Consider the following 144,179-nt stretch of genomic DNA (forward strand, 5'->3'; position numbering starts at 1 on the left):
TTTGTTTTCTGATTTTTAAAAATGTGTATAAATTTAAGGGGTATGAGTGAAATTTTGTTAGATGGATATACTGTGTAGTGGCAAAGCCTGGGCTTTCAGTGTATCTGTCACCCGAATAACATACCTTGTACCCACTAAGCAACTTCTCATCACCCACCCACTTGTGTTCTTCAGTTTTTAAAGATGCACTACAATTGTCCACGATTTATTTTCTTACTCTACTACAAATGTCACTGTTTTATCCCTTGCCAGTATCACATGAAGAGGCAGAGTGAGAGCACAGGTCTTTTGGTCTCTATAAGTAAACTTTTGGGTGCTGAGCGGTATGCCTTACTCCACAGCTCTACAAATGGCAGCAATCATGAGCCTCATCTGCGGTGGCTGGTCTACTTAGAAATGGCCTTCTAACCATTCTCCCTGACTCCAGTCCATCCTCTTTCTTGCCACAGGTAGACGCTTCATAGATTAAAAACAAGTTTCTATTCCCAGGGAAAGGACCCGAATTTTTGGGCCCTACACTGTGTCCTGCACTCAGTTTCAATAGTTCTGATTTTCAACAAGCTTCTCCAGCACCCGTGTCTTTACGCACCCTCTCCTCGCTGCTCCCCATCACCTCTGTGACTGCTTCTCAAACATTACCTCCTCCCCTTTTTTGGATGTCCTTTAGCACTTTTAAAATTTGGACCATTATTGACATTTAAGTGCCTATTATACCAGGTTTAGTCATGTGCCCTCAACTAAACTTCAAGATCCTTAGCATGAGGTTTTTTTTTGTTTTTGTTTTTTGTTTCTTTTTTGAGACAATCTTGCTGTGTTGACTAGGCTTGAGTGCAGTGGTGTGATCTCAGCTCACTGTAGCCTTGACGGCCCAGGCTCCAGCGATCCTTCCACCTTAGCCTCCTGTGTAGCTGGGACTACAGTCATGTGTCACCATGCCTGGCTGGTGACACCAGCTATCAGCTGTCACCATGCCTGGCTATTTTTTTTTTTTTTTTTTGTCTTTGTTTTTGTACAGTTGAGGCCTCACTGTGTTGCCTCATGCTGGTCTCAAACTCTTGGGCTTGAGCCATCCTCCCACCTTGGCCTCCCAGGTGGGATTACAGGTGTGAGCCACAGTGCTGGTCTAGGTCTGTGTCTTAGTTAGCCCTGTATATTCAGGGATGCCTGAGTAAGCCCCCAGTTGTGCCTGCAGCATCTGGAAGAGTGCAGGGCAGTCCATCATCTGAAAGAAAGCAGTCACATGACACTCCCACAAACACAGAGTGGTTTTCTACTTTTCCCATTGTGTTTCTGCCCACTTCTGGATAGGTTTGCAGTTTCACCTTCTCCCTCGGATCTCTCTTCCCTTCATCTCCTTCCTCTGTGGTCCCTCCGCCATACTTTCATGCCTTTCAATTCCCAAGGTTCTTGGTTTCTCTTGAAGGTCCTTCCAGAGTACAGTGTGTGCAGAGCCAGCTAGAGATATCTGTCAGCACCCCTGTGTTAGGAAGAATAATGGCTTTCCAAAGATAGCCACATTCTAGTCCCTAGAACCTAAAAATGTTTTAGGTTACATGGCAAAAGGGAATTTAGTTTGTACATGGAGTTAAAGTTGCTAATCAACTCTCCCAATCGAAAACCAAAGAGATGGCAATGGGAAAGGACTTGACTAATGCTGCTAATTTTTGTACCAACGTTGAAGATGGAGTAAGGAGGAGTAAGGAGGACACAAGCCGAGGAATGTGGGTGGCTTCTAGAAGCTGATAAAGGTGAGGAAAAGGATTCTTCCTCAGAGCCTTCAACATAGCCCGGCAGACACATTAATTTTAGCCCAGTGAGAACCTTTCTGACTTCTGACCTTCAGAACTGGGAGATAATAAACTTGTATTGCTTTAAAACACTAAGTTTGGGGTAATTTGTTACAGTAATAGAAGGAAACTAAATAACCCCAACAGATGAGAGGAGGAAATAACCTGTATTACTCTATCCAGCTTCTCTCTTCTACCATGCCCTAAGGCCACTGACCATCCCCACTCAGAGTGTCAACCCAGTCACGCTGTTGCAAGTCCCCAGCTCCATGAGTATATTACGGTGGCTATCTGGTAATACGGCATGAGTGTAAGCAGTGGTGTGCTGCAGCGGGCTCATACTGGCTCTCAAGAGCTAATTGTTAAATTTTCAGAAATTGTACCAGCCACTTGATAAACATAGCCATCATTAAAAATTAAATTATATAAACTTACAACTAAATAAGGCATATTACAAAGATAATAAATACTCAAAGCTCATCTCTTCCTTACTTTACTCTCTTTAATCCTTATCTATGCTTGCAAAGTTATTTACTTATATTGCATCTGCATAGTGGAAATATTGCATAATGGTGTGCTATGCATATCTTTGCAACTCTGCATTCAGTGACATTATTTTGGCAGCTTGAAATGGGCTGTGGTGGGAGTATTGGCACCTTGGAAATAGAAAAATGCTACCAGTCAAATCTTCTTCCTTCCCCCATCAGGAGCTGGTTATGTATTTGTCACCTACGTATAGGACAGGTGGTATCTGATCAACAGCTGTGTTACCAACAGCTTCAGGGTGTTGTACATATCACAACAAAGACCATAAATATTTGGCCAAAGGAAGTCCCAGGAACCAGTGAGACGAAATTCATCTACTAGGCCCCTTGAGGCTTCACAGTGTCTGGGTCTAATTCATCTTTTTTTTCCCAGTGAAGTGAGTGCTCAATAAATGTCAACTAAATAAAATGAATCCATGATTTCCTCAAGGGGAAAAGTTAAATCTAACTTGACTAAAGCCTTCTAGATTGCACAATCACTGGCACTTTTCTTTTCTCTGTAACTGTTATCATAAACATTAACTCCATTTAATTATTAATTAATTTAAATCAATAAGAAATGTTCCCTAAATGTTAGGAGTTATTATCATTACAATTATAACTGTTTAGCCCAGAGTGGATCCAAGTCCCTTGATATGTCAGTGTTTTTCTATATGTATCTTTTTTCTAAAGCAAGATGAGGGAGCTCTCATATTTATATTTTGAATAATATTTCATTATGAGAGCTTTTCTTGTCTTAGCTTTCAGAAAGTTTCTAACAATCAATAAGCCAGGTTAAAAATTTTCATAACAACTAAAATTGCTAGTAAATTTAAACTGCTGGTGGTACACACCTGTAGCAATTAAAGACAAATAGTTACACATTTTCCTGCCTTTGCCAAATGACAATGAGGGAAAGTTGATAAAGAAGCTTCTTTACGGAATTCCAGATAATAAATGTGGAGGGAGGACAGAATTTTAAAAACTGCTATTTTGTAATTTTTAACAAAGAAATTGATTCAAAGCAAAGATCATCTGAAGCCAGTCGATGAGAGGTTGATGGAGGATACAGTGGGGAATCAGGCTTCCATTCCTTAGATCTACTCATCAGTCATATTAACTGCAAGTGGGGCAAGCATGCCATTTACATGCTTTCTGATGAGATGCAGGATAAACTATATAGCATCGCTTCTGAGTCATTCCTGCCAGTGACTAACATGCATCTCCTACAAGTTTTATTTTATTTTATTTATTTTGTTTAGATAGAGTCTCACTCCATCACGCAGGCTAGAATGTGGTGGTGCAATGTCAGCTCACTACAACCTCTGCCTTCGTCCTCCAGGTTTTAGATCCAACTTCCTGTTTATAAAAACTCCCAACATTTTCTTTCAGAATTTTGACTGGGCTCAGTAGCTCATGCCTGTAATCCAGGACTTCTAGAGGCTGAGGCAGGAGGATTGCTTGAGGCCAGAAGTTCAGGACTAGCCTAGACAACATAGCAAGACCCCATCTCTAAAAAAAAAAAAAAACCTTTTTCTAAAACTTAGCTGGGCATGGTGGCAGACACTTGTAGTTCTAACTACTCAGGAGGCTACGGTAGGAGGATGGCTTGAGCTTAGGAGTTTAAACCTGCAGTAAACTATGATTGTACCACTGCATTCCAGTATGGGTGACAGAGTGAGATCATGTCTCAAAAAAAAAAAAAAAAAAAAATCTAGGGATCAGAGGAGGGACCAGGTAAGGGATACCAAAAGGGAGCTGATGGACATGTGCAGAATGTTGAACTATTGGACAACTGAACAAAAAGAGAGACCAAGAGGTGCTTTAGATGAGAAGAGACAAGGCTTTCTCACAAAGCTAAACATAAGTATACACTCTGAAAACATATGTCCATACAAAGATTTATGCAAACATATTTATAGCAGCTTTATTCATAATAGCCCAAGTTGGAAACAATCCAGATGTTCAGTGAGAAGAATATGCATAAACAAATTGTAGTGAATGCACACAGTGGCATGCAACTCAGCGACAACACGGATGGACCTCAAGAATCTCATGTTGAGCACAAAAAGCCGTACTCAAAAAGACTACATACTGCAAGCATGCACTTTATATAGCATTCTAGAACACATAAAACTTATCCATCGTGAAAGAAATCAGAGAAGTGGTTGGGGGTGAGGACAGAGATGGCTGCCAATGCACAGGTGGTAACTTTCTGAAGTGATGGGAATGTTCTCCACCTTGATGAGGGCGTGGGATTCCAGGTGTGTGCATTTGTCAGCACTCATTGAATTGTATGCTTAGTACCTGGACATTTCACTATATGTAAGGATAAGTCAATTAAGAGGGGTGGAGAGGAAGAACAAGGAATGGGAGGTGGAGAGACAGAGAGAGAGAGAGAGAGAGAGAAACTTAAACCTAACAACCAGACAACTGCAGTAAGTTTTCAAAAACATCTACATGTAGACTCTTTGTATGGTCATTGAGATCACAGGTGTCCAATCTTTTGGCTTCCCTGAACCACATTGGAAGAAGAAGAATTGTCCTTTACCACACATAAAATACACTAATACTAGCGATAGCTGATAAGCTGATAAAAGAAAAATCACACCAAAAAAAAAATCATGATGTTTTAAGAAAGTTTAAGAATTTGTGTTGGGTTACATTCAATGCCGTCCTGAGCTACATGTGGCTCGTGGGCCACGGGTTGGACAAGCTTGGTTTAGATGACGCCAAGGAATTATAAATTTTTTAAATGAAATAATGGCATGTGGCTATGTAAGAAAATGCCGGCCAGGTGTGGTGGTTCACGCCTGTAATCCTAGCACTTTGGGAGGCAGAGGTTAGTAGGTCACTTGAGATCAGGAGTTCCAGACCAGCCTGACCAACATGAAGAAACTCCATCTCTACTAAAATACAAAAATTAGCTGGGCATGTTGTTGTGCACCTGTAGTCCCAGCTACCTGGGAGACTGAGGTGGGAGAATCAGTTGAACCTGGGAGGTGGAGGTTGCAGTGAGCCTAAATTCCAGCCTGGGTGGAATTTAGAGACAGAGTGAGACTCTGTCTCAAAAAAAAAAAAAAACAAAAAAGAGGCCTGGCATGGTGGCTCACGCCTGTAATCCCAATACTTTGGGAGGCCAAGGCGGGCGATCACCTGAGGTCGGGAGTTCGAGACCAGCCTGACCAACATGGAGAAACACCGTCTCTACTAAAAATACAAAACTAGCCGAGTGTGGTGGTGCATGCCTGTAATCCCAACTACTTGGGAGGCTAAGGCAGGAGAATCGCTTGAACCTGGGAGGCAGAGTTTGCTGAGCCGAGATCTCACCATTGCACTCCAGCCCAGGCAACGAGAGCGAAACTCCGTCTCAAAAGAAAAAAAAAAAGGAAAGAAAGAAGGAGATAAAAGAAAATGCCCACAGTTTTCAGCAATGCATACGGCAGCATTTTGAGTAAAGTGACGTGATATCTAGGTTACAATACTTAAAGGGGACAAATAGCCGTAAAAAATAAAAACGGATACATAAAGCAAGAGTGACAAAAACTTGATTCCAGAACTTGGGTGGTAGGTATATGGGGATTTATAGTTCTTTCCTCTGTTTTGTATATATGTGAAAATTTTCAAAATAAAAAGGTTGGCTGCCTTTGGTAAACAAAGAGGGGCTATAATACCCACAAATGTCAGAACAGAAAGTATATGAGCGCTCTCAAAGTCACCTCTCTTATCAGACCAGAGACCAACTCTCCCTGCTTTCTCCCTGCCTTGGCTGATGGTTTACCTTTTATTAAAATTCTCACATTCCAAGACCTTGATTACTAATGGTTATATTAATCACTCTTATTTCATATCTCAATCAACAAATCAATATTTATTGAGTATTGACCATGACTGTGCCGCTGAGAACATCCGGAAACCTCCTCCTCCTTCCGTTCTCTGTTCGACCCACAGGAGTCGCTCGCCAGAACGGTCCTTTCTGCCTGGTAGAACATCGTATCCCCACCAGGGGGCGCGCCCTCCCTGAATTTGCTCCGCGGCTGCTTCAGGAAAGATAAAATCAGCCCCGCAGTCTGAGTAACTGGTTACCGGGGTTTCGGCGCGCCCAGGACCGGTGTTTGTCATCGTTCAGGCACGTCTCTGGTGACTTCATTCCACTATACCCGAGTCTTTTTGGGGAAACTATTCCTGTTTGAGCAGAACAGGTAAGGCAATTCGTAACTGGAAGATGACTACGCGGCTTCTATAGGACATCCTGTGTTGGGACATCCTGACTCCCCCTGGGGCTTAGCTTTGGGTGTGGACCCTCCGTCCTCACTTGGTGGCTGGGAAAGGAGTCGAGTCACCCTTCTTTGCAGGGGCACAGCCCCTTCTTTGTCCTGGGTAGGTCTGGCTGGCAGATCAGGAGTGAGCTGGCCCGTGTGGACAGGGGCGTCACTAGGGACAGACGACGGGCCTCGACCTTCAGAAGCCTCAGTGGCGGGGAAGACCCCGAGGATGGAGGGACCGCTCTAAACTGCCATGCGCTCTGCAGGCCCGGGCGCCCACTCTCCTTCACACCCCTGGGCCTCCCGTTCCCTCCGGCCACGCACTGAGTGCCTGCTGGGCTCCAGGCCACCTTCCTGCTCCGTGAGCCAGGCCTTCAGAGGACACAGGGCTTGAGGGGGACCATGAGAGAGGGAGGGTTTCTTTCAGTTGCAGATCTGATCCTGCTACTTCCCGCTCAAGACAATCCTTTAGAGGGGGCAGCTTCGGATGGCTCCCTGTGGCCTCCAATAAAAAGCAGAAGCCCTGGCCGGGTGTGGTGGGTGGCTCACGCCTGTAATCCCAGCACTTTGGAAGGCCAAGGCGGCCAGATCATGAGGTCAGGAGATACAGACCATTCTGGCTAATACAGTGAAACCTTGTCTCTACTAAAAATACAAAAATTAGCCGGGGTGGTGGTGTGCCCGTAGTCCCAACTACTTGGGAGACTGAGGCAGGAGAATCTCTTGAACCCAGGAGGTGGAGGTTGAAGTTAGCCGAGCTCCTGCCATTGCACTCCAGCCTGGGCAACAAATCGAGACTTTGTCTCAAAGTCTTAAAAAAAAAAAAAGAGAGAGAGAGAGAAAAGAAAATCATTATGGTGCAGCTTCAGGTACAAAGAGGACTCTGATAACATAGAGGGGCAAGAGTCTGCTGGACCTTCTGGGGATGGAGAGGAGGAAGATGCTAAGTTTAGGGAAGGTTTATAGAGGAGGTGGGATTTGAAGTTCGGGTTAGCCAGTCAGCCAGTAAATGCTTACCGAGTGACTTCTATGTGCCAGGCACTGTTACAGGTAATGGAATGCATTAGGGAAGAAAACAGGTGCTGCCCTCACGGAGCTGGCATTCTAGTGGGGTGGGGGTGAGGGGTGCCACAGAGCATAAATACTAATAAAAAATAGAATAAGTAAGTAAGAGCATCCTATAGCGGATTAGAATGCTGCAGGGAAAATAGAATGGTGTAGGGAGGTCAGGAGGGTTGGAGAGGGAGTTAGCATTTTGGGGGAGGTGGTCAGGTAAGCCTCATGGAGAAGGTGACATTTGAGCAAGAACTTTCCAGAAGAGAAAAAATAAGCAGAGCCTAGCTATGGTTATCAAGGGGAAGTGATACAGACACAGGGAGCAGCCAGGGCAGAAATCCCTGAGGCCAGAATTTGCTGGCATGTTTGAAGAACAGCAAGAAGGTCAGTGTGGCTGGAGCAGAGGGTAGGGAAGGAGGAGATAAGGTCAGACTGCAGAAGGCCTTGTGGGTAGTTTTAAAGACTTGGACTTTGACTCTAAGAGAAATGCACCATCATAGGAGCAGTGGTATGCAGGCAAACCAGGTCTCAAAAAAAAAAAAAAAAAAAAAAAAAAGGCCTGATTTGTAGCATTTGCCAATTTCTGTGGTGTAAATCTCCCACCTTGGCCTATTTCAGGCAATCAGTTGACATCCCTGACCACAGAGCAGGGAAGAGATGTGCAGAATTGGCCCTCACTAACCATTGCTTGCCACTCCAGCCCACCCCTGCTTTAGAGAGTTTTGAGCAGAGATACAATGTCATCTGACTGTGTTGAAAGGAGGTCACTCTGGCTGCTATGAGCAGACAGGGGGCTAGGGGAGCAAGGGCAGAAGCAGGGAACATTTAGGAAGCTCTTATAGTGATTCGGGCAAGAGAGGACATACGCAGAGATTAGGTATTCACTACTAATATGGTGACTGAAAGGCAGATTCTAGGTGTCTTATGAAGGCAACATATAGAAACCCACCTGGATGTCTTGCCAGACAGATGTAGGGTTTGAATGAAGGAGAGCAATTCATGGCTGTAAGCTTCGATAGAAGTTTTAGGGGGAATGGGAGGAAAGGCATTCTAGGCACAGGGTACAGCATGTGAAAAGCCGTGTACATAAGCACATATTCTATTTGGGAAAAGAAGTGAGGAGTGTGGCTGTGGAACCAGTTATGTGGGCAGAGGCAATAGACAGGGCTTGAAAAGAGGGTCCTGTTCAGGTGCACCCCAAACAGGAGCCAGAACTTCTAGGCAATTTTGAAGATATTCCTCCTCCAGGGCCAGCAGGAAGAATATCGCTTCCACAAAAGTCTTTTTTTTTTTTTTTTTTTTTTTTTTTTTGAGATAGTGTCTCACTCTGTCACCCAGACTGGAATGCAGTGACACAATCATGGCTCACTGCAGCCTCCACCTCCTGGGCTCAAGTGATCCTCTTGCCTCAGCCTTCTAAGTAGCTGGGATGACAGGCATGCACCACCACATCTGGCTACTTTTTAATTTATTTTTGTGGAGATGGGGTTTTGCCATATTTCCCAGGCTGGTCTTGAACTCCTGAGCTCAAGTGATCTGCCTGCCTCAGCCTCCCAAAGTGCTGGATTACCGGCATGAGCCACCATACCTGACCCCACAAAGTCTTTCTGCACAGCACTTGCAATTGTATTCCAGATGGATCTTGAAGTTCAAACCCCACCTATGCCACAGAATAGTTATTACTTACTCAGAGGCAGTCTTGGGCTGGTTTTCATACTTAGATGTTTTGTTTTCCCAGTTAGCCTGGTAGTGTGTGTTCAGCGGCTGACCTAGCCAGGGCTGAACTCACAGAGGCTCTCAGGGATATTTACTGTATTCAGATGACCCAGGCTCCAAAAAAGCAAAGAAAGTCAGAGTTCATGCTCAGAGTCTGAAGAGGGTATCCATCTGTCTCCACCAAAGATGGAATCCCTGTAAAAGGACCAGAAGAGTGTGTGTGTGTGTGAGTGTGTGTGTGTGTGTGTGTGTGTGTGTGTCTTTGTAGGTATGTGGTATGTCTGTTTTTGAGTATTAAACATGTTAATAACAACTCTCATGTATTAGATGCCTACTGGGCACCAAGAACTTGATATTCATATTGAAGCCTCACAACGACTCAGCTCAGTGAGAAATGTAATTATGGAATCTCTGATTAACAAGCCAGTCATGAGAATGACATGTGACTCCCTGATTCAGTTTATCTTTGGAGATATTTGATGATTCTTACAGCTTATTTATCTGCAAAATAAATTTTATGAATTTATCCCCCTTATAGTTTTTATGAGCTTGCAAGTGTCTGTAATTCAAACCCAACTATGCATGATAACTAAGATTAATTTAAAAAATACAAATGTGTGTCTGCATCAAAGTTTGTAATGAATGGTAATATTAATAGATGGATAGCTCTAAGCCAAATGATTTTACTAAAATAAAATGCTCATTTGAATAACTGCTAGATCATGAAGAATAAATCTTGAGCTAAAAGCAAAATAACGATAATAATGTCAGTTACAAATGTGTATTCTGTGCGCTTTGGTAATTTGTCCTAAACTTACCCTTAGGAACACAAATTACAAAATGTTTCTGTTGCTATGTTGATGCTCAGGATTGTCTACAATCCTGAGGGTCACACAAACTCTCTCCTTGACTCCCTTCATCTATCTCTTGACACAGAGAAAGTCACGCAAGAAATACAGCTGTCTCTGTCCTCCATGTGGCATGAGCTGGGGCTGGGCTTTTTGCAGTTAAAGTGGAAATCCCCAGGAAATAGCCCTTATAGACCAACTCTAAGCCAAGGGCAAATGAGGATGAGTCCTTCAAAAACAGTTGCTATTCCACTGTGCTGTGTGTGCGAGTATGGGCTTGTGTGTGCTGGGGGGTTGCGAATGCGTTGCTGACTGACCCTCACGTCCTTTCTGGACCTGAGCATTTCACAACAGCAAAGCGTTTTCTAAGATAAAGATTCCAAAAAGTAGCTAGAAAAGAGCCTCTGGCAGTCATGGGGTCAGTCATCAGGCAAGCACTTCACTTACCACATCCTTAGAAATAGTGACACTTCTGTCAGTGTTTGGTTTCTGTCGTCCTGGCAACAACTATTTCTAAATGATCCTTCTCCTGGGGGCACCTCTGAAAGGAGCTGGGCAAAGGGCTGGGGGAAATGGTCTGGCCATATTTCCCAATCTGAAGTGAAAGTGCTGAAGACTTCTCTGGGGAGTGGGCGAAGATTTAAATGGCCCTACAGTGATTTGTTTATTGTTTATATTTGTGTTTTAACCTCCTCTTACTCCTACAGGGGATCAACAGGAAGTAGGCAGAGCTCCCAGAGCAGCTCTACCCACAGAGTAGGTGTTCACGCAACATCTGTGAGTTTCATGGGATGGAGTGACACAATCTTAAAGGCATTGTAACATTTCTTTTTTAATTGTTTCACAGATGAGGAAATAGACAGAGAGGTTAAATTACATGGCCAAAGTCACAAAGCAGCCTAACCACAGATCCCACCCCAGGGCTCCTGGCCGGCTGTCAGCTGCTCCAGCATCCTCCCGGTTCAGCCCAGCCAGCCGAGGCTCCTGAAGGGAACACTGGCCTGTGAGTTTGCAAGAGCTCTCTGTCCGCCTGCTCTGCCTGGGCCAGGCTCCATAGGAGACACTGCTGCTTTGTGTCGCCCTCCTTGGCACAAGATGAAATCAGGTGGTCCCCATTCTTCCTGTCACACTCCGCCAAATCTATCTGAACACATTTCCTGTGCACAAAGCCAGCTTGCCAATTATCTGCTCCAATTAAGGAGAGAGAGATGTGGTTAATTCAGTCAACCCAGCAAGCTGACCAAGGCGAATGGTGAGGTTGGCATCGCTGGCCACAGGTCCTCTCAGTGGTCCTGTGCATGCTGCTTCCCCTGGCACTCCTTCCTACCCGCAGATGGCCAGTGAGGTTTCTTCACCTCCCCCTCCTTCCCTTTCTGAGCCCCTGGAGTTCCAGAGCTGTGTCTCGTCCCTGCCTCCCCCATATCGACAGAGAGTCCTATCCCAATCTGTGTCCTCTGATAAACGAATGTGTATAGAATAGTTCATGGAAGATCTTGGATTAATACTTAAACCTCAGAGAGAATTAGCTCTCAAGTGACCTTGCATAGGAGGCTCTTCTGCATTTCTGTCCAAACCCAGGCTTGCCACAGATGAATGTAAAAATCATTCCTGTTTTGCTTGAAATATGGACCCCAAACACTCAGCTTGCTATTGTCAGTCCTTTCTGCCTCTTAGCACTAAAGCAAAGAAGGCAGACAAAGGGCTGAGTGTGTATTCATTGGTATCAGTTAGGATAACAGTCATGGTCAAGGTCAAAGTTCTCTCCTCCCTAAATTTCTAGAGCAATTATTATGATCCCGAAATTAAATTTATAGATAATATCATCTACCTACACATACCTTCTCAAAAACAGAATCAGCATAATGCCTTTCCTGGAAAGATGCAAAGGAGAAATAAAAGGGAAGTCACTTATAATAAAGTAATATGTATTTCAATATGAAAATGCTTAGAACCAGCTACCCAGAAGGTAGGATGAAAGGGTCAAATTCTATACTTATTCATACATAAATGGGACAAGTATAAGCACAGTTTAATACAGGTGTGTTATACTGAATACGGCTAGTGTTGCCAATGGTGATATAACTCTACAAATGGTGAACAAATCCTAGTAAAGGTCCAAAAAGCAAAGTTCAAGATTTATTTGTTTTATGTGACAGCTAAATTCACAGAAAATTAAGTGTGTCTGAATCTATGCAAAAAAAATGTTGTTTTTACATAGAAACTATAGTTAGGTTCAAGGCACAGGTAATTGATTATAAATATTTTGTTGTTGTTTTAAATTCACATGAACATCTGGGATGGAAACTCCTAGGCTCTCATTTATTAAATCCAAGTAGTTTTCCCATCCAAAATGCAATCTCTCTTAAAAAAAGAAAAAAAGTTCCAAAGTGCCCTTAGTACAGTGCCCTTCAACTCACAGAAAGCCATTCATTAGGAATTACCTTTGTCACTACTACAGAGTCCTCAACTGACAATAGCTTAACTGAGATAGGGGTTTGTTTTTCTCTCAAATAAGATAAACTTGGCAGTTGGCAGTCTTAGGTTGGTTTGTCCAACCCTCCTATCTTTTCTGCTTTGACACCCCTATTTAGCATTGATTTCTATCTTCAAATCCACAGTAACAGAATGGTTGCTGAAGCTCCAACCATTGCACATGTGATCTAGGTACGAAAAAGTAAAAAAGGAGGAAGGCAGGCCAAGCAAAGCCACCTAGAAGATGAATAAACCTCCTTTAGGAGTATTCCTGGAAGTCTCACCCAACAACTCTCTTTAAATCTCATTGGCCGCCCCTGTTCTCAAAGCAGACCTGGAAATAGAACTTTTTAGTTAGGTGCTTTGCTGTCTCTAATAAGATTGGGTTCTATAGTGACAAAGCCACAGTGAAGGGATATTGGGTAGGCAGCTAACCATCTCTACCACATTGTTTTACTCACTGACAATGTCTGGAGAACCTCCTGCAGCCCCAAAATACAGATTCAACTCACAGATTCTAAGTGACATAGGGAATCTTTTGGGTTGCTTGGTTTATGGGCTCAAGATCATTTGCGCTTCAATCTTAGGCTGCTATTTTATGCGAGGGAGCAGAGGGAAGCTGCATCACCATGATCCATTGTGACCAGATGCTGGCACTAAATTAAATCTGGGGACAGCAGACCCATCTGAGAATAAGGAGCTGAAACCCTCCAAATGGCTTGAGTCTCTAACTTGAGGAATCAAGATGACAGTGTTTTAGCCTCTCACACTTTTGACTGTAGTCATTCAAATGCATATAAATTTGTGTGTTTTCCAGAGTTTGCGCCAATTCTTCTGGAGTTGTCCTAGGGTGGCGCTGTTCAGTTTTGCAAACATAATGCTGCCTGCCAGGGATGCAAGATGAAACCAACAAGTTCCCTTTTCTGGAGAGCTTGCAGTCCAGGCATGCGACAAGGGGATAGAGCAGGAGCACAGGCCAGTGCATTCTAAAGTCAGTGCAGAGGGAGGAATGTGCCGAGCACAGTCTGTCCATGACAACCACACAGTGCCATACCCAGTATGCTCAAAAAATAGTTGTATTTTGACTTGTAATTCATCTCTGTGATGCTAGGAGAGAACTCTGTTCTTTTCAGAGCTGAGGTTTCTTGGGCTGAGGATTTACTTACAGCTGCTTCTATTGCTAAATGCTCTGTTTTCCCTTCTACTTTATTCCATCAACTGTGCTCTAGAAAAAGTTCCTGAAATATGTTTTTATTTTATTTCTGCAAGGCCTTTCTTACAGAAATCCTTTTTGGGCTAAAGCCATGCCAAACTCTTGGAACTAGGAAATATACGGAGATATACAAAGATAATAAAAATAATCTCTATACTTGGAAATTTCTATTTCTTCCTTAACCTCAAAATCCCTCTGGAGGACAATTTGACAACAATTTTCAAAAGCTGAATAAAATGTTCATGCCCTTTGAACTAGCAGTTCCTCTTCTAAGAATTTATACCAAGAAAACAATTAGGGATATACACAAAGATGCAAAAATAAAGATGTTTGTTAGAGTCTGGTTTCTAATAATGAAACATTAGAATCCACCTCAATGTGGTTGTTTCCAGCATATTCTAACCAATCATAACAGATCAATGAATAAATATTGTGCATTCCATATAGCACTGCATTGCATCCACTTGAAATGATTCATTTAACAACTGTTCATTGATTGCCTGCTTTGTGCCAAGCACTGCTGTAAATAGAAGGATACATTAGTAAATAGAATGGTGTGGAACTAATGTTCTAGTTATCTGCCATAAGTGTATTTATTGACATAAAATATATTTAGGATATGTTAAGTGAAAAAAAGGCAGATTACAAAATGGTAGTAATAACAATAGTGCTAACACTTACGGAGCATTTATTATGTGCCAAACATTATGCCAGGAGCTCTACATATGCTGTCATTTTATTTATATAGAAGAACCCAGTATGATTCAAAACTTGTTTAAAAATAATTTTTAGGCCGGGCATCATGGCTTATGCCTGTAATCCCAGCACTTTAAGAGGTCAAAGCAGACAGATCACTTTGAGCCCAGAAGTTTGAGAGCAGCCTGGGCAACATAGTGAGACTTGACTCTACTAAAAATATAAACACTAGCTGGGCGTGGTGGTAGGCGCCTGTAGTCCCAGCTACTTGTGAGGCTGAGGTGAGCCTGGGAGGTGGAAGCTGCAGTGAGCTCAGATTGCACCACTACACTCCAGCCTGGGTGACAGAATGACCCTGTCTCAAAAAAAAAAAAAAAAACCTACCTTTTTTATATTTGTTATTACTTTGTTAAACAAAACAAGCACAAACGCAATAATAAAGCAGCCGTTTTCTTTCTCCTACATTTATTTTAAATTCACTCTTGGGATTTGCCCTTTTCCTGCCCCTGGATAAAATCTCAGGCAGGTCTCAAACCCTTCTGTTCCCTTTCAGTGATTGGACTGTGTTCAATAATTAAAATGTCCAGCCCAAAGTGAACTGTTTTCAACTGAAAGGGACTCTCCTTCTCCAGGCCAGCCTACTTCAAGCTTGCAAACTGAAGAAGTAGGGAGTTAGGGTTAGCGGTTGCCATCCTCCCTCTCATAGCTCGTCCTCTTCCCTTTGGTGTCTGACTCCTGAAGGTGGTCCCTGAGGATGGGGATTGGGGGAAGGACGCCATCTTTCCGGGCAAGCACTGTCCTGAGTCATCATTGGTTCCTGAGGGAGTGACAGAGGCACCTTTGCAGGCTCTTTTTCTGGCAAGTGTTTTTGCAAGTTGCCCCCAAAATCCTTTGTGGAGGACACTGTCTCTCCTCCAGCTGGAAGCTTCCGCTTCTCCCCTCAGCCCAGGGTTTCCAGCAGGCTCCCTTACTTTAATCTTCTCTTTTTGGCCTTTACCCCCTCCTCAGGGGTCTTCTTGTGCGGTTCTCCTTTAAAACAATCCAGGCCAGCTCTCTCCCAGGTCCACATGGCTTCCTCGTAAAACTCAGTCATCTTTGTCAGTCACTTCTATCACTTTGTTGCCACCCCCATCTAGTTTTAGCCACAGTCTCATCTATAGGCTTCTCTTGGCAAAAGGCAGACACACCAGTCCCCAAACTTCAGGGAGCCCATGGGAAACTCTCTAAAGGGGTCTCTGGAAGACCCTGTCACTGGCTTGGGATGAGGGCATGCACTTCCCACCTGGGAGGAAGGTGAGACCCAGCCCACTCTCAGGCTGTCCATGAAATCCTCGCTCATTAATGCTTCAGCTCCACTTATTTCCTGCAGAACCAGTTTCATAATCTCTCAGGCTGGCTCTGCATAGGTTACATAGGAGGAATAGGCACCCAATTTGGATATTTAGAATGTGGGAATTGGGATGTGGGATATTTAGGATTGGGAATTCCACCAAAAGTAAGCGAGAAGAGTCCAATTTTAACTCCCTGTTATATATCTACATTTACACATATTTGCAGGTTTCACTTCAAAATGTTGTTGGTAGGCTGGGTGCTTGCACCTGTAATCCAAGTGTTTTGTGAGGCCAAGGCAAGAGGATCACTTGAGGCCAGGAATTTCAGACCAATCTAGGCAACATAGTGAGACTCCATCTCTACCAAAAATTAAAAGATTAGCTGGGTGTGGCGGTGCAAACCTGTAGTTCCAATTATTTGGGAGATAGTGGCAGGAAGACTGCTTGAGCCCAGGAGTTCAAGGCTTCAGAGAGCTCTGATTGTGCCACTGCACTTCAGCCTGTCTCTTAAAAAAAATGTTTTCAGTGTGCTTACCTTTGGTCATTAAGTTATTTCCTCTTTTTTGTTTATCTGTGCTTCATTCCTTTACCTGCATTGTGTATAATGTTAGAAGAAAAATAATCGATGAGTTCGTGTCCTTTGTAGGGACATGGATGAATCTGGAGAACATCATTCTCAGCAAACTGACACGAGAACAGAAAATGAAATATCGCCTGTTTTCACTCATAGGCGGGTGATGAACAATGAGAACACATGGACACAGTGAGGGGAGCACTACACACTGGGGTCTATTGCGGGGAACAGGGGAGGGACAGCGGGGCGGGGGGAGCTGGGGTAGGATAGCATGGGGAGAAATGCCAGAGGTGGGTGAAGGGGAGGAAGGCAGCAAATCACACTGCCATGTGTGTACCTAAGCAACTATCTTGCATGTTCTGTGCATGTACCCCAAAACCTAAAGTGCAATAAAAAAACGAAAAATAATCCTCAAAGGGTAAATACTCTTCCAGAAAAAATGTTTATGCACACACATTTTAAAAAAATTTCTTCCTGAGTCAGTTTCAGTAATTCATGTCTTTCTAGGAGTGTTTCCCTATGTAAACTAGTTTATTGGCATACTCTTGTTCACAGTATTCCTCTAGAATTCTTTTAATTTCTGTAAGTTGGGAGTGATGTTTCCACTTTGATTCATGATTTCAGTGATTCTTCTCTCTCTCTCTCTCTCTCTCTTAGTCATTAATCAGGCTAGCTAAAGATTTACCCATGTTCTTAATCTTTTCAAAAAATAACTTTTGGTTTCTTTACTTTTCCCTATTGTTTTTCTGTTTTATTTATTTCCCCTTTTATCGTGATGATCACCCATCTTCCATTGCCTTTGAGTTTAGTTTGTTCTTTTTCTGGTTTCTTAAGGTGGAAGATTAGGTTATTGATTTGAGATCTTTCTTCTTTTCTAATGTAGACTTTTAGCTATAAACTCCTCCCCCCAAACATGGTTTTATCTGCATCCCATACATTTTGGGACATTGGGTTTTGTTTTATGCATTTATTTTCCTATTTTCCTTATAGGTTCACTTCTAAGAAACCTTATTCAACCAGACTCAAATTAATAAAACTGAAGAATAAACTAGACACAGTAGCTCATACCTGTAATCCCAGCACTTTGGGAGGCCCAGGTGGGTGGATCACCTGAGGTCAGGAGTTCAAGACCAGCCTAGCCAACATGGTGAAACCTGGTCTCTACTAAAAATACAAAAATTAGCTGGGTGTGGTGGTGGGTCCATGTAATCCCAGTTACTTGGGAGGCTGAGGCAGGAGAATCACTTGAACCTGGAAGGTGGAGGTTGCAGTGAGCCGCGATCACGCCACTGAACTCCAGCCTGGGCAACAAGAGCAAGACTCCATCTCAATACAATACAATACAAAGTAAAACTGAAGAATATTTTAGACTGAATCTACCCAGACGTGTCCTTAGACAGTGTATTACCCTACCATGATATTTTCATTGTGAGGGTTTCTCTGGGATTAGTTTGCTATTTTATACATCTGTTTGCTGCTTAAAAGAGGTCACAAGACTTCAAACCACTTTCTGTTCACTGGTTCACATGCTGTAGCAAATATAGTCAAATACAGGCAAATCTGCCATTTTAATAAAAGCTTTGAGAACTGAAATGCATTTTTGTGTCTGTTCTTTAATTTTACCCTTTTATCCCTTCAACAAATATTTATTGAGCACCTACCATGTGTCAAGTCCTGCACCAATCCTGAAGATCAAAGGCTACATTCCTCCAAGATATTTTTGTTTACTTGTTTTTAGCCCTGGGAACCATATTAGAATTAATGTCATGAACTTTAAAAGTATAGCACATTTATATAAATTTCTACATCTGGTGAAAAAAGCCTCTAACTCTCATTCAGAGGATTCTCAACTAACTCCCCCTGCATATCTGGCATGACTGGCTGGATTCCCAGCCTTTGCCTTCTCCAGTTTGGCCCGCCCCTCCCCGCACCACAACCCTGATTCTGCAAGTTCCTGAGCCATCCCTAAAGAGCCTATTTAAGAACAAAAGACCACACAGCATTCATCTGAAATAAGGAAGGAGAGAATAAAAAAAAAAAATTTCTGTCTCCGTTTATTGGTTGCAGGGTTAGCCAAATCGGGGCACATCTTTAAAATAGACAAACATTGCCAACGAATCCCTCTGACCATTCACTTTGCATCAATATCTCACCTCTAACTGCCTCACTGCAAAGAGCTGGAGCTGTGAGTCACCTCTCTGGGCAATATTCCCCAGGCTGGCGCGATTCAAGTTGCCCACCCTTGCTACCATCTCCCACACCTCCTCCCCAGCAAGACCTCCACTTCCCCCAGTGCACCTGTTTGCGGCCAGTTTCAGGAAGATGCTAATCTGAACTTAGAGCCTCAGTCTTCAAAAGAGTCCACTGTTTGCTAGCTTGGAGCTAGGCGCTGGAGATTCAAAGGTCAGTAAGACAAGTGTCCGTCCCTCAGGGCTCACACAAACAGTGGCTACATGTCACTTGGTAGAATCACTTGATTTCCAGTGCCCAGTAGCTGGGCAGTTCAGGTAGTGAGGAAGGCTTGACTTGGTAGTAGTCACTCCTCTCTGGAGAGTCCATCCCCTCAGTCGGCATTCCTTTGCACAACTCTGTCTCTTCTTTGACTCCTGAATGCACAAATTCCTTAAAACCTCCCCTGTTCAGCAACAGAGGGCCCAGGTGTGAAGGAGGCCTTGCGTACGATTAAGTGGTTCGCTGGTTGTTTGTGAGGCTGAGACTGCTCATGGAGCAAATTTAAATGTAATTCAGCCAGCCTAGAGAATAGATTATTCTGGAGATGGCTTGCTCCAGAAAAAGAAAAAATAAAATAAAATAAACAAAGCTGGACTAGTCTTTGAACAATATCTCTTCTTCATCACTGAGTGGCAACTACTCTCATGAAAGGATCTAATAAATATGTGTGTTTTCGGATTGTAACAGGGCATAATGTTTGAAAACGGTGCTTCTCAACAACTGTACGATGACTTTCATGGAACAATTGGGGACATTTGAACATCATCTAGATATTTGTCTTCATCTTCTAGATATAAATAATGAAGTATTTATGGACAGAATATAACATCCGAAATTCACTGTAAAATGATCTAGTATGGGAGAGGGTGGAGAATGAGGGGAATTTGTTTGAAATAATGTTGGCCATATGTTGATAATTTCTGAAACTGGGTTTTAAATATATAAAATTTTATTATCTTTTTGTATCTTACTTTTGCATTAGCTTGAAAACCTTTATTATGAAAAAGTGAAACAAAAAAAGACCAAGGCTTCTGAAGCTTCCACTTAAGTATCCCTAACCACAAAAGAGAGCAAAAGTACACATGTACCCTTTGGAACTGGGGCTGTCGTGTGAGGTAATCCCAGTGCAGTAGAGATTTTTTTTTTAATTTCTTGTTTTACTTCAAAAATTGAGATATGTTCCACATTCTATGAAATTGATATTTAGTATACAAGTTTTAAATTACTAAATTACTTAGGTAGGGGAGAACAACTGTTGCAGCAAGCTGACAAAACAAAATTTCCTTGGGAAGAAATGTCTTGTCTTGGTACATCCCTTTGAAAAGTTTTATTAAAAAGATAAGTCTGGGCCAGGCTCCGTGGCCCACACCTGTAATCCTAGCACTTTGGGAGGCCGAGGTGGGCAGATCACCTGAGGTTAGGAGTTCGAGACCAGCCTGACCAACATGGAGAAACCCCATTTCTACTAAAAATACAAAATTAGCTGGGCGTGGTGGCACATGCCTGTAATCCCAGCACTTTGGGAGGCAGAGAATCACTTGAACCCGGGAGGCAGAGGCTGAGGTGAGCCAAGATTATGCCATTGCACTCTACCCTAGGCAACAAGAGTGAAATTCTGCCTCAAAAAATAAATAAATAAATAAGGCTGGCAGGCATGGTGCCTCATGCCTGTGATCTCAATACTTTGGGAGGCTGAGGCAGGTGGATCACATTGAGCTCAGAAGTTTGAGACCAGCCTGGGCACCATAGTGAGACCCCATCTATACCAAGTACACAAAAACTAGCTGTCCATTGTGGTAGGTGCCTATAGTCTCAGCTGCTCGGGAGGCTGAGGTAGGAGGATGACTTGAGCCTGGGAGCCGGAGGTTGCAGTGAGCTGAGATTGTGCCACTGCACTCCAGCCTGGGTGATAGAGCCAGACACTGTCTCAAAAAATAAAAAAAAACATCAGACTCTTGTAAGGTAGCTGGGTGGCCTAAGGTGGGGCAGAGATGAAAGTAAACTGTTCTCCCTGAGAAGTGAGCAGTAATTTGGGGTTTGGGGAGCTTTGAACTAAAGAGGAATGGGGTGATCAAGGGAAGAAGAGAGAAGAATCAGCATCATACACAGCAGGAGGCTGGAGCCCCAGTCAAAGTTATGTTGTTCCCTAGTCCTGAAAATGGCCAAGACACATTTAAAAGTATGGAATTCCAATAGTCAATGTTAAGTGGTTGTCTGCATTTTATGCAGTGCAACCCTCCATTGCTCTAAACGTTTAATGAAGCCTGCTATGGCCATTGCCTTAAGTCACAGTAATATTTGGGAGAGTGAAGAGATTGGAAAGGAAAATATCTAATTGGGTAACAAGGTATATAAAATGGTGAACAGAGATGAGAGGCAAAATGCAAAGTGGAGATCAAGAAAAATCAGTGGAAATTCAGTCATCAGTATCTCTGGCAAAAATAAAGTCATCTTTGTTCAACCCTGTGGGCTCAGAATCACTGGAAATATTGGCAACAATGTTGATTTACCATTATACATTCAGGAGAGGTGAAGTCAATTCTACTTTTTTTTTTAGGCAAGGTCTTGCTCTGTCACCCAGGTTGGAGTGCAGTGATGCGATCTTGGCTCACTGCAACCTCCGCCTCCCAGGCTCAGTGATTCTCCTGCCTCAGCCTCCCAAGTAGCTGGGATTACAGGCAAGTGCCGCTACTGCTTGGCTAAGTTTTGTATTTTTAGTAGAGACAGGGTTTCACCATGTTGGCCAGGCTGGTTTTGAACTCCTGATTTCAAATGATCCATCTGCCTTGGCCTCCCAAAGTGCTGGGATTACAGGTGTGAGCTACCATGTCAGACCCAGTTCTACTTCAGTACTAACAATTTCACTTAAAAAAAGATGATCCCTCCAAGACTGGGGAACTTAGGGACATTCAGGCAACCAGGACCTAAGTTCCAATTACCACTGGCAAAAGGGGAAGGTTTCAACCTGTGTCATTGGCTGATGCAAAATGTTATTAATTTTAGAAAACAGGGAAAAATGAAAAGTTCAACATGCAAATAATTTCTTCTGATGCTATCATATCATTTTAAGACCCCTGAAAGAGATGATTATAGATATTGTGTTTATATCTTGCATTATTTATTTTTATTTTTATTTTTATTTTTTTTTGAGACGGAGTTTCGCTCTTGTTACCCAGGCTGGAGTGCAATGGCACGATCTCGGCTCACTGCAACCTCCGCCTCCTGGGTTCAGGCAATTCTCCTGCCTCAGCCTCCTGAGTAGCTGGGATTACAGGCACGTGCCACCATGCCCAGCTAATTTTTTTTGTATTTTAAGTAGAGACGGGGTTTCACCATGTTGACCAGGATGGTCTCGATCTCTTGACCTCGTGATCCACCCGCCTCGGCCTCCCAAAGTGCTGGGATTACAGGCGTGAGCCACCGCGCCCGGCCTATCTTGCATTATTAACTCTACTGGAAAAATGCTTAGAACACCTCTAAAGATGTGATCCTGTCCCGCACTTTCAGGATACTCTTGGAGGAAAAATTTTTTTTTTGAGACAGAGTTTTGCTCTTGTTGCTCAGATTGGAGTGCAATGGTGTGACCTTGGCTCACTGCAACCTCTGCCTCCCGGGTTCAAGCAATTGTCCTCCCTCAGCCTCTCGAGTAGCTGGGGTTACAGGCATGTGCCACTACGCCTGGCCAATTTTTTGTATTTTTAGTAAAGACAGAGTCACCCATGTTATCCAGGATGGTCTCCATCTCCTGACCTCATGATCCACCCGCCTTGGCCTTTCAAAGTTCTGGGATTACAGGCGCGAGCCACTGCGCCCTGCTGGAAATCTTAGAAAATGTGTTTTCTTACTAAGAGATCAAGACATTTATCATATTAGTTTCCTATTGCTGCTATAACAAATAACCACAAACTTAATGACTTAAAAACAACGTAAGTTTATTATTGGAAAGTGGGAAGTCTGAAAGGGGTCTCACTGGGTTGAAACTGAGGTATTGGTGAGGCTGCTGTGTTCCTTCTTGAGGCTCTAAAGGGGAGTGTGTTTCCTTTCCCTTTTCACCTTCTGGAGGCTGGGTTGGCTCACGGGACCCTTCCATCTTCAAGCCAGCAATGCCAGGGTGAGTCTTTCTTATATAACACCACTCTCATGGTCCCTCTCCTGCCTCCCTATTCCACATTTAAGGACCTTGTGATTACATCTGGCTCACCCAGATAATCCAGGATCACTTTCTTAAATTTGGTTGATGAGCAAACAATTTCATCTACTTCCTTCATTCCTCTTTGCCATTTGATGGTAACATATTCATAGGCTCCAGGAATTAGAACATGGCCTATGTTTGTGGGGTCATTATTTTGCCTAACACACATATGTTTCATGACACACTCAGAGTCTCTGCATTACCATTCAGGCTCTCTCATTGTCTCTATACAAAAAGTGAGCAAAGAATTTCCTCAATAAAGAAAGATTATTGATATTATTTTTAATCATCATTTTCATAATTTCCATGCATATACATATTCTAGGTATCTCATTACTCAGAATCTCCATGATCACTGATTTCCATCCAACTCTTTTTTATTTCGTTTTTTTTGGAGACAGGGTCTCCCTCTGTTGCCCAGGCTGGTGCAGTGGCACGATCTTGGCTCACTGCAACCTCCACCTTCTGGATTCAAGAGCTTCTCCTGCCTCAGTCTCCTAAGTAGCTGGGACTACAGGTGCTCACCACCACATCTGGCTATTTTTTTGTATTTCAGTAGAGACAAGGTTTCATCATGTTACCCAGGGTGGTCTCGAACTCCTGAGCTCAGAAGATCCACCCACCTTGGCCTCTCAAAATGTTGAATGTAATTTTTGGTGTAGCAAATTTTATGTAGCATAAAATAATTCAATTTTGTTTTTCAGTTATTGATTGAGATAATGCAGCCTTAAAAATATCTGCAAAGTAAGCCAAATTTCTGAACTAATATTTTTGTTATGGTTTTGATCAGGGTTTTGCTGTTAAGAAATATAATTCATTCTAACTAGCTTAAACAAAAAAATTATTACAGTGTATTAAATGACTTAACATTATTGGAAAAACTGAAGGAGCAGGCTAGATGAGGTGGCTGACACCTGTAATCCCAGTGCTTTGGGTGGTCAAGGTAGGAGGATTGCTTGAGTTCAGGAGTTCAAGACCAACCTGCACAAGATTGTGAGACTCCATCTCTACAAAAAATGAAACACTATCCAGGCATGGTGCCATGCTCCTGTAGTCCCAGCTACTTAAGAGGCTGAGGTTGGATGACTGCTTGAGCCCAGGAGGTTGAGGCTGCAGTGAGCAATGATGGCGCCACTGCACTCCATCCAGGGTGACAGAACAAGACCGCATCTCAAAATAAAACAAAACAAAACAAAATTGAAGAAACAAAAATTTGGGGACAAACTTTAAGGACTATGGCTCAGAGATGGACCATCAAAAGAAGCAGGAATCAAGAAAAGGAAGAGATAGAGTCAACAAAATTGTTATGATGATTATAATGGAAATTTGTAGAGTCAAAAATTATATTTGATCTTGAGGGGTAAGAACATGAGAGAAGAGAAAACTAATAGCTTTATTTATTTATTTGTTTATATTATTTCATTTATCTGTTTATGTATTTACTTAGCTACCTACTTATATAGTTACAAAAGTGGTAATCTTATGTTTATTTCTTCTATTCAGTGTAAAACTTCAAAGAATACAGAATTATATAAAGAATCTTCCTGTCAGTTATACCAGAGACATCCTCTCTTAACATCCAGAGACAACCTCTCTTAACAATTTGTTAGCAATCTTTTAGACTTCTTAATGTATAAACACACATATAAGCAAATTTGTCAGATTTTTGCTAAGCAAATAGGTAAGTACTACACATTCTGTTTATAATTTCTTTTTGCACTTAACAGATCATGTATGTTGCAACACACTTTTAAAATATTTATATGTTTTTGCATGCTTGCTTTATTATTTTCTTGGAATAAATTCCTTTAAATTGAATTTCTAGGTTAAATGTGAACACTGAAAATTTCATTGAAACAAAGGTTGTACCAATGTGTACACCTACCAACATGGAGCCAATGTTAAGTTACATTAGCCATGCCAGTTTCATAGGTGAAAAATGGACAGTTCTGGAGATTGATCTGTAGCATTTTTCTAATGTTTTGTTGGTTTTGGTACCAGGTGTTTACAGCTTTCTAAAATAAACTAAGACATTCTCCTTCCTTCCCTATTCTTTGGAACAGTTGAAACAAGACTAGAAAAGACTGGTAGTATTCACTGGGAAACCCCTGGACTGGTGTTTTGCTGGGAATGGAAGTAGTAGGTGTTTGACAAACTTTTTTATTTGTCTATTGTAATTGGTTTATTTGGATTTTCAATTTTTCTATTAAATTGTTCATTTAATCTGACAAACTTTTTCATTTGTCTATTGTAATTGGTTTGTTTGAATTTTCAATTTTTCTATTAAATTGTTCATTTTATCTAAATGTTCAGATTTATCAGCATAAAACTATAAAAATTCTTACAACAAAAATTCTGTTGTGCCTATCATCACGCTCCCTTTCCACTTGTATCATTGTGTATTTGTGGTTTCTCATAATCAGACTTTTAAAAGGTTTCTCAATTTCATTGTGTTTTAAACTAACAACTCCTGATATTACATATGAAGCCTATTTTTTGTTTTCCTAATAAATTAGATTCTGCTTTTATCCTTTCATTAATTCTTAATTTCTCCTTGGTATTATTTTATTGTTTGTTCTACCTTCTTTCAAATATTTCAACATTTTGTGTTTATTAATAAATGCATTTAACTTTATGGATTTCCCCTGAATATACTGATATCTTTTACTGTATATTTTCATTGTTAATATCTAAATTATCTATAATTTCAGTTTTGATTTCCTCTTTGACTTAAATTTGCATGACTAATTTCAAGTAATGTAATTCGGTGGGAAGGAAATTCCCTTTTATTATTGATTTCCTGTTTCATTTCACTATAGTCAGAAAATGTGACAGTAAAAAAGGTATAATTTTTACCTTTTCAAATATCTGTTTGACAAGGATATATATTTTCAAGCTTACTAGGCATATATATAATTCAGACTTTCTTTATCTTAGTTATTTTGCTCTATGTATTCTATAAATCCAGAGGAAGATTTATGAAAATTTCCATTCTAATTATGATTTTGTCAAATTTTCTATGTATTTCTAGCAACTTTTACTTTAATTGTTTTGGCCATAAGTATTCACGAATATTATAACATCTTCATGGGTTATACTTTTGTCAACATGAAATATCCTTTTTGGCCAGGTACTGTGGCTCATGCCTGTAATCCCAGCACTTTGGGAGGCTGAGGTGGGTGGGATCACCTGGGGTCAGGAGTTCAAGACTAGCCTGGCCAACATGGCAAAACCCCACCACTACTAAAAATCCAAAAATTAGCCAGGTGTAGTGGCGAACGCTTATAGTCCCAGCTACTCGGGAGGCTGAGGCACCAGAGTCGCTTGAACCCAGGAAGCAGAGGTTGCAGTGAGCTGAGATTGTGCCACTGCACTCCAGCCTTGGAGACAGAGTGAGACACAGTCTAAAAAAAAAAAAAGAAAAATATCTCTTCTTATTCTGGCTTTTTGCCTTAGATACTGTCTTGTCTGATATTAATTTCACCACCTTTGTTTTTTGCAAGGGAGGCTTGTTTGATATATTTGTCTAGTCCTTTATTTTTAGTGTTTTTATTTTTGTTTAAATATGTCTTGTTAACAACACATCTAGTCTTGTTCTTTAGAGAAAGCATTTGAAAGTCACTAATGGGAACTTTATCGTATTGACGTTTACCATGGCCACTGTGTTTCCATCACATTTTAAGTTCCTGTGTGGGGATCTCCTAGCTTGCAGGGATCCTTTGTCTGATTGGAGAGACAAGTAACGAATGCAGATGATTTGAGCTCCTAGAATGTTGGCCTTCAGAATTTGTCTACTCCAACTTCTCTTTGACTTATGAGGAAACAGAAGGATGTAGATCATGCCATTTAATGGCAAAGCTTGAACTAGCAGCTAAATTTGAACATGAGATTGTGATATCTAACATAATTTCATGAAGATCTTTTTAGGGTCAAATTAAATCCGTTATAAGTCAGTACTGGCTTTCCTCCTTTTTGGACAATTTATGGCATTGCTTGGCACTCAATAGTGTTTAATGTCATTCCATATTTAAAAGCACAGTATTGTCTGCTATTTCCCAAGGAGTGACCCTGTATTGCTGAAGGCACACAAATAAACATTTTTAAATATACTACTACATTAACATTTTAAAATGTATTAAGAATTATGTATTTATTTTCATGTACATTAGAGCAAATATGTATTGTCATACACATTAAGGAGTATTATGACTTAGAATAACACTAAGATAAAATGTGGGTCAATCTAAAGAAAAATATTAAAGAAATATCACAGGTGACAGTATGGAAAATATGAAGGACAAGTTTGGGAAATATTGGTTTCAGGATAAAAACATTTTCAGAGTAAGAAAACTGGTTTGATATTCTGGCTCTGCCCTTTGTAAGGATTAGATAAGATGTAAAATGCCTGGCTTAGTAAATCTTCGGCTGTATTTTCTCTAACTTATCTTGTGTTAGGCCTGTCTCCTTAATTAGATTGTAAAAACCTTCAATGACAGAACAAAATCCATGTGGCAAAGCAATAATCACTGTAATATGAGATATGCTCCAGAAGAAAAGTGGCCATAGTGAGCCAAGCACAGCCTGGTTATTTCTGAACAGAATCCAGGTTTTATTTCTGCAGACTCATTACAGTCATCAACTATATTGGCACCGACCTTGAATACAGGTTTGATGATACTAGGTAAGGTATATAGCAAGGTCAATGGAAATGACCTTTGCTCTCTACATGATTAGAATCTAAATTAGTTTCCACATTGGGCTAATTATAGGAACATTTGGCTATTTTTAACTAGATGTATGAATTGGTTAGTTATTTGAGTCTCAGTTTCCTCAACTGCACAACAACTGTTGTGCCAGATAACCTGTGAGGTTTCTTGGCCAGGTACAGTGGCTCACGTCTGTAATCCCGACATTTTGGGAGGTTGAGGCAAGAGGATGGCTTGCGTCGAGGAGTTTGAGACTAGCCTGGCAATAAAGCAAGACCCCATCTCTATAAAAATCAGTTGGGCATGATGGCACATGCCTGTAGTCCTAGATTCTCTGGAGACTAGAGCAAGAATTGCTTGAGCCCAGGGGTTTAAGGCTGTGGTGAGCTATGATCATGCTGCTCCACTCCAGCCTGGGCAACAGAATGAGACCCTTTCTCAAAAACAAAAACAAAAAACCCTGTAGGTTTTCTGACAATTCCAATGTATTACATAACTCTCCTATTGGATTCCTCTAAGTGAATACTGTTAATTAATTAATGTAGTGGTTAATTCATTTATGCAAAGAGATATGTGCACTTACTACTGTTAGAGAAACATGGTACCCACTGTTCTCTTTTTTTTTCTTTCCTTTTTTTTTTTTTTTTGGTACCCACTGATCTCAAGGAGCCTACTTAATAAATGCCTGTTAATCACTTTTCGATCCGACTAAAAAACAATAGGGTTTATTTTAAGACAATCATTATACTGTGTAACGGTTTGGGGGCAGAAAATAATATTAAACAATTAGCTGTCGCAAACTGACAAAACATTTGCTTCATGAGAAAAATTTTAAATGACATTTTTTTTTCTGAAAATAAACCAAAGCAATCTGAATGAAGTGATTCTGGAAATCCAGTTTGGAAACACCACCACCAGTCCACACCTGGGTCTGTCCAGCCTGTGCTAAATTCTACAGCAAGAGTCAAATGAAAGAGAGGAGATAATCTTGCAGAACTTTTGGCTAGAGGGGGAAACAAGAGGTACTTCCAGTGCCCCCCACCTAAGAGCTCACCGAGCAATTCTGTGCAAATTAGGAAAAAGAGCCTCCTCCAAGCAGAAAAATTACAAAACGGTGCCTCATCAGGGCAACCAATTAGATAAAGAAACCAGACTGCCCTAACAAGGGTGTCTTGTCAAGGGGGCACAGGCTGATTTCAGCCCCACTCACCCCTTTCTGTCGTGTGGCTTTGTGCAGAGCACAGGCTACAGACCTGTGCAGCAGCCTGGCTTACAGGGAACAATTGAATAACAGTTCTAAACACACTGAGGAGATGCTCATGTGGCTTAAACTCTGACCCTGTGAAAAAGTAGTCTTAAAGATTTCTAACTCTACCAGTCTTTTCAAACTGAGCAATGTTCTTAGTCTAAGAAGGAAGTTTCCTCACAGTGCCTGAAAAAACATGGTTTTAGAAAGAAGCTGCCTATTCACATTAGGCCTTTGTCCAGAGATTACTGCCATTTCAGCAACAAGACACCCAGTCAGTGTGAGGGTTAAATGTTTTAAAATCCTCTTCCACCGAAGGCTGGATCTTGTTGCCTAGTGACTGCTGTGTTGCTTGCTGCTGTCACTCACCTTGTCTCTGGAGTTATCCTACTCTCAGAAGGAAGGTTATGATTGGACAAAGGTGACATCATAGCAAATAAAAGAATGGCATCTCTTTGTCAGGACAGCACCAATAAGACGACTCAAGAGTTGGTAGCAAAGTGTTTCAGTTCCTTTGTTTCGTTTCTTTAACATAGAGATAATAAATTTGATGAAACATTTTCTCCATTTCTTGCAGAACCAATATTGCAGGTATTAGTAGTGGATTTTTGCCCATAAAAATGTTTTTGACAGCATATGGATTGTCTTCACATCCATTTAATCAATCCTAGCCCAGCCAAAGCCATTCCCTGCCAAGCACTTGGTCGGCACTCAAGAAGCTGAATAGATTACAGGCAGAAAATGACTAGCCGGCAGCTCATTATCACACCATTGGTTACAGAGTGGAATTTCACACAAGGCAGGTTCTTCTTGGTGCTTATCTGAGAAGTACCTAAAGTGGTTCCAAAGCATCAATTTCAAGGACAGCCTTATAATAAGACTTCAGAGTACATATATGAGGCATTGAAAGAGTAAAACATTAAAATCGATTAACGTTGAAAACATACCTACTTTTAAAATCAAGCAGTTGGCGAAATCTCACACATTTTTAGATAATAAACAAACATAAGTTCTTTGATTACTTTTGAATTGACTTCACACATTTTGCAGTGCTTTGAAAATCAAGCCTGAGAGTCTTTATTTCATTTTAAAATTTATATTATGTACTCTTGAATATGTCAGCCATCAAAGATATGGGCTATGCAATTGTAGTGTTGGTCGCAGGTTCATTATTGTCAAGCTGCTATATTAAATCATCTGTTAAATGCTTTCTTTTCTTGGTAAATATTCAGTATGCAGTATAGCCACAACTGCTATAATTGAATAATTGCTTCCAATTAATGCTCTATTTCAAAAGCTGCAACTCTATATAAAGCTGATAGTTGAGTTGTAACAAAAGCAAACCTCCAAGGGAAACAGAAGAGAGTGAGAATTCCTTTCTGCAATTCTACTAGAAAGCAATTAGAGAGAGAGAGAAAGAGAGGAGAGAGAGAGAGAGAGGGTACTAATGAATTATATATGGCCATGCTTTTACCCCCACTGATAAAGAGCCTGCAGTGTGCAGTTGTCAGTTGTAATGTATAAGTAGTAGTATGTCAGTTGAAATATATAAGTACACCATTGCCTCTTACAACAGCTGGCTCAAAGTATTTAAACATTGTCATTTCTCTTTTGAATAATCAACAATTGTTCTTAAAGTGAATTAAAGCTGACCGTACATTTCCTGGGGAAAATTCATTTAAAAGAAGGGAAAGATAGTATTTACACAGAATCAAATTGCAAGGAAACACAGAATTATACTCAAATACTTTCATTCAAGAAAAAAACAATTTATATATAATTTCCTTTAAGAATTCAGATTGGTGTGCAAGTGAAGGCAGAAAGTGGGTGGTAGTCCTTTAAATTAAATCAATATGATGTGAGGGGAAGTTTTCCTACTGACATGCTTGTTGTTCATTTGACTAGAAAGATACGAAAACATCTGAGTTCTTAAAGTGTGTGCTAGCTGGCAGTTACTTGAAGGATTAGTAAGTGTTGGAGTCAAATGATGTGGTAGAATTGCTAGTACTATAATTTGATTAAGATTCAGCTTCTTACTTTTACTCTACTTAAGAGATTCAATACTGTAAGCAAGACCTTAAGAAAATGCTTGAATTACTTAAGAAAACTATTGGATAGGCTAATTATAAAGTTACTCCTCTCTATTCCCTTAATGTCCTAAAAAACAGATGCTTTAGTTCCAATTATAAGTAAAAGTAGTATCTATTTCAATATACTTTTCAATAATGTAGGCTGATCTTTATACAAATGAGAATCAGTAAGATTTTATCATATAAAACCATTTGTTAATAAGGTACAGTAATCTTCGGGAGACCAGGGAGGGAGGAGTACTTGAGGCTAGGAGTTCAAGACCGGCATGGGCAATACAGTGAGATCCCATTTCTACAAAATAAAACATAAAATAAAAAAGAAATTAGCAGGACATGGTGATGCCTGACTGTAGGCATAACTACTCAGGAGACAGAGGTGGGAGAATCACATGAGCTTATGAGTTTGAGGTTACAGTGAGCTGTGATCTTGCCGCTGAGCTCCAGCCTGGGCGACAAAGCAAGACCCGGTCTCTTAAAAAAAAAGTAAATAATTAAATAAGGTACAGTAATATGGATACCAGTTTAGAGAAACAACTCTTTCTTAACTCCCTGGATTATACGTTTCGTGGTTTAGAAGTTATTTTGGCTTGAAGGGTAACTATAACAGGTTATAGTGCATAGCATATACTGTTTTCTCAGAAGATATTTGACTAAGAATTTGTATTTAAGATTTGCTAGGGGCAATCTTCAAGTGTCAGGACACAATAGTGGCTCTTTGAAATGTACATTTGGTTCCCTCACTCCCCTGATCTTGGATTCTAGTTCTTACCATGGTACCTGCAGAGCTCCACACGTGACATGGTCCCTGGAACCTGAATGTCATCATCTCCTACCAGTCTTTCCTTTGCACAGCTTCCTCCAGGTACAGTAGCTATTATTCTTGCAGTTCCTGTAAACACATCAAAGGGCTGTTCTTCCTTGACCTTCCCTGGTTCCTGCCCAGAGGCTCCTCCTCTAGATACCTGCAAATGGGCTCCTGCACATCATTCCATCCCTGCTCAGCTCAGATGCCCAACTTATCTAAAATAGCAACTGTCACCCTGGTTTTACTTCCTCTTCGTCATCTTTTCTTCATAGCATTTATCACTTCTGTTATTTTATTTCAATTTCTTATTTTGTCTATTCTCCTCCCATAAGAATACAAGCTCCCTGAGGGCAGAAACTTTTGTTCACTACCAACTGCCAAGGCCCAGTAGAGTGGTGGGGATTTAATAAGTGCTTCATGTTATGGCTGGGTGCAGTGGCTCACACCTATAATCCCAGTGTTTTGGGAGGCCAAGGCAGGTGGATCACTTGAGGCTAGGAGTTTGAGACCAGCCTAGCCAACATGGAGAAACCCTGTTTATACAACAACGACAAAAAAATTAGCCTGGGTGGTGGTTTTGTGCCTGTAGTCTCAGCTACTTAGGAGACTGAAGCAGAATTGCTTGAATGTGGGAGGCGGAGATTGCAGTGAGCCATCCTGGCATCATTGCACTCCAGCCTGGGTGACAGAGGGCCACCCCGTCTCAAAAAAAAAGTACTTCATGCTGATTTGTTTAGCAAATGAATCAATGGTCAAATATGTTCTTGTGCTTGTATATATATTCCTATAACCCAGAGGTGGTAAAGCCTGGTAATTAAGGCACAAAATCTAGAATCAGACTTGTTTTTTTAATCATTTACTAACTAGTGTAACCGTGGGCAATTTAAACTCCTCAAGTCTGTGTTTCTTCATCTATAAATGGTAACATTTACCTCATTAACTTCATAGTGTCAATGTGAGGATTAAATAACAAACTATTTATACATATATATTTTGTGTGCTTGCGTGTGTGTGTGTGTGTGTGTGTGTGTGTGTGTGTGTAGATGGAGTCTCTATCGCCCAGGCTAAGTGCTGTGGCACGATCAGCTCACTGCAACCTCTGCCTCCCGGGTTCTTTTATACGGCTTTACTGTACCTTTTCTGTCTTCAGATACATAAATACCATTGTGTCACCATTGTCTACAGTATTTGGGACAGTAACATGTTGCATAGGTTTGTGGCCTATGAGCTCTAGGCTATATATCATATAGTCTAGTTATGTAGTAGGTCATATCATCTAAGTTTCTGTAAGTATACCCTATGATGTTCCCACAATAAGAAAATTGCCTGGTACTTTTCTCAGAAGGTATTCCTGTTGCTAAGCGACATAAGAATGTAGTTGGAATCATAGAAGTGAGCCTTGTAAGGCTCAGTAAGTGAACCTTTTAACTAAGTCAAAGATAGGCTTCTTTCACTTAGTAATATGTGTTTAAATTTCCATCATAGTTCGATATCTCATTTTTTCATTTTTTTAATTGTGGTAAAATGTACATAACATTTGCTAATCTATTTTTGTGTCTACACTTTAGTAGTGTTAAGCACATTCACACTGTTGTGCAATCTCTAGAACCCTTTCATTTTGCAAAACTCAAATTCCAGGCCCATTAAACAACTCCCCATTCCCCTCTTCCTCCAGTCCCTGGCAAACATCTTTCTACTTTCTGTCTCTATCAGTTTGACTATGTAGGTACCATATAGTATTTTTCTTTTTCTGACTGGCTTATTTCACTTATAATAATATCTTCAAGTTTCATCCATGTTGTAGCTTGTGTCAAAAGTCCCTTCTCTTTTGAGTTGAAATAATAATCTATTCTATAGGCTGGGCACACTGACTCACGCCTGTAATCCCAGCACTTTGGGAGGCCGAGGCAGGCATATCACCTGAGGTGAAGAGTTCAAAATCAATCTGACCAACATGGAGAAACCCTGTCTACTAAAAATACAAAAATTGGACAGGCGTGGTGGTGCATGCCTGTAATCCCAGCTACTTGGGAGGTTGAGGCAGGAGAATCGCTTGAACCCAAGAGGCGGAGGTTGTGGTAAGCCAAGATCACACCATTGTACTCCAGCCTGGGCAACAAGAGTGAGACTCCGTCTCAAAAAAAAAAAAAAAGAAAGAATCCATTGTATGTAGGTACCATATTTTATTCATTAATCTATCAATGAATATTTGTGTTGCTTCTGTCTTTTGGCTAAGCATGGGTAAACAAATATCTCTTTGAGAATTTTTTTTTTTTTTTTTTTTGAGACGAAGTCTAGCTCTGTCACCCAGGCTTGAGTGCAGTGGCGTGATCTCGGCTCACTGTAATCTCCACCTCCTGGATTGAAGTGGTTCTCCTGCCTCAGCCTCCCAAGTAGCTGATTACAAACACCCACAACCACATCCAGCTAATTTTTGCATTTTTAGTCAAAACAGGGTTTCACTGTGTTGGCCAGGCTGGTCTTGAACTCCTGACCTTGTGATCTGCCTGCCTCGGCCTCCCAAAGTGCTGGAATTACAGGTGTGAGCCACTGTGCCTGGCCTGAGAACCTTTCAATTCTTTTGGGTATGTACCCAGAAGTGGAATTGCCGGTCTACTTTTAATTTCTTGGGGAAGTTCCATACTGCTTTTCACAGTGACTGGACTATTTTGAATTACATACTGCTTTCCACAGTGGCTGTACAAGTGTTCTAATCCTTGCCAACACTTGTCATTTAGTTTTGGTGGTTTTTTTTTTTTTTTAACCTTTTAATAGTAGCCATTCTAATGGATATGACGTGGTATCTCATTGTTTTTTTTTTCTTTGTGTACACATTTAGTTTTATTTTAACAAAGCAACTTGTACACTTTTAACGTTTAAAACTGAGCATCATCTTTCCTTTCCAGTGAAACAAAAAGAAAATTTAAAAATAAACAGGAACAAATTACAATAGAGAATGTCAATTCCAAATAAGATCCTACAGGTTCTGCTGATTCTCCCATTGAGTGGCAGGGCTCAAGTCATCATTAGGAGAGAATTTATTTTAAAAGTGTCATCTTAAACTGCAAGGATGTCTGTCAAATGTCACAATTAAACATGCCAAAGGAGAAGCCATGTTGTCAAAATGCCCACTTACCCCACCCAAACATCTCAAACCCACCCTTTGCTGACCTTCTATAACCCCATTTTTTTAAGTTTTTTTTTTTCTTTTTTTTAAACAAGAGAAAGTAGACAGATACATGTTGGTAAATGCTAACTGTCCATATTCACATAGAGATACAGTGTACTCTCTGAGCCCAATATACAGAGAAAGGAGGAAAAAAGCTAGAATTCTATGCACTACTACACAGGGGCCTAGCACCCTCCAGCTTCCAGCAGAGCGAAGGGAGCAGGTTTTTCTTTTTTCCCACAGAGCTCGGTGGTATTGATTCCATACAGTTTTTGTTAAGACAGGAAGGGATAAAAATGAATTTCAAACAGAAAGGGGTAGAGACTCTTTTCCCATTGTATCCTGCTCAAGATATTTCCCCCCAAAATAAGTTGAGAACCATGGTGTAGAGAAAAGAGACCTCAAAAACAGGGTGACTGAGCACAAGAGGGAAGGAAAAAAAAAAAAAAAAAGACTGCAACTTGCTCCCAGGGACTGGAGAAAATTTAAAAAAAGGAAGGTTGGAATCCATCAGTGTTCTATTAGTCATCTTCTCCTTCATCCTCCTCTCCTTCCTCCCCTTCATCATCATCTTCATCTTCTTCACCTTCATCCTCATCCCCTTCTTCATCAATGTCTTCTAATCCTTCCTCCTCTTCATCATCATCTTCTTCTCCTTCTCCTTCTTCATCATCCATATCAGGAACCAAGTAGTATTGTAATGGGTTTGGCCAAATATCATCTTTGATGACCTCTCCTAATTCATCAGCACCTGCATCAGAATGGTCAGTAAACCAGGTAAAGAAGCTCTCTGGTTCCTCATACTGCCTCTTCCTGCTGGCTTTATTCTGCGTTTGACTTGAACGTTTCGTCAAATCCTTTCCAGATTTCCATTTGATTTCAGTGGACTTTGAAGATGGATCACCACTCTCATTCAGATGAAATTCTTTGGAGAGAACTTTATTTTCAAAGTAAGAATTTTCATCAAAATAAAAATCTATTCTGTAACCTGATTTAATATCTTCAAATTCTGTCACTTCAACTCTGGTCAAATAATGCAGTGCCTCTTCGTCGTCCTCCCCAAGCAGTGCAGATACTTGTGGATGGTTGACAAATGTTGTTACCCAAAAATTTGGGATTTTGGCGATCAATTCTGACCTCTTCTGAAAAAATGGTTGGCAGAGTTTGTTATATTTCTGTTCTACTTTCAAAATCTCCTCACTGGCTTGTTCATTAAGTCTGTCTATTTCATTTTGTACTTCATCAATGTGTTCAATTGCTTCTTGCTGTTCTTTTTCTCCCTTCTTCGGCAAGCCTGCAGAGGCCGATGTCTCATCCAGTCCCTGAGCAGGAGGTGGTCTTGGTTTCTTCTTTTGAGGCGGGAGTGGAGACTGGCGTTTGGGAGCCATGCTGCTGGGGAAGTCCGAGAACCAGAGCACAAGTCTTCTTGCTCGTCCGGAAGGAGGCAGAACACTGCTCATTGTTATTTTTATTTGCATTTCCCTAGTAATTAGTGATGTCAAGTATCTTTTCATGTTCTTTTTGGCCACGTGTGTATCTTCTTGGAGATGTGTCGATAGCTTTTTAAAAAATTGCTGTATAATAATAGTCTGTTGTCTGGAGGTACCACAGTTTATACATTTGCTTACTGAAGAACATCTTATTTGCTTGCAAGTTTTGGCAATTATGAACAAAGCTGCTATAACAATTGTGTGCAGGTTTCTGTTAGACATGTTTTCAACCCATTTGCATAAATATCAATGAGTGTGATTTGTTTTATCTTTTCTGGTGAGGTGTCTGTTCAGGTATTTTGCCCATTTTTAGTTAGGATTTTCTTGTTGTTGCATTTTAATTCACCGAAGTTGTTGAATTTATTGGCATAAAGCTCTTGATGACATTCTTTTTTTGTTTTTGAGATGGTCTTACTCTGTCATGTAGGCTGGAGTGTGGTGGTGGGATCTCGGCTCACAGCACCCTCCACCTCCCAGTTTCAAGCAATTCTCATACCTCGGCCTCCTGAGTAGCTGGGATTACAGGTGTTCACCACTGTACCTGGCTAACTTTGTATTTTGTTTTGTTTTTTTTTTGAGACAAAGTTTCACTCTTGTTGCCCAGGCTAGAGTACAATGGCATAATCTCGGTTCACCGGAACCTCCGCCTCCTGGGTTCAAGCTATTCTCTTGCCCCAGCCTCCCAAGTAGCTGGGATTACAGGCATGTGCCACCATGCCCAGCTAATTTTTTGTAGTTTTAGTAGAGAAGGGGTTTCTCCATATTGGTCAGGTTGGTCTTGAACTCCCAACCTTAGGTGATCCGCCCACCTTGGCCTCCCAAAGTGTTGAGATTACAGGCATGAGCCACCGTGCTCAACCAATTTTTGTGTTTTTAGTAGAGACAGGGTTTCATCATGTTGGCCAGGCTGGTTTCACATTCTACTCCATTTTTCCCAGTTATATTTCAAATATATGTAAATTAACAGGAAAAGAAGTTTAGGAAGACAATAATGTTGTTTAAGCTTTCAATAAAGATAACATCTAAAAAATCACAAAAAATGGTACTTTAAAAAATTTTTGAAATGAAACTATTTTTTCATTTCCCTGACTCCAACTTTGTATGGAAAATGCGTGTGAGCCACCACATCTGCCCTACCACCCTGCCCCTGTCTCCACTCTGTCCTACAAAAGATCAGATAAAGCACGAAAATGTTATAAAACAAAGTTTATTATGCAATACTTTGTCATAATGGATTGCTTCTCTTTGGTAAAAATAAACTTTATAAACATCTTAATAACCAGAGATTAGATACAAAAAACTAAGCATTTGTAAGTTGTTTTTAATATGAGCAAAGACTGGCAACTGAGAAGTGGCTCACTTGTGACTGGTCATCTACTGGCAGTTGTAACTCAAACTGGGACAATTTTTATGCGACATCAGAAAAAAGAATAAGAAAACAGTTTGATAAATTTGTTGAATCAGAAAGCATTCTTACACTTTCATTTAAAAATAAATAATAGTTACAATGAATTGGCAATTATACATTTTTATACACTATATGATGGCAACATAATACTTTAAAATTAAGCACTTAGTTTAATAAGAAATATACAACAATTTAAAAAATAAGTTTTGACAATGGCACTGGCAGTTAGATGCAAAGAATATGCTTTAAGAAAAAAATGGCAGGTATAATATTAAAATACTCCAATTTGCTTTTCAATAAATATTTTTACTACATCATTAACATACTGAAGTAAACTTGGTTTAAATCAAAGCTAACACATTTCAAACTAAAACCTATAAGATGTATGTAAACCAGAAAGCCTCAAAGTTTCTTAAATAAATGCTATGGTGTTCACAAAAGGGTATCAAGATGTTGTAGTATTTAAGACAATGGTCTTTACAGCTTTGTGAAGTATTCACATCTTTTGCTTAAATTGCTGGGAAAGGCCTCCTGGTCTACCAAGACACATACATTCCCTCTTTAACACATACTCTAGTTTGACTTTGTGCTAAAGTATATTGAACTGAACATCTAGTATGAACTCTTTACATAATGCCTCAGAAAGTAGCAAAAGAAAAAATATATATACCTAGCTATACTATATACAAAGGAATTCAAGTTAAAAGAAGTCATGCTGGCTATGAGGACAGGAAAGGCTTGAAGGTGGAAAAAGGGAGGTGATCCACTTTTTCCATGAATTCAGGTAATCTGTTTTCTTTCTCTGAATTTGAAAAGTAAAATAACTGATTTAGTAATATATTGCACAAAAAACCTTCAAAAATATATATTCAAGAAACACTGATTCTATTTGGGATGTGAAAGATGAACAATTGTGCTGAATCAAAGCTTTTTACTAGGGATCTACTGGAATCAGTTGTAACAAAAAATTGTATTGTTTTGACGTAAGGCAAATCATATGTTAGCTTAAATCACAGTTTTAGGATATGTTGGAAAACGTGAAATTCCTTGGAGTTTCCAAGTTGTTTTTATTACAGGAAAATTTGCATATTATTGGGAATATAATTTCCAGTCCATAGGACTTGGAATGACTCTACTTAATTGTGTGGTTATTAGCCATGTTTCTCAAAACACCTGAGGAATAAGCATAATCTCAATGGAAGGAGTAATTGGAGGACCATAATTTAAAAGGCTCTCCCCCTTGAAAACAACTGACTTGGTATATTAGCAAGTGGAAGGTGATACCCTAAATTATGTTTAAGAAACTATAAAATATTGTGTAACTTCTCCCTGTTAGCTTTCAGTGCACAAATGTTTATCATCCTTGCTAGTGATGAATATAACTTAAACATTTAAATTTGTGGGAAGAGTGCATAAAAAGGAAGAGAAAAATCAAAAGATGTAAAGAATTACTGTTACATACATCAAGACAAAATATGATGTCTTGTTACATACATCAAGATAAAATATGATGTCTTGTTACATACATCAAGACAAAATAACTTTGAAGATCCCTAGTAGAGCCGCAACTAACTCTGCTTCTCTTAGATCACTTTCCTTTTCTTCTAAAGAGTAATTATCTAATGGATAGAAACCAGGTAGCACATTTGTGATACAGAATTTCAGAACAAAATAAAATGGTACCAGATCATTGAAACACTGTTCCTAAAGTCTATGCAGAAAGTTATGGTAAATAACTTAAAAATAGTTATTAAAATGATGTGTGTAATCTTTTTATAATTTCTACTGTGGTTAAAGCATTTTTGGTTTTTCGGTGTTTTATTCACTGTCTATAATAAAAGTTAACTCGGTCTAGCCATTTTCTGTAGATGTGACCTATATAAAGAAAAAACCCAAATACCTCAGCCTGTATGCTATTTTTCATTGACAAATTTAAAAATTACTGTATTTTGACAGCACCAATTCATTAATGTGGCTACCCAGGTTAAATTAAATTTAACATGGAAACAGAACAGAGAATATTAATACTGTCAGCCTGACTTCAAGTCTTGTCAATTGAAAAAAAGTTTTTAAAATCATGACAGTTTTGCTGAAATAAAAGTAAAATATTTGTCTCTTAAAAAATTCTTCATAATCACAGACACAGCTAAAAGCATCAAGTCAACATTGTTACCTTGACTGTGCATGTTGTGTATGTATGTGTACATATGTACATAATCTATCAGAATAATGAAAACAAGATCATTGTTTACGATTTAGGATGCAGCATAAGACCGAACTTTTGAAAAGTTGCTTCCACCATAGTAAAAAAAAAAAAAAAAAAAAAAAGATACAATGAATAAGTTTAGTTTAGCATCCTGTTGTTTCCAAATAATCTAATCAAACTATACAAATGATACTATGAAAAACTGTCTCATATAAGCAGACTGTTTAAATAGTTAGGATACTTAGTCAAAGCACTTTTGGAATATTACCAGAAAATCTTTTCATCATGGATCAATGGCACTATAGGTTATTACACTGTGTCCTCAAAAGGGTGTATTGTATAAGATCTAATTTAGATGAATCATCAAAGTATTTTGTCTGTAAAACTGCACTAAATGTTAACATTTAATTGGTATACTTATGAATTTAATTCATGCAAAGCTTGGACAGAAGTTTTTCCTAAATGACCTACATGATTTATGATGGCATATGTAATCAGCACTCAAAATATTTCATTACACTCCATTCCTATTACAAGATTCTCAGAATGCAGTACATGTGGCAGGCAAATGAAAGATTCTTATTACAAGTGTGTCAAAATGGGTGTACTCCATAACATATTTTATTGGTTATCTCCTCTCATTGGATAACTTATACTCAACAAAGGCAGCTAGTGGCTAAAACTTAAACAATGTTTGCAAAGCACCTTGGGAAAGAACTAAAGGCCCCAATAAATGCTATGCAGTATCTGTGAAGTAAAAACACTTCAAAGCTACCATAGTAATAGAAATTGGGAGTGTTCTTCGATGAAATAATACCACAAAATTCCCTTTTCTAAATCTTAGAACCCTTTGTTGTACTCTCTACCTATGTAACCAAAAGAAATTTTCTAAATATCAGGATGTTTTTCAATTTATGTTTGACTTTGCTCACACCATAACAAAAAAATAATTAAAAACAAAATAAGACAAAGTTAAAAAAATTCAATCTTATCCTACCAGACTGTGTATCAGGAGAGAAATATATAAAAAAGACATTAGCAAAATTTTTAGCTGGATCAGTAACTATAGTTACAGATTGGAAAAGAAAATGAAAAAAAATTGATAGAGTCGCCAAATCTTACATTCTGACATATTAACAGAAGGAAGAATTTTTGTCCTACAAGTTTAAGACAGAGGCTGGGGATATTCTTATATAAAAATTTCCAAATCTTGGAGACATTTATCACAAAAATTACACTTTTTTAGGACTTCACATCATATATTTCCGATCAGGCAGGATCCTGACAGCAATTATTTAATAAAAATTTTAAAACCAAAAATGTTTTGAAAGAAATAAGTAATTAGTATCCCTTCCCTACCCTAAAATTAACGAAGTCCATTATGGCTTTGATATCCCTTGTAGAGAAGTAAGTCAAAGAGTATTGCCACACTTTAAGTATTTCTATTTTTTCCGTTGTTTTTGATTTTGTGTCTTTGCAGTACTTATTAGGGAACCTAAACAGGTACGTATTCCAGCAAGGTGGAGCAGAGATCCAGCTGCCTCTTTGAGCTCCTCATCAATTTCTTGACATGTCTGTTTTCGCATCTTTTTGCCCGACTGCCCTTTTTCAGAGATTTTTGCACAAGGCTGTGATGCATAGCCACTGTCTCCAAGAGGATCATCTTCATAATCAACATCTGTATCTTCTTCACTGTGAAATCCTTCACTGCCATCACTTCCCACATGGCTACTCTTTGGGATAAATTCATATACCTCATCCACAGAAGACAGGGAAGAAACGCTAGACCTGGATGCGCAACGCTGTGCTGCCATGCTACTTGCACTGTAATTGTGATCTTCTTTTGGATCAATGCTGGTGGCTAAAGAATCACTCTCTTGTAATCGTACAGTACTGGGATGATGAAATGCATTGCCATAACTCCTTTTTTTTTGCAATACTGTTTTCATAGGAAGAGGCTTCTCACCTGTGGAAAATAAAACTTCCATCAATAGGTCAAATGTATTTGGTTGCAAAAACAGACCATTTTAAACTACTCTACTACTCTTGAGGAGTAAATGTTTTAGATTAATGATGCTTTGTAGATTTTTTACTTTTTTAACCAGATCGTATCATTCTGCAAGCATTAATTTGAAACATTTAAAAACCATTTAACAATGTCTTGACTCTTTTCCATAGAACATCTATTTTGAATTGCTTACAAAGAATGCCTCAATATGAATGTACCACTGTTAAGCTAATCAATTCCGTGTTAATATTAAGGCTGTTTCCAATTTTTCATTAGTATAAATTATGCTGCAATACAAATCCTTCTGGATGCCTTTTCTTGAATATATGCAAGTAATTTTTAAAAAGAGATATAAAAAATTGCTAAGGGATACATACATTTTAAATTGTAATTGTTATTCTCAAATTGCCCTCCAAAATGGTTGTATCAATTTACTCCCAACAGTGTATGACAAAACTTATTCCCTACTTAACACTTATCAATCACTTAAATTTTTTATAATTTTATGGACAAAAAAGTTATTTTGATATTGTTTCATTTTGTGTTTCCCCAATTTCTAGAGAAGTTGTACCTTTTTTCACATGTGCATTGCCCACATACATTTCCTCTTCTAAGACCTACCTCCTCATATATTTTCTGACTTTTTGGTTGAACTGTTTTCTTATTTCTTACTTGTAGAATCCTTTTATGTATATACTTGATAGAAATCCTTTGTTATAGATGGAGAAAACATGTCTCCAACCTTTTATGTTGCTTTTCTTAGATACACTTTGTTGTCAGAATGCTAATTTTTTTGTTTTTATTTATTTGTTTTTGAGACAGAGTCTCACTCTGTCACCCAAGTTGGAGTGCAGTGGCATGCTTATGGCTCACTGCAACCTCTGACTCCCAGGTTCAAGCAATTCTCCCACCTCAGCGGCCCGAGTAGCTGGGACTACAGGCATGTACCACCACATATGGCTAAGTTTTATATTTTTTGTAGAGACGGAGTCTTGCCATGTTGCCCAGGCTGGTCTGGAACTCCTGGTCTCAAGTGATCCACCTGCCTCAGCCTCCCCAAAGTGCTAGGATTACAAGTATGAGCCACCATGTCTGACCAGAAGGCTAAAATTTTGATGTTTTATTAAATTTACCCATTTTTTTCTTTATGGATTTTGCATTTTGTATATTAAAGCTTTTCCTAGTCCAAGTTCAAAAATGTACTTTACTTACTATATTTTCTTGTTTATAGTTTTCATTTTTACTTTTAGCTCTTCAAGCTTATTTTCTAAATATGCTATATTTTTCTTCATTTCTTGCTCAATGTAAAAAAAAAATCACAGCATTAACTTCCATCTCTCAATTGCTCACATAAATTAATGAAAGTACAATAAAACAGAAACAGAGTTACTCAGATTAAGATACAATTTGGTTGGAAAGAAGTAATTTTGCCTGTAAGTTATTTTACAATTTAAGTTAAATTTGAAAAGGCACTAAAATTTTTTTTCAAAAAATGATTGCTTACATTCTAAAATTCCTTGTTCTATAGAAGTATTTAAAAGCATCATTGCAGCAGCAGCATCAATATCAGATTCTGAAAAGGGGAAAACATAACATATATTAATGTTCTTTATAAAAGAGAGGCTATTATAAGCACTTGCATGCACCCAAAGATAACCAGTGTCAAAATTCTGGTGTATATTCTACTAAGAAGAAAGCATAAACATACATTAAACAAAAATAAGATATTATATATTATTCTGAAGTCTGATTTTGTTCACTTAAAATCATGGAACAGTTCTGTGAACAGTATTGTATAAAAGAGATAGAGGTACCAGAAATAATAAAAGTTCTCTTCCTTATTCCCAATGAAAATGAAAACTTGAACTGTATTTCAGTAAGGTTTCCCTTAAAAAGACTAAATTAGCTAAGAATGTACAGCATTACTCTTTTTATTTTTTGCATTTACCTTGAATACTATCATTACCTATGCATATCTGCAGTTATGAAGTACTATGTTAATTACATGCCAGTTGCAGGAGGCAAAAATATATAATTGGTCAATCTAGGTCATGTAAATCTATAAATGCTAAGTGAATAGTTATGCAGAAACAAAAATAATTAGTAATGTTTTTAGTCATGATTATACACAAGCCTACAATAACTACAGATTTACAGAATATTCATGAAGTCAAATAGATACTCCATTAAAAATGGGCTTTAAAAGATGGGTAAAATCAGCAGGTTCTACTACAGGTAAAGTTATTATATTCTCGTATCTACTTATATATACTGCTGTAAGTTCTTCATCTTGGTGATATATTAGTCTGAATAACTAAAGAAAAGTAAAATGGTATAATCTCAATTAATTAACCATTAATAATTAGAAAAGTTAGAAAATGTTTCTAAACTTTAGCTTACAAAAAGAAATATAAAATAAGACTCAGATACAAAATTGCTAATCCATATCTCAAAGCTGGAAATTTTTATTACCAGAAATATTTCCTATTTACTTTCAATGTCTAATTTAAAAGTGACTGCAGATAATAAAGCCAAGAAGATACTGACTTGTTTTCTCTCCAACTAGACCATAAACTCTCTTAAGGTAGGAAATGCTAGTGTTATTGATAACATTAACAGTCTTAAGTAAATCAGATGTTGGCTGCTATGAAACAGCACATAATACTATACCTCTTTTTCCCCAAGTAAAATGTGACCTCATGATCCATAGCTAACGTCTTAGCGAATGGGGAAAAGCTGAAAGCGTTTCCTCTAAGAACTGAAACAAGAAAAGGATGCTCACTCTCACCACTCTTAGTCAACATAGTACTGGAAGCCCTAGCCGGAGCTATTAGGTAAGACAAAGAAATAAAAGGCATTCATGTTGGAAGAGAGGAAGTCAAATGTCCCTGTTTGTAGACAAAAGTATATTATATATAGAAAAAACTAAAGACTTTACCAAAAAACCCTTAGAACTGATAACTTTAGTAAAGTTGCAAGACACAAAATAAATACACAAAAATCAGTAATATTTCTATACACAAAACAGCAAACTGGCTGAAAAAATCAAGATAGCAATCTCATTCACAATAGCTACAAAAAATAAAATGGAAATACCTAGAAAAAACTGAATACAAATAGACATCCTATACTCATGGATAGAAATAATTAATATTGTTAAAATGACAATACTACTCCCAAAGCAATTTATAAATTCAATGCAACTCCTATCAAAATACCAATGATATCCTTCACAGAAATATAAAAATAATTCTAAAAGTTGTATGTAATTATAAAAGACCCCAAATAGGCAAAATAATCTTGAGCAAAAAGAAAAAAACTGGAGGCACAATACTAACAGACCTCAAAATATACTACAAAGTTGTAGTAGCCAAAAAAGCATGGTACTGGCATAAAAATAAGATACATAGACCAATGGAACAGAATAGAGAACCTAGATATTAATTCACATATTTATAGCCAACTGATGTTTAAAAATATATATATATTTTTGGAGACAGAGTCTTGCTCTGTAGCCAAGGCTGGAATGCAGTGGAGTCTTCTTGGCTCACTGCAACCTCCATCTCCTGGGTTCAAGCAATTCTTGTGCTCAGCATCCCGAATAGCTAGGATTACTGGGGTGTGCCACCACACCCTGCTAATTTTTATATTTTTGGTAGAGATGGAATTACAAAAGCATTAAATTGATATATATATATATCACCAAGTCAGTCAGGCTGGTCTCAAACTCCTGGCTTTATGTGATCTGCCAACCTCGGCCTCCCAAAGTGCTGGGATTACATGAGCCATTGCACCATGTTGATCAGGCTGGTCTCGAACTCCTGACCTGGGATTACAGGTGTGAGCCACCACGCCCAGCCTAACTTGACTTCTTATAACAAATATGTTGTAAGAACATATTTTTGAAACACAACACCTAAAACTGGTAAGAAAGCTACATGAACACCATTTCTGAATATTTTAAAGTGATAAAATTAAGTACTGCTTCGATAACAGTAAAATGGTAGAAAAAATACTCTTTAAATAGATTTATTTATAACTTACTATAGCCAAATTGATTTGAATTCTCCAACATGAAATTAACTTTGAAATCAGATACTTCTCTGCAAAAGGATTGTGACTGTATCTTATTTGTTTAAAATTTTAAGTATGCTTTCTGCAATGCCTTGCCAATTAACTCTGAAAAAAAGTTTAACTTCAACATTAAAAATAAGCAATAGAGAAACGACCCAAAGCACCATCATAATCAAGAACACCCGATTATCAATGATTTGTCCAAGGTACAATCTTGAACTTCATGGAACAAAAGCAATAAAAATTCTCTGGGTAGAACTTATGAACAATTAATTATAGTACCAAATCTATTTTTGTTGATTGGTTATTTGTTTATTGACAATGTCTCACTCTGTTGTCCAGGCTGGAATGCGGTGGTGCAATAATGGCTCACTGCAACCTCCACCTCCCAGATTCAAGTGATCTGCCCACCCCAGTCTTTCCTGTAGCTGGAACCACAGGTGTGCACCACCACACTTGGCTAATTTTCATATTTTTTGTAGAGACAGGGTTTCACCATGTTGCCCAGGCTGGTCTTGAACTCCCGAGGGATCCATCTCGGCCTCCCAAAGTGCGGGGATTACAGGCATGAACCACTGTGCTCAGCCACTTTTGCTATTAAATTTAAACCGAAGACTCATTTGTTTATTGTCACATTTGAAAACACTTCATAATGGTATTTTTTCATTGATAAAGTACTTTATGCTATTTTAAAGGTGGCTCTGTTTTTTAAAAACAATAACACTATTAGCTACTTTATCTAACATACCTGGTTCATAAAGAACCAAAACTTTGTAGTTTCAAACATGCTACTGATTTCCTATCTGGTTCAAACAAAACTGTGTCAAAACTGCAAATCTGGCTGAGCGTGGTGCCTCACGCCTGTAATTCCAGCACTTTGGGAGGCCAAGGTGGGTGGATCACTTGAGGTCAGGAGTTTGAGACCAGCCTGGTCAATATAGTGAACCCCCATCTCTACTAAAAATACAAAAACTAGCGGATGAGGTCATGCACACCTCTAATCCCAACTACCAGGAGGCTGAGGCAGAAGAATCGTTTGAACACGGGAGGTGGAGGTTGCAGTGAGCTGAGATTGTGCCACTGTACGCCAGTCTGGGTAACAGTGACACTGTTTCAAAAAAACAAAAAATCAACAACAACAAAACCTGTTTTATACTTCCTTAACCTTGATGTTGGGAAATTATTAAAAATAATTGAGAAAACAATTAAAAGACACCAGTTTTAGCCATGTGAGAGTAAGGTTCTAAGACGAGCACATTTCTGTCATTTGATTCTCAGTCTATTTGTGTAAGGAATGACATGAGAACTATAGAAATAATTTAAATGGTACAAACTCTATAGTAACTACAAAAGGATTTGTTGTCTCTATCAAAACTAATATATACATTTGCAGAGCATCCAGATGGAGAAGCTGTCTCTTGTAATTCTTTGAAGCAGAAGAATTTCAATAAACTACCAATACTTTAAGCTGTCTGGACCACTGGTTTAGTTTCATTTCAATAAGACACAAATCTCAGATTTACATTTGCCCTATCATCACAATCAGCTACCTTAATTTTATATCTGTTTGTAGTATACCAAGTATTTTAGTATAACTACTAAAATTTACTAACTGGAATGTGAGTTCCATTTTTGTCTGCTTTGTTCACTGATGTACCTTGGTGTCTAGAACAGCTCAGTAATACTTAAACAGGTGAATTTACTCTAAATACACATCAAACCAAACTACTGACCAAAAAATTTTTGTCTTGCTATCTCAGTATGAGAATCCTGTGTCTCCTTCTATTATACGCTGTCACACAGATAGTATCACATAAAAAAATTAGTCATTGTAAGTTGATTAAGAGATAGCAAACACACTGCTGCACCTATTTTGGCTGATAGCAGTTTCTGGAGTTCTAAACCTAATCTCTCCCCTTAGTCTTATGTGTCTAAGGGGAGAGATTACATTATAGCTCTAATATAATGATCAGTAAAGATGATTCTATGAAGTGTTAGATGAATATATAAGTTTTAATATTGGAGCCCAAAGATAATACCTAAGTGATCTTTATAAAACTGATAATGTCACCTCACTATTTAAAGTTCTTCAGCAGCTCTCCCAGTGCCACTTATCTAGTAGGAGTCAGGTTTTGAAGTTAGAATTCCTGAATCTGAATCCTTCTCCACCACTTACTAGTTGTGTGACCTTGAGTAAGTTAATTCGTCTTCCCAAACTTCAGTTTGATTTGTGTAAAAGAGGGGTAGCAATACCTCAGAGAGTTGTTTTAATACCTCAGAAGGTTGTTTTAGGGATTAAATTAGATAATATATGCAAAACATCAAGTAAGCGACGTTAAGCTTACTAATTGTTCTAGACAGAGGAAGAAGTTCAAAGTCCTTACTATGCTAAATAAGCTCTTCTTAATATTCTGCTACATTGGCCTTGCCCACGCAAATGACAACATCTACCTGGTCTATATCAACTTGCCAGACAGATTCCTAGCAACTGCCAGACAACTTTCTCTATTGTTATGATTCTCTCTGCCAAGGAGAACTTTTGTTCCACAAAGTTTGAGGTTGTACCTTTGACAAATCATTGATAATCAGGTGTTCTCCACCAAACCTGTACTCTTGAAGGAGAAGTATACCCACCCCTAACTTTTGGGGTCTAGCTCAAGCATCACACTTTCTTCTCTAGGAGGCCATTCTGCTCAACCTCCAAGCTTAATTTGCCATTCACTACATTTTCCCACAGTGTACTCTGCTTAATTCTAGAAAATCTTCTTCAATTAAAGTATATCTTTTCTCTCTCTTTTCTTTTTCTTTTTTTTTTTTGAGATGGCGTCTCATTCTGTTGTCTAGGCTGGAGTGAAATGACACAATCTCGGCTCAGTGCAACCTCCCGGGTTTCACCACGTTGGCCAGGCTGGTCTCGAACTCTCAACCTCATATGATCCAACAGCCTTGGCTTTCCAAAGTGCTGGGATTACAGGCGTGAGCCACTGTGCCCAGCTAAAGTATATATTTTCTAAGAGCAGGGCCTGGGTCTCTCAAATATGAATATCCCAAGGAACCTACAATGTCTGGCACAATGCAGGAAGCTCAACAGTATTACTTATAATGAATGTTTAATCTACTTGGTGTTTTTTAAACTTCTCCCTAGAAATAATATAAAGAGGGAAGAGAAAATTTCCTCAGAAATAGACCCCAAAACAACCAAGTTTAAAATTTCTTAAATATTTGTGAGGTTTTATGTTTTTTTCCCTTAAAACTCATGGAGAATTTTCCATTATATTCCAGGACAGGTCTGCATTCATTTTAACCTAGAATACCAACCACCCCCCAACTAAGTTAATTATTACTAGAGGAACAGGCCTAAGAATATAGGAATGGAGGTAAGGTGCTGGCAGCACTAGAGAGATGTAAATCATGTGTAAATCATCAGATGAAGGAGAAGTACCTGTGCCCTACTAACGAAAAACATGCAGCTTAGACTAGCAGGAGAAACTTGTGAAAATATCTGTTCCCCAAAGAAAGAAATAGAATTTGGATTGAATAGAACAAGAGCAAGAAAAGATATTTTAGGTAAACTCTAGAATTCACAAAGAAAATGTTCTCAAAATATGTATACGAACTGAGCTTTAGAGAATAAATTTGTCAGACTTTATTGAGGCAATACAAAGATAAAGGAGTTTCACCAATATCTAAATGTAAAAAGAAAACACATTTGCTGATGTAGGTAACAGGAACATGGAAATTTGTCTTATGTTAAGACAAAACATGATCTGAAACAGATCCTCTATCCATTTAACTTCTTTGCAGGATTCTCTAGAACTTTTTCATATACTTTTCCTCCTTCATTTTAAAAGATATCAGCACACTGCTTCTGAGGCAGTTTGGTATAGTTCCAAAGAGCTGAAATCTTTCTGATACACAGTAAGGTTTTCATCTGAAATTTTCTATTTTTAAAGTTATGAAAATGTCTCTCAGCTCCAAAGCAACAACATTAGAAAAACTGATTTCAATATACTACTAATCTAGGAGAAGGAAAAGCCCAGTAATTCAGAATTTTGATATGCTTTTAAAAAGTCAACTTACTACCTTTTAAAATTAAAGTTCTTCAGATTAAATAGCCTACAGGAGAAATATTTTGAACTATATTCTAATTTAAGGGATGACAAACTTCTTTAGCAAAGGGTCAGAAGGTAAATATTTAGGTTTTGCATGCTAAGAGGCAAAACCCAGAATAAAATATGTAGGTCTCTGTTGCAACTACTTAACTGCTATTGCAACAAATTTTCGTTGTCTTGAAATTTGTTATTTGATTTTGTTTTCTCCAACCATTTTAAAAATATAAAACCATCCTTAGCTCATGGGATACCCAAAAACAGATGTCAGGCCAGATATTGCCATGGGCCATAGTTTGCCAACCCCTATTCGAGTCTAAGATAGACATGAAAAGTTAACAACTCTACTGATGGTATTATTAAAAAATTCAATCCTATTTTCAATGATGAATACACAAAAATAAATGGAAAGGGGGAGTAAAACTGTATGCACAGTGTGAATCTAGTATTTGGGTGAATCTAGTATTTTGTTTATGTATGTGTGCATGTACATATGTGCATGCAAATGTATCTATTCACATACATGGCATAAAAAAACCCCAAAGGAATTATATCAAAATGTTAATAAAATTTGTCAGGTGTGATGGCACCTGTGGTCCTAGCTACTTGGGAGGTTGAGGTGGGAGGATCACCTGAGCCCAGGATTTTGAGGCTGTGGTGAGCCATGACTGTGCCACTGCCTCTAGCCTGGGTGACAGACTGAGAACCTGTCTCAAAAAAGAAAAAGAAAAAGAAAACTAAACAGAATAAGACAAAATATTAACAATAAAATAAATGACTTTACTTCTTTTCTTTTAAGACAAAGTTTTTCACTCTTGTTGTCCAGGTTGGAGTGCAATGGTGCGATCTTGGCTCACTGCAACCTCCACCTCCCAGGTTCAAGTGATTCTCCTGCCTCAGCCTTCCAAGTAGCTGGGATTACAGGCATGTACCACCATGCCTGGCTAATTTTGTATTTTTAGTAGAGATGAGGTTTCTTCATATTGGTCAGGCTGGTCTTGAACTCCCAACCTCAGGTGATCTGCCCACCTCAGCCTCCTAAAGTGCTGGGATTACAGGTATGAGCCACTGTGCCTGGCCTACTTTCTCTTTTTATAAATGTTTTTATTGCCCAAATCTCCTATAATAAGTATATAGTATTTTTTAAAATAGAAAAATGTTAAAACAGCAACAACAAAATATCCCGAATTTTTATCTGAATTTATGATTTAAAATACAGTCATGTGTGCCTATATTCCCACCTACTTGAAAGGCTGAGGAAGGAAGATCACTAGAGCCCAGGCATTCAAGACATTGCCATTCAAGTGTGGGCAACATGGCAAGACACCATCTCTTAAAAATAAAACAAATAAATAAAATAAAAATAAAGTCATGCTTTGTTTAATGATGGGGTATGTTCTGAGAGATGTACTATTAGGTGATTTTGTCATTGTGTGAACATCATAGAGTGTACTTAACACAAACCTAAATGGTATAGTCTACTACACACCTAGGATTGCTCCTGAGCTACAAATCTGTACAGCATGTTACTGTCCTGAATATTATAGGCAACTGTAACACAAATGGCATTTGCATATATAAACATAGAAAAGGTGCAGTAAATGTTCTGTTAGTTACTGCCAGGAAAAAAAAAGGTTATAGTAAAAACACTATATAAATACTTATAAATATATATAAATTACAGGTATACCTGTATAGGGTACTTACCATGAAAGATTGGAAATTGCACTGAGTGAGTCAGTGACTGTGAGTGGTGAGTGAATGCAGAGGCCTAGGACATTACTATACACTACTGTAGACTTTATAAACACTGTACACTTAGGCTATACTTGATGTAAAAATTCTTCTTTCTTCAATAATAAATTAACCTTAGTTTACTGTACATTTTTACTTTATAAACTTTTTAACTTTTGTAGTAACAGCATATAATACAATATACAGCTGTACGAAAATATTTTCTTTATAACCTGTAAGCTTTTTTCTATTTTTAAATAAAAAAAAAAATTTAAACTTTTTAGTTAAAAATAAAGACACAAATACACACATTATCCTGAGCATACGTAGGGTCAAGATCATCAACATCACTGTCTTCTGCCTCTACATTTTGGCTTACTGGAAGATCTTTAGGGACAATAACGCACATAGGGCTGTCATCTTCTTATCGTAACAATGCTTTCTTCTGGAATACCTCCCCCTAAAGGACCTGTGTGACGCTCTTTTACAGTTAATTTTTTAAAATTAGTTTAAGGAGCATACTTGAAAATAACAGTAAAAAGTATAGTAATTACATAAACCAGTGACATAGTTATTACCATTATCAAGTATTAATGTATCTATATAACTACATGCTATACTTTTACATGACTAGCAGCGCAGTGAGTCTGCTTGCACCAGCATCACCACAAACCTGAGTAAATGCGTGTGCCACAATGTTACAAGCTACCAAGTCACCACGCATAGAAATTTTTCAGCTCCATTATCATCTTAGGGGACCACCATTGTATGCAGTCCGTTGTTCACCAAAACGTTGTATGGCACATGACTGTACTATATGCACACATACCTTTGAGGGTTTGCACCTGGTTCTGCTTGAGTACAGAGCTTAAATAGTGAGGTGATAAAGAACCACTGAAAAACAAAAAAGCAAACATGCTTAAAAAATTAGTTTACTTTTTTCCCCTAATTTTTGACAAGTTCTCACTCTGTCACCCAGGCTGGAGTGCAGTGGCATGATTTCAGCTCACTGCAGCCTTGACTTACTCGGCTCAGGTGATCCTCCCACCTTAGCCTCCTTAATAGCTGGGACCACAAGCATGTGCCACTATGTCTGGCTAATTCTTGTACTTTTTTGGTAGAGAAGGGTTTTTATTAACGTTAAAAAAAAAAAAAAGGGTGGGAGGTTTGTCCAAGCTGGTCTCAAACTCCTGGGCTCAACTGGTCTGCCCACTTTGGCTTCCTAAAACACTGGGATTACAGGGATGAGCCATTTGTGCTCAGCTATTTTCACTTTTTATAGAACTTAGTCACAAATACAGCTAATTTGTACCATAAAAAACAATTTTTACCTTGTTTTCTTTGCTATACTACTGAGTTTAGAAAGTCTGCCAAAGCAGAAAGAGTATAGGAGCCAAAATTAAATCATAACTATTTTGATGCTTTTAGGCAAAATAATTATCTCTCAGTTTTTTCACCTGTAAAATAGAAATAATTAAATCTCCCACATAGGCTATTGTGATAATTAAATAAGAATAATGCATTGAAGGGCTGGGCACAGTGGCTCACACCTGTAATCCCAGCACTTTGGGAGGCTGAGGTGGGCAGATCATGAGGTCAGAAGTTCGAGACCAGCCTGACCAACATGGTGAAAAACCATCTCTACCAAAAATACAAAAATTAGCCAGGCGTGGTGGCACATGCCTGTAATGCCACTCAGGAGGCTGAGGCAGAATAGCTTGAGCCCAGGAGGCAGAAGTTGCAGTGAGCTGAGATCATGCCACTGCACTCCAGCCTGAGCAACAGAGTGAGACTCTGTCTTAAAAAGAAGAAAAAAGGAAAAAAAGAATACTGCATTAAAAACGCCTGGGACAACAGATAGTATATGATAGTTACTATTTGGTTTTGTATTGGATGCTTAAGTTTGATATAATACTAATATAGGTATTACCACAGAAATAAAAGCATTTACCAGAACACATGGTTAAGAACACTTGGTAATGACAGCAAACAGGTATCTTCCTGATTTTATAAATAAATATCAAATTAAATTTTCTATATTCATGGAAACACATCAACAGTTCTTTTTTTAATCCAGAAATTAAAACATTTTTGGGAAAAACTACTCTTTGGAATTTATGATAGTATAAAAAAATCTATTAATTAACTGCAACATTAATTATTAAACATATCAACTCCCAAATGAGGATATAAAATCTGATAACTTCTTTTCTAGGTTTCATTTCATAAAGATAAACCACTCAGTTATTCTTTCTATAATGATCCATCTAATCTACAAACATAGTACAAATGCTTAAAATCTCAGTGAGTGAACAGATTACTGATATTTCAACTTTGGTCTTCCCAGCTGTTTACTGTATTCCAGCTACAACCTCTCCTCCACAAGTTACCTAATAATACTTTAAGAATTCAAATTGGCCACTATATAAAATGTTGATGACTGTTGCAGGTGGGAGTTCATTATAACTTTCTCTCTACTTTTTTGCATAGGTTTCAACATTTCCATTTATTACTTTATTAAAAATCTTTTTTAAATTTTCAAAAAATTAGTTAGCAATTATAAACTACCCTTAAAAGTATTTTAACCAAATCTGGGATTTTCAACTCAAATGAAGGTATATAATAAATTGAAGAAGACTCTAAAGTCTTCTTTAGAAAAAGGAAACAAAAACCAGATTTAAGAAGGTCATATTATTTTCAGATTTAACTTAAAATGAGGAAGCTAGAAGACCAATAGGGGTTACTGGGTTTGAAAACAAAGCCAAAGAAAATTATAAGCAAATATAGTACAATTATATTTACCAGAAAAAAATAAAAACAAACTTTAAAGCATTATTTTACTTGCCAAACATTTAATAATTTTAGACTTGAACATACTTTTCAAATATTATAAGTACTAAAAAAAAATTAATATTGCAGACAATTAAAATAATCTGACCTGTTTGTAACTGAAATCATATTACAACTTTCTTTAGGGCTTACTTATACATATTCAGTATTGACTATATTTCCCAGAATGTATGTTCTCAACCAACCAATTTCCTGTTTTCTAGAAACACAAAGTAGACCTTAAGGAAAACTTCCTTAGGCTAATGTCTTATCCATAAATACTTCTTAAGAAAGAAAAAAATGTTAGCACAGTGGCTCATGCTTGTAATCCCAGCACTTTCGGAAGCAAAGGTGGGAGGAACACTTGAGGTCAAGAGTTACAGACCAGCCAGGCCAACATGGTGAAACCCTGTCTCTACTAAAAAGACAAAAATTAGCTGAGAGTGGTGGTGCATGCCTGTAGTCCCAGCTATTAGGGAGGCTGAGGCAGAAGGATCACCTGAACCTGGAAGACAGAGGTTACAGTGAGTTGAGATCTTGCTACTGTACTCCAGAGCCTGGGTGACAGAGTAAGATTCTGTCTTAAAAACAAACCAACCCAAAAAGCTAAGTAAAACATAAACACTTCTTCATATAATAAAAAAATAAAACCAAAATACCCTGGACGTTTAAGTTTATTCATCTCACACAATGAAATCCTATAAATCACCACAGTTATACGGAAGATCCTTACTTCTGTGGAGATGCTGAAGAAAAAGGTTGCTTCTTCAGTGCCTGGATAAGATTGGGTTTATATTCCGGATCAACACACCATAAGGAACCTTTTCCGTTAACCTAGAATAAAATGTACAAGAATTACTAACTAGGAACTTTTATACATAGACAGTGTCTAAATGCTTTTAATACATGTGCGGGTGCAGGGTAGAAATAATCTCTGGTACCTTTTGAGTATGAAACTAAGGTTGAAGTGAGCTTGCTATGTGTGCACTGTAGTGACTAAAAGTCACCCTATGATGTACAAAACTTCCTCTAACTCACATGATTAGTGAGGTTCAAATGTTATTAGTTTCTGGTTTTCTATTATGCCTTTTCTATTTCAAAAACTCTGTCTTAAAATTTGAATTACCTTTACAATTACGTTACCAATTATTTAGATAACAACAAAATTTACTTGTTTCCCATTCTCACACTCTTTCTTGTGTGTATGAAATCTTCTATGATATAAGCTATCACAATTGATATTAAGATTTAATGTGATGCTCTCCAGAGTCCTTCCATTTCCCACACTCTTTTTCAAAGTAATACTAGTCTATTACTGAGGCTCTTTTCTCTCCAAATATTGTGTCATAACTTTTATAGCAGAATGGCAAAATGAAAGAATGCTGTTCAAACGCTAAGGTCTGGATCACTTCTTATTGATTGGCTATGTGATATTGGGCAAGTCAGACTTCTCATTTACATTTTACCCTTAAAGTAAAACAACAATGCAGGCCACTTCACTGAATTGTAATGAGATTCAAATAAGTTGATTTATATGCAAGTGACACACAGCTGCAAAATAGGTGACTATTAAGGGGCCATTCTGAAACTGGCATACATAAGGAAGTAGTACATTCCTACTCTTTTTTTTACTTTCCACAGAGGAGAGAATTTGGAAAAAAAAAAAACAAAAAAAACAAAACCAACAAGAACAAAAATAAATTAATTCTGAATAAAAGGCAAAAGTTAGGTGGTAAAAAACAAGGAATACAATAAATTTTGGACAGAATAAAACATTTTGTCTGTGAAAAGCTATAGCAATTGACTGTAAGGCAGTTTTTTACTATGCTAGTAATGTATATAAATAGAAAAACCACAGGTATCATATCACACTGTCATAAAGAAAGAAATGCACTGGATTATCAGGAGAAAGAAATGCACTGGATTATCAGGTATTCAGCAGCAAGATATCACATTAACTATACTAAACAAGTATTTGACATTTTCTTTTTTTTTTTTTCAAGAAAGACAAGTTTTACAAATGTATTTTTGGACTAAATGATAAAACTTCTTAACTTAGCTATATGTTCGGTCACCTGCCCCAAATGATAAATGTGTTTTGATGACAGGGAAAAAAGTGGTAGCACCGGGCCAGGTGCGGTGGCCCAAGTCTGTAATCTTAGCACTTTGGGAAGCTGAAGCAGATGATTGCTTGTGCTCAGGAGTTCAAGACCAGCGTGAGCAACATAGCAAAACTCTGTCTCTACAAAAATACAGGCGCGCAGGTGTGGTGGTGCGCGCCTGTAGTCTTAGCTACTCAGGGGGCTGAGGCCAGCCTGGGTGACAATAAAACTCTGTCTCAAGAAAAAAAAAGAATTAAAATGTTAGCGCCCACAACATCTTTTGCCCCAAAGCCAATTCAGTATCATATAGAAAACATATGCATGCATTACTTTTCACACACGGACCAAGACAATTAATAATGCTAGCCATATTCTACCTTGGTATTCTGGAGATTACACTCCGAGAAATTGTTTAGTTTAAGTCTACTTTTCAAATTCTATTGTGAGGGGACTGCAAATTGTTTTGATCACAGTAGAGTTGCTATTTCTTTGAAATAGCAAATTGGAAGAACTGGTATTGAAAACTTGCAGTTTCAGGGCAGTTAAGCATCTTGAGTATGGTCTCAAATAACAGTCTGGTTTATGTTACCATGGCAGCACTTCCTTTCACTGTTTCTGTTCATGAACTATCATGAACAAGAGATAAAACCTCGGTATTTGCTAATCTACATTTTACAGTCTACAGCAAAAATAAATTTATTTTAAACTAATTTTCCACTTAAAACCTTTGCTCCTGTATTATTGGTCTTAGAGGACAGAATACAAATAATAAAAAGTTTTAGAAGTACTGTTCAAAACTAAATTTGCTTGAAACAAAATAGTCTTCTGTGCAATGGAAACAGGAAATAGCATTCTCTCATTTTACTATTTTGTATTTTTAGAATTCTAAGCCTCACGAACTTACTTGGTAGAGAACTGCTAAAGGTTTTGAAGAAATTATGAATATACTAAAAGGTGAACTTTAAAAAGACTTATCTTAACAGAAGTTGTAAAGACTAGATTGGGAGAAAAGGCAACATACATCATTCCTAAAATGTTTTTATGTACTTGTCCTGTATATTTTAATATAGTTGCTCATGTTGTCTAATCCCAAAAAAGAAGGCAAAATGGAAAAGCCTAGATAACACTATAAAGTGGTAATGACTTTCAGTGGCTTTTAGAACCTCTAAGTTAAAAATAATTTAACTGATTAAAATTTTACCACACTAAAAAAGAAATTTTATTCCATGTTTCCCAGCTAAAATCTCACAGTAATAATGTTTAAGTTGGGCTTTATAAAAAATTAGAAAAGTACATACAAGACTTGATTGTTAACTTTTTTTTTTTTTTTGAGACAGAGTCTTGCTCTGTCACCCAGGCTGGAGTGCAATGGCGCGATCTCAGCTCGCTGCAACCTCCACCTCCCAGGTTCAAGCAATTCTCTTGCTTCAGCTACAAAAGCAGCTGGGATAATAGGTGCGTACCACCATGCCAGGCTAATTTTTGTATTTTTAGTAGAGACACGGTTTCACCAAGTTTGTCAAGCTGATCTCGTACTCCTAACTCCAAGTAATCTACCCACCTCAGTCTCTCAAGGTGCTGGGATTACAGGAGTGAGCCACCACACCAGGCCAATATTTTGTATTTTTATTTTTGCTTTTTAAATTTGAGACAGTCTTGCTCTGTCACTCAGGCTGGAATGCAGTGGCACGATCTTGGCTCACTGCAATCTCTACCCTTGGGTTCAAGCGATTCTTGTGTCTCAGCCTCCAAGAGTGCTAGAATTACAGGTGCACACCATCATGCCCAGACAGATGTTGACATTTAAAACATAAAGCCCAAACCAAAGCAATCTGAACCAAAACAAAAGACAACCATGTGTAACTTTAATAGATTTAAAATCTGGAGACAAATGAATACCAAATCAGGATTGTTAGACCTGTCTTTTCAGAGTAGTAAAAATGGTATGGATGATAGGGAGAAAAAAAAAATCTAATCAGCAGCTATATCAGCTGGCTGAATATCATTACCACTTCATGGTTTGATCTAGACCTTGCCATTCTGGCTTCTATTGGGATTATCGTCTCTAGTTAACAGCCATTCATCAGAAAAGTGTTGACAAGGTTGCCATATCCAATTCTAACGTTTAATGCAACTAAGTATAATTTATTTGACTTCCACAGATTGGAAGGAATATAGTGTTATTCTGTCACTGACCCAAGAAAGGTTTCATAAATTAAAAAAAAAAAATTCACATGCATTCTCAAATCTATTAAATATATCTCTTTCTGTCTAAATCTCGTTTAGGCAAAATAGTCTACTGATTTTTATGAAGATGATTTACAAGTTCCTTCTCTCCCACCCGGACTTGTGGTGATAGCTTGCTAATTTTTTCGCCAATATAATAGAATTACTGTATTTATTCTTATTTTTTATAAGATGATTTCCCTCTTTTTTCTTTATCAAATTCTACCTATACTCTGGACTGCATCCTTGCCCATTCTCTAGCTCTTAGTTCCTTAATTCCTTCCTTTCCCTGAACGTATAAAACACTCAGGTTAATTACATTAAAAATATATATATTTAAAAATTATGGACATAACCAATTCCCTTTTGAGCACTACCACAAATCATACCATTGGACATGTAATTTTGTAACTTTTACTAAAAATAATACCAATGTGAATATTTTTATACACATCTTCTTGTGTGCAAGTATGAATGTTACTCTAGGGGAGAAATCAGAATATGATCTGCTAGGTCAAAGGACATGCACATTTCTAATTCTAATAACTACTGCCAGGGTGCTCTAAAAAATGGTCATACTAATATACTCCTGTCAATGATGTGAAACTATCAATATTTACTCATGTTCTCATCTGATTTAATATTATCAAATATTTAAAATTTTTGAATTCTAATAGATAAAAATGCCATTTTGTTTTTTTAATTTGTATGTCCCTTATACACATTACTAGTAAGATGAATATCTTTATGTTTATTGCCCATTTGTATTTCCTTTTTTGTGGACTGCCCATTTTCTATTAGATTCTCATTTTCTCATGATGGGAATATTTATAGCATGGAAATCTGCAAAAGCTAAACAGCCCATCCCTACTAGCCAGTGGTTAAACATTTATCAGCACGGCACTTATTATATATTCTGAATGCTAATCTTTTGGCTGCTACTGTCTCAACAACTTCTTCTTAGCCAATCCTTTTCAAGAATTCTACAACATTTGACACTGTTGGCCATTCACATTTAAACTCAGCTTCCTTGGCTTCATTACACCACACTTTTCCTAGATTCATCCACTCAGAAGTGATGCTGATCAATTCCAAACTTAGAGCTTTAATCACACTGCACCACCTCTATTCCTGCCTATATTTCTAAATACCTAGTAGACTTTTATGTACCATCATAAGTATAAACACAATAGTTCTAAAAGTATAAAAGAATTAAGTGACATAATTCAAGAATAAAATCAAATGATGAACCTTGGAAATTACATATTCAAAATTTCCAACACTAAAAAAAATTCACACAAACTTCCAACCTCCTCCCTATTTCCAATTCCCCCATTACAAAAAAAAAATCTGATCTGGGTGCAGGGGTTCATGTCTGTAATTCTGGCTGAGGTGGGAGGATTGCTTGACCCCAAGAGTTCAAGATCAGCCTGGGGAAGACAGTGAGATCCTGCATCTCTACAAAAATATTAAAATAATAGCCGGTCATGATGGCATGCACCTTAAGTCCTGGCTACTTAAGGGGATGAGGTGGGAGGACTGCTTGAACCCGGGAGGTCAAGGCTACAGTGAGCCACAATCATGCCACTGCTCTCCAGCCTGGGTGACAGAACAAGACTCTGTCTCCCTCCCACTCTGGAGCGCTGCCAAAAAAACATCCTTTTATTGGAAAATTACCAAGGTAATTTTTAAAAAGCATTTTACTGGCTGGGCGTGGTGGCTCACACTTGTAATCCCAGCACTTTGGGAGGCCAAGGCAGGTGGATCTCACTAGTTCAGTAGTGAGGTCAGTAGTTTGAGACCAGTCTGGCCAACATAGTAAAACCCTGTCTCTACTAAAAATAGAAAAAATTAGCCAGGTGTGGTGGCAGGCACCTGTAATCCCAGCTATTCAGGAGGCTGAGGAAGGAGAATCGGTTGAAACTGGGAAGTGGAGGTTGCAGGGAGCCGAGATTCAGCCTGGGCAATAGTGTGAGACTCCATCTCAAAAATAATAATAATATTTTACTGTAAATGTATTTTTTCCTCAGATATTTTATGCACAGAAATCATTTGTATCCAGTAGCATATTCTAAAATAGCCTTTGTAAAAAGAAATAATAAGAATTTTAATCTAGTGGGAAGTTGGATAGGTAGACCACATACTATCATTAGAATTTGGCTAGAAACATAAAGCTAGTATTTCAAGAGAAAACAGATTATAATAGTCCTTAAAATGTAGGTCATTAAAGGCAGACAGTTATGTCTAATGTTGTGAAACACCTCACTTCTCCCATGAACCCATCTAGGAATCTTACGCAGTGAACCTATTTATTCATACTACTTTGGCTAGGCATGGTGGCTCACAACTGTAATCCAAGCATTTTGGGAGGTCAAGGTGGGTGGTTTCACCATGTTGACTAGGCTGGTCTCAAAATTGCTGACCTCAAACTTGAGATTTGTCTCTACTAAAAATACAAAAAATTAGCCAGGCATAGTATGGCAGGTGCCTATAATCCAGCTACTTGGGAGGCTGAGGCAGGAAAATTGCTTGAACCTGGGAGATGGAGGTTGTGGTGAGCTGAGATTGTGCCACTGTACTCCAGCCTGGGTGACAGAGTGAGACTCCATCTTAAACAAACAAACGAACAAAAAAACAAACAAATACTCCCAAAATTATATATACATATTACTAAATTTTATACATGTTAATTGAGTCTCACTGTATATTAGGCTTGAGAGTACATGCTAGAGACACAAAAATGAAGAAATAGCTCCTGTCCTCAAGAAAAATGTTCTAGCAAGAGGGCAAATTCCTACACAGTGAACGCTCTGGCTGTTTCTGAACCTCTGATTTGTTAGTCATAATATGATTTCTTCCTTTTAATTTCTTTTATTTTTTATCTATTGGTATAGCTTCTGATCAGCTTGTTTCCCTAGGTCTGATGATTACTGATAATAGTATAGAGTCTGCAAAGTAAATCGTACTTTTGTTTATGGCTATATAATAGATTAGATGACACAATGAACTTCCCTGCTGAAAACAACTAAAGTTAGTGAATAAACATTTAAAAAATATTTTTAATGGCATCACCGGACTTGCAGGAAACTGAGTAATCCAGAAGATCCAAAAATAAAGTGAAAGCAGAAATTTTAAGATATCTGAAGCTGGCTTTAACCTTATAGGTATCTGCCAAAATATGATGAACTTGACCCTCCATTTTGACATCTTGTAGGACTGGAAGGACAAGCGATAACTCGAGAGCCAGCAAAGATAACAAATGTACACCTAAAAGATTCAGATACTGTAACTGTGATAAGGCAATATGAAATATTTCTCAAAGTTAAAAGGTAAGTTGAAATTAATCAAGAAGCAAGATACTAAAAGCAAGGTGATTTGAAAAAGAACCAAAGAGAGCTACTAGAAATAAATATATATAATTGAACTTAGAAACTCAATACGTAAGGATATAAGTATGTTAGACATAACTGAAGATGAAGGAGTCAGAAAATGAAACATACAAAACATACAGTGAAAAGGTTTACTATAATCTAACATGATTCCTGATAATAGAATTAGAAAAACAGTAAATTTTTCAGAAATTTTTGAAAAAAAGAAAAGACATTACTACTAAGGGTAAGTCAATTATACTGACAGCTGATTATTCAAAAACAATGAGTCTAGGAATGTAAACATGCAAACTATTCTTCAAGAGCAAGAGTGCAACAGAAGTAATTTTTGAACAAAAATTAAAAGTGTTTACTATCCAAAGACCCTTACTAAGGAAATTCTCAATGCATAAGAAATAGCAAATGATACTGGTAACTATGAGGGTAAATTTAAATTAAGACTAATGAAATATGTAATGTATAATGTTAAAAAGACAGAAAATAACATTACCAAAATAAGAGAAAAAATAATAGAATAAAAGGGGGATCAATTTCAAAGATGACAAAAAGTAAGGAAGGCTAGGGAGATTATTTTCACTGTAGTAATGTTTACAATAAAAAAATTAGAAACCTAAATGTCCATCCACATCACAATTAAAGAGAATTATGCATTAAGAAGAACAAAGACACTGAGCTTTTAAAAGGTTATTGAACAATATCACTCCCCACCTTCTCTTTCTGACAGACATACACCTCTCTCTTTCTCTCTCTCTCTATGTCTCTCTCTTTCTATGTCTCTCTCTCTCTCTCTCTCTCTCTCTCTCTCGTGACTATTCCACTAAGGCCTTCATCTCAGAGAGCTCTTCTATCCTCCTTGGTGGGAGAAGCAAATCTTTACACAACTGGGATACATATGTTTTAAAGGTAACAAACAGAATGCTATAGAAACACAAACACAAAATGAGTACACAAAAGCAGGAAATGCTTGAGAGGTGACTTCTGAGCTGGGCTTTAAGGAAATGTTATCTCAACTGATAGCGAATTATGAAAATGCAGTGTAGACAGAGGAACAAAATAAGCAAGGACTATTTATAGTATACTGGAATAGCAGTATACTGGAATGATCATGGGGATAGATCATGAAGTAGTGAAGAAAAAAAGCTGCAAAGACAGGCAGAGGCCAAACTGGGGAGGGTCTTGAAAACCATATTAACAAGTCAGGCTTTTATTTAGTATGTCATATTACCAAAGGTTACTAGTTACAAAAACTGAAGTAAAAATGAGGTTCAGAGAGTCTACCTTTAACAAGTCACACATCTATCTGGGTCTAGGAATATACCTGAATCCAATCCTTCATGCTGACTTCTCAATTTATATAATAGTTCAGTTTGATAAGAAATGAGGGAACACCAGAACTAAAGCCAATGTTATGGTAGAAACTACAAGAAATGGCCAGAATCAAAAAGCAACTTGTAGGTATTTCTAGGTGCTACTAGAAACTGTCTTTTCTAGAGTCTAACCTGTGACTTTGACAGGCTTTGTAGACCAAGATCAAATAATACCACCTATCTCATTTTTCTGGTTAAAAAATAAGGAAGTTCATCATGATAATACCTAAATTCCTTTCAAATTTGACATTCAAATAACTTAGGCATTGCAAAGGGCAGGTACTCAAGATGACCCAGATTTCTAGCTGAGAATCCTAGATAGATCCTTGGAGAAGAGAGAGGAATAAAGTCCAGTTGAACACACTGAATTTGAGACACCTCCAGATCCAATTTAGTTGCAAATTTACGTCTGAACTTTAGAAGAAAGATCTAGAAGTCATTAGATTACAGATGACATATGAAGCCATGGGAATGAACGAGATTAATCAAGAAAACACTACATCAACAAAAAAGACAAAATAGTGAACACTAAAGTTTAATTGGTGAGTGGCAGAAGAAAAAGAGAGTCCACGCAGGTAAACAAATAATTAAGCACAATGTTATACAAATCAAGGAAAAGATGAATTCTCAGAGCTAATCATATCATACAATGCAGTTTTAGGTTGAATAATACAGAAAACTAGCCAGTGGATTTAGACATAAGGAGGGCAGTGATTATCAAGTGCTCAAATCCCACATCTTCACCAAAACTATCTCCATTTGTATGGTACCAGTAACTGTAACATTCCTTTGGGAAACAAATTCAGATACTGTTTAAAATAATATATTGCTCTATCATTCACACTGTCACAAGTCAAATACAGGGAATCTCTATCATGTTCCTGGCTTAAAATCTGACTGGTTTGCTCTTAGAACTGAAGTCCAAACAACTTAGCATGATATTCACACTTCTATTCTGGATTACTCTGCTTTTCCTCCCTGTTCTCACACATTCCTCACCCATTGAGAATATGCCTACCGACCCAAAATCCCTGCAGAATATACTATTGTCCTTTGACACGTTACCCTTCTAAAACCCGTTTTTTTTTTCAAAGCACACTTCAAAGACAAACATTACCATAAAATTTTCCCACATCTATTAGGTTAGGGGTCCCCAAACCCCAGGCCACAAACCAGTACAGGTCCATGGCCTCGAGCAGGAAGAGAGTGGAGGCTGAGAAGCATTACCGCCTGAGCTCTGTCTCCTGTCAGATCAGCCCAGGCATTAGATTCTCATAGGAGCTGGAACTCCTATTGTGAACTGCGCAAGTGAGGGGATCTAGGTTGTATGCTCCTTATGAGAATCTAATGCCCAATGTTCTGAGGTGGAACACTTTGATCCCAAAACCATCTCCCACGCCCCCATCCAAAGCTGAGAAAAACTGTCTTTGATAAAACCAGTCCCTAGTGCCAAAAAGTTAGGGGACCACTGTACTAGGTAATAATTAATCATTTTCTCTCTGACTGTGCATGCTGCCATTATTACATTTCTTTCTATTTTGTATTATGATTAACTGTTTGCCTCCTTAATTATTAAAACTTAAACTCCTTCATGCCAGGAACCATCTGGGTGACAAAGTGAGACTCTGTTTCAAAATAAAAAAATAAAGCGTGACAGGGTCCACCCTGTAAGGTGAGATGTAACATATGAACTCTTACCTTTGGCAGAGCACAGAAATGGCAGTCATAAAAGAATGTAAGAAAAAAACCCCCGAATTTTAAAACAAATTCTTAAAGACCAAATGTGAGTTAGCATGACAGCTTAGAATCCCTACCATTCCAAGAAGAGTCTGCATCCACTAGCTAGGTCTTTTTCTACTGGCCTCCATCTTGTGCTCCAGAGGAAGACTGCAGTCAACAGAGAGAGCTATCTTACTTTCTCCCACCCTCAAATGCGGCACAAGCGGGAAGATGAAGTTGTCGCAGTAATGCTGAGACAAAAAATCATCCGTTACTCCAGGCCTCACTTTAAAGTATTGGCAGTCCATCTTTGTAGGAGTCTGAAGACTGTGGTGTACTGAAGGCAACTACTACAACCACAAACACCCAAAACCCTTCTCAATTACTAATGAGACTAACCAATACCTGTTCACACAGCCTGACAGAAGTAGAGGCATGCCTATTTCTGGATAGAAATATTATTTACCTCAGTCCCTGCCATTCTTTTACAATCTCTGATATTCAATCCAACATTATAAAAGACATACAAAAACCAGAGATTAAAACAGTCAACAAAACCAGACCTAGAGATGGACAAAATATTGAGTTTCAATAACTATAAATAATATGTTTATAGATCTAGTGGGGAATTTTAGAAGAGACAAAAACTTTTAAAAGGAAAATAAAAACATTAGAAATAAAAAATATGAAGGAGTCCTTCACTGGGGCTTATCAGCAGAATGAATGCAATAAAGAAAAGGGTGAACCTATAGAAAGATCAATAAAAATTATCCAAACTGGCTGGGAGTGGTGGCTCACACCTGTAATCCCAGCACTTTGGGAGGCTGAGGCGGGTGGATCACGAGGTCAAGAGATCGAGACCATCCTGGTCAACAAGGTGAAACCCCATCTCTACTAAAAATACAAAAAATTAGCTGGGCATGGTGGTGTGTGCCTGTAATCCCAGCTACTCCTGGAGGCTGAGGCAGGAGAATTGCCTGAACCCAGGAGGTGGAGGATGCAGTGAGCTGAGATGGCACCATTGCACTCCATCCTGGGTAACAAGAGGGAAACTCTGTCTCAAAAAAAAAAAAAATGATCCAACCTAAAGTGGGAGAATAGCAAATGGTCTAACATATTTTTCTTGGAGTCCTAAAAGTAGGCGTGAGGCCTGAAGAGATACCTGAAGAGATAATGAACAAAAATTTCCTAAATTCAATGAAAGACAATCAACCACACATTTAAGAACCACTGAGAAACCAAAGTAAGATAAAAATAAAGAAAAACGCAACTAGGCCCATTATAGTCAATCTGCTGAAAAGCAGTGATAAAAAGATAAAGGAAAAATACTGAAGATAGTGAGTAAAAAAAGAAACATTGCATACAGAGGAACAAAGATAAGAATGACAGCAGACACCTCACCAGAAACTATGGGAACCAGAAGACAAATAAACCATCTTTAAAATATATAGAAGAAAACAAATGTCAGCCTAGAATTCTAAACCCACACCCCACAAAAAAGTTAAAAACAATTATTGCCAGCCAAACTGAATAATGAGAAATTATAAATCTTTTGTCTCCAGGCAAAAGAAATTGATCCAATAGGGCATCAGGTATCAGGCAACTTTTTCTGTAAAGAGTCAGTTAAGTGAAATGGTGTAATATTATTTAAAGGTGGGCCAATGAAAAAGATGTATACAGAAAACCGTATAGCAACCACTAAAATAAATTAATAATAAGCTAACAGTAGAGATAAAATTGAAACATTAAAAAAAAAAAAAGCAAACAAACAAGAAAAACACCTTGGCCAGGCACAGTGGCTCACACTTATAATCCCAACACTCTGGGAGGTCGAAGTGGGTGGATTACTTGAGGTCAGGAGTTCCAAGACCAGCCTGGGCAACATGGCAAAACCCCATCTCTACAAAAAATACAAAAATTAGCTGGGTGTGGTGACATGCACCTGTAGTCCCAGCTATTGTGGGTACTTAGGCATAAGACTTGGTGAAACTCAGGAGATGGAGGTTGCAGTAAGCTGAGATTGCACCACTGCACTTCAGACTGGGCAACAGAGCAAGACTGTCTCAAAAAAAAAAAAAACCACCAAAAAACCAAAACCAAAAAACACCTCAACCCAAAAAAGGCAGGAAAAGTAGGAAAGAAAAATAAATAGCAAGATGATAGATTTAAATCCAACCATATCAATTTCATTAATTTAAATGGTCAATACTTTGATTTTAAGGCAGAGATTATCATACTGAATAAAGAATCAAATAGTGATAGTTATAGGAACATTACAGAAACCAGAAACAAAGAATTGAAATAATTAAAAGACTAATCTAGGTACCTATAGTAGATGAAACTTAATTCTGCTAAATTTATATCAATATTTAAGAAATTTTAAAACTCAAATGAAAACAAATGATGAATATAATTAAGTTCATCTGAAGTAATCTGACTTGACTTTTTGTCTCCCCAATTTCCAGATATTTTAAGGGCTTCATGTTAACTAATTCCCCCACCTCACCAAATATAGTAATGTTCATAAACACTGACCTTGCCATGGCTTCTTTCCACTTTCTGAAAACATTTATTCAGGGACAGATTATGTCGCACAGAATTCTTCCAGCCTGTTGGTGCAGTAGCAAAATACGGAAAATGATCCAGAATCCAGCTATAAATTTCTTTGACAGGCAAACATTTATTTGGAGAGTGCTCAATAGCCATATAAATGAGAAGACTAAAGGAGTATGGGGGTTTTGAAGTTGCTGATTTTTTTTCTTGGTTCTGGTAGCAAGGTGGTCCAAAGGATGGCACATCATCTCCCTCTATGTCATACAATGGACTAACAATTGGAAGACCCTCAGTTCCAAGGCTGAAGTTTGTTAGAAGATTAGTATTTTCATGAAGCCAGTTCAAGTTTGTGAGTTCATCATCTGCTGACTCACTGTCCACTAGAGTGGCCTTTGGCCTGGCAGCATCAACAGCTTCAGGCAAGCTTCCCATTTTGTAAATCTGGCTTAATCCTGCAATCTTTTCAACTCCTGGGGTTTCAGCTCTCTTATCTGGAGTCATTCCAATTACTGGACCCATTTACTCTTATAGTTCTGTAACAAAGAAAACAATTATCAATGTAATATTTAAGATTCTTAAACTCTGGGAAAAAGAAAGTACATCTTTAAATATCCCCAAACCAGATACATTTTACAATCAGTTAGCTCACATAATATTTAAGCATAACATTTGTATAATAAAGATAATAATGGTTATAATACAAGGAAAATATATTAGTTGAAACGGCTGTAAATAAAGTGTAGCTTTATAGGACCAGGTGTATGGGTGGTATTAACACAATTAAATAATGTATTTTAAATACTTAATAAAGTACCTAGCCCATATTAACTACCTAAAAGGCAGTGGCTATTATTATTTAAAACGAACAGACTATTTCTTTGAATTATAAGACCTTTTAATATATGCATGTTGAGAATCTATGATTTTACTATAATAGTCATACAAATAGTTCAATCCTGAAAATAATAAATTTGAAATATTATTTAAGCAATATTTCAAAATAAACTCAAATCTCAAATGTTTACTATAAAAAGAAACTATACTATTTTTAAAGCATATCATACCAAAAAGATAACATTTTTATTTCATTATTTATTTTTAATTGACAAATCATGATTATATATATATTTATGGGGTACAATGCATTATTATGATACATGTATATACTATGAAACAATTAGATCAGGCTAATTAATATTTCCATCACCTCACATATCTATTTCTGTTTGTGGTGAGAACATTTAAAATGTACTTTTAGAAATTTTGAAATATACATTATTATTAACTATAGTCACCATGCTATGCAATAGATCACTAGTACTTATTCCTCTTGTGTAACCAAAATTTTGTACCTTTGACTAACATCTCCCACTTCCCTACACCCTCCTCTTATCCTTACCACAAGTATCTGGTTACCAACCATTCTACTCTCTCCTTCTATGAGTCTAACAAGATAACATTTCTTATTCACTAAATTTATTATTAGCTAAATTAAATTCACTATAAGTTTATTATTTCTTTTTAAAATCCAGTACTTTCAAACTCTGCATTGTCTATGATCTCAAGTACTGACATTTCAAGACAGACATTCTCTTAGTAACGTCTGAACCATCCCTACACCTTCAAGAAGAGTGGAAAATAGCTGTTACTAAACTATTCTTTTTACATTTCTATTTTTTCAGGCCAGAGAGGAAAGCGATAGGCTAATGGTGCTGTTTAAATAATTTTCCATGGCTCATAAAAGTAACTCATTTCTAAATTCAGTAAAAAACCAGCTATTATCCTATTCAATCCATTTATGCTTGTGTAACTGAAATAATTGGGAGGTACCTCCAGAGTTTTATTTTGCTTAGGACAGAGTTGGCAGGTTACTTCAAGAATTCTGAAATCTGGTAAATTAATTTTTATTTTTTTATGTCAGTATGTAAAAGAGAAAACTGTTAAGTTTAGATGGAGAACAGTTTATCTAGATTCTGGGAGCTACCATTAGAAGTAGTTACCCTCAGAGCACTCCCTCAGAGCACTCCATTAGCAATAGCATTAGATAATACTTTGGGGTTCAGGCACTGTGCTACACAATTTACAGATACTATCTCAATTAACTGTCAATTAAACCCTATAAAGTAGGCACTATTATTAATTCAACTTTATTGATAAGGAAAATGAATCAGAGGTTAAGCATAAGTGGAACTGTTAGAATTTAAATCCAGGTAGACTGACTCCAGAAACAAAACTCTAACCACATTATGTGCTGGCAACAGTATGTACACAACACCTATGAGTACCAATGACTTAAATCCTATGCATTTTAAATCTCAACAGCATTCTTTCCATATCCAGTTCTTATGTTCCTGTGTACCCATAACTAGAAACATCAGGACACTGTAAAAAGGAAAAGATCAAATGATAACAGATTTGGTTTCTGTTTCAATCTCTTATGAAAACCACACGTAAGTAAACATTCACATATATTAACACACAATATATAAAAGAATTAATATCCTGTATTATATAAGTGACCAAATTATTCATTTTATCACCAAAGTATCTGTATTCATAGAGACTTTAAAAACATAATGAATCAGAATTGGTTGAATGAAGTCTTGCTTCCTAAACAAATACTCTTTAGTGTATCCACTGTCCAATTAAAGAAGGGAGTGATTGGAGAGAGATCCAAGATGGCTGATTGCTAACAGTTCGAGATTGTAGCTCCCATGAAAGCGCAGAGAACGAGAGGACGCCACACTTTCAGACGAAATTTCAGACGAATTTTTGTCGCTCACGGACCAGAAGATTCCCAGTGGAGGGGCCCCACGGGTCGCCAGCGTGACTCTTGGCGGCTGGCCCAGCGGTTTTGCCGGTGCTTCAGCGCAGCAGCTCTTCGTGCAGAGTAAACGGGAGGAAATTCCCGGGCAGAAGAGCACCATCAGTCTTATCGCTGCTGTTTTGGCCGGCGCAGTGGGTTGCTCGGATTCCGGCGCTGGGAATCAATAAACTGGGCGTCACTCAGAAACCCAACTAGAAAGGCGGTAATTGTAAAGATGACAGATGGATAAGTTTACAAAGGGAAGAAACCAGCCTAAAAAGGCTGAGAATACCCAAAATCAGAACCCCTTTCCCTCTACAGGGGATTACAGTTCCTCATCAGCAACGGAACAAGCCCTGATGGAAAAGGACTGTGTGCCATTATCAGAAGTAGGCTTCAGAAGGTGGATGATAAGAAACTTCTGGGAGTTAAAAGAACTTGTTCTAACCCAATGTAAAGAAACTAAGAACTCTGAAAAAAGGTTTGACGAAATGCTAACAAGAATAGACAATATAGAGAGGAATATAATGAACTAACGGAGTTGAAAAACACAACACAAAAACTTAGCGAAATATGCACAAGTTTGAATAGCCGAATTGATCAAGCAGAAGAAAGATTATCAGAAGTTGAAGACCTACTTAATGAAATAAAATGAGAAGACAAGAATAGAGAAAAAAGGATAAAAAGGAATGAGCAAAGTCTCCAAGAAATATGGGACTATGTGAAAAGACCTAATTTACATTTGATAGGTGTACCTAAATACGACAAAGAGAATGAATCCAAGCTGGAAAATACCCTTCAGGATATTATTCAGGAAAACTTTCTGAATCTAGCAAAGCGCACAATATTCAACCCCAGGTAATACAGAGAACACCACAAAGATATTCCTCAAGAAGAGCAACCCCAAGGCACATGATCGTTAGATTCACCAGGGTTGAAACTAAGGAGAAAATACTAAGGGCAGCCAGAGAGAAAGGTCAGGTTACCCACAAAGGAAAGCCTATTAGACTTTCATTTCAGCAGATCTCTCAGCAGAAACCCTACAAGCCAGAATAGAGTGGGGGCTGATATTCAACATCCTTAAAGAACAGAACTTTCAGCCCAGAATTTCATATCCTGCCAAACTAAGCTTCACAATTGAAGGAAAAATAAAATCTTTTATGAACAAGCAAGTACTTAGAGATTTTATTACCACCAGGCCGGCTTTACAAGAGCTTCTGAAAGAAGCATTACACATAGAAAGGAACAACCAGTATTAGGCTTTCTAAAAATATACCAAAAAGTAAAGAGCATCAACATAAAGAAGAATTTACATCAATGAATGGATAAAATAGCCAGTTAACATCAAATAGCAGTAACCCTAAATTTAAGTCAACTAAATCCCCCAATCAAAAGATACAGCCAAAACCTAACGATATGCTACAACCAGACCCATTTCACATCCAAAGATACACAAAGACTTAAAACAAAGGGATGGAGAAAGATTTACCAACGAAATGGAGAGCAAAAATAAATAAATAAATAAAAAGCAGGAGTTGCAAGTCTCGCATCTGATAAAATAGATTTCAAAGCAAGAAAGATATAGTGGTAAAAGGATCAATGTAACAATAAGAGCTAACAATCCTAACACCCAGATACATAAGACTCATAAAGAGATTTAGACTCAACAAGACAGAAAATTAATAAGGATATCCAGGACTTGAACTCAGATCCGGAACAAGTAAACTCAATAAATATTTATAGAGCTCTCCATTTTAAATACACAAAATATACATTCTCCACCTTAAATACACAAAATATTGATCAGCCATTATTAATACCCATTTTTAGAATAAAGTTACATTCCCATTTTCTCTCCCTCTTTTTCTTCCTCTTTCTTCCTCTCCTTCACTCCTTTTTTTCTTTCTTTCAAACAAAAAAAAGAAACATACCCATCATTTATTGTTTTGTTTTCTATGGCTGCTTTCACAAAAAAAAAAAAAAAAAAAAAAGAAGGGAGTGATTAATTTCCAATGTTTCATTTTTGCCTTGTCGCTTAAATCTCCATTTATCTTCCATTACACCTAGAAATTAAAAAGTACTAAAAAGCAGTGGCTAACATTTGCTGAGATTTTACATTACAGATTCTGTTACAGGCTTTAAAATGTACCATCTCTACTCTGAACTACTACTTAGTTCACTGTATGTCCTTTCTTTCCAAGTATGAATTCCATGAGGAGTCTTTTTTTTTCTTTCTTATTTTTTTATTTTTTAAGAGATAGGGTCTCACTCTGTCACACAGACTGGAGTACAGTGGCGATATAATGGCTCACTATAACCTCCACCTCCTGGGTTCAAGTGATACTCCTGAGCCAGTAGCTGGGACAACAGGGGCACACCACCATGCCCAGCTAATTTTCAAATTTTTTATAGAGACAGAGTCTTGCTATGTTGTCCAGGCTGGTCTCAAACAATTGGCCTCAAGCAATCCTCCTGCCTCAGCTTCCCAAAGTGTTGGGATCACAGGCATGAGCCACTGGGCCCAGCTAGGTCTTTTACTTTCATATTCCTAATGAATCTTACTAAACTGTTCAGTATGAGTAGACATTCAAATCATAATTATTTCAGATGGAAATGAACTCATAATACAAATTATATGTCTATTCTGTAAAATGCTGTACCAACTGCCTTTAAGAGTTAATTTATTTTGGAAATGAATCCTTAATGGTAGGAAACATCCTAAATGGTAACAATAAAAAAAATGAAATTCATTGTTAAGAATAAGGAAATGGAAATGAAGTAAGTCATTTCCCTAAGGTTCTAAAGTTAATAAAAAGCAAAGCCAAAATTATAAACCAGGCTAAGTTCAATATACAAATTTCTGGCCATTAGAGGTACCTTCAATCACTTAAGGAACTTACATTTTTAGCAATACTACTTAAAACAGAAATAGTGAATTACATTAATGCAACATACCCAAAAATCAGTCTCTTGATAACTATTGACTAAATATTCTCACAAGTAACTAATTTGAATGGTTGCAAGTATGTTATTCCTTTGAATTATGAATTTACAATAAAATTTCATTAAGATGTAAATAAATAGTATGGCAGCAAATATGACAAAGAGTTTAAAAATCAAGTATTGCCATTGAAAGACTGACATCATCTTAGTAAGGTCTGAACTGTCATTGTATTTTCAAGAACGAAAAAAAGCTGTTTCTAAACTATCCTTGTAGAACACCTTAGAGCACTTAGATAACATCAGGCTCGTTCAGGGTAGTAATGCTGTCTGCAGAGTACTATCCACTTAGAACACTAAGTCCACCACACTGGATAAATAGGCAAATGATCTTTTCTCACACATTAAGTAAATACAAATAGCAAACAAATACATAAGTTACAAATTATATAAAAATCTTATTTAAAAAATATAAACCAAACAATTTTGGGTAAGGACTTAGGGCCATTTTGGAAAGCTAACTGAAAAAGTGTATCAAGAACTGTTAAAAATTTCACATTCTTTGACCCAACAATTCCAAATGTGTCATTTTTGTGAAATAATCTTACGTAGGCAAACACATATTCCCTTCCCAGCCCACAATGTATGGAGGGACACACAGATACTCATTCAGGAATTACAGATAATGGAAAACTATAAAAAACTTACATTTCCTATAACAGAGAAATGGTAAACTAAAGTACATCTATTCAATTTAATATATAGTAGCTGTTAAAAATGACTAACTTAAAGAATGTAAAAAAATTAAAAAGCTTATAAAAACTGGTGAAAAAGTAAAAAATATAAACAAAAAAGAAAATGGTGGCTTACATTACTAACGGTAATTTTTGTTTTTTTGTTCTATTTTCCAGTTTTTCTTTAATGTGCTTATTATTTTTATAGTTTAAAATTAAAACAATAAGCTCAAGGGAGACAAGGCTGTGCTACATTATTTTTAGTTGTATTTCTACTTCACACACAAAAATCAAATCCTAAAAAGGTCATGGACTTATCAGAGAGCTTAAGTCAAAAACAGAAGCCACCTCTGTATTCTTAGTACAGCCTGTCCTATTACAAACCTTTTCCATAACATGAATTAGCCCATTGGTAAATAAGGGAATAATTTTAGTATAACGTAAGTCATATTGGTTTATACATGATTTTTTTTTCAGCCTTTCTTTTTGTACTACCAAATAACAACAGCTGAACCTAAAATAGGCTAACACAGTGGAAAGCAGCAAGCTGCTGAAAAGACAGTATGGTACACAATTCTCATTCAACCCATGTTCCTCCTCTTGGCACAGCTTGGCCACATGCTCTTTCTTGGAAGTACTTAATGAGCTCTTCTTTCCAAATCTTTACACATTTTACCCTGGTCTCCATAATCCTGTAGCTTCAATCCTTCCTTGCACACTGTTTATCTTTTTTGTAAAAATCCTAAACTGACCATATAATATATTTGTGACAAATTTAATATATGTTTTAACATATTCTAGTATTCTCATTAAGATTTATTTTTGTTAGCATTCTGGTTACAAAGCTGCACATTTTGAGTGAGTTGGCCCATCAGCTGTGCACAATTTTAGTGTTTTTCAGGAATATATAAATATGCAGTATTACTACAAAAAGATCTGTACATTTCACAACAAAATCAAGAAAACTTTCAATTTTATTTATTTTAAAAATTCTAGTCTGAGAAATTGTATCTTAAAATGAACTGAAACCATTCACTAGCAGAGTATTAATAACTATTCACTAGTTGAGCATTAATAATATGCATAGTCAGTTTGCTTCATAAAGGAAAATGTATTAATTAATAAAAGGAAAATTGGGCTTGTGACATAATATTTCCCTTTGTTACTCCTTTAAGAACAATATTTCAACAAGCCACATAAAATTGTGATATATAACAAATATCACTCAAAAAAAAGCCAAAAGAATATGATGTGGGATTTAAGAAATATACTCTAATTTTTAGGCATATAACTAGCTTAATCCAAGTAATTAATACAATCACTAATAAAGGAATTTCTAAAGCCAAGACATTGCTATTCAAAAAAGTAGATAAATGTACTATTTCACCTTAGCAAAGTACACATTTATGTTAAGGCTCCCAATCTTCTACATTCTAAAGAAGGAGAAAAATTTCTTCACAAGGAGAAATTTAAAAGCGGAGAGTTCAAGCTTTGCACAATGGCAATATCATAGCCAATGAGTTTTATGTGAGTGGAATTACTGCTAATTGGAAACTTTTCCCAATACCCCACTGTGATGATTTGCAATATAGTCAGCAATGGCAATTTTTTTTTTTTTTGAGACAGAGTTTTGCTCTTGTCGCCTAGGCTGGAGTGCAATGGTGTAATCTCAGCTCACCACAACCTCCGCCTCCCAGTTTCAAGCAATTCTCCTGCTTCAGCCTTCTGAGTAGCTGGGATTACAGGCATGCACCACCATGCCTAATTTTGTATTTTTAGTAAAGATGGGGTTTTTCCGTGTTGGTCAGGCTGGTCTCAAACTCCTGGCCCCAGGTGATCCGCCTGCCTCAGCTCCCCAAAGTGCTGCGGTTAGAGGCATAAGCCACCACTCCCAGCCCAGCACTGGCAATTTTTGACTGTCTCTATAGAGACATACATAAATAAAATAAAATTAGAAGTGGAGAGTTCAAACAAACCCAGTACAATCACTCTGGAACCCATGAAGATCATTACTGTATGCCTGCCATGGCGGCATCTTGAGAAGGCGGCTTGGGATTTAAATGTACCATTCTTTTTTTCACAGTTGTACATACAGCTCATGCATCTCCTAAGGTGTCTAACAGAGATCTGAATATCTGCATATTATGTTTAATGTCACAGTGATATTCTACTCTAGGATAAGAAAAATAAAATTACATATTGGAATTCTCTGATCATTTCCCAAAAGGTCAAAGGAGAACATTTTTGCTTAGGTTGGTATTAACATTGGTAAGAGAGAAATGTTTTACAGAGACTAAAAAAAGGGAAAGCCATAGAATTTTCAGCATTACCTAACATAATATGCTGCATTAGAGAATTAGATGTGTCACAGTAATAGTCTTTTTTTTTTTGCCAAAAATAACTAAGAAACATACTAAACACAAAATGTTTTACCAAACAGAATTTTAACTTATTGTTCTACATTTTAACTGATTATATTAAAGACTGAATTAACAAAAGGTTTTTCTTCATACTTTTCCCAGAATCCTTAAACATTATTTAGCCTTCCACATTTAATCATCATTTAAAATTAAATTATATAGAAGACATTCTGGGACTTGTTTCCCCCCTCCCCATCAAATTCATTAACATTATTGTAGTACTAATTCATTTTTACAGACACTAGTATTTCATTTTGTGAATATTCAATAATTTTTGAAACTCTTAAGGAACATTTAATTGCTTATGTTTGGGACTACTACAAGCAGTACTGTTATAGAGGTCTTTGTTTATATCACCTGGAATACAAGTGCCAAGAATTTCTCTTGGGTATACATCTAAAATTTGAACATATGTCAACAAGTAGAATTATTTGGTCACAGAATATTCTTCTCTGCAACTTTCAGTGATGACAAACTGCTTACCAAAAAATGATAAATCAGTTATCACTAATCAGGAATGTATAAATCCAATGCTCCATGTACCTGCCAAAATTGTTTTTTGTCAGTCTGATGACTATTGTATTAACTGTTCTCATGCTATTATAGGGACAAATTCAAGACAGGAAAGGAAAGACGTTTAATTGGCTCACAGTTCTGCATGGCTGGGGAGGCCTCAGAAAACTTACAATCATGGCGGAAGAGGAAGCAAATGTTCTTCACATGGCAGCAGGAGTGAGAAGTGCCCAGTGAAGTGGGGAAAAGCCCCCTATAAAACCAACCAGATCTTCGTGAGAACTCACTGTCACAAGAACAGCTTGAAGAGACCACTCCTGTGATCTGATCACCTCCCAAAAGGTCCCTCCCCAACACATGGGGATTACAATTTGAATTACAGTTAAAGATGAGATTTGGGTGAGGACTCAGAGCAAGACCGTATCAACTATGAAACTGTATCTCCTTGTTGTTTCACTCTGCATTTCCCAGATTGGTAACAGGTTGGAACTCCTTTCCTTTTCATTCATTCAAATATATCTGTATGCAAATATAGAATATGAATATATATCTATATACATACCATTTGGATTTCTTCCATATATCTATTGAAGCCTTGTGCCCATTTTTCTATGGGTTTTCTTAATGATTTATAATGTTTGGATACTAATACTTATATGTGATGCAAATATCTTGTTCCAGTAAATGACGTGTTTTTTCAGTCTCTCTATTAGTTGCCTTTTAATAAGAAAGTTCTTAGCTATCATATGGTGGAATTTATTAGCTATTTTCTTTATGGTCTGGAGTTTGTTTTATAGTTTTTGCCTTTTACATTTAAATCTTCAGCTTACCAAAAATGTATACATGTATTTTTTATCCAATTTCATCTTTCACATATGAACATAAAATTGTTCCACTACCATTTATTAAAAATTTCATCCTTCCTGTTGGGAGAACCAATCCATCATCAGTCCTTAGCGTCCTTGCCCACTCTCAACTGTCAAGAATCTAAAGCCTTTTATCTGGGCCATTTCTCAGATTTTTGTTTGCTGCAAGCAAACCTGAGGTATGATGTAACATCTCCTATTAAAGAATAGGCCAACTTCCAACATTTCTTCTGTCATCCATGAGACACTGAGAAAAATATTTTTAATTTCCATGTGATTAAAAAAGGTTTTTTTGTTATCGATTTCTAATTTAACTGAGTTGGTACTATAATAGTGTACAGGATACCAATTCTCTAAAAGTTTGCTGAAACTCGTTTCATGGCCCAGTACATGATTAATTTTCATAATGATTAATTTGATGTTTCTATGGTGTGTGGATGAAATATATGTTCACTGGATCAAGCTTATTAATTGTGCTGTTAAAATTTTCTATATACTAATCTTTTTTGGGGGTCTGCTTTCTATATCAAATACTAAGGCAGATATAATCTCCTGCTATACTGGTAAAATTTTTCAATTTTTTCCTTGTACATCTATTAGTTTTTTGCTTTATTTTGTGGCTATGGTTATTAATTGCATGTAACTTTAAAACATATATATTCCTGCCAAATGAGCCATTTACCATTATGTATCAATTCTTTTTGTCTTTAAGTCTATTTGAAATAATATACTAGCTTTCTTTCCATTAATATTTTCCAGGCAGCAACCTAAGGGTCCATCAACGAAATGAATAAAGAAAGAAAATGTGGCATATATTCACAATGGAGTACTGTTCAGCCATAAAAAAGAATGAGATCAGGCAAGGCACGGAGATTCACACCTGTAATCCCAGCACTTTGGGAGGCTGAGGCAGGCAGATCACTTGAGATCAGGAGTCCAAGACCAGCTTAACCAACATGGTGAAACCCCATTTGTACTAAAAATACATAAATTAGTGGGACATGGTGGCTCGCACCTGTGGTCCCAGCTACTTGGGAGGCTGACGCAGGAGAATCGCTTGAACCAGGAGGTGGAGGTTACAGTGAGCTGAGATCATACCACTGCACTCCATCCTAGGCAACAGAAGGAAATGACTCCATCTCAGGAAAAAAAAAAAAAAAAAAAAAAAAGGAGATCCAATCATTTACAACAACATGGATGGAACTGAAGATCATTATGTTAAGTTAAATAAGTCAGGCACAAAAAGACAAACATTGCATGTTCTCACTTATTTGTAGGATCTAAAAATCAAATGAATTGAACTCATGAACATAAAGAGTAGAAGGATAGTTACCAGAGGCTGGGAAAGGTAGTGGGGGATTAGTTGGTAGGGAGGTGAGGGCGGTTAATGAGTATTAAAAAAAAAAAAGAGTAAGACCTACTATTTGACAGCACAATAAAGTGACTGTAGTCAATAATAACTTAATTTCATATTTTTAAATAACTTAAGGAATGTAATCAGATTATCTGTAATTCAAAGGATAAATGCTTGAAGGATGGACATCCCATCTTCCATGATGTGCTTATTTCACACTGCATAACTGTATCAAAACATCTCATGTACCCCATAAATATGTATACCTACTATGTACACACAAAATATTTAAAAAATAAAAAAGTTGCCAGGTGTGTGTTCTTTGATCATTTTACTTTCAACATTTTCCTCTGTTTCCTTGTAATCTCTCTCCTAAATCCCACATAAATGAATGTTGTTTTTAAAGGGATGCACGTATTAGGATTTGCTTCTACCATCCTTTTTGGTATCCCACTCTTTCCATGTTAATTTTGGTTTTTCTTTTCTTGCCTTCTTTCGGATTATAATTCTTTCTTCTCATTCCATTTTTAAAGATCATCTTCTAGTGTGAAGGTTATATAAGTATTTCTATCACTGAAATGTTACCTTAAACATTTTGATATATACTTCCAAAAATTCAGTTATCTTTAGTCTGCTCCTAAACAATGTATTTGAGACACAGTCTTGCTCTGTCACCCTGGCTGAAGTGCAGTGGCACAATCTCAGCTCACTGCAATCACCACCTTCCAGGTACAAGCGATTCTACTGCCTCAGCCTCCGAAGTAGCTTGAACTACAAGTGTGGGTCAGCTATTTTTTTTAATATATATATTTTTGGTAGAGATGGGGTTTCACCATGTTGGCCAGGTTGGTCTCGAACTCTTGACCTCAAGTGATCTGCCCACCTTGGCCTCCCAAAGTGCTGGGATTACAGGTGTGTGCCACCATAACTGGTAACCATAAAAAGATCTTTAAATGCTAGTTCCAATCACCTCCTCCTGGTTTATAATATAACTTTTTCTTAAGTTCATAAGATGTTAATATTGTTTATGAAGTCTATTTTTATTTACCCATATAATTGTCACTCTTTGATCATTTCTTCTTGAATCACAGATTTTCTACTTATGACCAACTTATGACCATTTACTTCTGCTTAAAAAATAGTCAGTGAACTTTTAGATTTTATTTGTATGGACATGTCTTTATTTTGCCCATGATCTTGAAAGATATTTTTGCTACAGAATTCTACACTGTTATTTTGTTTTGCATATCATCTTATGGTCTTCTATTTCCATTACTCTTACTGAAACCTGATATTTCTTTGGAGGCAATCTGTCTTTTCTCTTAAAAATGGTCCCTTTATTAATCTCTTATGTTTTCCATTTTCTTGTCTAACTTGTATTCTAAATTTCTTCAGATTTACCCTTCATTATGCTATTTTTTCAACAGTCTATTTGCTTTTATACCTAACCATTGAATTTTAATTTCAATTACTATTTTCATTTCTAGAACTTCTGGTTCTTTTTCAAAATATTTGCTTTATTCTTCATTTTTAAGCCTCTTACTGGACATATTAAATGTATTTATTTTCTATTTTACATCTAATAATTCCAAAATGTGAACTATTTGCAGATCTGATTCAACTGATTCTCGTATATTGTGTCTTTTTCCTTGGATGATCTGTAATTTTTATTATAAACCACTTATTTTCATTAGAACTTTACCAGTGGGAATTCTTTGACAATAATGATTATGTTAGGTTTTATCAGGCCCTTGGGAGTAGAAACAGCCCAGGATCATTTTAAATTCTTAGCTTACGGTTTAGTGTGAATTCATGCTGCAAACTAGTGTGAGGGCTGGTTTGCAGCAGCACATTTTCAGTGACATTTTTTTTGATTTGCAGCAATATCCTAGAAAAGAATTTATCTGTAGAAACCCTGGGGACATAAAGGGAAAGAATTTCTATATCATCCTTATTACTTATAAGGTACAGTACAATGGGGCTGCAAATTAGTGAGGAATACTATTTCCTGCTAAATGCTCCACCTTGACTGACTTTGCTTCCTGATCCCTGAGCCCCACAAAGCTATAAACAGAGAAGCTCAACTGATTTGGCAAATATCCTCAAGGCAATAGCCAGATTCAGAACTCAGCCTTGTCTAAGTACCCTCGACTTTGTGCCCAGAGCACGGATGCATTTAAGATTTTTTTTACCCAGCATTTTAGGTTGTTTTCAGCAGAAAGTTGAAGGTACTTGGTACCTTGATCCAGGTACTTGGTTCACCATGCTGCTGGAAACAGATGTTTACATTAGTTTCTGATGACAACATCACTAAAGTACATTATCTTTTATTTTAGCACATCATTTCTTATGTTTTTCTTTCTACCTCAGCACACTTGAGAAGTCTAATATACTTCTTTTTTTTTTGGGATGGAGTTTCGCTCTCGTTACCCAGGCTGGAGTGCAATGGCGTGATCTCGTCTCACCGCAACCTCCGCCTCCTGGGTCAGGCAATTCTCCTGCCTCAGCCTCCTGAGTAGCTGGGATTACAGGCATGCGCCACTATGCCCAGCTAATTTTTGGCATTTTTAGTAGAGACGGGGTTTCACCATGTTGACCAGGATGGTCTTGATCTCTTGACCTCGTGATCCACCCGCCTCGGCCTCCCAAAGTGCTGGGATTACAGGCTTGAGCCACTGTGCCCGGCAAGTCTAATATACTTCTAACCAGTAAGAGTTGCTCATTATGACAATGAATCTCAACCAGAAGTAAGTAGAGGACATATCCCTGGAGGTAAAAGGTTAATGGATACATGCTACAGGCCACAAGTGTTGCAAATTTTCACTTTGTACTTTCATTTCAATGATAATAAAAAAGGTATTTTACCATTTTCAAAGAGAAAAGTGAGAGACATTTTAAAAGAAAACTGCTTTAGAACTAAAATTGGCAATTCTCAAAATGGGATTATTTTATCCTTAAAATAAATCTGTATTATATGAGAGAAGCATTGCTCCATAGTGAAAGGTCTCACATTGCTGTATTTAAAAATATATTTAAGTTACCAGATAAACCTTAGCTCCATATCTTAGTCCTCAATAGTACTGTATGTAGTCAATGTACCTGATTATACAGGTCAGTTATCCATTAGCTAAAAACCTTAGGGTCAAATATATTTCAAAATTGAGAATATTTTGGATTTCAGAAAGATAATACAACATATATATGCATCACATCCTAGTGGAGTCTGAGGCAACACCCCAAATAAATGTTAATATTTCTGTAGCAAAATGTATATTCACACTAAGAAGGGGTAAATAAAGACCACCAATATCCTTATCAGTTCAGATCATGTTTTGCCACTATAAGGGTTAAGAAAACTTTTGGCTTCCAGAGCATTTTGGATTTCTAAATCATGGAAATGGAATTTTATATTTATTATCTGTTACAGCATAGAAATCCAGATAAATTTCATTAGAATTTCATATAACATCACAGATCTGAGTAAAATCTCAATAAGGGTAAAGAGCTCACCTTAAGGTACATGAATTTCATGCATAAACTTTGTGTTTTTTCCCTCCAAATACTTATAAGTCCCTTTTTTGTCTATCTGTGGTTTAATAATTGAAGATACAGAATAAGTAACCTCCTGATAAGGAAATGTATTATCAATTACTATAATGTCAGAAGTACCTAAATGTATGCAGAAATTTTAAATAGAAAAATTTAAATATATATATAAAATGTATATAGAAATTTTAAATGCTAAAGTATTAGCTATATTGGACTATGATTATAGTATCTCTACATCTAGTAATGTAGATAAAAGATAGAGAAAGAGATGTATAAGAGATATACTATTTAGAGGAACCTCTCCTGGTTTTTTTCTAAGAGGCTCCAAATCAGAAACTTCTTGCTTCTACTACATGCATGGCTCTGTTGTCATAGTTGTTAGATCCTATGGCAAATATTATAATATAATTATAAAATGAAAGCCTTCTTAAGAAAGGAATTAACATACATAATACCAGGAGATAGCAAGGAGAAACCTGAGGAGGCAATATATTTGAAATTGAAATTGTGAAGGATAAAGAACTTCATTAATTAAAAAATAAAACCTAAATTTTAGATTTTACACAAAAGTAAAAATAAAATCTAAATCGTTTATCTTGACATTAATCCCATCTGGAGAGAGTGAAGCAAAGGGTTATCAGCATGAGCTGTAAAGAAATATTGCAAATCCCAGCTCTCCATTTCATTAACCTATGAGACCTATCAATTTAGAATTATAATACTACCTACTTTCACAAGATTCTTAGTACAAATTAAACAACAAAAATAAAGCACTTAAAACGGAGGTACAGAGTAAGTGTACAATGAATACTAGCTGCAGAGATGGTAATGATGGTTATCACTATCATAAATTTTAAAAATTATTATTAGCTTTTTTCCTAAAGTAGTAAATGTGTAAATATAACCTTCAAACATAAAAATTAGAGTACAAAATCAGTAACAATGCTTTATATTTTGAAGTTTTGAAATTAAAAACATATTTGTCTAGTATTAAGTCCTATATAAAATGTAGATAGGAATTTTAAATGCTAAAGCTAAAGTATTAGCTATATTGGACTATGATTATAGTCTCCCTCATGAGATCTCCCTCATGACCAATGACACCCACTGACGAGGCAGCCAAATGAGATTAGGACTTCTTGGAAGAGTGCCGCAATATGCGTCTCATCATTTTCATTGTGATTTGACTTTCACTTCCTTATTACATTTCTTTCCATGCACTTGGTTTGCAGACATTTTGCCAATCATGCAACATGATAGAACCCTTCTTCATATCCTTGTAGTTTAAAAATCCAAAAGAACTTAAAACATACACACTTTTAATATTGTTATTAATGACATAAAAAGGTCTAAATTACTTTATTAACAGCTTTGTCTGATGCCATTCTCACACGTACACTAAAGAATTTATGAATAAAAATAACTATACTACCTCTGAAATAATCATGAGTTTTCACTATTAATGTTATTCTCAGTAACAAAAAGAAAAGACACAGCAATAAATATAATGGCATTATCAAAACAGGACAGGAATATAAATATCTCCTAGCTACACTCATTTGCAGCCAATTAATTTAGAATGTACTGTTTCAGAATTCTTAAGTTAAAATACTCAAAATAATTTTCTATCCATTTTGAGTTATTACTTTTAAAATGATGTAGATCTAAGAAAAAATATATATAACATTTTGTTAATTTCAGCTTAGCATCTTTAATACATTGAAATATAGGTATATGAATATAAAATTTACTTAATGACCAAAAAAAAAAAAATCCAGCTCAGTACAGAAATTCTCATGAACATAAAGGCTCTGGTTTTTTTTTTCTTTTCTTTTCTTTTTTTTCCTCATTCTGTTGCCCAGGCCGGAGTGCAATGGCATGATCACAGCTCATTGTGACGTTGAGCTCTTGGGTTCAAGCAATCCTCCCACCTCAGCTCCCTGAGTAGCTGGAACAACAGGTGTGTATCACCACGCCCCGTGAATTTTCTTATTTCTGTAGAGGCAGGGTCTCCCTATGTTGCTTAGGTTGGCCTCAAACTCCTGGGCTCAAGTGATCCTCCTGCCTTGGCCTCCCTAACTGTAAGGATTATAGGCATGAAACACTGTGTCAGGCCAACATAAATGTTTTTTAGTGTATACATTAGTAACTTATATAGGTCTACAGCAAATAAGGGATAGCCGCGATTAATTTGGTTCAATTAATTATGTGTTCAATACCTTTAAAAAGTGCTTTTAAAGTTTTATTATTGAATCTCTTCATGCTACATTTTCAACTTTAATTAAGTTTCTATCTTACCTATACTATAGTTCTTAGAGTCCTAAATCTATGTTGTTTCTAAATAATTGTTTAACTTTTAAAAGTTTATGGCTGGGCATAGTGGCTCTTGGCTGTAATCCTTGCACTTTGGGAGGCGGAGGTGGGCAGATCACCTGAGGTCAGGAGTTTGAGACCAGACTGGCCAACATGGCGAAACCCCATCTCTATTAAAAATACAAAAATTAGCCAGGTGTGGTGGTGGGCACCTGTAATCCCAACTACTCAGGAGGCTGAGGCAGAAGAATCACTTGAACCCAAGAGGTGGTTTCAGCAAGCCAAAATCGTGCCATTGTGCTCCAACGTAGGCAACAGAGAAGTATTCCATCTTAAAAAAAAAAAATTATATTTCTGCCGGGCATGGTGGCTCTCACCTGCAATTCCAGGATTTTGGAAGGCCGAAGTGGGTGGATAACCTGATGTCAGGAGTATGAAACCAGCCTAACATGTTGAAACCTAACTCTACTAAAAATATAAAATATTAGCCAGGCATGGTAGTACGTGCCTGTAATCCCAGCTACTCCAAAGGCTGAGGCAGGAGAATCACTTGAACCCCGGAGGTAGAGGTTGCAGTGAACCAAAATTGTGCCATTGCACTCCAGCCCAGCCCAGGCAGCAAGAGAAAAACTCTATCTCAAAAAAAAAAAAAAAAAAAAGAAAAGAAAAAGAATGCACTAAGAAAAAACTCAGATCAAAACAAAATACAATAATCAATTCTTGAGATCCCAAAGCAGACTTAGGCAAATTAATTTATTCCTTGTACCCTTGAGCCAGTCACTGAATATCTTTCCTTATTACCTTTTTGATTAATGAAGAACATCAATTGTGCTGTTTCTAATAAGCTTTACTAACTACACTGGAGTGAAAAAGAACCATGCCATCTGTTATATCTACTAGAAGTGGAAAGAAGTTGAAACCAACACTTGAATAACTGCACCAAGAGACCCTGGAAAGACTGTAGCCAGTCCCATGCTTTAAGCAAGGAATAATTAACCTCAAACTATATGGGAGCATCTAGCCTATAGATAAAATTGTTTCTTACCATTTTGACCCTATACTTCAGCTTCCTACTTAAAATCCGTCTCATTAAATAAATACTTAAATAGGTCAATGCTGAAGCATTTAAGAATAGGATTTTTTGGTCATTTAAACATTTACAATCTGTAATACTTTTTAGGTGGTCTTCAGATATTTGGAAACTTTATTTTATTGACTTGCTACCCTTACCACCCACCAAGAACTACATGTCATCAGCAAATCAAGCAATTTCACAAATGTCAAAAGAGCAACCCAGAAAGTAGGCATAATCTCAGATTTGTGGCTTTCCCATCCAACAACTCTAAAGTAACCAAAAAAAAAAAGACTTAGGCTAAGATAACCCTAGTAAAGGAAAATAGGTAGTCATTCACTTAATTCAAATCACCAAACAATGTTTCATAGAAGAAAAAAAATTCTACTATAGAGCTATGGCAAAGCCCAGAAATCCAAATGTTTGTGAATTTTATGGAAACTGCCTAGCAATTACTTCACTGTAATTTATTTAAGCTTGCTTTGCCACTAAGAGTTAAAACATAATAAAAGAAATTTCCATTCAATTTTCCTCACCTCCAATCTTCTTAGGAATGAACCATATTTACTAATTATAATAAGATACCACCATTTCTCAAGACTGGAAGCCACAGCATTGTATTTCCTAAATTTATTCTATAATCAGCTTATTATAATAAACTTGACAAAATATTTTAGCAGTTTATAGATACTAATATTTTCTAAATCTGAAGACTTTCTCATTTTTAAAAAGGAAAACAATTTTTTATTTATTTTTCTTTGTAACTAAGGTTGCTTCTGACTCAAAAAACAATATTCTTCCTGTTAATTTGTTGAGTCAGTGGCAAAAATAAAGTCTAGCATTTACTGAACACACACTATTTGCAAGGCACTGTATAACAAACCTAACAGCAACTACAGCTTTAAAAATATTCTATAATCTCAGAATATCTAAAAACATTGGTAACCCTCATGGAAGAAAAGAAAGACATATAAAAGGAACTCACAACCTTTCCTATTGATTTAACAATACATTCTTTGTTATCAATAAGATTCTCCATTATAAATAATGACTATCCCCATAAAATCCAATACTGAGATTAGAGGGTAAATTCAAATCCCAAATGTACGGCAAAAAGATGTATATTTAATTATAATGCTACATGATGTCATGTATCCAGGAGAACTGAAGCATTATGGTCTCTTAGGGATAAAACTGCCTCTTGGTCATAGATTTAGGTGACACAGCATGTGATCCATTGTCTCTAAACAAAAAATGTGTGCAGCTGCATTTTCTAGTCAAGGGGGATGGGAGTGCAGAATACAAAAGGGTCAAAGATTTGTCTCATGGAGAAACTGCTTCTCAAATGAGAGTAAAAAATGAAATAAAATTGGGTGGAGAAAACCTTTCTCCAACTCATAGTAAAAGCAGATACCATTAAAACTAAAAAAAAAAAAAAAAAAATCTGTGTGGCAACCTTCCACTGAATTCACTTTCCTCCTACACTAACTTGCCCAGATTCAGTTTGTAAACCATGTGTTTAGATGCCACTTCTATTTAAATATTAATAATTTTCTGCCAATTGTTCACAGTATATAGAGTTCCTCTACACATTGTTGCAGTATTTGTCTCAAAAATAAAAGTGTAGTCATTTATCCCTTTCTTGGGGAAGTTAAAATGAAGCAATAACTTACAAACCTAATTTTCTGCATAAAGAACAAATACATTACGATGTATCCCTGGCACATAACCCTCCTGCCTTTCACACACAGATTTCAAAAAGCAGTACCACAGAAGATATAATAAACTGAGTGGAAACTGTTTAGAAAACTGTAAGAAAAATGATTGTTTTTAATAAATGTTAAAAGTTGGTGACTAATTTGTAAACTTCTATTATCTCAAACACAGCAGTTATATACTCTACATTTTACTAAATATGATAGAAAAGAAGCACTACTAGTTGTTAGAGTAACTCTAACTTAGAAAATCCATCTACTTAAACTTTAGGATTGCTATCAATACCACATCTAAACAAAATAATGTTAAAAGCCGAAAAAAACTGACAGCACAGAAATCAAAAAACAAAACCATTAAAGGAGAAAAATAGACTTACCATCTAGAATCAGAAGTATTATCACCTGTATTATAAGTCATACAGTGACCAATTATTAGCCTACCAGCACTTTAGTTTTCTGACAGACTTGTACAGTCAGCCCTCTGCATCTGTGGGTGCTGTATCCATGCATTCAACCAACCGCACATCAGAAATATTTGGGGGGAAAAAAGGTTGGTTATATCTGTAATGAACAGATACAGACTTTTTTTCTTGTCACCATTCCCTACACAATATATAAATTACAACTATTTATATAGTATTTACATTGTATCAGGTATTATAAGTAATCTAGAGATTTAAAGTCCAGTATATGGAAGGACGTGGGTAGGTAATATGCAAATACTACACCATGTAATACAAGAAACTTAAGCATCTGTGGATTTTGGTATCTTCAGGAGGTCCCAGAACCAATCTCCCATGATACGAAGGGATGACTATACTGCACTTAAAAAGTAACACTGAAAGGATCAAAGTTATAAAAACCTAACAAGTCAACAGATCGAATGTCCTAAAGGACAAATTTGATTGGCATTTGAATATAAACAAGTCTTCTTTGTCATCACAGTTTGTTTATGTATAATAATATTTCAATGCCTTGATTATAAGTCATAGTCAGTCATGTGGTAAATCTCCTACAGTCAATTAAACTGCTCCACTGAAAAGAAGTAAAAGTATATTTCATGCTCAGAAATAAATCTAATAAATGCGGACAATGATATCTTACTAATAGCCCCAATGTCAAATTTGGAAAGTAGGAGTAAGAGGACTCTATTCTGATTGGTTTAATATATTGATTGTATATGTAATTCTAAAAACAAAACAAAACAAAAATATAATCAAACACAGAATTGATTTTAAATAGGACTAAATTAACCTCATATGTACCCTGACATAATATATTTATCCTGTTCCGGTCCTAGGAGCTTCGGGAACCGCGGCTTGGGTGCAGACATGGCCAAGTCCAAGAACCACACCACACACAACCAGTCCCGAAAATGGCACAGAAATGGTATCAAGAAACCCCGATCACAAAGATACGAGTCTCTTAAGGGGGTGGACCCCAAGTTCCTGAGGAACATGTGCTTTGCCAAGAAGCACAACAAGAAGGGCCTAAAGAAGATGCAGGCCAACAATGCCAAGGCCATGAGTGCACGAGCTGAGGCCATCAAGGCCCTCGTAAAGCCCAAGGAGGTTAAGCCCAAGATCCCAAAGGGTGTCAGCCGCAAGCTCGATCGACTTGCCTACATTGCCCACCCCAAGCTTGGGAAGCGTGCTCGGGCACGCATTGCCAAGGGGCTCAGGCTCTGCCGGCCAAAGGTCAAGGTCAAGGCCAAGGCCAAGGATCAAACCAAGGCCCAGGCTTCAGCTCCAGTTTCAGTTCCAGCTCAGGCTCTCAAAGGTGCCCAGGCCCCTACAAAGGCTTCAGAATAGATATCTTTGTCTGCCAATGCAAGGACAGAAGGACTGGTGTAACTCCCCTGGGGCTGCCATCTGCATGGGGCTGGGGTCCTCCTGTGCTATTTGTACAAATAAACCTGAGGCAGGATTAAAAAAAAAATATATATATTTATCCTAAAAAATTGTTAAAGCTATTCGGGTTATTAAAGACTATCTCTGGCTAGTCTTTTATAGTTGCTCATGCCTATAATCCCAGCAATTTGGGAGGCCGAGGGGGGTGGATCACCTAAGGTTGGGAGTTCAAGACCAGCCTGATCAACATGGAGAAATCCCGTCTCTACTAAAAATACAAAATTAGCTGGGTGTGGTAGCACATGCATGTAATCCTACCTACTTGGGAGGCTGAGACAGGAGAATCCTCAACCTGGGATTTTAGTAACACTTTCTAAAATAAATGTTTCTAAATAAATTTACATGGAATATAACCTAAATTATAAAAAGCCATATCAACTGCAGCTACATATAGCTAAGTAGTCTAGTGGTCACTACTAGTAGACATGGTTAGGAAGTGAGTGGATATTAGTTCTATTTGGTACTGAAAGGAATACTGGAAGAGAAAATTACTATTTTTTTTTCTTTTTGGAGACAGATTAATGTTTGCAGTGTTCTATTTTTTAAAAAACCTGCTCAGTTTGAGATACTTGTGAGATATCCAAGGACAGGCATTCAAGATAGACATGTTCTAAAGTTCAGGAAAGATGTCTGGTCTGGAGATAAATTTTGGGGTCATTAAATCTAAAATAGCTCTGAAATCTGTTCATTTTTCTCCATTTGCACTGTCACAACTACAGTCCAAGCCAACATCATCTTTCATCCAGACCACTGCAAAGATAGTATAGGTTGAATACTCACTACTTATCCGAAAATCTTGAGACCAGAATGCTGTGGATTTGGTATTTTTCTGGACTTTGTAATATTTATTTGTACATACATAATGAGATACCTTAGGGTTGGGACCCAAGTCTAAACATAATATTCGTTTATTTTCCATATATATGTTATATAAATAGACTGAAAGTAATTTTATTTTTCCCTTGGATATATTGAATAAACCATATGTTGTGCACCTGCATTTTGATTACAAACCACCACATTTGGTCAGGTGTGGAATCTTCCACTTGTGGCATCATGTTGGCACTCAAAAACTTCAGATTTTGGAGCATTTCAGATTTTGGATTTTTGTATTAGGGATGCTCCTCAACCTGTACACATGAATGGAAACCCCTATGGTGTGTTCTGCAAATCACACACAATAGCTCCCACATTATCTTCCTAAATTAAGTCTCCCTACATTTATACCAGACTCTCTTAATTTATAATATAGCTAATATAATATTGCACAATGTCAATCTAGCAATGTCCCTTTCCCTCTTAAGCCATCAAGAGGACTCTTAGGTCAAAATCCTTAACCTTGTATATAAGACCCTGTGTATTTTAGCCATCCTGAAACCTTTCAGGTCACATTTTTTGCTACCCTTCCCCTTGTTCTCTCCATTTCAGATATCTGAATAGACCATGGTTTCTCCTCTCTCAGAGCCTATACAAATCCTACTCCTTCTGCCTGTAACACTCTTCATTCTACCTAACCCTGGCTCACTGCTATTTATTATTCACATCTCAGCCTGGAAATCTTGGTAGAAGGCAGCCAGGTACAGTGGCTCATATCTGTAATCCCAGCAATCTGGGAGGCTGAGGCTGGCAGATCACTTGAGACCAGGAGTTCAAGATTGGCCTGGCCTATATAGCAAAACTGCGTCTCTACTAAAAAGACACATATTAGTTGGGCACGGTGGTGTGTGCCTTTAATCCCTGCTACTTGGAGGCTGAGGTACGAGAACCATTTGAACCTGGGAGAGAGAGGTTGCAGTGAGCTAAGATTGTGCCACTGCACTCCAGCTTGGGCAACAGAGGAAGACTGTCTAAAAAGAAAAAAAAGAAATCAGGGCCGGGCACAGTGGCTCATGCCTGTAATCTGAGCAATTTGGGAGGCCGAGACGGGTGGATCATGAGGTCAAGAGATCGAGACCATCCTGGACAACATGGTGAAACCCCGTCTGTACTAAAAAAAAAAAAAAAAAAAATACAAAAAATTAGCTGGGCATGGTGGCACGTGTCTGTAATCCCAGCTACTCAGGAGGCTGAGGCAGGAGAATTGCCTGAACCCAGGAGGTGGAGGTTGCAGTGAGCCGAGATCGCGCCATTGTACTCCAGCCTGGGTAGCAAGAGCGAAACTCTGTCTCAAAAAAAAAAGAAATCTTGGGGGAAGAAAGAATTCTCTAAAATTCCAGATTATGGAGGGGTCCCAGTTCTAATCTCCCAGAGTACTCTAATCTTTTGATAACATTCACACCTGAGATGGTTTAATATGTATCTTTCCTGACTAACTGAAAGCCTTGTAAGGACAGAGCTAGTTGTCTGTTTTGCTTACTGCTCAAATATTAGTGATCTGGCAAATCTTAGTTCTAGCTCTGCTAGTACATAACTTTGCCATCTGTAAAATGAAATGTTGGACTTTATTATAATAAACTAAATCCTAATCAAAACTGAAATTCAAACATTACTAGCTTTCCTATAGATACTTACATGTGAGATCTACATGTCTTCTCTGAATCTATTCCACATACACTCACATATTATATTCCATATATACTCACACATGTATGTATACATTACAAATGCATACACACAGAACGAAAAAGCTAGTACTTTCATAAATTAAAAAAAACTCATGATTGCCTATTGATAACAGATATTGTTATAAATACTTTACTGTTATTAACTCTTTTAATCTTATTCCTAACAAACCTATCAAGTAGTTGCCATTGTTAGTATCTATTTTATATGCAGAAACACATACAGAGAAGGATTAAACAGTGTGCTTCAAACTGGAAGTATGGCTCCAGAGTTCATATTATTCACTACTACACTAGTCTGACATCCTGCCTATATTGCTTCATAAGTAAAAAAGACAAAAAAAAAATCAATATATCTGATTTAATATCTATATGCCCAAACTACATACTAATCCTGCTCAAATACTTCTTGTACATTTCTCTATATTCTTGCTTTTGATATTCTAACAACTGGATTTTCTACCTTCCCTACCTCCATTCAGTCAAACCCTAATATTTAAGGCCTAATTTAACGACAACTCCTCCACATAATTCCCACCCCAACTTTTTTCTGTTAGAGACTTCCCACTGTGTTCCAAGCATTTACATTTCCTCTTTTTACTGTAGTTATTTGTGTTAAGAGTGCAAAAGAAACAATAGACATGAGATCACTTTGTAAACTATATTTTATAAGGTGCTAATACAGACCAAGTCAGAAGTACTGTTAATCAAAAAAAGAAAACAGAAAACAATGGACTCAATATCCCTAAGCAGTGTACTTCAAGCAAGCACAACCTGGCTCTAACTTGCTGTCAGTTTGAATAGAAGTACAAAGGGAAAATTATACCCAAACCATACCACATCACTAAGTTTTGTTTTAACTAAACAAAGGAGACATTTTAATCAAACCATATGAAACAAAAAAAACTGAAGAATGAAATATGACATTTATTAAAATATTTACTGATCCCAGCACTCTGGGAGGCCACGGCAGGAAAATCACTTGAGGTCAGAAGTTCAAGACCAGCCTGGCCAAAATGGCAAAACTTGTCTCTACTAAAAATACAAAAATTAGCTGGGCATGGTAGCAGGTGCCTGTAATCCCAGCTACTTAGGAGGCTGAGGCATGAGACTTGCTTGAACCCAGGAAGCAAAGGTTGCAGCGAGATCATACCACTGCACTCCAGCCTGGGTGACAGAGCAAGATTCTGTCTCAAAAATAAATAAATAAATAAATTACTGAGCAAGTTATCATTCAAGTACAGAATACTATGCACGGTACTATGTTTTCCATTCTGCTTTGTGATCTTTTCACTTTCCAAATTTCAAGTGTCTATTTAAGAGACACTTGATGATATTTGACAATATTATAGCAACAGTAAACTTTTAAAATATTATTTTAATTCCAATTAGCTGGGCGTGGTGGCACGCACCTGTAATCCCAGCTACTTGGGAGGCTAAGGGAGAAGAATCGCTTGAATCAGGGAGTTGGAGGTTGTAGTAAGCCAAGATCACTGCACTGCACTACAGGCTGGCAACAGAGTGCGACTCCATCTCAAAAAAATAAATAAATAAAAATAAAAGATAAAATATTATTTTAATTTCATCTGAACAATATTTCATTTTAAAGTAGTAATTGAAAGAAGTCAACAGTAAATTTATTTGTATAAAAGCACTATTAAATTGGATAGCCATATGCAGAAGAATGAAACTGGATCCATGTCTCACCATATACAAAAATTAACTATAGATGGACTAAAGACTTAAATATAAGACCTGAAACTATACTATAAAAATGAAGAAAATTTAGGAAAAACTCTTCTGAACATTGGCCTGAACAAAGAATTTATGACTAAGAACTCAAAAGCAATTGCAACAAAACCAAAAACAGACAAATGAGGCTTAATCAGCTAAAAAGCTTCTGAACAGCAAAATAAATAATCAACAGAGGAAAGAGACAACTCACAGAATGGGAAAAATATTTGCAAACTATACATGTGACAAAGGACTAATATATAGAACCTACAAGACATACAAACAACTCAACAAGAAAAATACAACTCTATCATAAAGCAGGCAAAGGGCATGAACAGGTACTTTTAAAAAGAAGACATAAAGCAGCCAATAAACATGAAAAAAATACTCAACATCACTAATCATCAAAGAAATGCAAATTAAAACTACAATGAGATACCATCTTACACCAGTCAGAAAGCCTATTATCAAAAAGGCAAAAAATAACAATGCTGGCAAGGATGTGGAGAAAGGAAGAATGCTCATACACTGTTCGTGGGAATGTAAAGTAATACGACCATTATGGAAAACCATATAGAGACTCCTCAAAAACTAAAATCAGAACTACTATATGATGCTTCAGGTGACAGATATCTCAACTACCCTACTTTGATCATTATACATTGTAAACACATACCAAAATATCACATGCATCCCCCAAAACATATCAATTATAAAAAAGAAAAAATTATATTATAAAAAAGCAAAAATGGATTAAAGATATTGATACACCAATAATAAACCTCCATTATGATTGTAAGTCCACCTCATCCAATCCCTACACTTTGGAGAAAGTAAGTTCCCACTCTGTATATTCTCATAATATCCTTGATTGTTTAGCATATGTCCCATAATGCAATTATTTACTTGTATGCATCTTATTCCTAGCACAGGATAAATGAAAGCATTCATACTCCCAAGAGATTGAATCCCACACAAAGTTACTACTAAAAAAAAGAAACAGAATAAAATAACATCCCTATAAACAATAAAAGCAAGCCTGAAAGAGATGCTCATAGAAGAGATAAAAATGAACACTCCTATTTCAAAGTCAACTTTAAAAAAAATTATACAAGAAATACATATATCAGATATATATTTTAATATATAATATACAATATATATAATATATATCAGATATATAGATCAGAGATACATAAATCAGATATATCAATCATACATATATCAGAAATACACATATCAGATATACATTATATATTACAATATATATATCTGATATATGTACTTCTTGTATAATACATGTATTTCTTGTATAATTTATATATGTGTGTGTACACACACACACACACACACACACACACACATATATCTCAGATATATCAGAATTAGAAAAGCTCAGAAATGAGGTGATAGAGCTCAAGAAAGAGTGAAAATAAAAGGGAAAAAATCATTTCAGAAATGAGGACTTAAAGAACTAACAGAAAAAAAACGTATTGGATAAAATCAGAGAAACAGAAGGTATAAGGAAAGAAAACTTAATGAAAAGGAAAAAAAGGAGAGGTGAGTGCAAGAACTTGCATAAGGATGAGCAAGAAAGCAGGCTTAACTATAGCACCTAAGAATACATACTTGGATAATAAAACCAAAAGCTTAATTCATTTTCAGAAAACCCAGGACAGTGGTTACTTTTAAAGGACAGGGTTACACAGGTGCTAGCCTTACAATTCACTAAGCTACACATCTGTTTTGCGTGGTTTTCTGCATTTATTTCACTTTATAATAAAAAAGATAAAAAAAAGAATTTAGGAAAATAACCTGCCGCTGATATTAATTTAAAACTACTTCTTGAAAAATGAGAACACATGGACACAGGGAGGGGAGTACTAAACACTGGGGTCTATTGGGGGGAAAAGGGGAAGGCCAGTGGGAGGGGGATGTGGGGAGGGATAGCCTGGGGAGAAATGCCAAATGTGGGTGAAGGGGAGAAAGGAAGCAAAACACACTGCCATGTGTGTACCTACACAACTGTCTTGCATGTTCTGCTCATGTACCCCAAAACCTAAAATGCAATAAAAATTAAAAAAAAAAAAAACTACTTCTAACCCAGGTGCAGTGGCTCACACCTGTAATCCCAATCCATCCAAGGCAGATGGATCATCTGAGGTCAGGAGTTCGAGACCAGCCTGGGCAACACGGTGAAATCCCATCTCCACCAAAAATACAAAAAATTTAGCCGGGCATTGTGGCGCATTCCTGTAGTCCCAGCTACTCTGGAGGCTGAGGCAGGAGAATTGCTTGAACCCCGGAGGCGGAGAGTGTAGTGAGCGCTGAGATCTCACCACTGCACTCCCAGGCCAGCCAATAAAGCAAGACTCCATCTCAAACAAAACAAAACAAAAAAACCTACTTCTAGGAATCAGATGAAAAACAAAGTAACAAAAATCGTTTGGAATGATCTTTAAAACAAGTTTAGTAAAATTATATAGCAAACCATGAGACCATTTTCTCAATGTTTCTTCCTCATGTTTGGTAAACAAGAGGATGAATGAAAAGTCTACTATCTTATTACGTAGCACCAACCTGCTCTGTTTCTCACATGTAATATGTGCTTTAAAAGTACTAAACATTTATTCATTCTTAGAATAAATTAAAACTAATAAAATGTGCAGAAGATTTTTTTTTAGTTAAGAGATACTCAAAAACTGCCAAGAAAACTAATTTTTGTGACAATCATATATAGTCTCAAAAACAAATATAATTAAATTCAGCAAACATTTACCCAGCACGTATTATGCATTCTAGCCAGGGTCTTCTCATATCTTCCGATCCATTCTCCCCAATACTGGCAGAACCATCTTTCAAATCTCAAAAGCCCCCTTTGAAACATCTCATGAAGTACAGCAAAAAGCAAACAATTCAAATGCTACAAGGGTAGGCAACAAATGAGTGAAGAGGGGTTGATGTGGGACAACAGAGAATGATGGGGACTGCGTTACCTAAAAAAAGGGCAGCTACTTATAAGCTTTAGTCAATTACTCCATGAAACCAGTGTTGCCACTATATCCAGTTTTTCAAGAAACAGAACTCGGGATTTTTGTGCAAAATGTACCAATATTTAAATGTTGACCAAAATATGCAAAATTCAAAACAAAAATCACAAGTCAAACAGAACACAGCTGTAGGTAAAGTCTGCAAAGTGGCTTGTAGCATGGGGTCTGATACCTATGTTCCAATGGTTGGGTCCCTAGATGTCCTCAGAATTGAATAATGGTAGTCTTCCCAATTAAAAGGAAGAGTGTTGTGAAACTTTAGAACCTAGAATCATTAGTTCATTAACAGATGACAGAACATAAGAAAAAGTAGAAAAGAAACATTTGATAGTCACCACAAAACAGCTTAACTATTTTTGGTTGTGATTGTTTTTATAAACAGTGTGGTTGTACTCACCATTTTGTACTGCATATATGTTATATGGTCAAACTGTCTATCCTTAAAATTGCTCCTAGATTGTATGACAGAATCAAATATATATATGTATTTGCTTTTTAGTAGAAGAACACCATGAGAATGCAGAACACCATGAGAACCCAAAGAAACTATGGGCCTCATAAAATCTAAAATTTTTGCTATGGTGGCCTACAAGTTCCCCAAAATACAGATACAGGAATACAGACTTGTGTTTATTTCATACTATCCCAAGTGTCTTGAATATACTAAGCTCTTTCACTCCATCACGCTTTTTAGAAGTATTTAAGCCCCTTCACCCCATGCTTTAAAACTGCTCAAAGTCATCTATCTCTCTCTGAGCCTCCCTTGCATTAGTGGTGAATTATTTGCTTTTTCCACTATGCTTCCTTGGCATCCTATACAGAACCTTATTACAGAACTTACTTGCAGCTGGGCATGGTTGGTCACGCCTGTAATCCCAGCACTTTGGGAGGCCAAGGCAGGCAGATCACCTGAGGTCAGGAGTTCAAGACCAGCCTGGCCAATATGGCAAAACTCCATCTCTACTAAAAATACAAAACTTAGCCAGGTGCAGTAGCGTGTACCTCTAATCCCAGCTATTCGTGAGGCTGAGACAGGAGAATCACTTCAATCTGGGAGGTGGAGGTTGCAGTGAGCCAAGATCGCACAACTGCAATCCAGCCTACGTGACAGAGCAAGACTCCATCTCAAAATAAAAGAAATGTACTTGCTATTATAATCATGTATAATTATTTGCTTACCATTCTATCTCAGCCACTAGACCTGTAGTTCTTAAACTTTCAGTGTCATCCACCATAAGAAATGTATTTTTTTCAGAGACCCACAATACACATATACATATATAACTAAAACAAAAATTTCATAAAATAATACTTTTACCCTTACCACATATAATGTACTAAATTTTTTTTAGATATGTACTAAATTTGTTTTAGATTGTTTTTTAAGAAAAGCTGGCCACAATTCAGTCACTCATTTAAGAAATACTACATTAGAATATAAATCCTTGTTGGCAGAACTGATTACATTCATTTTTGTTCTCTAGCACAGATCATAACATTTAGTGAATATTTAAATGTTTAAATGAATGAATAAATACAGCAAATGCTGTACTAGAAAAGTGAAAGAGTATCTTCATTGCTTTGGAGCAAGTAAAAAAAAAAAAGAGAGAGAGAAAAGTGAAAGAGTAAGACTTTCAAGTCAAGCTGACCCACCAGCCACTAACTTGCTTATGCAATCTCTGACAAATGACTGAACCTCCTTGAGTCCCAGAGACTACTACTATTTACTTAACTTCTATAACAATAAAGTAGCAACATTCCTGCCAGACAGTAAGCATTCTATAAATATTAGTTTCTCTCCCTAGCTTGTATTCTTCCTTACTTCTTAGGGACAGATCAAGATGCAAGCATCTCATCCTAACAAATATTCATTTTTTAAAGACTTCAGATTGTAGTACAAAGATTAATGATTTTTTTCAAGTCATAGAGATTAAAGTAAATACCCAGTATTACATTTACACAATTTCTCATTGTTTATGAGAATATGACATTCCTTACAGCATTATCGAAAATTAAATTATAGCCAGGCGCAGTGGCTCACATGTGTAATCCCAGCACTTTGGGAGGCCAAGGCAGGAGGATCACTTGAGGTCAGGTGTTCAAGACCAGCATAGCCAACATGGTAAAACCTCGTCTCTATTAAAAATACAAAAATTAGCCAGGCGTGTGAGGCTGGTGAATTGCTTGAACCCAGAAGGCAGCGGTTGCAGTAAGCTAAGATCAAGCCATTGAACTCCAACATGGACAACAGAGCACAACTCCAACTCAAAAAAAAAAAATGAATTATATACTTATGGGTCTAGTATAATATAACCATCCCAGTACATAGTAGACACAGTAAGGACTGCAGTTGTTGCTATAATTATTAATAACTGTTGTTCAATCAGCATAGAAAGAGGTAGTATTTAAACTGAATTTTTAAGGATGGAAGGGTTGGACACAGGCACAGTGCAGTCTATAAAGTACCAGTAAAATCTTAATTTACAAAAAACCTCTTCCCTTTTTCTCTGTATTTCTTCTTTTAAGAAAAGGAAACAAACTACAGAGATATAAATGTGTCAATTTCCTTAATTCTCTATCTCCAAGATTTTATACGAAACTCAGAATAACTACTAACCCTGTATCAATGCAAAATTTGAATTTAAATATTGGCCAGGTGAGATGGCTTATAACTATAATTCCAGCACTTTGGGAAGCTGAGGTAGGACAATCCTTAGAGCCTGGGACTTTGAGACTAGCCTGGGCAACACATTCAGACCTCACCTCTACGAAATCAAAAAATTAAAAAATTACTCGGGGAACACCTCTGTGGTCCCAGCTACTCGGCAGGTTGAAGCAGGAGGATCACTTAAGCCTTAAGAGGTGGAGGTTGCAGTGCACTGTGAATGTACCTTGCACTCCAGCCAGGATGAGGAGTGTGACTCTGTCTCAAAAAAAAAAAAAAAAAGAAAACCTTACATATATAAAAATTCTGTTCAGTGGGCTATACAATTTAAAATGTATTAATGACATATTTTAGAAAGAATTGCAATTAACAGTTCAAAGTAAGAGTGTTTTTGTAGTTAACCCAATCTATAAGAAAAAATATTAACTGGAATCTTTACTCAATAATTTTTTAATCAAATTTTATTCTCCAATAAAATTGGTATTATTTGGTTAAAGACATTCCCAATAATATTACCAATCCTAGGATGGCAGCACTATTCTACTCTTCTACTAAATATATAGTAAATTCCCTCCAAAAACATTTATTATCACTCTAAAAACTTTGATTGATATTTTTATTTCCTCAGCCTCATTTTCTTTTTCATAAATAAATAAGCACAGCTCCTCATAGAAGAGACCAGGGTCCCTGTTGTTTTCCCCATATGTTTTCTCCAATACATCTTTCAAACCACTTCTCAGAAGCAAAAGGGCTTGAGTGACACAAGCACCAATATCTGTAAAAATACTAGCAATAAGGCAAAAATTTTCTCCTAACACCTGTAAACACTGTTAAGATAGGAAGGTAGTTAACAGTAATAAAACTATCTCAGTGATTTAATAGTAATATATCTATGTGGGAAGAATCAAAGTAATTTTCCATTATGTGTGTTGGAAGCAAAAAAGATGGCTATTTTTATGGTATATGTATTTAACCTTTATGCTAACAGCATATATTCTAAATGTTTACTCAAGAGTGTTATTTATTATGTAGCCTTTTAGGGCTTCAGCAATTTTATGTTTATAACTGTCAACGAAATCAGGACCTAAGGTGAGGAGACACATCCTATGTGATGTTTAAATCAGGCAGACTCCAGAAGAGAAATGTCTCTCTTGCTCACCACTGTATTCTTAGCACCTATATACAATAGATACTCAATGAATATCTGTCCAAGTTTAAGTATTCATTTATAGAAAGAAAAATTAGGTTGAGGGAAATTAAAAATACATGAATCAAAATTAGGTTAAGGCTTTTGAGTATGGGATGCACTAAGTGACTTGCTTCCAAAGGAGAGACTGGAAAGAGGTAGGAAAGTTTGCAAAATTCGACAAACACCTCAACCATGTGATCAAGGTAAGCATCATCAGTTTTATCACGTTGTTAGTTTGTATCCTTGATACGATGTGATGAGATTGGCACTTCATCTCTGTTACCTTTCTCCCTAAATCATAATCCCAGTCTAATCACCAGAAAAATACCAGATAAATCTCAATTGAGGGATAGTCTGTAAAATTTCTGACAAGTACTTCTTAAAATTGTCATAGTCATCAAAACAAAACAAAACAAAAGTCATTGAAAGTGAAATTCTGGAACAGAAAAAAAGACATTAGGGAAAAATTAGTGAAATCAGAATAAACTTTGTAGTTTAGCTAATAATATTGTAACAATTTTGTTTCCTTAATTGTGACAAATATACTATAGTAATGTAGAAAGTTGAATAGGAGAAACTGGGTAAGGTACACTCAGTGTACTATCTTGCAGCTTTTCTGTAACCATAAAGCTATTCTAAAATAAAAAGTTTATTTAAACAGAAAAGTTAGGGTAAAGGGAATAAAGTATACATGGATCAAAATCCCTTGGAAGCAGATAATAATAAACATTCTTTTGATTCCCTTATATTTAGTGGCAGGACAGGGATAGCATTCTCATATAGAGGAAATAAAATTACTAATAAAACAATACTACAAGCCAGGTGCAGTGGCTCAGACTTGTAATCCCGGCACTTTGGGAGGCTGAGGTAGGTGGACCACCTGAGGTCAGAAGTTCAAGACCAGCCTGGCCAAAATGGTGAAATCCCGTATCTACTAAAAATATAAAAATCAGCCAGCCGTGGTGGTAGGTACCTGTAATCCTAGCTACTCGGGAGGCTGAGGCAGGAGAATCACTTGAACTGGGAATTGGAGGTTGCAGTGAGCTGAGATCATGCCACTGTACTCTAACCTAGGCAACAGAGCTCCAGACTCTATCTCAAAAAAAAAAAAAAAAAAATATATATATATATATATATACACACACACACACACACACTATAGGCATTGTACACATTTATAGTATTAATTATGAAGTCACATATGACCAAAGAAAATGCTCCTTAAATATTAGTTTCCCAAAGCATCAATCTTTGTTCTCAACACTTTAAAAAAAAATTTTTTTTTTTTTGAGACAGAGTCTCACTCCATTGCCCAGGCAGGAGTGCAGTGGCATGATCTCAGCTCACTGCAACCTCCACTTCCTAGGTTCAAGAGATTCTCCTGCCTCAGCCTCCTGAGTAGCCAGGACTACAGGCATGCGCCACACCTGGCTACCTTTTGTATTTTTAGTAGAGATGGGGTTTTGCCATGTTGGCCAGGCTGGTCTTGAACTCCTGACCTCAGGTGATCTGCCCACCTCAGCCTTCCAATGAGCTGGGATTACAGGTATGAGCCACCAAGGCTAGCCACAAATTCTTTATATTAGCTGTCATCTCTTTAATATCCCACATATCACTACAGGTCATATTATACTTAGTTTACACTTAGCTAACTAAACTTACCATCTTTTTAATAATGAACACCCTCCCGAACTCCCTCTAACAGTTATTAACTTTTTCTTTAATAGATCACTATCCTTCTAATTTTTCTGCATTCCCACAGTCAGTCTTGTGCATTGTACTCAAAAAATATTTCCTCAAATAAGGATTTTATATCATTCCCTAGCTCAAATGCTGTTTTAAAAAAATATTAAACCCTATTTCAATTCAGAAGTGATGTTTTCAAGACCATCCACAATTGGTCATTCTTTGTACCTTTCACTTGTGAAAAGAGACCTTTCTATCCAATTCTCCACTTCATACCATAGGTCCTACCTTTCCTTTACTCAGAAAATAGTCAAATACTCACTAAGCACATAATGCCTGTCTGAGAAAATAAGACTCCTTTAAGTGCTCAAAGATCTTATAATCTAATTGGGGTGACAAAACCTAAAAATATTATTACAAGTATGGGAATTTGCCTTGTTCAATGCTGTATCCTCAGTTCCTATAACAGTGCCTAATGGGCTAGGCTCAGTGGCTCATGCCTGTAATGCCAGCACTTTGGAAGGCAGGGGTGGGAGGATTGCTGGAGCCCAGCCTGGGAAATACAGCTAGACCCCATCTCTTAAAAAACAAAACAGAACAATGTCGAGCACATCGTAAGTGCTCAAAAACTATTACATGAAAACAAGGCAGTACAGAATGCTACAGCACAAAAGAATCATATGCTATTAGAGAAGGGAAAGAATTTTCAGTTGGAGAGGTGAAGGTGGGTCTAACATTCTATAAATGTAAAGGCTCTCAGGGTAATCAAGAAAGATATCAGGAAGTCCTCAAGGCTGGGCATCATGGCTCATGCCTGTAATCTCAACACTTTGGAAGGCTGAGGTGGGAGGATCATTTGAAGCCAGGAGTTCAAAAGCAGCCTGGGCAACACAGCAACACCCTGTCTCTATATTTTTTTAAAAAGCCCTCAAGCTTGTGTAGATATTCAGTAGTTAAGAGGATATATAAAGGTATATTTCCAACAGAAGAGTGCTATATCAGCAAAGTTATAAAGAAAATAAAATTGTTATACAACACTGAGATAATGAATAATGAATAGTTCCTACAGGTCAGCGGAAGGTAAGATGGGAGAAGATTGGAACCAAAGTTAGAAAAGTCTTGAGAATAAATTTGGTATTCATGCTTAATATACAGGGCATTGGTCATTAGAGTGATATAGTTTTCAGGAAGATCAAGGGAAGTAACATGAAGGTTAGACATTAGAAAGCAAGAGTCTTAATTTCTCCCAGAAGTGTCCCTTCTCTACTCGAGCCCTCTAAAGTCTCAGTTTCCCTCTCTTAATTCTTATGGCACCTGTCTACATCATATACTTTCAGTTCTAATTGTATCCTCACATTGTAAACTTTTTTCCACGCATGCTAATAATCTCTTAACCTAAGATTTGAGATTTCTTTTCTTCTGAGAAATCAGTAAAGCATTAGGCCATCAAAACTTTATTTTTGGAAGCTCTTTTTGAATTTATGTAAAACTCATTACCAAAATGACAACAATCCACAAGCAAAAAAAAAGGACATTAAAAAATACACACACACACAAGGAGCAGCTAAATATGCTGCCCTAAGAACATGATTAAGTCCGTTTTGTGAAGTACTTTTTAAAGTTTTCTTTTGAGAGCTGGATCCCATAACTAAGAATGTATAAGCAAGTTACCTTCCAGCATATGTTTTCGGTACCTCTTGTTTTATATTATTTTAAAAATTATTTCAAAAAATTTTAATATGCTGGGCATGGTGGCTCAAGCCTGTAATTACATGCCTGTAATTCTAGCACTTTGGGAGGCCGAGGTAGGTGGATCACTTGAGGCCAGGAGTTCAAGACCAGCCTGACCAATGAGGTGAAACCCCGTCCCTACTAAAAATACAAAAAAATTAGCCAGGTGTGGTGGCAGGCACCTGTAGTCCCAGCTACTCAGGAGGCTGAGACAGGAGAATTGCTTGAACCCAGAAAGAGAAGGTTGAAGTGAGCCCAGATCATGCCATTGCACTCCAGCCTGGGGGACAGAGCAGGACTCCATCTAAAAAAAAAAAAAAAAAAAATTTTTTTTTTAAGTAGAGATGGTGTCTCACCAAGTTGCACAGGCTGGTCTTAAACTCCTGGGCTCAAGCAATCCTTTTTTTTGTTTGTTTGCTTGCTTGTTTTTGAGATGCAGTCTTGCTCTGTCGCCCAAGCTGGAGTGCAGTGGCCTGACTTCAGCTCACTGCAACCTCTGCCTCCCAGGTTCAAGTGATTCTCCTGCCTCAGCCTCCCGAGTAGCTGGGACTACAGGCATGTACCACGAGGTCCAGCTAATTTTTGTATTTTTAGTAGAGACAGGGTTTTGCCATGTTGCCTAGGCTGGTCTCGAACTCCTGACCTCAGGTGATCTGCCCACCTCAGCCTCCCCAAGTGCTGGGATGACAGGCACCGGCCACCGCACCTGGCTGAGCAATCCTTTTTTAAGAGATGGGAGTCTTGCCACATTGTCCAGGCTGGACTTGAACTCCTGATCTAAGAAGATACTTCTGCGTTTGCCTTATATAAGTATTTTGTAACCTCATTTATTTTTCTTTCTCAACTAAAAACTGCTCTCACTGTTCAGCACATATACTCATTTCTCAATTGTATTGTCTTTTCTGCCCTGAGGCCTAGATACCATTTCAATATCTTTATCTATTAACCTCTCTGATTGAGCACCACTGTTATGGGGTAATTAAAATTCCAGTAAAATGGTATTGCTATAACTTCTCTATACAGTTCTTTTGCAGATTTTAAATGGTTCCTGTGATTTAACATTCTTCAAGTAAAACTAATTCAAATAAAAACACACATTACAGAAATAATTCAAATCTACCAAAGCATTCACAAAATGAAATGATGTATTAGTAACCAAGGATTGTCCTTAAATTCTCTAAAATTTTCCAAACTCTCTAAGTTTATTTTGTATCTTCAACTCTTTGATCTTCTACTTTTATATATTCTAAAAACTATATTTCATTCTCTTAAAATCTGTTCATGTTAACATTCATATTAACTTAACATTTTTCAAAAAAAAGCTTTAAAAAGTACACAAACATAGAAATCAAATCACTACTTCATCCCTAAAAAAGTATTTTCACAGGTAATTTTATTTACTTACGTTTAGATCCTAATTTTTATGTTAAAAGAAAAAAAAAGAGATTTTTCTAAAACTGTCCAAAAGAAATCCTCCAGATAACGCGATTATTTCTGATTACATCAGAATCTCTGATTAATGGTTTTGAAATTCAAGTAATGTTTTTTCCCAGAGTTGGCAAACTACATAATGCACTATTCTATTATTCTATGATGGTACCTAATAATGCTGAGGTTTTAAAGATAGATCATCAAAACAGCAGAGAACGGCAAAAACAAAGAAAGAAAGACAACACGTCAATATACACCTTAGAAGAACTGCAGGGCAACAGAGGTTAAGTCTTAAGACTCGGATGAAACAAGCATGAATGGTTACGCTTCCTCCTCTTCGCCATCTAAGAAAGCACCAAGATAAATGTGCATGCGAAGTGACAGCACAGTTACAAAGCCCCTGGCTACCAGAGAAACCTCAGCCCCTAGTGCCGCTACAGCACTCTATTACACTCAGCCGGCCACGTGGCTGTCACAATCAGAAAAAAGACAGGAGAAACAGCTTCAAGTAATCTGGAAACACTTAACTGCCCTCCTCCCCGCACCTCGCAGTTCGGGTAGGAGAAAGTAAGTCTGTCATTTCTTTGCACCTGAAGACTTTTTTTTTTCCCAGTACGGAGAAAATGAAGACTTTAAAGCAGAAACCCAGTGCAAGGACACTGCGAGAGTGTGGCTCCCCAGCGAAGCAGACACCCCAACTCTCGAGAGCTGCGGTGAGAACAGAGGCTTGCTGCAAAGGTGCAAAAGGGGGTGGAGTTAAGTAGGAGTGGAGGATGGACCACTGAGCACATGGGCTGCTTTCTCCTAACTACCACCATCCAGCCGAGGTCCACACAGGCTGCTGCTGCAGTGGAGCAAACTCGGAAGGCTGAAGGGCCTCTCCCACCGCAGACCTCTCACCTTGCCAGGAAAGACAGGACTGGAGGGCAAAGGTAACCACAGCCCCAAAGGAGGTGGCGAACAGGAAGTGTCCATATTGCAGCATTAAAACATTAGCTCCCTTCGAGGCCCCACGAGGCGGAGGAGGGGCGAGAGGGCGCCGGGGTCGGCCACCACCACACCCGGGACCTGCCTCTGCCCATTACAGCGTCCGGCCGCCCCCGTCGCCTCCCTGGGCACTACTTGGCGGGGCCCAGCCAATCCCAACCCCTGCCGGACGAAGACTCCAAGCCCGGCACGTCTCGCTCCACTTAAAGCCGGAGGAGGGGGGCGTTGCAAAGACTCCAAGGTGCTTGGGGGACTTCTCTAATAGCAGATTCCAGCCCCGAGCCGAGCTCTGAGGGTCCTCGGGGCCCCTTCCACGCCTTCCCGGAGGAAGACACCCTCGCGGCGATTTCCGCCGCGCGACCGCCCCTCCCGGACGGTCACCACCTCTAGAAAAAACTCGTAACTCCTCACGAGCCACACTCCCCTCAGTTCGACACCCCCAGGAACCCACACACCACCAGAGACGCGCGCCGGGAACACCAGCGCGCCGGGGACACCCCCGCGCCGGCGCAAATTCCTCACGGGACATCTGCCTCCGCGCCCCACGCCTGGCGCCGGTCGCTAGCGCTGCCTCCGCTCCCGGGAGCGGCTACGCGGGCCGGGGCGTGGAGCGCGGTCACCGCGCGGCGCCGGCCCGAGAGGGCACCGCTCCGAGAGGGCACCGCTCCGCCCGGGACTCACCGTCAACTCGGCCTACCGGCCAAGAGGCGAGGGACCGGCCGAGGAAGACAATATGGCAGAGCACCGCAGCTGTTCCCTGTAGCTTCCAGCAGTCGCCTCCGGGAAGACGCGGCAACGAGCAGGCAGCGGCAGCTGCAGTGGCGGCCCAGGCAGCACCACATCCCCCTCCCGCTCGCTTCCTCCCCCTCCCTCCCCTTCCCCGCTGCCATGGCAACGCGGCGCCAAGGAGATGAGCCCCGCCCCTTCTTCCCGTCCCGCCTCCGGCGACCCAGAGGAAGGGGGTTCGGCCGGCTGTTCCCTGTTCCCGCCCACCTCCTACCGAAGGGATGGGCCTGGGATCCGGCGGGCTGCCCGGAAAGGCGGCTGGGGAGGGGGTGAAATGCAGCGTCCGGAAGGGCGGGGCTCACACGGAAGGCAGGGCGGAGGCGCTATGGGCCGGTGCGGGTTTCGGGCAGAACAGGGCGGGGGAAAGCGGGAAAAATGGAAAGGCCTCGCCTGTCAGGGGAAGGACCTATAGGAGTGCGGCGGAGGCACGGCGCGGCCGCTGAGTGGCCGAGGAGGCGCGGGGCGGGCAAGGCTGCCGCAGGGCCCGACGGCCCTCGTTGCCTGTGCCCGGACTCCGGAGACCTTCCTCGACACCCCGAGTTATGTGGATTTCCGCTAGAGGCATCCGCCATTGGCTAGGCTTTGAAAGCGTTTTAGGAACGGTAAAACATTGCTGTAACTTAAAAGTAGTGTTACTCTATCTTAACTGAAATGTTCTGTGGAAATAAGTCAGTGTGTTTGCGGTAGGGAAAAAAAGACTTAAGGATCAAATTCAAAATTTAATGTGCATAGAATTTACGGAAGCTAAGGACTTCACATGCATTGTCATATCCGTAATAACAACATAGCCTTGCCACATGAAAGACAGGAGTTCCCATTTAAACCTGAATTTCAGATAAATGGAGAGTTTTTTAAAATATAAGAATATCTTGTTTGGTATATACTTCCTGGTTGTTTTGGTTTGTTTTACTAAATTTGTCAACCCTATCTAACTCATGGAAACTTTACAGATATGGAAACTGATGCTTAGAAGTAGAAACTTTACAGATATGAAAACTGAGGCTTAGAAAAATGACCCATCAAATATATGAGAAGTGGCAGCACTAAGGCTCTAGTTTGCTATGAATATGATCCTGATAGTTACATTTCTGAGTTTCTCTATCAATATCTTCAAAAACTAGAATAGTGATACCTATCTCACAAAAAGAAAAGGTGTACGAAGCCCAAATACTGACTGAGCATGTTCACTTTGTGCCCAGGCTCTGAGTATAAGGTGAGCTTTGCATGAAACAAGCTACCTGCTGACAATAAAACAAGTCAGGTTGTGGGGCTGACAGCTACAGAATAATTATGGGCGTCAGAACACATTTTTAAAATGTAGGCGGGGTATGGTGGCTCACGCCTGTAATCCCAGCACTTTGGGAGGCCGAGGCAGGTGGATCAGGAGTTCAGGCGTTCAAGACCAGTCTGGCCCACATAATGAAACCCTATCTCTACTAAAAATACCAAAACTTATCTGGGCGTTTTGGCGTGGGGGGGGGGGGGGGTGCCTGTAATCCTAGTTACTCAGGAGGCTGAGGCAGGAGAATCGCTTGAACCTGGGAGGCAAGGTTGCAGTGAGCCGAGATGGCACCACAGCACTTCAGCCCAGGCAACAGTGAGAGACTTTGTCTCAAAAAAAAAAAAAAGTAAACATTGATCCCATCATTTCACAGATGAAACACTGCACTCATATAATTTGTTCAGTCATCTACCAGTTCCATTTGTCTTTCCTTGCACTGTCCTGCAGGGCCTCACAGCTGCATTTGGAAGCCACAAGGCAGATGTACAATGTGCTTCAATTGTAGAAGAAGTTGCTGTGAGTTCTGCCTTCGGAGCAATCACTGTTGCCCACTCATATGGACATGTTGAAGGAAATTCCTGGAATGGGGGTATAGTAGAGACAGAGCAGGGAAAAGAAGGAAGGGAAGATTGAAAGAAGATGGAGCCACAGCCTCCTCACACCTCAGTCTTGTTTTATTTCTGTCAGCCATTGTGGTGGCCACTAACGTATCTTAATTTTCTTACAAATTATTTTACTAATATCTTACTTGATATATTGAACTTTAATTATATTTCATCTTCATCGCTCTTACTCCATTTATTTATTTATTTATTTATTTATGAGACAGAGTCTCGCTCTGTTACCCAGGCTGTAGTGTAGTGGCGCAATCTCGGCTCACTGCAACCTCCACCTCCCGCATTCAAGTGATTCTCATGCCTCAGCTGGGATTACAGGAGGGTGCCACCACACCTGGCTAATTTTTTTATTTTTACAAAATACATATTGAACATATTGATGTTTAATAACGTTTGTCAATGAAATAAGTAGAGATAGGGTTTCATCATGTTGTCCAGGCTGGTCTCAAACTCCTGACCTCGGGTGATCTGCTTGCCTCCGCCTCTTAAAGTTTTGGGATTACTGGCGTGAGCCACCGTGCCCAGCCATCCATCTATTTTAAAATCAAGTAGCTAAGCAGTCCTCTTCAACTGTAGAAGAATCACAGAATTTGAGAACTGGAAGATACTTCAGAGATGTGTCATTTAGGAACTCAACTTATCATGAGACAAAGCCAGAAAAGTTATGTAATTTGTCCAAGATCAAATAAGGAATCTACTGCACCCTCATTCACTAAATTCCCTCTCCTGATTTTTACCAACTGATTCAACCCAGAAAGTCTGGGCATATTTAAATAATCTTTGTGAGTAAGGCTCAGGTCTCAGCAAATCTGTTATGCCCTTAGTTTACAATCCAAGGATACTTGTATACCTACAGGCATTTTTAGAGGACTTTGAACATCTACCAAGGAAAAGCCCTGATTAAAGATAATGATGATTCAGAGTGAATACCTTTTCCCAGGAGTTTGCAAGAGTGAAAAGACTAGGAAACCAGAACTGAACTCTAGGAAAAACATCCCAGCATTTAAGAACTTTTGTGAAGCTTAGTATTTTTCTGTCTCCAAATTATTTCAAAGGAACATATTCAGTGATAAAATTTACTGGAAGACAAATGCATTAGAAAGTATGTTGTTTAAAGTGCCCCCATGCTTAGGCTAAAAAGTGATAGAAGCTCAAATATGTGTTTATGTTTTAAATGTATTGATCATTGTATAATGCTACATAAGTTCAACAAAAGACTTTGATCATGAATTGATGGTTCTAAAAATAATCAGTTTGTCAATAAGAAGTCTAGACTTCAAGCCCCTTGAGGTCAAGAACCATGTTTTTCTGTGATACAATTTCTTAGAATAGCTTTGGGTACAGTAGTGATGTTCAATAATGTTTGTCAATAAAATAAGTAATCCCAAATTCTATGATACCAGGGCTAGTATATAATGTTCCTAAATACTGGTCTGCTGCTTGGGCTAAAAGGTTAGAATTATGAATGAAAGTCTAATGATCCTGAAGGATCATTTTCAATGCATTTCTTAAAAGCAACTACCTATATTTAACATCTACATTTTTGTAAGTCTTGGTATGAACTGTAATTTGGACCAGTCCTCCTGCTGAGGACACTAGAAAAGCTCAACAAAATAGAAACGATATTAGCTTGAAGGCATTAGAGAGCTAAAAAGTTAATGAGGAATTACCAGGCCATGATCTGGGGAATGATGGCAGTCTATTTGTCCATTCCATAGAGGGCTGCTGAGAGGATAAGCAGGAATGGGGAACAGAGATTGGAGTTTAGGGCATATTAAGAGAGAAAGAGGTGAACTCTGTTGAAGACCCCTTGCTTTGAACAAGGAATTCAAAAGGCTACATCATAAAAGGAAAGAGTCTGTAGCTCAGCTTCAGATCATCTCAACCTTGAAACTGGATTAGGGTAATTTCTTTGAGTTCATGCCCACAAGCACTTGGCAGAACCGAACTGAAATCCTTTCTGGAGTAAAATAATATTATCTAGGCCTCAAATAATTTCCACAGATAATTTGGATAACACAATGCCTACTACACAATTTTTTTAAATCAGTTACATAAGGAAATAAGAAAAATATAGCAGAAACAACAGAAAACAAAAACAGACCCCAAAGGGGTCAGAGAGTGAAATTATCAGGTACAGATTTAAAAATAACAATGCCTACTATGTTCAGATAAATCAAACACAAGATTAAATATTTGAGCAGATGACTAGAAACTTGAAAAAAGAGCTAGATGAATATTTTGGAACAAAAAAAATTTACTAACTGAAAATAAAGACTCAATGATGGGTATAAGAGCATATTAGGAACAGATAAAGGTAGGATTAGTGAACTAGAAGGTAAGTCAGGAGAAAATATTCAGAATGAAATACAAAAAGGAAAAAGGATGTAAAAATATAGAACACATAGAAGATATAGTAAGGAAGTTTAATATTAACATAAATAAAATTTCAAAAGGAAAGGGAAAGGTATTGAGCATAAATAATGTTTGAACCAGTGACTCTCCATCTGGATTTTTTTTTTAAATTCACACAGCTGGTATACAGACTCATCATGAAAAAATTGCTAAAGTCTGAAGACAAAGAGAAAAATCTTTAAGAGCAGTCAGAAAAAAGAGAGGACTTAAAAAAAAGAAAGAAAGTTAGACTTGCAGTTGACTTTTTAACAGAAATAGCTCAAGCCAGAAAATAATGGAATGATAACTTTAAAGTACTGAAACAAATATTTTTTAAGAATGGAAGTAAAATTAAGGAATTTCTGAAGGAACAAAACAGAGTATTGACAGTAGCATTCTATGGGCAGGAGGTAAATGATCCCAGTTATAAGGTCATAGATATGGTAGGAAATAAAGGTCAATAAAAATGATAAATATGTGGGTAAATCTAAAGGAATATTGATAGTGACTGTATAAGACTATAATAAGCATATCTTCTGTATTTCAAAATACACAATAGGCTGAGCATGGTGGCACTTTGGGAGGCTGAGGCAGGAGGATTACTTGAAGGCAGGAGTTGGAGACAAGCCTGGGTAACATAGTGAGATCCCATTTCTACATAAAATTTAAAAATTAGCCAGGCATGGTGGTACATGCCTGTAGTGGAAAGCTTCTTGGGAAGCTGAGGTGGGAAGATTGCTTGAGCCCAGTAAGCAATGATTGCACCACAGCACTGTACTCTAGCCTGAGCATCAGAGACCCTCTCTCTTAAGACACACACACACACACACACACACACACACACAAAATAATAGTATATGTTAGGAAAAGGTAAATGGAATCAAGAGTTCTAAAATCAGTGCATTTTCTAGGAGCATGGAAAAAGTTATAATTAATATTAGACTCTAGTAAGTCAAGAATGCATCTTACGATCTCTAGAATAATTATTGAGAAAATAATAAGAAACTATATGTATTAGTTAGGATTCTCCAGAGAAATAGAAGTAGAGGCTTAGTAGCCTAAAATCTGTAAGGTAGAACAACAGGCTAGAGACCTAAGGAAGAGTTGCAGTTTGAGTCCAAAAGCAGTCTGCTAGCAGAATTCCTTCTTGCTCATGGGAGATAAGTCTTTGTTCTATTAAGGCATTGGATAAGATCCACCCACCTTATGGAAGGTAATCTGCTTTATTAAAGTCCATGGATTTAGATGTTAATCTCATCCAAAAAACATTTTCACAGAAACATTTAGAATAGTGTTTGACCAAACATTTGGACACCAGTAGCACTGCCAAGTTGATTCATAAAATAAACCATCACACTATGCAATTTCCAGTCTAATTTGAGAGTGTGAGGAAATGGAGTGATGAAAAATAATCTAAATGCAAGATAGAAGACGAATAAGAACATTTAATAAAACAAATAGAAAGCTGTTATAAGAAAGTAGACATAAACCCAAATATATCACTAGTTACACTAAATGAAAACAGATCCTAATTTAATGACAAAGATTGTTTTTGTTACCTATTGTTATGTAACAAACTACCCCAAAATTTAGTAGTTTAGGCCCAGCACAGTGCCTCACACCTGTAATCCCAGCACTTTGGGAGGGTGAGGAAAGCAGATTACTTGAGGTTAGGAGTTAAACTAAACCTGGCCAACATGGCAGCCAACATGGCAGAACCCCATCTCTACTTCAAATGAACCAAATGGCCTGGTGCAGTGGCTCACGCCTATAATCCCAGCACTTTGGGAGGCCGAAGTGGGTGGATCACCTGAGGTCAGGAGTTTGAGACCAGACTGACCAACATGGTGAAACCTTGTCTCTACTAAAAATGCAAAAATTATCTGGAAGTGGTGGTGGGCACCTGTAATCCCAGCTACTTGGGAGGCTGAGGCAAGAGAATCTCTTGAACCCAGGAGGTGGAGGTTGCAGTGAGCCACGATTGCACCACTGTACTCTATCCTGGGCAACAGAGCAACACCCTATCTTCAAAAAAAAAAAATTTAATAGCTTAATATTAAAACCATTTTATTATTTTTCCTGATTCTAAGGGTCAGAAATTTCAATAGGACATAATGGAGAAGGCACTTTTTTCTCTGGGTGATGTCTGCTGGGGCTGCAGTGTTCTAGATAGCTTTTTTGTCCACATGTCTAGCACCTCAGCTAGGATGAATCCAATGGCCAGGGGTTAGAACATCTGAACTGATATCATATGTATGGGGCCTTGGTTCTCACAATTGATTGGGTTATTTGGTTTTTCTACAAGTAGTCTTGGACTTTTCCACATGGCCAATCCATGTAGTCGCTCCAGAAAGATAGCAAGCTCATAGTTCCCAAGAAGATGAGGCTTAGAACTAACACACTATCATTTCTGTTACATTCTATCAGATAAAGGAAATTTCAGGCCTAGAGTCAAGAAGAGTAAACTACATAAGGGTCTAAATACTAGGAAGTGGGATAAACCTGGGGCTACCAATTGACTTAACCAACTACCACAGATTGCAAGAAGGGGCAAAAATAAAAACCCAACCACATGCTGTTTATAAGAAACATATCTAGAACATAAAAATACAGAAAGTTTGAAAGTAAAGAGTAGAAAAATACTAAGCCATGCAATATTATCAAAAGGAAGCTGGAATAGCTAAATTAAGTAGTACTAAGACAAAAAGTACTTACTGATGGAGTGAAAGGGAGACTCTTCATAATAAGGAAGATTTAATTTTCCAGGAAGATAAAAATATTCTAAATTTGTTTTTCTCCCATAACATAACCTCAAAGTATGTAAAGCTAATATTACAAAACTATGAGAAATAAAAACGCCAGAATTTTAGGAGGAGATGTTAACATTCAGTTACTGATAAAACAGGCAGACAAAAAATTCAGTAAGACTATAGGTCTGAACAACACTATTAGCAAAGTTAAGTGTAAGAATATGTTGAATACTTTTCCATAGTCCTTTACATATGAAGAAATTCACTAGTTTATGTTATTTCTGTTTTGGCTCATGAAGCTGGTAAGGATATCAGAGGATCCTGAGCTTTCAGGCTGGTTAGAATCTCTCCCTATTTTACAGATAGATTGTGTACCTTTACCTCATTCATTAAATAAACTTAGTAACTACCGACTGTTCCAGGCCCTGTACTTAGAACAGAGGTGAAAACAGTAGTTAAAACTACAGACAAGCAAATCAGAAAATATAATTGTAGTATATAAGTGCAGTGGTAGAGCTTTACATAAGTAGTAATGGGAATCAAGTCCTAACTCAGCCCCGGGAGATGTCTGAACAAAGATTGAAGAGAGAAGAATATGGAGTAGAAGTAGGAATGGGCGTGGTGGAAGAGGGGTGGAACCATATCTAGCAAAGCCTACTGGAGAAAGAGCATGATTATTCAAGTGAGAGAACTGCCAGTCATTTGGAATGTCTGGACTATAAAAGGTTGCTCAAGTTAGGGATTATCTGGTTGCAAGAAACAGAAACTCATGCCAGCTGGTTAAAGTAAAGGAGAAATGAATATAAAAATAGGCAGGGATTATGTGAGACACAAATGTGGGAAGCACAGCCAAAATGGCAAGAACTCTCCCTTTTTTCTCATCATCTAGTCTTGGCATTTCTTTGTGTGTCGGTTTCACTCTCTGCTCACTTATATGCTTACATGTAGTCCATTATGGCTGTCCCAGATACGAGCCTTGGCTTTCCACCTCTGCGGCCAACCCACTTTGTCTAACTTTCCTGCTTAGCAACCTACAGTTACTACCTAACACAGCCTCAGGGTCCCAAATCCAAATTCCCAGGAGCTGTAGTCAGACTGATGCAGCTTCTACGTGCTTGTAGATCAGGGGTCAGCAAACTGTAGCCCTGCCTTCCACTTTTGTAAATAAAGATTTAATAGAACATAGCCACAAAATTCATTTACATACTATCGATGGCTGCTTTGGCACTACAAAGACAGAGTTGTGCAACTGAGAAAGAGAACCAATGGACCATAAGGCTGAAAACATTTACTATGGAGACTTACAGAAACAATTTGCTGGCCAGGCATGGTAGCTCATGCCTGTAATCCCAGCACTTTGGGAGGTCGAGGTGGGAGGATCACCTGGGGTCAGGAGTTCAAGACCAGCCTGGCCAACATGGCGAAAGCTTATCTCTACTAAAAATACAAAAACTACTGGGGTGTGGTGCTGCGTGCCTATAATCACACCTACTTGAGAGGCTGAGGCAGAAGAATTGCTTGAACCTGGGAAGTAGAGGTGGCAGTGAGCCAAGATTACATCACTACACTCCAGCCTGGGCAACAAAGCGAGACTCTGTCTCAATAAAACAAAAAAAGAAATAAAAGTTTGCTGACCCTGCAGTAGACAGGTCATGTGGAGGTGTAGAACTGTTTTTTCAGGCAGTCAGCTCTGGTAATGGAAGCTCTGAAAGTAGATAACCCCTCTGTGCCTCTCCGAAAAAAGGATAACGTTGGGAAAAGAAACAGTGGGTGAGGAAGTATTTTGAGAAAGGAATGGGTTGCAAACTGTAACACAGGAAAGAAAATAATCAGTCTCAAGTGTATGCAAATTTTTTACACAGGGTGAAAGGGTGCACGACAGTGACTTCTTACTCTGGAGAAATTCATTAAGATGCTAAATTTAGGAGCACGTGTCACCTGTAACTGCCTTTAAATAACTCACTCATGGCAAATTTCCCAGACCCTCCATGTATAGCTCTTGCTGAGATGAACTGGCTGAGGCATAATATTCGCTGAATGTACAAAGATTTTTAAATGCATGTCCAGAAGGTTATTGTTTACCAGAGAGAGAGAGACAGAGAGAGACAGAGAGAGAGAGAGAGAGAGAGAGAGAGAGAGAGAGAGAGAGAGAGACAGACAGAGAGAGAGAGGGAATGAGGCAGATAAATAGAAGGCAGATAGACTGAGACTTGATCAGGGAGGAGACAACAAAATCTGGAATTTACTATTTTGGTAAATATAAGATAACTATGAAGAAGTCTTTGATAAGCAACAGTTTTCTTGGTGAGCAGAAAAATATTAATTTTTAAAAACCCTAAGGTTCATGGCCAGGTGCAGTGACTCACGCCTGTAATCCCAGCACTTTGTGAGGCCAAGGCAGGCAGATCACTTTTGGTCAGGAGTTCGAGACCATCCTGGCCAACATGGTGACACCCCATCTCTACTAAAAATACGAAAAATTAGCCAGGTGTGGTGGTAAATGTCTGTAGTCCCAGCTACTTGGGAGGCTGAAGCTAGATAATAGCTTGAACCCAGGAGGCAGAGATTGTAGTGAGCCGAGATCATGCCACTGCACTCCCTCCTGGGTGACAGAGTGAGACCCTGCCTCAAAAAAAGAAAAAGAAAAAGAAATGCTAAATCCCTGGTCCCATTCCAGATCCAGTGAATAAGAACCTGCATTTTTTAAAAAATCCCATAGATGATTCTGTTGAAGAAAAAGTTATTCAGTGACACTTGTTAAAGAATGATAAGGCAAACTTTATTCAAGACCATCATGATAGGTATAGGGACCACTGCAATGAGATTTTGCAGTTGCAATTAGAGACTAGGCTTAACTCAGAATAAAGCAAGGACAAGTGGGAATTTATAGCCAAGGAGCAGGTAAGGGTCAGTGGATGGAAAATTGCTAAAAGCAAACATTCAGCAGTAAGGGGGATTCTGGCTAACCTGACCTATGAAGGTTTCTTGTGCTATGGACAGGCCAGGATAATCAGACATCCTCTGGAGAATAGTGGAGGATGAGGAATCCAGTCAGATACTAAAGGTGGGGGAGGTTCTTGCTAAACTGACTTAGCAGAGTTCTTTGCTAAAAATGGATTATACAATTAAGTGTACAAATATGCTGGGAGAAGATTTGGTTGAGCAGAGAATTTTTGTCAATTCTATATACATTAAAGTAAGAGAAGCACTAAATTAATACAGTAGTTTTCAGATGATTTAAAATGGAACAGTCATTATTTTGTTTGATTTGGTTTAAATGAAATCTTTCATAAAGCCCAATTCATAAAATAGATCAAAGTAGACCTGTTCTGATTGAAGATGGGAGGATGCTGGAAGGCAGGGAAGGGCTGGAAAAGCCCAGGCATGTCTATTCAATGTTACCCCAAGAACACAGTTTGAAAACCACTGATCTAACAGAATGAGCAGAAGTAATAGAATCTTTAGGCCCAGGCTCTGTTAAACTCCCATGCTATCTTCCAGCACCACCTCATTGAGAACTACCACAGTGAATCCATGTTAGGGATGAGACATGTCCTGTTTTGAAAGATTACAAATTTTTAAAAACTTGGAAATCACTGATATAGATCACTTTTTTAGCTTAAAAATAAAGCAGCTGGATGTGGTGGCTCACTCCTGTAATCCCAGCATGAGACAGGCAGACCACTTGAGGTCAGGAGTTCAAGACCAGCCTGGCCAACATGGTGAAACCCCATCTCTACTAAAAATACACAAAATTAGCCAGGTGTGTTGGCTCATTCCTATAATCCCAGCTACACGAGAGGTTGAGACAGGAGAACTGCTTGAACCTGGGAGACAGAGGTTACAGTGACTGGGATTGCAACACTGTACATAGCCTGGGCAACAGAGTAAGACTTCATCTCAAAATAAATAAAGAAAGAAATGAAAGAAAGGAATAAAGAAAAAGAAAGAAAGAAAGAAAGAAAGAAAGAAAGAAAGAAAGAAAGAAAGAAAGAAAGAAAGCATGCATCTAGGGCTCAGAAGATGACAGATGAAACTTCATTAAAACACAGCTACATTTAAAGCTATACTAACTGCTAACAAAAAAACAAACCTACTATTCAATAAATCTTAGGGATGAGGACCTGGCAAGATGGCCAAATAGGAACAGCTCTGGTCTGCAGCTCCCAGCGAGACCAATGCAGAAGGCAGGTGATTTCTGCCTTTCCAACTGAGGTACCCAATTTATCTCATTGGAACTAGTTAGACTAGCTGTGGGTGCAGCTCATGAAAAGCGAGCACAAGAAGGGTGGGGCATTGCATCACCTATGAAGTGCAAGGGGCTGGGGACCTTCCTCCCCTAGCCAAGGGAAGCCATGAGGGACTGTGCTATCTGGCCCAGATACTATGCTTTTCCCATGGTTTTGGCTACCAGCAGAGCAGGAGATTCCCCTACATGCCTATGCCACCAGGCCCTGGGTTTCAAGCACAAAACTGGGCAGCTGCTTGGCCAGACACCGAGCTAGCTACAGGATTTTTTTTGTACCCCAGTGGTGCCTGGAACCCCAGCAAGAGAACCATTCACTTTCCGTGGAAAGGGGGCCGAAACCAGGGAGCCAAATGGTCTCATTCAGCGGGTCCCATTCTCACCAAGCCCAGCAAGCTAAGAATCACTGGCTTGAAATTCTTGCTGCCAGCACAGCAGTCTGAAGTCAACCTGGAGCAATTGAGCTTGGTGGGACCACCATTACTGAGATTTGAGTAGGTGGTTTTCCCTTCACAGTGTTAAGGAAGCTACCAGGAAGTTCAGACTGGGTGGAACTCACTGCAGCACAGCAAAACAGCTGTGGTCAGACTGTGTCTCTAGATTCCTCCTCATTGGGCAGGACATCTCAGAAAGAAAGACAGCAGCCCCAGTTAGAGGCTTGTAGATAAAACTCCCATCTCTCTGGGACAGACCACCTGAGAGAAGGAGCAGCTGTGGGCACAGCTTCAGCAGACTTAAACGTCCCTACCTCCTGGCTCTGAAGAACAACAGATCTCCCAGTACAGTGCTGGAGCTCTGCTAAGGGACATACTGCCTTCTCAAGTGGGTCCTCCTGCCTCCTGACTGGGAGACACCTTCCAGCAGGGATCGACAGATACCTCATACAAGAGAGCTCTGGCTGGCATCAGATGCGTGCCTCTCTTGGATGAAGCTTCCAGAGGAAGGAACAGGCAAAAATCTTTGCTGTTCTGCAGCCTCCACTGGTGATACCCAGGCAAGCAAAGTCTGGAGTGGACTTCTGGCAAACTCCAGCAGACCTGCAGAAGAGAGGCCTGCCTACCAGAAGGAAAACTAACAAACAGAAAGCAGTAACATCAACATCAACAAAAAGGATACCCACACAAAAACCCCATCCAAAGGTCATCAGCCCAAAGATCAAAGGTAGATAAATCCACGAAGATAAGGAAAAAAAATGCTGAAAATTCCAAAAACCAGATTGCCTCTTCTACTCAAAGTGATTGCAACTCCTCTCCAGCAAGGGCACAAAACTGGACAGAGAATGAGTTTGAGAAATTGACAGAAGTAGGCATCAGAAGGTAAGTAATAAACTCCTCTGAGCTAAAGGAGCATGTTTTAACCCAATGCAAGGAAGCTAAGAACCTTGATCAAAGGTCACAGGAACTTCTAACTAGAATAACCAGTTTAGAAAAGAACATAAATGACCTGATGGAGCTAAAAAAAACACAGCACAGAAACTTTGTGAAGCATACACAACTATTAATAGCCAAATCCATCAAGTGGAAGAAAGGATATCAGAGATTTGAAGATCAACTTAATGAAGTAAAGCATGAAGACAAGATTAATCAAAAAAGTATGAAAAGGAATGAACAAAGCCTCCAAGAAATATGGGACTATGTGAAAAGACCAAACCTACAATTGATTGGTGTACCTGAAAGTGACGAGGAGAATGGAACCAAGTTGGAAAGTACACTTCAGTATATTATCCAGGAGAACTTCCCCAGCCTAGCAAGACAGGCCAACATTCAAATTCAGGAAATACAGAGAACACCACCAATATACTCCTCAAGAAGAGCAACCCCAAGACTAATAATCATCAGATTCTCCCAAGGTTGAAATGAAGGAAAAAATGTTAAGGGCAGCCAGAGAAAGATTGGGTTACCTACAAAGGGAAGCCCATCAGACTAACAGCAGGTCTCTCTGCAGAAACCCTGCAAGCCAGAAGAGAGTAAGGGCCAATATTCAACATTCTTAAGGAAAAGAATTTTCAACCCACAATTTCATTTCCAGTCAAACTAAGCTTCATAAGCAAAGGAAAAATAAAATCCTTTACAGACAAGCAAATGTGGAAGAATTTTGTGACCAACAGACCTGCCTTACAAGAGCTCTTAAAGGAAGCACCAAACATGGAAAGGAAAAACCGGTTTTGCTGTGGTACCAGCCACAGCAAAAACATACCAAAACATAAAGACCAACAACAGTATGAAGAAACTTCATCAACCAGCTAGCATCATGATGACAGGATCAAATTCACACATAACAATACTAACCTTAAATGTAAATGGGCTAAATGCCCCACTTAAAAGACACAAGTTGGATGAAGAGTCAAGATCCATTGGTGTGCTGTATTCAGGAGACCCATCTGACATGCAAAGACACACATGGGTTCAAAAGAAAGGGATGGAGAAATATTTACCATGCAAATGGAAAGAAAAAAAAAAGCAGGAGTTGCAATTCTAGTCTCTGATAAAATAGACCTTAAACCAACAAAGATCAAAAAAGACAAAGGAGGGCATTACATAATGGTAAAGGGAGCAATGCAACAAGACGAGCTAACTATCCCAAATATATATGCACTCAATACAGAGAACCCATATTCATAAAGCAAGTTCTTAGAGACCTACGAAGAGACTTAAACTCTGATATGATAATAGTGGGAGACTTTACCACCCACTGTAAATATTAGACAGATCAATAAGACAGTAAATTGTCAAGGATATTTAGAACTTGAACTTAGCTCTGGACAAAGTGAACCTAATAGACATCTACAGAACTCTCCACCCCACGTCAACAGAATATACATTCTTCTTAGCACCACATAGCACTTACTCTAAAATCAACCACGTAATTGGAAGTAAAACCCTCCTCAGCAAATGCAAAAGAATGAAATCATAACAGTTTCTCAGACCATAGTGCAATCAAATTGGAATTCAGGATTATCAAACTCACTGAAAACTACACAACTACATGGAAACTGAACAACCTACTCCTGAATGACTATTGGGTCAATAATAAAGTTAAGGCAGAAATAAATAAGTTATTTGAGACTAATACGGACAAAGAGACAACATATCAAAATCTCTGGGAGACAGCTAAAGCAGTGTTTAGAGGGAAATTTGTAGCACTATATGCCCACATCAAAAAGCAGGAAAGATCTAAAATTGACATCCTAACATCACAATTAAAAGAACTAGAGAAGCAAGAGCAAACAAATCAAAAAGCTAGCAGAAGACAAGAAATAACTAAGATCAGAGCAGAAAGCATATTCAAATAGGAAGAGCGGAAGTCAAATTGTCTGTTTGCAGATGACATGATTCTATATTTAGATAACCTCATCGTCTCAGCCCCAAAACTCCTTAAGCTGATCAGCAACTTTAGCAAAGTCTCAGGACACAAAAATCACAAACATTCCTTTACACCAAGAATAGAGAGGCAAATCATGAGTGAACTTCCATTCACAATTGCTACAAAGAGATTAAAATACCTAGGAATACAACTTACAAGCAACATGAAGGATCTCTTCAAGGAGAACTACAAACCACTGCTCAAGGAAATAAGAGAGGGCACAAACCTCTCCATGAAGGACCTCTTCAAGGAGAACTACAAACCACTGCTTGAGGAAACAAAAAACATTTCAGGCTCATGGAGAGGAAGAATTAATATCATGAAAATGGCCATACTGCCCAAAGTAATCTACAATTTCAGTGCTATTTCCATAAAGCTACCATTGACCTTCTTCACAGAATTGGAAAGAACTACTTTAAATTTCATATGGAACCAAAAATGAGCCCATTTAGCCAAGACAATCCTAAGTAAAAAGAACAAAGTTGGAGGCATCACACTACCTGACTTCAAACTATACTACAAGGCTACAGTAACCAAAACAGCATGATACTGGTACCAAAACAGATGCATAGACCGATGGAACAGAACAGAGGCCTCAGAAATGACACAACACATCTACAACCATGTGATCTTTGACAAACCTGACAAAAACAAGCAATGGAGAAAGGATTTCCTATTTAATAAATGGTGCTGGGAAAACTGACTAGCCATATGCGGAAAATGGAAACTGGACCCATACCTTACACCTTATACAAAAATTAACTCAAGATGGATTAAAGACTCAAATGTAAAACCTAAAACCATAAAAACCCTAGAAGAAAGTCTAGGCAATACCATTCAGGACATAGGCATGGGCAAAGACTTCATGACTAAAACACCAAAAACAATTGCAACAAAAGCCAAAATTGACAAATGGGATCTAATTAAACTAAAGAGCTTCTGCACAGCAAAAATACTATCATCAAAGTGAACAGGCAAACTACAGAATGGGAGAAAATTTTTGCGATCTATCCATCTGACAAGGATCTAATATCCAGAATCTACAAGTAACTTAAACAAATTTACAAGAAAAAAACAACCCCATCAAAAAGTCAGCAAAAGATATGAACAGACACTTCTTAAAAGAAGACATTTATGTGGCCAAGAAACATATGAAAAAAAAGCTAATTACCACTGGTCATTAGAGAAATGTAAATCAAAACCATAATGAGATATCATCTCCCACCAGTTAGAATGGTGATCATTAAAAAGTCAGGAAACAACAGATGCTGGAGAGGATATGAAGAAATAGGAATACTTTTACACTGTTGGTGGGAATGTAAATTAGTTCAACAACCATGGAAGACAGTGTGGTGATTCCTCAAGGATCTAGAACCAGAAATGCCATTTGAGCCAGCAATCCCATTACTGGGTATATACCCAAAGGATCATAAATCATTCTACTATAAAGATACATACACATGTATGTTTATTGCAGCACTATTTAGAATAGCAAAGACATGGAACCAACCCAAATGCCTATCATTGATAGACTGGATGAAGAACATGTGGCACATATACACCATGGAATACTATGTAGCCATAAAGAATAATGAGTTCATGCCCTTTGCAGGGACATGGATGAAGCTGGAAACCATCATTCTCAGAAAACTAACACAGAAAACCAAATACCACATTTTCTCACTCATAAGTGGGAGTTGAACAATAAGAACACATGGACACAGGGAGGGGAACATCACATACCAGGGCCGGTTGGGGGCATTGAGGGGTAAGGGAAGGGAAAGTATTAGGATAAATGTCTTATACATGTAGGGCTTCAAACCTAGATGATGGGTTGATGGGTGCAGCAAACCACCATGGCACATGCATAACTATATAACAAACCTGCACATTCTGCACATGTATCCCAGAACTTAAAGTGTATATACATATATATATATATTGGAGAATTAAAAAAATGTTAAATTTGATATCCCTTCCCTGGTCCCTCCTTACTTAGCAGTCAAGTGGAAAGACAATATGTGCAGTTTTTTAAAAGCCCTCAACCTCGACAGAATTGGGCTTGAATCCTGGCTAAATGTTCAGTGAAGGCACTGAGTATTAAAGAGACTTCAAATTTATTATAAGAAATGCAACTTTTTGCTCCACAGGGATGTTATATTTTATTTAGAGTAAGGCATTCTTAGTAATGATGATCAATTGCTTCAGTCTGTCTTTTTGGTTGTGTAAGCCCCAAACCTTGGAGCCATCCTTGGCTTCTTTCATATCTTCAAAATACCATATATCTAGAATCTGACCCTTTCTTCCCACCTCTTCTGCCACCGCCCTTGTCAAAGCTACAGTCATCTCTCACCTGAATAGCCTCTCTCTTGAATAGCCTCCTAAATCCCTACGTCTAGTCTTGTCCCCAAGCAATATTTTCTTAACACAGCAGCCAGAGTGATCCTCTTAAAATCTATCAGTTCATGTCACTCCTCAGCTCGAAACTCCTCAATGGCTCCCCATTTCACTCAGAATAATAATACCAAAGTCCTTGTTATAGCCCATAAAATTTTACTGATCTGACTACCCCTCCCCACACCATTGGCCTCCCTGCTCTTTCTTGACAGTGCCAGGCATAGCCTGCCAGATGAGCCATGTTCTCTGCCAGAAATGTTCTTCCCCCAGATACCTGCTTTGCTAACCCTCTTATATCTTTAAGTCTTTGTTCAGATTTGACTTAATCATTGAGGCTTGCCTTGTCCTTCTTATTTAATTCTGCAAATTATTAATACCTGCAACCACAACCCAGGAATCTCAATCCCCTTTCCTTCTTGTACAGCAATCATCTTTCAACACATTATGTAGTGTATTTATTATATTTTGGTTAATTCTGTCTCCCCTACTAAAACATAAGCCTCACAGGGGCTGCAGTGTTTATTTGCTTCACTGGTGTGTTCCAAGCATTTAGAACACTGTTTGGCATATAATGCACACCAACAAATGTTTGCTGAATCAATTAATTGATTTTACGTGTGTTTGTTGTGCTGTCTTACTTGAACGAAGACTAAACCAAATTGACAATCATTTAAGAAAGCAAATAATTACACGAGTTTAGGGGTTTTCCATTTTCCTTCTACTTCCATTTTAAATTTCTTCTTCATGCTAACATAAAAATTCCCAGGTGTCCTAAATATAACTCTAATTTAAGCTGACTTGCACATTTCCTCACCTAACAGTTCATCTTCCTCATATTGTATAATACTTACACCATTTCCACTCCCTTTCTAGTCCTTATCAATCCCCAATCTGTTCACAGAACAGAACTTTATTTGCAAATATCCATTATTTTTAGGACTGCCTAGTCTGATATACTGGCTGAGAGGCACTCATTCTCAGGCCAAAAGTCTGGGTAGGGACTATTGCAGTGCAGAAATGAGAGAAGGGGAATAGCAGTGCATAGGGGAAGATCTGCGAGTTGGCCCCTCTACGGGAAAACATCGAAAACTCTCTACCCACCCCACCCCACTGGTGGAACATGGGAAAGAAGAAAAATGAAGAGGGTATTAATAAAGTTGTGTGCTGTAGGGTGTGGTTTATAAAGCCCTTCCTTGGCTTTTTTACAAAATCTTCAGTAAAATCTCCATTGCTTATAAATATTTGAAGGGTGAGTTTTCTTTTGAAGGGATTTGACCATATTCTGATTCTTACTTTAAGGTTGGCATGGAGTAAAAATAGAGGTTTTCCATGGCAGGATTACATAAGAAAAGTTTTAGGTATAGGAATAGCAGAATTAATAAGGACCTGTTCAAGTAATCAAGGAAGGTGTTGGGAAAGGGACCATAAAAGTGACAAAAATTCACATAATGAGAGTGCTCTCTTGGGTGAAGTATAACATCTTTTACAAATGTATAATGTCACCAAAGAAGGGATAAATTGGTAAGGTTTATTCCATCTTTCATTAACTCACTTATTGAGGTTAGTTTCTTTAATAAACAGTGAGCAAAGCCGTGAGAAAAGAAGGCAAAATAGGATGAAAGTGGAGTTTCAGAAGTGCTTGGAGGTAAAATACATTGCCAACAGGGTTAAACAGGCATTGGCACCACAGCATGTGCTCAGGGCCATGGGGAAAGGATAGAGTGGAAGGTGCTGGTCCTCTGTGTGAGAGACTGGATCATGTTCTCTTAGATTGCATCACATTTTTGCCTAATATGATTTTTGGCCTAAGGTTTTATGTTCACAGCCTCATCTCCTGCTGGCCTCTTATTTCCAATGGAGAATTTGCTGTCATTTAAGCAAGTTCTTAACAATGTGGACAATTTGGAGCCCTAATTTAAACAAGGAATGTGATTAGATATACACAATGCAAGACAGTTGTAAACCCTGAGTAGGGAGATAAAGAAATAAAAAACACAGAGAATACTAGAGGATCCGAGTTTCCTCCTCAAAGAAAGTAAAGATCTGGTTTGGAAACACAACACAATATGATTGGAAGGTAAAGAAGAATTAACAGTGGTAAAAAAATAGAGACAAACAAACCAAGGATAACATTGGAATAGATGGGGAAGGCCTTAAAGTAAAGGTGGAATTTGGGCATTGAGGATTGGCGAGGATTACTACTAAAGGGAATGTGGAAGAGGAAAAGAAATGACATTTGAAATGGTACAAGAAATTGATGATTCCCTGGAGAACATCATTCTCAGCAAACTGACACAAGAACAGAAAATGAAATACCGCATGTTCTCACTCATAGGCGGGTGATGAACAATGAGAACGCATGGACACAGGGAGGGGAGCACTACACACTGGGGTCTATTGGGGGGAATAGGGGAGGAACAGTGGCGGGGGGAGCTGGGGAGGGATAGCATGGGAAGAAATGCCAGATGTGGGGGAAGGGGAGGAAGGCAGCAAATCACACTGCCACGTGTGTACCTAAGCAACTATCTTGCATGTTCTGCACATGTACCCCAAAATCTAAAATGCAATTTAAAAAAAAGAAAAAAAAAATAAATTGATGATTCCTTATAACTGACGGACTGACTTAGAGACTCCAAAAATTAGACAGATATAATTGTCTGTCTTTCATGTAATAGCAAAAAATCCTTAGAAATTTTGAAGTTTTTTTGTACACAATGTTTTCCCATCTATTTCTTTATCAAAGCTCTATAATGTTTATGGAAGAATTAACTTCACCATTTTGACTGGTTGGCACTATACCTTGACTTGAATCCTACCAGTAATAGTATTTTCATTAAAAAAGACATTTGAGAGCATATATAAACACATATCTGTAAATATACACAGGTATCTGTGATCTCATTTTTGTCATGCTCTGGAATTAACTATAGTTCCGTAGATAGGGCTGGTTTCATAGGTGTAACCAGTACAGTTCCATAGGACCTGGTGCTCAGAAGGGCCCTGCTTTTGGGGTTTAATGTCTGCAGTCTCCTCTTAAAAATGTTTATAATCTTTATCTTTGAATTTGTGTTTTTAAGTGAAGTTTGATGGGACAATGGAGCATATGATAGGAGCTTGGAACCTTGGCTCACACATGTCCCTCCTCTGGCCATCTCCTTGCCTCCCAGGAGGGGTTCTCAGCTGCTGACTCTACCATGTTCCAGCAGCCAACACCCTGCCCAGCCTTCCTCTTTTTGCCCCTGTCAAGTGACCACTTCTGCCCAGGTTATGGGGGTGGGGTTGTGATCTTCTGGCACCCTCTGCCTCCAGCAGGGACCATGGTATGTTTGGGAAGGTCTGAATAGGGTACATGCACCTTGTAGCAACTTGGGGCAGGGCAACTGTAGCATCCCTGCTCTAGGCTGTTAGCACCATGGTGCATTTGATATGTGTCTTGGCAGGGTCAAGTCTGTCACCCACCCATGATCTGGATACTGAATATCCTGTAGTGTTGAGGTTATAGTCTTGAAGGAGGGTACCTGTCTCCTTCCTGTGGGTTGAGTGGCAGGCCATGTGAAGGGGAGGTTGACTTCCTGTTTTCCTCTTCTTTTCAGGGTGCAGCATGTTGGTCCTGCAGCTGATAAGCAGGAGAACCTGGAAACTGGTGGACAGTGAACAGACAGCAAATCCAGGAATGGGGCCCCACGCATCTGTGAGTGTCTCCATTTGCCCTCTAAGCATTCCCCTTGCGAAGGAGCACAACATTAAGTAGCAAATAAGAAACACCATGACAAGTTGACAGAAAGAGAAACATCTAGTACCCTTAATGGCACTTCCCCTCCCCCCAGCTTTTTAAACAAGGCACCCAAATCTTCATTTCTGACTGGGCCCTGCCAATTATGTAGTAGGTCCTGTCTTTAGGCATTTGCTTCTTTTTCCTTTCTAGGAAGCAGGACATAACATCAGAAATGGTGATATGCCTTCCATTAATGAAAATAAGCCAATTTTTACAACACATAGTATTACTAATCTTCAATTACATGTGATGGGTTTAGCAAAGGGGAAGCAATTTTTCTCATATTTATAAGATGTGCTATGTCATTAAATTCATTTTATTATATGATTTAAAATTAATAAGCAGGAAAGAAAATTTAGTAGTTGTCAGTAAAATTCCATTTTAAATTGCAGTAATTTCTTTTCTGGATGTTCTTGATATCCAGCAATCATGATATAAAATGTTGCTTATGTATAGATGTTATATTACATAAGATAATTTATTTTCCCTACTGAGGCAGTCAAGTTTTTTAAAATAAGCATTAAAAATAATTGAATCTTTAAAATATGCATTTCTTGCTGATATGATTGCTGTCTCTTGTGTTAGGGAAGTGATATAGCTTCGTAGAAAAAACTCAGGATTCTAAGTTGACTCTCAATTTTCTTTTCTTTTGTTAGACCTTGATCTAACTAGAACATTCCTAAGTTATTCTAATTCTAAAGTTCAGAGAGATTTGAATAGCATGCTTTAAACACACACACACACACACACACACACACACACACATTTTATTTGAATGAATACTACTAAATTACGTTTAATAACTATGGGTCTTGAAATATGTTTGCTTGAAAGAAATAGAAACCCACTAAATTAGCTCAAGTTAAAAATATTTTTTTGAGAAATTTGTGTCATATAGAACAAGAGTATATGAAATATTACTCTTACTCTATTAATAATGTATGAATATTAAAAGTAACTCTACAGTAACCACCAGTAGGTAAAGAATACAGCACAGCCATACCTTAAAAGGCTCTTAGTTGCCCCTGCTTGAAAATATCTCCCTCCCTCTCCTTCAGAGGCAACCATTACACTACTCTTTGAGATAATTACTCTCTTGTAATTCTTTATAGATTTTACCATCATTATATGTGTCCTTAAACAATAAATTACTTTAAAAGGAGTCACATTATAAAAATATCATCTCATGGTCTGCAAGGAAAAGGAAATGGAACAATCTCAGGAAGCACAACAATCAATACAGTTCTGGACTGTCAGTACCAGGAGTCCAGTGCCGCCTCATTAATGCAGTTCAGGTATTTAAGTATTGAGTCAGATAATCTGATTAGCTGAAGTAGCTTGTTTCTCTTTGGTCAAGTATCCACCTCTGATCCAATCAACCGTGGCTGATGAGAATGCAGTGTAGTAGAAACAGGGCAACCAGGACCGAAAAGGCCCAGGCAGGATTTATTAAAAAGTGAGACTGTTCAGGAAATAGCTAGATACAATATATAATTCCACCAATGATTATGTCACCTTGAGCAAGTGTAAACTACCATTGACTTTATTTTTTATTTTTACTTTTATTTTTATTTTTTGAGATGGAGTTTCACTCTTGTTGCTCAGACTGGAGTGCAATGGTGCGATCTTGACTCACCGCAACCTCTGCATCCCAGGTTCAAGCAGTTCTTCTGCCTCAGCCTCCCAGATAGCTGGGATTACAGGCATGCACCACCATGCCTGGCTAATTTTGTTTTTTTAGTAGAGATGGGGCTTCTCCATGTTGGTTAGGCTGGTCTCGAATTCCTGACCTCAGGTGATTTGCACGCCGCAGCGTCCCAAAATGCTGGGATTGCAGGCGTAAACAACTGCACCTGGCCAACGTTATTTTCTTATGAGCAAATACTGCATTTCACATTCTTTAAAAATATATCTTTGGGTCCCTAAAAGAAAAAAATAACAATCTTAATTCAGTTAATCTGGCTAATGGAATAATTCATCCCTTTTATTTACTGGGCCTTTCTTGGGTGTCTGTGTTGCCATTTAATAGAGAAATGTATTGAATATCTCCCCAATTACTGTATTGCATTGGACTTCTGCTCTCTGGCCACACCTATATCTTCCTCCTTTTTCAAACCGATTTAGAAACTCAAATGCTACATGTTAGTTAAGTAAGAAAAATGTGGCCGGGTGCGGTGGCTCAAGCCTGTAATCCCAGCACTTTGGGAGGCCAAGGCAGGTGGATCTCGAGGTCAAGAGATCGAGACCATCCTGGTCAACATGGTGAAACCCCGTCTCTACTAAAGATACAAAAAATTAGCTGGGCATGGTGGTGCATGCCTCCAGCTACTCGGGAGGCTGAGGCAGGAGAATTGCCTGAACCCAGGAGGCGGAGGTTGCCGTGAGCCGAGATCGAGCCATTGCACTCCAGCCTGGGTAACAAGAGCGAAACTCTGTCTCAAAAAAAAAATAATAAAATAATAATAATAATAAAATAGAAAAATGTAACGAAATAAAATACATTCTGGTCTATTTGATATTATATAATATAAAACATAAATTGTGTATTGGAGATGAATTAATTACATCCATCCTCTGTTCCAAAAGATTTTGACTCCTGTTTCCCTCACAACAGAGTCCTTATTGACCCATTTGGACTATGTGACCCTATTCCCTCCCCTGGACTTAGGTAAGCCAGTCATGAGTGAACAATTTGATGGCCCAAGGAGATGCACCCCACTGCATAAACAAATTAATTTCTCCTAATTTCGACATTTGAGAGAGGAGACACAGAAACCTAGGGAGTGGGTAGCTACATCATTTTCAAAGAGAAACCCGAGGGTGATTGCCCTGTTCCCACTCTTGCCTTTTCCTTGAATTCTGTTTTAGAATTCTTAAGTAGCAGATCAAGACTATAATCAAGATTTACACTTATTTGAGTAGGAAACTTGCTCTCAGACATATAAAGACATGTTTTAAAAATATTTTTTCATTAATAAAACTAAGTTATTCCCTAAAACAATAGTCCTCACACTTTAGCATACATTGGAATCAGCTAGAGGGCTTGTTAAACACAGATTACTGGGTCCTACACTCAGTTTCTGATTTAATACATCTCGTATAGAGCTGGGTCATGATAGTTCAAATTCCTGTCAAGATCCCACGGGATGATAATCTTCTCAGTCCAGGGACCACCCCTTGAGAAACAATGCCCTAGAAATAATCATCTGAGAAGTATGTCTAACATAACCTCTTTCCTAGCCAAACAGTAAGATTCTATGCAAGAGTGCAGTGGGTAAGAGCTCTTACCCCATGCATTAATTTGTTCTTATGCTGCAATGAAGAAATACCCAAGACTGGGTAATTTATAAAGAAAAGAGGTTTAATTGACTCACAATTCCATGTGGCTGGGAAGGCCTCGGAAAACTTACAATCATGGTGGAAGGGGAAGCAAACACACCCTTCTTCACATGGCAGTGGGAGAGAGAAGTGCTGAGCGAAGGGGGAAAAGCCCCTTATAAAGCCACTAGATTTCATGAAAACTCACATTCATAAAGTTAAATGCCCCTCTGATTCAATTACCTCCCATGAGGTCCCTCACACCACACATGGGGATTGTGGGAACTACAATTCAAGGTGAGATTTGGGTGGGGTCACAGCCAAATCATATCACCCTGGAAGACACCTGATATCCTAAATGCAAATTTTAGCTCTGCTACTTACAAGCTTGGTAAGCCTGGGCAAGATACTTAACCTTTCTGTGCTTCTTCATTTGTAAAGTGGAGATTGCAATAGATAATACCAATAGGCAGCCTAGCAGTACACAGTTTCAGGGATCCCATTCACAAAGATCACAATGTGAATGGCATTTCATGGAATTACGCAAAAAGGCCATCCTGTGACAAGGACCTACCTCATGGAGTTGTGATAATTAAGACTGTTGTAAGGATTAATTAAAATATAATGCATTGAAGGGTTTAGAATAGTGCCTGATACATGGTAGGGACTCATTAGGTGCTACCTATTACTAAAGGTTGATACGGTTTTGCTCTGTGTCCCCATCCAAATCTCATCTTGAATTGTGCTCCCATAACTCCCACATGTTGTGGGAGTGACCCTGAGGGAGACAATTTGAATCACGGGGGTGGTTCTCCCATACTATTCTCATGGTAGTAAAAAAGTCTAATGAGATCTGATGACTTTATCAGGGGTTTCCACTTTTGTATCTTCCTCATTTTCTCTTGCCCACCACCATGAAAGAGGCACCTTTCACCTTCCGCCATGTTTCTAAAGCCTCCCCAGTCATGTGGAACTGTAAGTCCAATTAAACCACTTTTTCTTCCAAATCTTGGGTATGTCTTTTTAGCAGTGTGAAAATGAACTAATACAATGGTTCATGTCTTACTTATGCAAAGAAAATCCTAAATGCATGTTGCTTTGATTTGAATGTCTCATCCAAAATTCAGGTGTTTTCAATGTGCTAGTCTTAAGAGATAAGGTCTTTAAGACATAATTAGGCCATGAGGGCTCTTCCCTCATTAATGGGATTAAGGCACTTATAAAAGAGTCTTCCAAAATAGACAAATGGGACCTAATGAAACTCCACAGCTTCTGCACGGCAAAAGAAACAGTCACTAGAGTGGATCGGCAACCAACAGAATGGGAAAAAATTTTCGCAGTCTACCCATCTGACAAAGGGCTGATATCCAGAATTTACAAACAACTCAAGCAGATTTACAGGAAAAAAACAAACAAGCCCATTCAAAAGTGGGCAAAGGATATGAACAGATACTTTACGAAAGAAGACATATATGAGGCCAACAATCATATGAAAAAATGCTCATCGTCACTGGTCATCAGAGAGATGCAAATCAAAACCACATTGAGATACCATCTCACGCCAGTTAGAATGGCGATCATTAAAAAATCTGGAGACAACAGATGCTGGAGAGGATGTGGAGAAAAAGGAACACTTTTACACTGTTGGTGGGAGTGTAAATTAGTTCAACCATTGTGGAAGACAGCGTGGCGATTCCTCAAGGCCTTAGAAATAGAAATTCCATTTGACCCAGCAATCCCATTACTGGGTATATATCCAAAAGACTATAAATCGTTCTACTATAAGGACACATGTACACGAATGTTCATTGCAGCACTGTTTACAATAGCAAAGACCTGGAATCAACCCAAATGCCCATTGATAATAGACTGGATTGGAAAAATGTGGCACATATACACCATGGAATATTATGCAGCAATCAGAAATGATGAGTTTGTGTCGTTTGTAGGGACATGGATGAATCTGGAAAACATCATCCTCAGCAAACTGACACAAGAACAGAAAATGAAACACCGCATATTCTCACTCATAGGTGGGTGATGAAAAATGAGAACACATGGACACAGAAAGGGGAGTACTAAACACTGGGGTCTATTGGGGGGAAAAGGGGAGGGCCAGTGGGAGGGGGAGGTGGGGAGGGATAGCCTGGGGAGAAATGCCAAATGTGGGTGAAGGGGAGAAGAAAAGCAAAGCACACTGCCATGTGTGTACCTACGCAACTGTCTTGCATGCTCTGCTCATGTACCCCAAAACCTATAATCCAATAAAAAATTAAAAAAAAAAAAAAAGTTACTCTATTTTAATATTAAAAAAAAAAAAAAAAAAAAAAGAGTCTTCATGAAATGGTCAGTTAGCTTGCCCTTCTGTTGGGAAGGATGCAGCAAGTCCCTTATCAAACCAGATGCCAGTGTCCAGAGCTGTGAGAAAATTTGTTTTGTTTTTGTTTTTTTGAGATGGAGTCTAGCTCTGTTGCCAGGCTGGAGTGCAGTAGCACAGTCTCAGCTCACTGCAATCTCTGCCTCCCAGGTTCAAGTGATTCTTCTGCCTCAGCCCCCTGAGTAACTGGAACTACAGGCACATGTCCCCACGCCTGGCTAATTTTTTGTGTTTTAGTAAAGACGGGGTTTCACCACATTGGCCAGGATGGTATCAATCTCCTGACCTTGTGATTTGCCCTCCTCAGCCTCCCAAAGTGCTGGGATTACAGGTGTGAGCCACTGCACCTGACCTAAATTTCTATTCTTTATAAATTACCTAGTCAGTATTATTCTGTTATAGTAGCACAAAATAGACTAAGACACATGTTATGGTAACTGTATCCTCTGTTAAGAGTTAAAGGAATGCAAGACCACTGTGCAAGTGTAGTAGATGAAACATGTTTTTCCTAAGAGATGTATGCTTTGTCACCTCTATTCCCAAATAATATTTTAATATCCTGAAACATTAATACCCTATCAAGAAGTAGTAGGGGTTCTGTATAGATTAGACTTGAACAGCTCTTAAAATTTAGTCAATTTATTCTCCAGCATGTGTTCTGATTTCAGATATTACTGAAATAAAATTCTTATTCTGTCAAATAAAATTATTTTATTTGACAGAATAAGAAAGTGCTTTAAACAAGCAAACAAGTTAAAGAAGAACAAAATTGTATTTGGAACAGTAGGAGTAATACAAGCCAGGTGAGCTTGGTGCCATTAAAAAAAAAAAGTCCTTTGAAACAAGTGTAAATGTTCATAGCAAAGTTATTCATGAGAGTTAAAACCCGAAACAATCCCAATGTCCATCTAACAGAGAATAGACTTTTAAAATGTGGTATATTAATTATCTTTCTATTGCTGTGAAAAAATCACCCCAAATGTAATGGCTAGAAGCAACAGAAAATCAACCTTACTTAGCTGAGTAACTCTGGCTCAGTCTCTCCTGAGGTTGAAGTCACGGTGTTGGCCAGAGCTATAGTCTCATCTAAAGACTGTACTACAGAGAAGGGGTATCTGTTTCCATGCTAACTCACATGGTGCTAGCAGGCCTCCAGTGTTCACTGGTGGTTGGCCAGAAAAATTAGTTGCTTGCTATGTGGACCTCTCTATAGGGCTGCTCACAACATGACTACTCAGTCCAAGGGCTCTGAGAAAGTGAGAGAGAATGAGAGCTCCCAAGATGGAAGTAATAGTCTTTGTATAACCAGGTCTCAGAAGTGATGTTCCATCACTTCTGCCACATTCTGTCCATTAGGATTAAGGCACTAAGTCCACCCCCTGCTCATTGGGAGGGAATTACACAAGGGCATGAATACTAGGAAGTGGGAATTGTTGGGGACTATCCTAGAAGCTGTCCACCAATGTGGTATATTCATACGCTAGAATATTATTCAGCAATAAAAAAGGAACAACCTGCAGAGATATGCTACAAGTAGGTGAACCTGAAACACACTAGTCTAAGTAAAAGAAGCCAAACATAAAGACCATGTATTGTATGATTCCATTTATGTGACATTCTGAAAAAGGCAAAATTACAGAGACAGAAAGCAAATCAGTGCTGGCTTAGGGCTGGGGGTGGGACTGGGGGAAAAGGGATCATTTGAGGGTGATAAGCATGTTCAAGAATTGGATTTTAGCCAGGCATGGTGGCTCATGCCTATAATCCCAGCACTTTGGGAGGACAAGGTGGGAGAATCACTTGAGGTCAGGAGTTTGAGACCAGCCTGACCAACATGATGAAACCCCATCTCTTTGAAAAAGAAAAAAAAAAGAATTGGATTTTAGTGATGATTGCATACCTCTAAGTTTACTAAAAATCACTTAATTGTACACTTACCAAAAAAGATGGCATGAGATACAAAACAATTAGCCTGTACTTTAAAGAAAGTCAATGTTATGAAAAGAGTTATTACAGATTAAAAGAAACTAAAGAGGCATGACAACTACTATGCATGATCCTGGATTGAATTCTGAAGGGCGTGGGGGTGGGGAAGGGTAATGGGAGGGATGTTGTGGAACATAATTAGGAAAATTAGAAATAATTACATATGCACAGTAGATTAGATATTAACATTGTATCAATATTAATTTTCCAAATAATTGTCTCTTTTCTTTGTTTTTAGAAAATATATGCTATTTAGGGGTAAAGGGACAGATTTTCTATAACTATCTCTCAACTAGTTCAGAAAAAAAATATGTATATACAGATAATGGAGTAGTGATACAGCAAATATGGTAGATTGTTAACAATTGGTAAATCTGGGTGAAAGGTATATGGGAATTCTTTACACTATTCTTGCTAATTATTTTAATAAGTTTAAAATTATTTCAAAATGGAAAGTTTTTTAAAAAATCTTTGAACAAATTCTTTCTCTGTTCCTCAGCTTCTAGCTAGGATCAAATATAGCTATCAATACAAATAGTAAAACTAACTGGAGAAAGAAGGAAACAAATGAATTTTGACCTCCTACTATTTATTGGCTGCTCTTTTCCCCTCTGTTTTATGTAGTTCTCATAATAGTCCTTAGACTAGTGGTTCTCAACCTCAGTTGCACATTATAATGTGGGGAGCTTTAAAGCTTCCCATTCCCTGGCAATAATCATACTGATGAATTTAGAAGCTCTGGGATTTACCCAGTCATCAGTATTTTTTAAAGTTCTCCAGATGATTCCATCATGCAGCCAAGGTTGAGGCCACTGCCCTGGACCTAAAACTTTATCATCTCTATTTTACAAATGTCACAGTTGAAGTCCAGGGAGATTCAGTAATTGCCCATGGTTACAAAGCTTCTGGAAGTGGCAGCAATGATAGAGGGGACACACAGAAAGAGCGAGGAGGGCCTACACTCTGGCAAGTTGTCCCCACTGTACCTTCTGGCTGCCTTCTGTTTTCATTCAGCTTTCCAGAGCCTGACCAGCAGATGAGAAACTGAGTTAGGTACTGTAAAATACCATGAAATCTGCTTATGAAATGAACATGAGCACGTAGAAGCTAGTGATTATGAAAATTCTGTGAAAGCACAAAGCTGCTTTGTGAGGGTGAAATCAGGTGGTGGGAGTAGGTTCAATCAAGAAAGACTTCTTTGATAAGTGGTGGTCAAAAAAGAGAAACTGATATCTCTAAACATGTCACTGTCTTCCGTTTTCCTTTTTGGCTCTTCCTTAAATTTCCTTCAACTAGATAAAACAGATCTAAATTTTAAAAACCTCAATATAAGAAATTTTGAAAAGACTTTATTCTAAATTTAGAATAGTTAAATATGTCTCCTTTAAGCTATGTTTCTAGATAACTTGTAAATCATTAGGAAGAATTATGTCTCATTTTAGTTAAGTCCCATCTATTAATTTTTAATATTGCTGAACAGATAATGTTCACATAATAATCCTTAATTGCTGCCTTTCCTAGGTTTCCCAAACATTTAAAAATAAGCCCTTCTCCAAGTGCTAGTTAAGCCGAAGAAGGGGAAATTTGACCCACAGTTTATCACTTAGCTCATTAACATGCTAATATGACTACAATTTGCATTTGACTAGGGGTTGTTCTTTCACTGCCCCTCCCCCATAATCTTGTTGGCAGAATATCACAGTTTTTGGTTGTTGTTTTTTTTTTTAAATCAAATTGTCTGTCTACACTAGGGAAATAAGGTGCTGGTAATACAAAAAGCTTGAAAGTGAATTAATTGCTCTGTAACAATTCCGCATTGGTTTAGCCCCGTAGGTGGTGTTATTTGCACAGCTCTTGCAAATGCTAATAATCAATTCACATTGGCATTTAAACAAAATAAACCCTAAGACATTTCTCACACTTCCTAATGAATGATTTCTTTTTGCCCAAGTCCCTCGGTGATCTAGGATAGCTCTACTTTGGTAATTAAGTGTGTCTGAGGCCTTCTAATAGCTTTTTCGGGTAAGTAGTTCAGAATGAACTAACTCTTTTTTTAGCTGCTTTACCATTCAAAGCATTTACCTTGATGCGGATGTACAGAATAAGGAAATTAATACTGGATCTTATTGACAGAAATCTTACTGATAATAGAGATTTTTATTATAAAAATGTAATTGAATATTTTACGTAATATGTTATTTTGAAATATTCTTAAAATATTTTAGAAAGCCTGTGATAAAAAATACATTCAAAAAGGGGCAGATATCTCTGGTGCAATGACACCATTGGTTTCTGTATGTGTGCCAGTATAAGGATAGATATATAATTATCCAAAAGAAACATTTCTGTGTTTAGGAGATACCAAATACTAAATAGTTCTCTCAGCCCAACTGGTTAGATGAGAGTCTCTTTTAGTGCCCCACTAAATTGTTTGGCAACAGGTTCACATTGGTTTTCTTTGTCCTGGGACAAAGTGCCTAATAAGCTTGCCTATGGTGGTGAAGGGACTTACATACTTGTCAATTAGGAGTACAAAATAATTAATTGGTAATTGGTACTGGTAGAATTTCTGTGATGCAAATTGGAGTAGAGATTATTTTGAGTGGGCTATAATGGAGTCCTTTCCAGTCACTTGGGTGCCTTCCTACTCTATCTCTATTCAAGAAGAAATACCTGTTGATAATTCAGAGGGAGGGAAGAAAATGAAATGAATGATGTGAATCATTGTCAAGCATCTACTATATGCAGGACACTATGATAAACACACTTACCCTATGTTATCTCGTTTAATTCTCTCAGCAACCATAAGACAGATTTCCCTATGAGACAAATGACGGAGGTTCCATGACTTGCTTAACATAACATGATAAAGTGATAGAGCACAGATTCAAATCCAGTTCTAAAGTCTGCTTTCTTTTCACTACACCATGTTGCTGTCAAAATGAAAGAAAGTAAAATCTGATAAGAAAATAATCTGAATATTTCCCTCAATATCCTATTGAGGGAAACACAACAAGTTTTGGGATTAAATATGCCAGAAAGGGTATATTGCTCAGGATAATGAAGAAGACTAGAAGATAGCTAGAAATAGAAACTGGAGAATCCAGACTTCTCAAGGACCCAGAACTAAGAATAGAATGTACTTGGGTAACTGAGTAGACTGAAGACTCTCAGTAATAGATTTCTTCTAAGTTGAACAAAGATGAACTGTGAGTCTGTATTTGCTTGCCTATATGTGGCTGCGGTTTTCAAAGAACGGTCTTACCACTTGTAGTGGCTTCAAGAAGATTAGCCTGACAAAAAGATCAGAAAGATACACAGTGAAATGTTTAACAGTATTTGTTGGGATTATATGCAGATTAAAATATCTTCTTTAGTCCAGGCATGGTCCCAGCACTTTGGGAGGCTGAGACAGGCAGATCACAAGGTCAGGAGATGGAGACCATCCTGGCCAACATGGTGAAACCATGTCTCTCCTAAAAATACAAAAAAATTAGCTGGGAGTGGTGGTGGGCACCTGTAATCCCAGCCACTTGGGAGGAGGAAGAATTGCTTGAACCTGGGAGGGGGAGGTTGCAGTGAGCTGAGATCATTGCACTCCAGCCCAGGCAACAGTGTAAGACTGCATCTTAAAAAAAATCTTCTTTATATTCATTTTTATTTTTGAAAATAAGTATATTATTTTTATTTAATATTTCATAAGTAAAAATGTAAAGAAGAAAACCAGTGCATTAGAGGCATGGTATATTTCAAGAGCCTAGAACAGTAACTGGCACATATTAAAATCTCAAAAAATATTAATTGAATAAGTTAATGGATGGATGAATAAATGAGACCATAGCCACACAGGCTAGGAGGAAGGAAGAGGAAGCTAAGGAATGGTGGCAGGCTAGTGCCTGAGGCAGGTGATCCTATTTGGTGTAATGTACAGTAGCCATCTTCCTGTTTCTAAGGAGAATAACTCAGGTATAAACATATTTATTCTGGTAGAAGGGGTTGGGCAGAGGCAGAAATGCTGATTTGATCACTTTTTCCACCCTCACCCATCCTGTTTCTACCTTCTTCCTCTTTCCTACCTTACCTATATTGCTGAGATTCCATCATTCCTAGCACCTGAGCCTGCCTGTCACCATCTGTAGGACAAGTGGAAATGTCTATATGTAAATAGTATCCATGGTTTAAACAGCTAACCTAAGTAACTTGGTTTGTGTCTAGACATGAAATGGATAAAAGCTAATTAATTTTCAGTATTAAACTCTAAAACATCATCCCAAACTAGCCAACATTTCAGAAAGCTATGGCTGAGCCATCATAGACAGATTACATAGATTCAGCAATACATTCATTTGCTTCAAGTGAGTCCGTGCTAGTATTTTTACCAAAGTTCTTATGCTTTTAAGCTGAATCATGTATCACTTGGTAAGATTCTGCTTTATTAAATTGACTAATAGGGTAATTCTTTGGGCTGCGGTGTTTAGGAAGATACAGCAAGAGACTGCACAGAAAATAGCAGTAATTTTCTAAATACAACCAAGTCAATTGTATCTGTTGTGCACTAAGAGAAAGACTCCCGGGTTTTAATAGATAGCCCACTATGTAACCATCCTGGCTGAATAGGCGCAGATACTTTGTTTTGAAGGGAGTGCAGAAATCCTGCAGGTTTAATTGCCAATAAATCAGCATGACCTCTACTCCCTGGCAGGCCTTTTCTACAATGATCTTTTCAACCAGAAAATGAAGAGATGGATTTTACAGTGTGTGCTTACTGCCTATGGTAAGATAAGAGAATTACATTTGCCGTTTCCTCCATTACAGGCTACGCTAGATAATGAAGGACTCTATTAATGACATGTTCTGTTTACTTTTAGGTTATTTTCATCTTGTATTACAGTTATTTCTTTTCATTATTATGGAGAACCATCTTTTTTTTTAAAAAATGCTATCATTTGTTAGTTCCGTATTTTACCATCATCAGATCTGATTCCCTAGTTAATTCACAAGAATTTGCCTTAAAATATTCTAGCTCACTCACAAAGCTATTCACAAACTGGTTGAATTGGATGTTGCATTTAGCTGATTTTCAGATTTATTTTGAAAAGTATGTATTTTAAATTAATATTTCCAATTCATGGCTATAGTAAATACAGAAATTTTAATGCTCATCTATATCCAAATGTACCAAAAACCTGATTTTTATATTTTGGAACTGTTTGTGTGTTTATTTTAATTTGAGTAACATACATTTAGATTTTTGATTGCAAGAACACAATGAAAAAACACCAAAATTTAAAACCATTAAACAATAATAGGTTCTATTTCCTACTTAATTTCTGAGTGCTCCTGTTATCTATTCTGAATTTAGGATGGTGCTTTTCCTGCCTAATTTCAGGAAGCTGAACCAGATATCTCTTGAGGCTTTTTCCAGCTCCAAGATCTATGATGCAACCTGCTGTGTCAGGAGGTCACGTTGTTTTGGGCAGTGTGCAGGAGAATTCTGTTGTGCTTTAAATATACATCTAAAAAATGTATTAGGATTGAGAAAATTCTGGGACTACAACAGCAATGATAGTTTTTTCAGTCTCTCAAAATCCTAACATAACAACAAACAGATTTGCTAGATAGCAAAACCAAAAATGTTTACAATAAAATCAGGTGATAAAGCATCCCCAGGAAACCCCAAATACAAGTAGTCCCCTCTTACCTCCAGTTTCACTTTCTGTGATTTCTCATGGCACAGTACAATAAGATATTTTGAGAAAGAGAGGCATATTCACATAACTTTTATTACAGTATATTTTTATAATGGTCCTATTTTATTGTTGTTAATCTCTTACTGTGCCTAATCTACAAATTAAACTTTATCATATGTATGTATGTATGTATGGGAAAAACATAGTATATATAGGGTTTGGAATTATTTGCAGCTTCAGCCACCCACTGGGAGTTTTGGAACATATCCTCCATGGATCAGGGGGGACTACTATACAAGCAAATTAGAACAAATAATTAATATCTGCAAGATCTGCCATTTGTGTGGGAGAAGGCAGAGGAAAACAGTAGGACCCCGATAAACCCAAGAGCAGAGTAGGAAAAATAGCCAACAGATATTTAGTGAGTGCAAAGTGCAACAGACCAATTTGAGAATAGTAACAGAAATTGGGAGGCCTTTTCCCCCACTGGAAAAGCAGATGACTACAAGAGGCCCACATTAAGGATGGGATGAGCTAGCACACTTTGGTCACAATGAACTTATAAAACTGACCAGACAGGGCTTCTTTCCAGAATGGAGCAGGAACCAGACTTCTGAAATTGGAATCAAAATGGATCAGGATAAAAACAATAGAGATAAAGGAAAGGAGACCCACAGCTAGAAAATCTCAAGAGGCAAACAATTACTTTTAAATATTACTTTACCAGACAAAACAAAGAGCTTTCTGAAGTTAGCAAACAAAGATACTTTCAGTCATGTCTCCTAAAAGTTCAGAAAAACCTTTTTCACATAAGGATGAGCAATAAATCAGTTACTATGCAAAAGTAAAAGCAGAATGACATGAATTCGGGCAACAAAAGCACACTGAAGACATCTGTCCACAGAACACATTAGGATTTTAACTTTCAATTTCAAAATAAGCTAAAAAGCATTAAGAAAATAATATAAAACATGGTAAAAATCTATAAATCAGATTTGTAAATCTCAGAAATGAGATGATAGAACTCAGAGAATTAGAAATAAAAATCACTTAAGAAATAAAGTCTCAACTAGAAAAAACACAAGAGAATAAATTACAGATAACGTAATAAGAGAAAAGAGAGTGAAAAAATAAAGATTAAAAAAATTAAAAAAGCTAAAAGGGAAACAATTCAATAGAATGTGAAAAAATTGAAGACAAAGAAGATTATCTATAATAGATAATAGGAAGTCCCCCCATACTAGAAATCAAACTGAGAGAACCGAACAGATACTCAGAACCATAATTCAAGATGTTTCCTGATATAACAAAAAAAAAATTTTAAGTTACCTGTTGAAAGAGCCCACCATAGCCTGAGAATAGTCATTCAGAATAACCAACACCAAGATATAATTTAGTAAAATTCATGGACTTTTAAAAAACACACAAAAATATCTGTAGACATTTAGGCAAAAACAAAAACAAAAAAACCCTCAACCCATGTGATTTTATGAGGCAAACACAGATTAGCAAATTTGTAAATAATACTTCATGCCAGATAAAAATAAAGTACCATATTTGAGATACTCAAAGAAAATGTGAGCCAAGAATTTTATATCCATCAAAGCCAACCTTCAAGTATAAAAGACAGTTATCAACATGCAAAAACTCAGGGAATATTGCTTTCCCTGAGGAATCTGCTAGAAAATGAACTTTAGACAACCAAAATGATTAGAGACATTGACATAAGGACTGCTCATGAGCATTAGCAAGTGATTACCTGTAGGACTATGACCAAACAAGTGGTAAGAGGGAGAGCATAGTATGTAATGCCTATCTGACAATGTCAAAACAGTA

The 144,179-nt window shown here is 37.9% G+C and overlaps 1 protein-coding gene, 1 long non-coding RNA gene, 1 other non-coding gene and 1 pseudogene across 5 annotated transcripts; 1 reads left to right on the forward strand and 3 right to left on the reverse strand.

The window, feature by feature from the left end:
• Positions 1-30,668: 30,668 nt before the first annotated feature.
• On the reverse strand, positions 30,669-33,413 carry LOC144579305 (uncharacterized). Its single transcript, XR_013526625.1, has 3 exons — positions 32,889-33,413; positions 31,718-31,837; positions 30,669-31,240 (listed from the first exon to the last, which is right to left on the reverse strand). It is a non-coding gene; the product is annotated as an uncharacterized LOC144579305 (long non-coding RNA).
• Positions 33,414-34,561: 1,148 nt separating this feature from the next.
• LOC100413130 (protein SET pseudogene) lies at positions 34,562-39,148 on the reverse strand (annotated as a pseudogene). Its single transcript, XR_013526624.1, has one exon. The product of XR_013526624.1 is annotated as a protein SET pseudogene (transcript).
• FOXN2 (forkhead box N2) lies at positions 37,604-108,501 on the reverse strand. 2 transcript variants are annotated; one of them, XM_035272614.3, is made up of 6 exons: positions 108,363-108,501; positions 68,119-68,669; positions 55,514-55,614; positions 52,781-52,845; positions 43,539-43,607; positions 37,604-41,992 (listed from the first exon to the last, which is right to left on the reverse strand). In XM_035272614.3, the coding sequence occupies exons 2-6, from the start codon at positions 68,653-68,655 to the stop codon at positions 41,469-41,471; spliced, it is 1,296 nt and encodes a 431-aa protein (XP_035128505.1). In that variant the 5' UTR covers positions 68,656-68,669; positions 108,363-108,501; the 3' UTR covers positions 37,604-41,468. The 2 variants fall into 2 exon arrangements, with proteins under 2 accessions (XP_035128505.1, XP_002757818.1); XM_002757772.7 differs by lacking the exon at positions 108,363-108,501 and adding an exon at positions 108,044-108,151.
• Positions 76,104-76,239, forward strand: LOC118147488 (U4 spliceosomal RNA). The gene has a single exon (XR_004733945.1). It is a non-coding gene; the product is annotated as a U4 spliceosomal RNA (small nuclear RNA).
• Positions 108,502-144,179: the final 35,678 nt, after the last annotated feature.

This window comes from Callithrix jacchus, chromosome 14 (assembly GCF_049354715.1).
Source record: "Callithrix jacchus isolate 240 chromosome 14, calJac240_pri, whole genome shotgun sequence".
NCBI lineage: Eukaryota > Metazoa > Chordata > Mammalia > Primates > Cebidae > Callithrix > Callithrix jacchus.

Coding starts and splice junctions, on each gene's coding strand:
- FOXN2 (XM_035272614.3), bottom strand. CDS start 68,655: ATGGGTCCAGTAATTGGAATGACTCCAGATAAGAGAGCTGAAACCCCA. Junction 52,846..55,513: donor TCTTCAGCATCTCCACAGAA/GTAAGGATCTTC, acceptor TTTGTTTTTCAG/TGGTTCTTTATCACCTCACT. Junction 43,608..52,780: donor CCAGGTGCAAACCCTCAAAG/GTATGTGTGCAT, acceptor TCCCCTTTTCAG/AATCTGATATTGATGCTGCT.